General features: G+C 40.5%; 1 protein-coding gene across 6 annotated transcripts; it reads right to left on the reverse strand.

Moving 5' to 3' along the window:
• Positions 1–2371: 2371 nt before the first annotated feature.
• Positions 2372–96821, reverse strand: LOC114370133 (exportin-7-A-like). Of its 6 annotated transcripts, none has more exons than XM_028327417.1 (30): positions 96640–96819; positions 94243–94396; positions 93776–94022; positions 93280–93440; positions 80870–80932; positions 59099–59216; positions 58875–58984; positions 58701–58793; positions 50121–50244; positions 43968–44035; positions 34155–34241; positions 29036–29188; positions 28844–28939; positions 28612–28671; positions 28413–28522; positions 28248–28335; positions 20819–20923; positions 20623–20727; positions 20494–20546; positions 20321–20384; positions 12126–12260; positions 11243–11355; positions 11043–11136; positions 6434–6653; positions 5624–5754; positions 4748–4891; positions 4441–4569; positions 4210–4308; positions 3375–3413; positions 2372–2915 (listed from the first exon to the last, which is right to left on the reverse strand). In XM_028327417.1, the coding sequence occupies exons 3-30, from the start codon at positions 94014–94016 to the stop codon at positions 2778–2780; spliced, it is 3141 nt and encodes a 1046-aa protein (XP_028183218.1). In that variant the 5' UTR covers positions 94017–94022; positions 94243–94396; positions 96640–96819; the 3' UTR covers positions 2372–2777. The 6 variants fall into 6 exon arrangements, with proteins under 6 accessions (XP_028183218.1, XP_028183220.1, XP_028183217.1 ...); XM_028327419.1 differs by having other exon boundaries at positions 2778–2915; positions 93776–94017; positions 94288–94396; positions 96640–96820; XM_028327416.1 differs by having other exon boundaries at positions 2778–2915; positions 94288–94396; positions 96640–96820.
• Positions 96822–144179: the final 47358 nt, after the last annotated feature.

Raw genomic sequence — 144179 nt, forward strand, 5'->3', positions numbered from 1 at the left:
TAAATAAATTATTTATTTATTAAATTAAAAAAAGAAAAATAATTTATAATATTAACAACAATAGTTATTTATAAAATAATTAAATAAAAACATATTTTAAACATTAAATTTTAAATAAAAAATTTATGGATTGAGAACTTGTATATGTCAATACACAGGAAAAAAACACAGATGACAGCAGAAATCATGGTAGCTCACGATGGCGATAATGGAACGATGACAGACACCAACGACGAGCACACATAGTTGATGAAGATGAACCACGGTTTGATCGATATAAGCCACATATTGAAGAGATGAAGATGAACCATAGTTTGATCAATATCAGCCACGAATTGAAGAGATGAAGATGAGAGAATTTGAGAGGAGAAATGAAGTGATTGTGAATGAATGGTGATACGAACGAATTTCCAATTTGTATTTCACATTTTAAGCGTCAATGAAGGGGGGGGGGGGGGGGTAAAATTGGTTTTTCACTATGTATGTTGGGTGTAGAAGAAATGGTGTTGGGTGCAGGAAGAAAATCCCATTGCACCAATTTTTTGTACACCCTGTGAAAAATCAAATTTGTCCATCATTTAAAATGTGAAACACGGATTCCCAATCCGTCTCTCCTCTCACACCATTCACGCTTACACCATTTTCTTCTTTCAGTTTCACCCTCTGAAATTCTCTCATCCATTTTTCATCAATTCGTGCTTGATCTTCATTAATCCGAATTTACATAATAATTCATACCTCTATATACATATTATAATAATTTATCTCTTAATAAAATATATGAATTGTTATCACTTTTAATTAATTCTAATTATTTATAAATAAATTATTTATTTTAAAAAAAACTTCAACATTGAAATTTATTTTAAAATCTTCTACACAAGACAAAAACATTTATGTAGATATATCAAAAAATGTGTTTAACATATAGTATGACACAATTTTATTATTTTTTTATACATATACTAATATATTACATTGAAATTGACAAGCATATATATAATAATTTACATCTAAATTTTCATATTTTATACACTTGAATAAACTATTTAATGTAATAATAGTTATACAAATATATTAAAAAATATAACTAAATTTATAAAAAATACATTAAAAATAAATTTTTATAATTTTTTTAACTTATACGGATTGCCAATTTGTATAAACCATATGGATTATATGTCACATATCGTTTGCAGTGTGCAGATGTAAAAAAAACCTCCTCTACTGTTGCATCGCAACACCCACCACGACAAAAATCACGAACTCAATGCAGCAGGTAACCAACCACCACGACAATGCACCTCGACGAAACCAACCACAACACAAAAGGAGGAGCTCAACCAACAAAAAGACGCAAGTGAAAGGTGTAAGAAGAAAAGAAAGAAGGAAGGAAGACATAAAAATGATTAAAGTTGAAATTTTAAAAAATATGTTGGGTGTAGAAGAAATTTGAATGGTACAGGAAAAATAACCCATAGAATTATCTTTAACAATGTAACACGACAAAAACACATGGTCTATTGGGGGCATATACAATCCTTATCATGGAGATGACTAGTGAATAAATTTACATAATAAATTTTCTAACAATTAATATTAATCTAATAATATTTCTTTTTATATATAAATTTTTATTAAACTTATGATTTTTATTTAAAACTTATATATGTAAGAAATACATTATTAAATTAAAATTAATTGTTACAAAATTTATTATGTAAACTTATGCGTATTAAATATACATTAAAAATTTTAATTTTATATATAACATTAATATTTTTTAACATAATTAACTTATTAACTCAATTGATTAAAATGTTGTGCTAATAACACAAAGAGGGAGCTAATACATATAGCTTACAAGGGAGTATATTATTTTGTGGATGGGGTATACTAGGAACTTTTTGGCTTTTTGGTTCCTTACTTTTGCATAGTTTGTACATCTTGTACAGACCTTATTATCTCTATATCTATAATATAATTCTCTTTTGTCTTGCAAAAAAAAAATATTTATTTGTATCTTAAATTATTTTAGAACATAATAAATAACTTTCAAAAGTAATTTTCAAATTTTATAATTTATTTAGTCAGATAATTAAATTAGGAGACTAAAATGAACTGTCTCTCGTATTCATGGATGTTTAAAGTTAAAACACATTAAAAAAAATTTAGTCCATAAAATATTTTATTTATACTAAAATATTCTAATATAACTTTCATTATTTGCAACAAAATATTTGAGCAATTATTAAATATGGTATAGGTGAAGAAAATATTAATGATACATTGATTTTGTATAATATCAATAGGTTGGGAAGGAAAAAACGACAAACACCAATAACCAGAGGTAATAACACTGCAAAGACAATAATAAAGTGTTAACAGATAATATCATATATTGTAAGCTCTGGGAATCTGAATAGAGTAGCTACAATTTACAAATCCCCTTCCAATTTAACAATTTTTCAGCTAGTTTAAATGGGGAAAGATTAATGGTTTCATCCAGGGCATCTGAGCCTCATTCATCTAAAAATACCTGTTCAAATAGGAATTGCTATATTCTCTCCCTGCTTTTTTCTAGTTAGGTATGCCAATAAATGCCAGCAGACCTTTCATCAAAAAAATCCCCACCACTGATAAAAGAAAAAAATCCAATCCCCTTCCCAAAAGAACAAAACGAATCATGGTAAACAATGTACAAGAACCTAAATATTATAAAGAGAAAAGCAGCAGATATGATATTGTTTCTGGGCTGGCTAAAACCATTCTGCCAGTTATTTGGCACAAAACTCAGACTTGAATCTGGTCAGATTCTGAGAGAATTTTTCCCTGTTCTTTAAATCCAAGCTGAGCATCACATCTGTCATAAGCTTGGTAAAGCACAAAGAAAACCGCTGGTGTAGGTCTGGTGGCTGCAAAATAATTCAAGGAAAATTCAGATTTTAAAAATTGAAATTCTTGTTATTGAGAGTAAAAATATCAAAAAATGCTACCAGTGTAGACAATACAAGATTGGTTAACAGCCTAACTTTAGTAAACTCTTGAGCATTTGTTTGCTTTTGTTTTGAAATCTTCAACTTCATATTTCTTAAGGGTGACGTTAACAAATATTAAGGTGAGAAAGATGGAACCAAATATTTAAAATGCACAGTATTCTAGATAGGGAAACAAGCATAATTTCAAGGGTGAGGTCAACCAAAATGGCCTTTGCTGAAGTTGGTTGAAAATAGCCTTGACCTTGGCAGACCAAAAATTCTCTGCTCAAGGGTGAACAAATAGAGAATACCCATAGAGGGAAGCCCAATATACTGCTAAATTAAATAACAAGATATGCTGACAACAATAAAGTTCGTAGACAGCGTTGGACTTACATACGAAACCAAAATTTGAGCCTTGACATTTGTGAACATCTGTACCAAAAATTAGCAAGTCAATATGCTTTTTTATTTTGAAGAAATTACAAGACTTAGATATGGTGGAAGGAAAAGCAAGAATGCTCCTATACTGTGATAAGAGAAAAAAAAAGGTTTTATTTTCTGAATTTGCTTGAGTTTACCACTCAGCAGGGTGATCTATTTATAATAAAATTGATTACGAAGATAATAAATAACCACTAGTCTACTATTTTCAAGAGAACTATTTACAAAGATACATTGAACTTAGATAAACACAATAACTAATTTTGCATTACCCAATTTTGTATTAGGGTATCACTAATGCTGCAGGTGTTTAGTGGGGAGAAAGTATCCTATGAAGGTTTTGTGACATTTGTGGTGGTTCCCTTTATGGCCTATCCATTTATAGGTGTTTGTTTTGTAGTTTTGTATGGGAAGTTTTGCTCTCCTTTTCCCCTTCAGATTACTTGTGTAGCCCACACACCTGCTTTTCTATTTTTCCCTTCTTATCTAACAATATTTCTATTCAATTTTTATACAAACAAAGGAAGTATCATTGATGTGAAGTCCAATCCAATAGTGTAAAATCTTTTGATCATTAAGCTTAAGCTTCCTAGTGGTAATTCTTCCAACACCATCAAAAACCTTATTTGAAAACTGCTAAAATACTCCTATTATGAATTTATATGGATATTCAAATTCGAGTGTCCAGATTAGCATGAACAAGCACTCAAGTGTATAGCTTCTTAAACAGTATGAACACGGAACATTAAAGTGAATCATAATAACAATGGGATAGTCAAGTAATCACCTCTTCACTGATTAGTATCATGCTCAAAATGGCTCGGCTAAGAGTCCAATGATTGCCACGGTTCTCAAATATAACAACTTCAAATAGGGTTCTCAATATCTAAGAAATTTTTTTAAGACAATTAAAAGATTAAGACATGATTATATCAGACAAAGAAATAGTGTAAGCCACATTGTTTCAAACCTAACGAGATGAAAATTAAGCCTTATGGTAAGCTAATTACAAACTTACTCTAGAGAAAAGCTCAGCACAATCAGAAAGGAGTCCAGCTAAATTAAGAGCAGCAGGTGAGGTAACTGACTCTCCAACAGTAACATGGGTGAAATAAAATGTAGCCAAGTTGTCAATAGCAGAGGCACACTACATACACGAAAGGCAGTTAGAGTAAGCAACTACACAGATACCATCTTACAAGAAATTTCACTTCATTGTCAATTCATGAGCATATAAAAGTTGATATTTAGCTTATGAATAAAAATTTGTATTTAATACCAAATTGAATTATCATAACTAAAAAATGTGCCAAGCTATTACAAACCTGTGATGATATTTTCTCGCTATCTTTAAGGCCAGATTCGAGAGATCCAACAACAAGCATAAATGTAGTTTTATCCAAACTCAAGACAAATGACAAATGACAACTGAAGAGAGACTCCGAGAATGCAAAGTAAGCTGCTGCGACCTGGAAAACAGACCAGAAGAAAAAAAAACTTTGTGAACAGTACACATCAGTGAGAACCCTAACAATCATTGTTTCCTTTTTTAATCAAACTAAGCCCCCATTAAATTTCAGTTCTTTTAGCTATATTTCAGAAACAAAATTGTAAACATCAGGTCTGTCCCAACTTATGTTAACAAGGAAAAAGGCACAAACAAAACAAATCAAAAAAGGATCAAACACTTGTATGCAAATGACTAGATATCAGTTTAAGAAAACAAGTAACCAAATGGTAATTCAAACTTGATTGCATAATCATTACAAAAATAGTTACCAATTAAACAATTAAGTAGACAAACTGAAATATCATAATAGATATATTACAATTTACAACACAACTTGGGCAAAACAGAGGAAAGCACATCTATTGGAGTATGTAAGTACATAACTGCCTAAACAGTTTTGTTTCATATTAGACAGCAGTGTATATGTTGTAAGGGCTGTTAGTTTTCACTAAACTGCACCCAAGTAGTTACATTCTGTTAGAAGTTGGTTAGAGTTAATTTACATTTTGTTAGAAGTTAGTTAGAGGTAGTTAGAGTTAGTTGTGATTAGTTTCTCAAGTCAGAACTCTTTAAATACCTTTGTTGTATCTAACTCATTGAGTTTTTTCATTTTCTCTCTCACTCTCACTCAGTTTATCAAAAAACATCCATTGTTAACCAACACATTAGAGAACATAGCATAGAGTAATACCTTCCGAAATGCAAAAATATCAGCCAAAGGAATTGATAATATGATCTTTACAGTGATATCAAGAGCGTCAACAAGTGCTCTATCACCATAAAGTTCAAAAATGCCAAAGTTGACAAAGTTCCCGGATAGTGCTGCCACAAAAAGGAAAAATAACCACAATAAATCCACGGGCAATGTAAATATATATGATACTATTACATAAAATGCTTACTCAATTCTTTTTTGCTTCAGAGATCACAAAAGGGATAAACAGATAATACATAACATTATAAATAACTGTAAGTGTTAATGAAGTAATCAATTATTGCAAAACCAACCTTTACAATAAATAACATTGGGAAACATCCAAGTCCCACATTGACTAGAGATAAGGTCAAGATAGCATATATAAGTGGGGGACAATCCTCACCCTTTGAGCTAGCTTTTGGGGTTGTATTAGACCCAAAAACACATTCTCAGAAATAAAAATATACTGAGAATTTATCCTTTCACTTCTATTACCTTTTACAATTCTGACATACCTATAAATAAATTCCATACTGCTGAAATAAAATTCCACATAAATTATGACAAAAATTACTAAAAGGAGAGAAAAAGATAATAGGAAAGTAAAAAGCAAGTTGAAAGGTGGTGGAACTAAAGTTGTATTTACCATTTGTTGTTTAGATCTACTGACAGTGTTACCTAGACCCAAATCTAAATGACTTCATGCTCCTAATAGAGCAGTCCCTTCAACTACATCTTATATAGGCGTACCTCTTGTAAGATAGACTGAGAGCTATAGTAATGTGTCATAATATAGGCGTGTACCTCTTGTAAGAATTATCAAACAAATTGATATTCCCTTGTATTTGGATGTGTACAAGTCTGCTTTATTAGGAAGAGGCAAAATTCTTGATCCATAAGCAACAATCAATTTACTAACTTCTCGGAAAAGTAGTATCCCATTAGGAGAAGAAGAATCAAAATTCAAGCGCTGGGATTTGTTCAGAACCAGTTCAGCCATGAATTTCAGTAAAGGAGTTGTTACCTGCATCATGTTATTGAAATTAAACATCCCTCCAGTGTGACAATGATAACTATCTCTATTAAATACTGGAAGTGAATATTAGCATGGCTGTTTCAGCATTTAATTGTGTATTCAAGGGTACGGAAACTGAAAATGTAACATTGAAATGGAAGATGTACAGGATAAGCCCTATAGGCATGAATTATATAATACCTTCTTTTCAAAGTGGTATAATTAGCCAAGCATTTTTTTTATTAAGAGGGAATGAGAAACATCAAGAAAGTTATTGTTACAAAAGTTGAGTGACTTATTCCCTTCAAGACCAGGTAGTTGGATCTATGTAACAGTTTTAACTTGAACCAGGACGCTCTCTTGAAAAAGTTAACACATCAAAGAGGCTTGGTTAGTTCTTTTAGCATGAGCAGTAGTCCCATGACTCCCAAGTCCCACCTACTTCCAATCGTTTCAGGAATGTCATATTTTCCAGACACTTTTTTTTTTTTATTAGTGAAGAAATTTCCTCCTGCATTCAGGAGTTGGTGACAAATAAAACTAAAACCATAACCAAGCCTTGTATGTAGAGTCAGATATAAGGATCAATGGTCACCATTTAGCCCTTCGCCAATGTTACAAATCCTGGATAGTGACACATAGCAGCAGCTGACCTCAACAATGTTATACCGGTATAGTGCATAGAAAGATCACCAAGATTGTTTACTTATTAAAAAACAAAGATCACCAAGATGGTGCCAAATAAAACTCGGCAGCAGCCAATGAAGGCCCATAGTGGCAATGGGTATTGTTCACCCATGAATAAAGCACGCCCTAAGGCAGAAGGAGGAGGTTCTAGTGTGACGTGTCGTGTGTGTGAACTTCTCTTGAGGAAAAGGGCCCTGTGTGGGGTTGCTGCGGCGGTGTGTTGAGTTGGTTGCGCACATGGTCATCGTGACGGTATTTGGAAAAGCTTAAACAGGTTGATGAAAAGAAATGAAGACGGTGGTGTGGTCACACTGGAGATCAGAGTACTCATGGGCAAACATGAGGTATATTTGTAAGTGGTAATAGAAGCAAAACACGGCCTGGGGATCAGCCAAACATATGCAAACCGAGCCAAACAAAGCCATAATAGCTTCACCGAAGAAGAAGCACGGCGGGGAAGCTGCTAGAGGATGCGTCATGTGGAAAACAGCAACGGTGCAGACACATGCAGACACATGACTTCATGCACTGAGTATGGCAATGCATGCGGTGGTGGAAGGGGTCGTGGTTGACTACATTGGGTTCACCAGAGAGAGGCGCTTTTGATCCAAGGGTCACACCGGCGAGATGACAGTGTAAGAGTGCTCGCAGCGTATGCATTACTGTTCACGCGAAAGGAGCGGAGCGGCAGAAAGCGGAAACAAGTGAAAGATCATTGGAAAAGTTGCGGCAAGTAGAAAGGTCCACTAGAATGTGGAAATAGGTTGTCGGAAGTAGGAGGAAAAGTAGAGATAGGTACACCGGGAAGTATGGCCCTCTCAAGAGCACATTTTTCATTATTCCCTCAACCTTGATCTAATAACATGTAAAAATTATTTACTATTGTGTGTTGTCTTATCAAACCACACAAAATACTCTTATTTACGATGAAGGAGATTTACAAAATATGGAAACTAAATGAGTAAAAAGGGAAATAGTCCCATAATAAACTTCTGTAATTAAAACATATCAAATCATATCTTTGACCGGACAAAAGCTCATTTGATATACTCTTAAGTCTCACCAATGCCTCCAATAACCTTTGCATGTGATCAAACCAGCATAACCAATTCTCCATCATCTTTTGCTCAATTCATGTCACACCAATATGTCCTCATATATAACCATTTTATATCATGTCTTTCCTTGAGTAGCCACACATCCATCTTAACCAGTGTTGTCAAAATTGTGAGTATACTCGCGATCATAAGAGTTTTGGGAGGTCTGCGTGCTAACTCACACAAAATATCACTACCAGTGCGGAATACTTGCGGATTGCAACTTGCGAGTTTTAGCAGAAAAATGAGGATCATCGCTCCGCCTCAATCTTTTTTTGCTAGGATGAACAAAGACATTCTCTTTTGTGGAAGCAATGCTTTTCAAGATTATTTTGATGATGCCAAAGACTCAAGTCAAGAATCAAGAGTCAAACAAGTTTCAAGAATCGAAGAGTTGTTCAATAAAGATTCAAGATTCAAGTAAAGAATCAAGAAAAAACTCAATTAAGATAAGTATTAAAAGAGTTTTTCAAAATATTTTGAATAACACAATTTTGTTCAAGAGAATTTTTCAAAGAAAAATCTTTTACCAAGAGTTTTACTCTCTGGTAATAGATTTTCAGAAGGCAGTAATCGATTACCAGTAGCCAACATTCTTTTCAAACTGATTTACAAAGCTATAATCGATTACCATAATCATGTAATCGATTACCAATGTTTTAAAACGTTAGATTTCAAATTTCAAGAGTCACAACTTGTGATAAAACATTTTCAAATCATTTCAAACTTGTGTAATCGATTACACAATACTTATAATCAATTACCAGTATTTCTAAACGTTTTGATTTTCAAATTTAAACATGAAGAGTCACATCTGTTAATGTGTAATCGATTACACTATGATGATAATCGATTACCAGTGACTTATTTTGAAAAATAAATTACCAAAAGTCACAATTCTTAAAGTGACTTGTTTCTGAAGATTTTTTCAAAAATCACAACCTTTAAGTGACTAGTTTTCAAAGGAGTCACAACTTTTAAAGTGACTAGTTTTCAAAAGAGTCATAACTTTTAACTTGTTTTTTCAAGAGTCATCAAATAGCTATAAATATGTGACCATGGCACGAATTTTAAAGTGAGAACTTTCAGATTTCTTTCATCCATTCAAAGCATTCTTCTAAGAGTTTTTGTTCAAAACTTTCTTTATTTAAGAAAAGTTCATTGTCCAAAAACTTGTGTTATTCTTCTTTTTTCCTTCTCCCTCTTGCCAAAAGATTCAAAATACTAACCGCCTGAGAATTCTTTTGATTCTTCCTCTTTCCTTTAAACAAAAGATTTCAAAGGACTAACCACCTGAGATATCTTTTGTTTCCCCTTACAAAGATTCAAGGGACTAACCGCCTAAGAATTCTGTGTCTTAACACATTGGAGGATACATCCTTTGTGGTACAAGTAGAGTGTACGTCTACTTGGGTTGTAATACTGAAAACAAGAGAGGATACATCTCTTGTGGATCAGTTCAAGTGGAGGATACATCTACTTGGTTGTTCAAAGAGAACAAGGGAGGGTATATCCCTTGTGGATCTTTGCTTGTAATGGATTTTACAAGGTTATTGAAAATCTCAAAAACCGGTGGTTGCTTGAGGACTGGATGTAGGCACGGATTGTTGCCGAACTAGTATAAATCTTGTGTTTCTTCTTCTTCCCTACACTCTTTACTTTTCCGCTGTGTACTTTTATTTCCACTTTACTTTTGTCTAAGTTATTGTTTTTGTTCTTTACTTTCTCATAACTTAGTAGTAAAGCCTAATTGAATCTAGTAATATTAAGAAAAATAATTTTTAATTAGTCAAGGCACATTAATAATTAATTCAACCCCCCCTTCTTAATTATTTCGAGGCCACTCGATCCAACATCTTCCTCTCTACGGTGTGTTCTCAACACTTTCTTTGTCGTCAATAGACGTACCCATCACCGTCGTCAGACATTTGTATCCGTGTCCCCTATGCCACAATCGCCATCGCCGGATGCCTGCATAGCTGATGAATGAGTTCTCTGTAACTCCGAAGGCAGTGCATGGTGGTAGGTGCAAGATGAAGAACGATAAAGGGAAAAGGACAGCGGGAGGAGAGAGACAAGGGAAGAAAAAGAAAAGATTAAATCTGGAAAAAGAGTTAAATAAAGAGAAAATAAAAAAATAGAAAGACAAAAAAAATCTTGACTGTTGATTTAAAATATAATATAATCACAATTTGTAGTTAAATCAGGAATATGGTTAAAATAGCTTTCCCATGTTGGTCTCCCACGTTATCTTCCACCGGGCCTATTATCCTTTGTTTGTGTTTGGGCCTGATCAGTGTTGTTATATATATATATATATATATATATATATATATATATATCTTATGAGTTGTGTTACGATCTTTTATCCCCCTTTCCATTCCTCTTCCAAGTTACAAGTTTGACAACATTGATCTTAACATCCTCGTCTCTACTACTTCTTTCTTGTATTCACTTAAAGATTAGAGTATAGCTAGTCAAATAGCAGCACAATTAAATGATGCAAAAATATGAAAATTACAGTAAAATTAAGAAAATAAAATTATTCCTTCAATTGTATGGCAATTTTCTGATCACCCTATAATTTGCTTGAAAATGAAAGGATTAAGCAAACCTCTGGAATATCAGCATAATGTGTAATTCCTTTCAAAAGAAGGGGCATGTGTGCAGGATAAAGCCAATCAAAAAGGAACCCATACGTTCTACGGCTGTTAACAAGCAATTAAGAATAATCAAAATAAATGAACATTGTTAACATCATAACAGGGCCTTTGTAAACAAAACAAAGTTTCTGACGTTTTAATCAGTGCCAACCTATTAGTAGCCATTGCTATGCCTCGAAGGTCCCGCATCAACCCAACGAATGCATATTTTACAGCATCTGATTGGAACAATGCTTCAGGTGTTGATTCCAATCTAACAAAAACCTTACAATTTAAAAACAAAAAAGAATCAATTAGAATGTAAAAATCATTAATAAATTGACAACACCGTGTTGTACAGTGCATAATTTATTAGGCACACTGTAATGGAGGTGTGACAAGGAACCCTTGTCACAAAAGACTCATGAAGAAATAACCTTATCAACAAACTAATAAACTATAGATAAAAGAACAAACTGGACAACATTGATTTCAAGGATTTAATTGAATTAGGAGTTGATTGCAAATAAATCATGCTTAAAAGGGTACACTAGAGGATGTGTTTTGAGCTTTATTTGTCCACAGATGTCAACAGTGTCTTGTGCAAGATAAAAAGAAAATTAAAAATTATTATTGAAATCAGATGAATATCTGTCCAAAAGATTTAATTTAACCAGTTGGCTCAACTTAAAGAAAACTGAAAAGAAGATTTAAATATCAAAAGAAAATGTGTTCCAAAGTTCAACATTGCATTTTTTCTAATGAATGGAAAATCAAAACAGACAGAATCACAACAGATTAGTCAAGAGATTGACCAAAAAGGAAATTAGAGAGGAAGATTTGGTGAATTGCTTGAGTCACTATGCACTCGGTAGCTATTTATATTTACAAGGCCACCAAAAATACACTTTCCAAGTACATGTTTCGTACAATTACTGTAAAAGACTACAATTTCTTAAGATTAATGAGTCAGAATAATTGTTGCCATTATGGGTCAGTCAAATTGTTATTTCCAACATTAGCATGCTTTATTGTGGCAAATAAAAGCTACCAACCTGTAAGAAAGGTTCCATTGCAGATTTAAATTTCAGTAGGCTATCTTCCAAGAATATCAGCATGCCAATAGTATAGTACAGGGTTGTTCTGCTGCGGAAACATTCCCAATTTTCTATGAAAGGGAATTGGTCCCTCTGAAAAGAGAAGAAAACTTTTTCCTTAAAATTTTGCTGATAAGAACAGGTATGCTATATACAGAAATCAAAAAATCAAGTCAATTACTCTGACTATTACACATATTCCTTTTGCTGATGCATTTTAAAAATATTACAGATTTGATATCCGGCTTCTAATAATTGTGCAATTCTCTTAGAATGTGGGTTTGGGCCTAACTCAACCCCAAAAGCTAGCTCATAGGATGAGAGTTGCCTTCCACTTATATATTCTATTGTGGCTTTATCTCTAGTTGATGTGGGAGTCGAGTTTTTTCCAACACACCCCTTCACGCCCAGCATTATTGGACTTGGTGCATGGATGACATGGTGGGTGGCCTGTTTAATAGACCTAGGATAGGCCCTGGTACCATAAAATGATTTCAAAAAAGGAAAATAGAGAAAAGATCAAACTTCAAAAATGGAGTTTGTGATATTAACTAACTCAACTGAATTCTGTTCCATCTCTAGTATTTAAACTGTTGTAACTCACAGTGAAAACTAACTAACCTAAGGTTAGTTGAGGTTATCTATCATAACAAACATAGCTCATGAGATTGTAACTAACTAACCTAAGGTTAGTTGAGGTTATCTATTATAACAGATCAGGGAGTAATTCTACTCATCTATTCTAATACCCTCCTGGCAAGCTCATGAGGGGTTGACCAAAGTTTTGTCAACAACTTTGAGCTTGTCCCAGAAAACAGTGAAGTTGGAAGGAGACAAAGATTTGGTGAGGATGTCAGCATATTTGGTCAGCATCAGGAACATGAATGACTTGAAGATTCTTCTCCATAACCTTCTCTATAACAAAAAAATAGTTCAAGCTCCATATGCTTGGTTCTGGAGTGCAGAACTGGGTTGTGAGCTAGAGCCACTGTGCTCATGTTATTACAAAACCACTGGAGTAGTGTGTCTGATTTGCAATTCGGACAGCAACGTCTGAATCCAAGTCACTTCAGCAGGAGCAAGAGCCAGGTTCTATACTCTGCTTATGTACTGGACCTAGCCACAACTTTCGGCTTTTTAGACCACCAGGGCACTAGATTAGGTCCAAAAAAGATTGCTGCTCCTGAAGTTGACCTCCTGTCATCTGGTCTGAAGCCCAGTCAGCATCACAGTATGCTTGGAACATTAAAACTGGCAGATTTAGAAGGCTGTAACCTCAATCCCAGAGAAATAGTCCCATTCAGATATCTGCGAATTCTTTTGACAGCTTGCCAATGCTGCTCTGAAGGGTTAGACATAAATAGGCACACCTTATTCACAAAAAAACAGGTTTCTGGTCTCGTTATAGTGGGCATACTGCATTGCCCCAACCACAGACCTGTAAAGTGTGGGATCTGAGAACCTTTCTGAAGCAGACTTGGACAGTTTGCAGCCTCCAACCATGGGAGAGGCAATAGGATTAGCTTCATCCATCTTTGTCTTAGTAGTAGATCCCTAAGATACTAGGACTAAGTCAGAGTAAGAGACTAACCCATCAGTATGATGAGTGACTTCAATCCCTAGAAAGTAATCAAGATCTCCAAGATCTTTTAAGGAAAATACACTGTTTAGCTGAGTCACCAGTGTTTTAATCAGTCTAGAGTCATTTCCTGTGACAATGATATCATCCACATAAATTAAGATGTACACCCTAGAAGCTGCCGTAGAGTATACAAATAGGGAGGGATCACACTTGTTGGGAGTGAAATGAAACAGCAGAGCAGAGTCTGCTTAAGTTTATCATACCAGGCCCTAGGGGCTTGTTTAAGCCCATAGATTGCCTTGTTTATTTTGCAAACCAGCTGCTTGTTGGAGTGTTCAAAACCAGATGGTGTGGGTTTGGGCCTAACTCAACCCCAAAAGCTAGCTCATAGGGTGAGAGTTGTCTCCCACTTATACATTCTATTGTGGCCTTATCTCTAGCTGATGAGGGACTTGAGTTTTTGTCAACAAATTCAAACCCAAGACTCAACCCATATACTGGATACAAAACTTGGCAAAAAATGTATTTTCAAGCCAGTTTCCATGTAAAATATGCAGAGGGATTGCACAATTTTATTGTACCAGTAAGCACATTTCATTATTCTAAATTACTTTTGTCTCTGTTCGGGAGAAAATCTTAATATCCCCTTTATTTGTACCATTTCACCTTTTATATATACATATTAATTACACACAGACACATAAGAGGTGGGTTCTAAGGGGAAATTGGGGTCAAGAATGGAATTCAAACCTCTTTCCAGGTTATACACAAAAAAATGAAACATTTAACAGATGCAATTTAATCCCATATGTTAGTGGTCTAAACAAATTATAAGTGGATAGCCATTTTCATAGATGATTAGTATGAATATTAAAAGGTTAGTTTACAGGATAAGAACTTAAATAGTTCACTTTTATGCAGTTAAAACACCCAAAAATTGCCAAATTAGGGACTTAATGTGCTAATATATTGCAGGTCCCTATTATATCATCATCTTACACATCCTCCCTCATTAATTCCCCTCATCCAACAGACTGCATTCTGTAGTGTATTAACCACTCATGCCTGGTGTTAGATATGCAGGAAGAGAGAGAAATACACACAGAGAGGGAAGGCTAAATATTTTCTTCTTATCTTCTTCCTATGGTGCATACTGCATACATAGGCACTTGTAGGGCACAACCAGACAAATACAAGCAAAAAGGTACAATAACCACTAATGGAAGGGTGTTGCTGGGTGCACCCACCGCAAATTGGTGATATGGTCATAATTTGACCACCACGTTCTGGTGACTGAGGATTGGCGGTATGGTCGTAATTTGACCACCACGTTATCACCCACCGCAAAACTAACCTCTTTATGATGCTTATCCGCAAAATGCTTCATTCGATCCTGGGCTTTTATCAATTTCTTTTGCAGACTAGCAAACATGGTTTCCCGGGACGACAACAATGTATCGGCTAGTACTCGAATTCTAGGGTTATCCTTGCTCTTCATAACAATTTGGTGCTTTCATTGAGCATCAATGGCTGACTTTGCTATGGACCGCATCGAAGCGGCCATCGCAGAACTTACTTCCAGTCAACTCAAATTCACCGCTGTCGTAGACACCATGCCCACCAAACTTGACGACCTTCTTCAGCGGTTGGCCCTTCGCAATGCTACTCAACACTTCCCATCTTCTTCCTCCGAGCAATCACCACCGTAGCCTTTGCTTTTCATGCCGACTCTGCCTCCATGCTCAACACCCATGCAACCTAGTCCCGCACCATCACTGGCTCTGCTTCCCATGCCAACTGTGCCTCCATTCCTTGCACCCTTGCCGGCTCCGCTTCCTATGCCTGCTCTTCATCTTCCCCATCTTAGTCACGTTCGTGCCGCCATTTCCTTCGACAACCTCTTCAGCACTGTTCTTCATAATGGCCATGCAATAGCTCCTCATGACAAGCCTTGGGAAAATAGAGACATGGCGTTGTTTGAGATGGGACCTGAGTCCTATTGGACTGCCATGGTCGCACGCAAGCGCCAACCAGCTGCCTTTGCACTTGTTGAATAACTGAGAGAGAGAAGGAAGAGAAAACTTGTTGAACATAAATGCTAATTTTATTGATTATCAAAAGTTGATTACAAAAGGTTATAAAAAAGGTATATATAGACCTCTGTTTTGTTATTGTAACAGATTGTAACTAACTAACAGAACCTAACCAACTCTAACTGATTCTAACCAACTCTAAGATAGGTGTTGTTAGCAAAAGCTAACAACCCTTACAATTAGTTTACAGAATTGTTTTCACAGTTGACTAACAGCATACTCTAATACCCCCCTCAAACTCAAGGGGAAGAGTTTTTAGGAGAAACACTCTTCACATTGAGTTTGCCTCGAAGAACTTCAAATTGCGATGCAGAAAGAGGCTTGGTGAGAATATCAGTCCACTGATCTAGAGTGGGAACATGGATAATAGTAAGCTGCTTGGCCAGAATCTTCTCTCTTACAAAAAAGACATCAATTTCCATGTGTTTGGTACAACTGTGAAAAACTGGATTATGTGCAATAGAAACTGCACTCTGATTATCTCAAAAAATAACAGTAGTGAATGAAACTCGCAATTTTGTTAGCAGAGTATGAATCCAAGTTAATTCAGTTGAAGTCTGAGCTATATTGCGATACTCAGCTTCTGTACTAGACCTGGCAGTAACTTTCTGCTTTCGAGACTACCAAGAGATTAAGTTTGGATCAAGAAAAATAGCAGTCCCTTAGGTAGAGCGCCTATCATCCACATCTGATGCCCAGTCAGCATCACAAAAAGCTCGAATAACTAAGGGCTTTGTAACAGATGTAGGTTGAAGAAGCAAACCATGAAACAAAGTGCCCTTCAGATACCTTAATATCCTTTTTACCACTGTCCAGTGAAAATCCAAAGGAGCAGCCATAAATGGCAAACTTTGTTGACAGCAAAACTTATCTCTGGTCTAGTAAGGGTAGCATACTGTAATGCACCTACTACAAGATGCATCAGCACCATGTCGAGACAACTTGCAATTGGATACCATTGAAGAAGAGATAGAGTGAGCTTCAGCCATGTTAGTCTTGTGAAGTAAATCTCTAATGTATTTGGTCTGAGTCATAAGGATAGAACTGTTGGGTAGATACTTGATTTCTAGACCCAGGAAATAATCTAGATGACCAAGCTGCTTGAATGAAAAAGCAGTGTTTAATTTGTATGTAATCTACTGTATTAGTGAAGGTGAACTACCTGTCAGAATGATATCATCCACATAGACCGGGAGAAAAACAACATGCATTTGTTGGCGAAAAATGAATAAAGATGAATCACTTTTGCTTTCAATAAAACCAAACTGCATAACCTAGCATGCCAGAGATCATTAGAATGACTGAGACCAAGTTTCATTACATGATCATTAGAATGCCCTAACCTAGCATGCTAGAGATTAGCAATACTAAGAGAAGAAGAAACAAAATTACATATTACAGTAGAACTATTATTATTAATAGTGAGAGCTGAACTAGGAGAGGCAGCACTTGAAACAGCAAACATCAGCAGTGAAGGACGCTCTTGAAGCTTGAGATTATGAAAGGAGTAAAGTCCATCAGCACCAACAACTCCTTTAAGAAGGATCTTATTGGTTTCCTAAGATTTTACAAGACACACATGAGGGTGAAATTCAAAGAAAACAAAGTTATCTTTGGCAAATTGACTAACAATTAACAAATTTTTCGAAATTGAAGGAACATGTAGTAACTTGTGAAGTTTAAAGGTTATGCTAACATCATTAGGAGATATAAATGATGCAGAACCAATGTTAGAAATACTTAAACCTTCACCATTGCCTATGAATATCTGATCTGGTCCATCAAAGTGGGTGAATGGTTTAATATTTTGAGTCTCCAGTTACATGAAAGCGGGCTCCAGAACCTGGAATCTAGGTGGTACTAGCTTGCCCATTCCCTTGAGAGGTTGAACTAGTGAGCATGGCACTGAGTTGACTATGACTTAGACCAAAATTCTTAGAATTCGAATTAACCCAGGTGTTTGAGGTTCTGACTGAACCAGTAGAGTATGGGATAGGCTATAATGTAGTGGGATCAATGAAAGTTAAAGATTCATGAGGATGAAAGGTCACATCAGACCGAAAATGACAAACATTAGTTGTGTGCCCAAATTTGAGACATATTTGACATTGAAAATTTGCAAATCGTCCACCACCATGACCTCAACTGGAGCCACCACCACCACAGTCCACACCACGTTCCGAAAAGGCACCACAACCATATGCACCGCGAGAACCACCGGTTTTATAGGTGTTTGGAAACAAACACCCTTGTGTGTAATTTATCGAAGCAAAGTTCATGACTTGTGCTTCTTTGTTGTAGCGCATGAGTCGAGTTTCATGTCCGTAGAGCAACGCTTCAATCTTTGCGATGGACGAAGTTCGCTTTTTGCTTTCGATAACAGAAACCACCGACGCGTAATCCGACGATAGTCCTTCAAGCAGCGCGTCAACGTATTCCTCATGAGGAACAGGGACACCAACACCAGCAAGTTCATCCACAAACCCTTTGATTTTTCGCAAGTACTCCTCAATTGTTTTGCCATCAAGAGTAACTGCTCTCATGGTAGTGCGGAGCTGTCGTGCTTGAGTTTTCATGTGAAGGCTAAAATGCTCATGAATTTTATCCCAAACCTGATAGGAATGATCTGAACCAAGAACACGCGACAACACTGATTTAGAAGGAGTTGACTGCAGCCATAACAGGAGTGTTTGATCTTGGACTTCCTAGGCTTCATAATCAGGGTTGATATGATCAGCAACACGATCATCTTCTGTGAGATAACGAGGAGGAATAATTGGATTAACCACGAAATGTTACAATCTGTGTGACTTGATAATTGGTTCAACGTGTTAACGCCAATGAAGATAGTTGGAATTATCAAGTTTTTCAGCCACAGAGTTGGGAAATGATTGAGGAACTGAACTGGAAGGAGCGGAAGTCATGAACACAGAACATAGGACCTTGTAAAGGAACTAGGAATTTGAAAAAAATGGCTCTAGATACCATGTTGAATAAACTGAGAGAGAAAGAGAAAGAAGAGAAAATTTGTTGAACATAAAGGCTAATTTTATTGATTATCATGATTACAGAAGGTTATAAAAAAGGTATATATAGACCTCTGTTCTATTATTGTAACAGATTGTAACTAACAGAACCTAACCAACTCTAACTGATTCTAACCAACTCTAAGATAGGTGCTGTTTTCACAGTTGACAAACAGCATACTCTAATAGCACTATGGACAGCAGCTAAACCAGGTGTATTTCGTCTGGACAGACCTTGGGATACCGGTATTACTTTTGGAAGTCATGGTTTGAAGCCCCAACACCTTGACAACAAGGTGTTTTTGATGGGCCAGAGAATGTTAGGAGGGAGAAAACAAACCAGCAAAAGCACCACTGAGGGCACAAACCAACGACCCAAAAGCAGAATCACTCAAGCACCTGGTGGATTCCCTCTAACAGATTCAGAATCTGTTAGAGGGTGCTGAGCTGTCAGGAGGATATTGTTCATAGGGAATATGCTGTCGGCATGTTGCTTCCCATCGTGAAGCACTGCATTGTCGCCATTTCCATTTTTCTGTTATTTTCTTTTCGCATTCTAGCACCTTCTGTTTCCATAGCAGCACCCTTGGCTAGTGCCTCTATATAAGGGATGCTTAGTATGTAATAGAGAACAGAGAAAATAATAGAATCCTTTTCCTCTCTTAATCCTTTCTTTGGGAGGACCCTAGTCCTCGAATTCTAGGATTATCCTTGCTGTTCATAACACCTGGTGAGTTCTTTTAGCTGTTTCTAGGCATTCAGTGCGGTCGATATACCTGGCTGTGCCATTAGACTCTTTTAGGGTGTTCATTTGTTCTTCCAATAGTGAATTTTCTACTGACTGAAGACTTCTATTCTAGCTGGCAATCAATCAGCAGTCACTATCACACGTCATTGCTGCTTTGTGACTTCTCATTTTTTCAACAATCATTTTGTGCGTGATTCACAATGACCTCTAATATAATTCCCATATTTTTTCAACAATCATTTGTGCTTGACTCACAACGACCTCTAATATAATTCCCATATTTTATTTCCAAGTGTTTTTTTAAAGGCTTGAACCTTCCAAGCGTAGTATCCCGTAATGTATATATGTTCGAGGTTTACAAACATTGCATATGATTCCATAGACATTCCTGGGGATAATTGGTCGCGAATAGATTTTCAAAGTAGTGACTTCCATTTTTTCATTATATTTCATGGTTTGTTTTCTTATTTAAATAGTAATAGGATTTTGAGTACCAGTATAAATAGGAATTAGCACTATTTAGTAATGCATTTTGTTTTGTAATAATCATTATACACAATCGGTGTTATTTAGAGTCTTTATTCTCTCCTTTTCTTCTTCCCTACATAAACAATATAATTTCAAACAGTATATAGCACAAAAGCAAAAGAGCAACACAGAGATAAAAAATGCATCTTGTCCTTATTGATTTAGAGGCAGCTCACATTCTGATTCGATAGTATGTGTTTAACAGTATCCAATTTAAGAAGCAGTTTTCCTGACATGTATCTGCAAAAACAAAGTCCTTACCCAATAAAATATATAACAATCAAATTATAAAATTACATAAATAATGAATGATATCACTCCAAGGAAGTTGAGATGGAACCAAACTAACCCAGATGTCATTTCCAGAAAGAGATTTAAGGTATGATCAATAACCTCCTTGCACTGCACATAGAAATTCTCATGCTGTGAGATTAATAATAACAGCAATGCAAAAGATTATTATGTTTACAATTATCACCTTAGTGTAGTACTTTAGGTTAGTAGTCATCTTTCCCACAATAACATTTAGTAGTAGGAGATGATCATGCAGTCCAAGAAGTTCAGATAGCCTGGTATATAACTGCTGCAATTAAATTCAAGAAAATGAAACAGACTTGTCCTTGTTAACAATATTTGAAATTTGAAAGGAAAATAGGTTCCAATCTCCTTCCTACCTTGGAAGAATACACAGCCTGATCACCAATATAACACCTTCTAAGATGCTGTAAGAAAGTTAGTATAGCACGATCAAGTCTTTGCTTGCTCACATCTCCATACCTCTGAATTTATCGAATGATATCAATGAATATCAAGATAAGAAGCTAACGAATAGAACTAGACTTTAGTGCATTCAAGACGGATGGCTCTTTAAAATAAAAATTACAACCTCATGCTAACATCAATACATAAAGACACAAGAAAGAATCTTCAAAATACACAATTAAACAAGTAAAGACTAAAAGGAGGTAATTGGTGTATAAGTCAAATTCTTAACTTAAACAACCTAGGTAAGTAACTCATCAAGGGAAAAAATATAAAGCAAAGATCTTGAATGTTTCAGTTTGACAAATTTTACTAAGTAACTCCTTTAACATTTATTATGCTTTTTTCAAAGGTAGAGGAAGACCTAAGAAAAATTTACAAGAAATCATCAAAAAGGAATTGCGATGGTGCCTAATAACTTGAATTGATCCATGTAGTGAATCCCATCGAATGAGATATGAATTTAATGTTGTTGTAATAGATACAAAATCAAATGTGTTAGAACTTGGTTATACCTTTGAAATTGCATTGAACAACAAGAATGTAAAATAACTCAACAAGAAAAGAAGGTAAACGTTTAGTCTTTATTGCTAGACAGTCAATCTCTGCTCAGCATGATATAGTCAATCTCTGCAGAGCAATTCTGGACAACTCCCACCACCCTACATGAAACTGGCAGTAGCCAGAGGCTGTTACAATGCCACCCCACCTATATAGTAGCACAATCAGGTGTTATTGATACAAGGTTCACATCAACAAATTTATGAACACCACGTTTTTAGATGCTTTGTCAATTAATGTTGCGCAAGCTCCCACTAAAGATACTCCAGCATTCAAGCTTCATCTAACTGTTTGATCATCCAATGCAACCTTCCATTACAAGTCCATTTCGGCATTTTCAAACCACTTCTAGTTATGCTCGTGATCAAGGACTCAATTTCCACATTCATATTGCTCTTGCATACAGTTTCCTCATGATTGCAGTAGTAGGTTCGGACGCTTTCAAGCCAGAGGATGACATTATTTCTTGTGGCACTATCACTTGTCAGCTCTCCCACAAATTTTGGTAAGGGCACGGATATTCCAGAATTAGAGGACAGGAATCACCTCCAGAAAGCAAAGATAAGAAATTAGAATAGCTGAAATTCTCATTACCTTCCTTTTGATTCATTACATATATTTATAGTGTTTGAAATGAAAAAGATAAACACTAATCCTAACAGTCTTGCCGGCAAGCAGGGGACAAGCCAAAACTAATTACTATCCTTGGGGGACAAGCAAAACCGAAGGTGCTAAACATGCCCACGATGGAGATACGCACAATGAGGAAGGCCAACACTACTTAAAGGTGAGTTTCCTAAATTGTCCTTCTGTTTTTGTTGCTGAGTGATTAGTGGATGTATTCTTCCTAACTCAGTGGTCTCTTAATGGTCCGCTTGGGTCTTGTAGCTGCTACTCTATCTCCTACTCCTTCCGGAAGCACCTTGTCCACAAGGTGGTAGATTCCTTGGAGATCGGCCCAATTCTCCCAAGTTGCATCCTCGGGCTGCAAACCAACCCATTGGACTAGGACTGACAGTACCGAGGGGTCCTGATCATCCCATTTGTGATCCAAGATGGCAAGCGGCTCTATCACAGGATTGTTGTCCCATGAAGATGGTGGAAGGGATTGTGCTGTTACAAGGGGGCCATGATGGGGCTTAAGCTTTGAACAGTGGAACACGGGATGAATCATAGCAGTTGGTGGCGAAGCTAAGTGAAAAGCTACCTTGCCCACTAATTCGGTGATCTGATACGGGCCATAAAAGCGCTTCCTAAGTTTCTGAAACTTATCAGCGACTGATGTTTGGCGGTAAGGTCTCAGTTTCACATAGACCCAGTCGCCAACTGCGAAGTTGGCCTGTCGACAATGGTGGTCAGCCGAGTTCTTCATTCGTGCTTGGGAACGTTCGAGTTCTGGTGGAGGGCGTTGAACATATCTTGGCGGGAAGTGAGAAGGAAGTCGACGGCCTTGACGGCGGAAGAACCAAGGAGGCAGTCTGGAATTCCGAGCGGCAGTTTCCCGTACGTGACCTCGTATGGAGATAAGCCAGTGGAAGAATGGTAGGAGGTATTGTAGCACCATTCCGCAAGGCTGAGGAATCTGCTCCATTTGGTCGGTTTGTCGTGGACAAAGCTGCAGAGGTATTGTTCGACGACGCGGTTGAGCACCTCTAATTGACCATCACTCTGAGGGTGGTAAGTTGTGCTCATGCACAGCTTGGTTCCTCATAATTTGAAGAGTTCCCGCCGGAATTTGCTCACAAAAATAGGATCACGGTTGGAGATTAGGCTCCGAGGGAACCCATGGAGCTTGGAAACTAGTCCAATGAAGAGTTGGGCCGCCGTATGGGCCATGAAGTGGGACGACAGAGACCCGAAATGGGGGCCCTTCGAGAACCGATCAACGACGGTCATAATGACCGTGGCTCCGTGCGAATTGGGTAGCCCAGTAATGAAGTCGAGGGCCAAATCTTCCCAGGGTCATGACGGTGGCGGAATTGGTTGGAGGAGGCCCGCCGGTTTCTGGGTATTGTATTTTGTTTGCAAGCAATCCTGACATTGCTTGATGTATTGTTGTGCGACACGGCGCATGCCTTCCCAAAAAAAACTTTGTCGAAGACGACACAGAGTCTTGGCCAGCCCCATGTGACCACCTAGCGGAGATTTGTGGTACTCTTCGAGGAGAAAAGGGATGAAGGGATTGGCTCGATTAATCCATATGCGCCCCTGGTAAAGCAAGAGGTTGTCTCTGATCTCAAACTCCGGGCATTGCAAAGGCTCGTTGCGATCGCGATACATAAAGTTATGGAATTCCTCCGATGCATAGGTTCATATGCGCCCCTGTCATGGAGACAATCAAAAAAACTTCCGTCGTATGCCTAGGTTCATGTAGGCGTGAGAGTGCGTCCGCCACCACATTATTGTGCCCTGCCTTGTATTGGATTGTGTAATTGCAGCAAAGGAGTTTCGCGAGATACACATGCTGTTCTGGAGTCTCCACAGGTTGGGTCATTAATTCTCGAAGACTTTTATGATCAGTGAGGATGACAAACGCATGGCCCAGGAGATATTGACGCCAACATTTCACGACAGTGGTAATGGTGTGCAGTTCATGGATATATGCTGATGATCGAAGCAGTTTAGGACAGAATTGCTTGCTAAAATAAGCGATTGGGTGACCCCTCTGCATCAACAAAGCTCCCATGCCGAAACCAGAGGCATCAATCTCGACAATAAAGGGGACACTAAAGTCTGGCAGGGCTAGCACTGGTGTGACGCTCATGGCCTGTTTTAAGTTGTCAAAAGCAGCTTGAGCCGTCGGGGACCATGCAAATTTGTCCTTCCATAGAAGCTGGGTGAGTGGTTCCACTATTTGGGCGTAGTGGTGGACGAATCGCCGGTAGAACCCGGTCAAGCCCAAGAACCCGCGCAACTGTTTGGGAGAGGATGAGACTGGCCATTGCAACATAGCTTTAATTTTGGAGGGGTCCAGTTCCACTCCCTAGGAGGATACAAAGTGGCCGAGGTACTCAATAAGCCGTTGGCTTAAAATGCATTTGGAAGATTTCAAATGGAATTCACCCTGTTGTAGAGTTTGGAAAACGCAGTCCTGGTGTTCGAGATGAGCTTGGAAATCTCGACTGTAAACCAAGATGTCGTCATAGAAGACGAGCACAAATTTGCGAATGAATGGACGAAATAATTTGTTCATCGTGGCTTGGAACGTGGACGGCGCATTACAGAGGTCAAATGGCATCACGACGTACTCATAGTGTCCTTGGTGCGTCCTGAAAGCTGTTTTGGGAACATCGTGCTCCACCATATGTATTTGATGGAAGCCTTGAGCAAGGTCCATTTTCAAGAACCAAGAGGAGTTGCCCAAGTCATCGAGAAGCTCGTCTATGGTTGGGAGTGGAAATCGATCCTTAACAGTGATCGTATTTAGTGCGCGGTAGTCTACACATAATCTCCATGTCCTGTCTTTCTTCTTGACCAGCAGCACCTGAGAGGAGTACAGGCGGCGACTGGGGCGAATGAGCTGACACCGGAGCATATCGTCCACCTGCCATTCAATCTCCCGTTTCTGGTAGTAAGGGTATCTGTAAGGACAAACATTGACCGGTTTTGAGTTGGGTTCTAGGTGAATTGCGTGGTCTGTTGGCTGGGGGGGTGGTAGCTGGGTCGGAGTTTGGAAGAGGTGGGAAAATTTGGCGAGAAGAGGACGTAATGGAGGGGGTGTGGAAGGTGAAGCTGAAGGGGCTAGACTTCATTCCTGGAGCTTGATGTGAAACAGGGCTGCGACCCTGTGCGTGTTGACCAGGAGTCGGACTTGGCCGTGGTGTATTTCAAATGGGCCAAGATCGATGCCGAATAGTAATGGGCTCACTGTTATATTTGAAGGTCATGGTCAGGTGCGAATAGTCAGTGGTGACTGGGCCCAAGAGTTTGAGCCAGGCCACTCCTAAGACTATATCAGTACTGCCCAACGCCATGACGTGCAAGTCTAGGGTAAACACTCGACCCTGAATCGGAACGGCGACATTGTGGCAAACCTTGTCGCACTTGATCTCGGTGCCATTTGCCTACCATGACGGCCAGGGCAGGGATCGATTGGGGAACCAAGTGGAGGAAATAAGCCAATCAGTCGTGGGCGAAGTTATGGGTGCTACCACCGTCCACGAGGATGATGACGTCGTAGCCCTAGATGTAGCTGAAGCCGGGTGGCCGGACAACGTGTGGAGGCTGAGCTGGGTAGGGTTGTGGTCTGTAGGTGGTGGTGATGGGAAATGGGCTCAGAAGGGTCAGGGGGGTCAGGTGGTTAGGCATCATCATCTTCCTCAGAGGAAACTAGAAGGAAGAACTTAGCTCGACAGTGATGATTGGGACCATAGCGTTCATCGCAGTTGTAGCACAAGCCACGCTCACAACGGGACACCATTTCAGCTTGGGTGAGTCGTTTATAAGTGGTTTTGGATGGAGGTGACAAAAGAGGGGGAGACGCTGTGGCCGGAGGTGGGGTGGTGATGGGTTGAGGGATATGGGGAGGTGGTTTGGGACAAGAGGAACGGCGGACATCGAAAAGTTTGTCCTCCTGGAGGTAGGCAAGAGCCACCGCCTGGACGAGGGACAAGGGTTGCAGGGCCAAAACCTCGTGGCGGATTTCGGGCAAGAGACCAGAAATGAAACAGCTGAGGAGGAAAGGGGTGGGTAAACCCACAATCCTATTGGCCAGAGACTCAAACTCGACGAGGTAAGCGGACACTGTGCCTAGTTGGGAAAGCTTGAACAAGGCATCACGGGGGTCGTCATAGAGGGACGGAGCGAGGCGTAGTTCGAGGGCCTGTAGGAACGATGACCAGCTCAAGGTAGCCCCATCAAGGTAGAAGGAAGCTACCTGGAGGCGCTCCTCTTCAGGGGTGCGGTGATAATCAAAGAACTGGTTTATCCTGAAAATCCAGGCTGGTGCGTTGCTACCGTCAAACTGAGGGACATCGAGGTTCATCGGGGAGGGGAAGGTCGCAGTGAGTGGGCTGGGGAAGAAGCTTTGAGTGACTGGAGGCGTGAGATAACCTTGTCTAGCCGGGAGTGGAGGGCGTTTTGAGTGGTGGTGAGGGTGTTCTGGTTTTGGGTTAGGAGGGTCACGGCCTCCTCTAAACGAGAAAGGGTATGGGCACGGGTGCTGTCGGCAATGAGAGGGATCAATGAAAGCACCAATTGGTAAGGGCGCGGATATTCCTGAATTAGAGGACAGGAATCACCTCCAGAAAGCAAAGATATAGTATCTAAGTTGGGGGGGGGGGGGCAATTCTCACCCTATGAGCTAACTTTTGGGGTTGAATTAGGTCCAAGATGGTCCCAAAGCCTATCTTAGATCCTTTAAAGGGCAACCCACCATGTTATCCACACACTAAGCCCATAAATGTCGAGCATGAGGGGGTGTATTTCGAAAAACCTAAGACCCACATTGTGCCTCTTGAGTCAGTAAATCAGCTAAATATAACTGCCTATTTCAAATTTAATGCCAAGTTCTGTTTTGTCAAATCATAAAAATTTCATGAGGGGCACCTTAAAAACATAGTTGGTCTTGATAGTTTATACTTTATAATAATTCATCAATTGTGAGCTACCTTGAGAAGAAACTGCTCTTATCACCCTTCATTTTAATATATAATCAATTGTGAGCTACCCACACACATGCCAGTAATTCGGTAACAGCCCCTACACCTCTTCCACCCACTCACACTACTTGACATTGTCAACTAGATTGTTCATAACTAGAAGTGCTCAAACCAATCCTTAAAAATTGTAATATACCAGTCCCTACTTAAATAATAATGATAATATGCTAAATATAGTTAAACGGGTAAATAAGATTAGTATAATCAAATAATAATTGCTAGTGGTGGTAGTAGTATTATCGCACATTTAAATACAGATGATAGAAGGTTAAAGCTGTAAACATCTAGACTCTAATGGAAGGATATAGTACTTATCTAAATTCTGTGAAATTTATGTAGCTTTATATGACTTGCTAAAAATCAACTTGTAAAAGACTACAAATGTGGGGAACCCATTCACAAGCTCAAGCAAATAAAGTTCAATCACGTTCTTTTTATCTTAAGGGACTCTTGGAAAGAATTAAGTTATGTTAAGAATCCATGATCAAAGAATAATAGAGGCATCTTTATGTGGCAAGAGTATGGTAATAACATCTAAGTGAATGGTAAACATGAGGAAGAAAAAGAACTAAATTGCCATTTGAGGTTGCTTTTTAAAAGGTTTCAGGAATAGAGATAGAGAGAATAGAGAGAAAACGAAAATCAGAAATGGAGTGTTTGTTATTGAACAAACTCAACTCTGAATGTAGATAAGAGGTATTTATACTAGAGATAGCCGTGTGCTAGTTGTCAACACTAACTATCAACTAACTAAGAGTTAGTTAAGATAACCTACTAAAGCTAATAATATGTTTACAAAAGAAAATTACATATGGAGTAATTATACTCTAATACTTTTGGACAAGGCGTTACCAAAGAAAAAACAATTTTATAGTTATACTGAGTAATCTCACCAAGTTCTCCTCAGTAAATCATATCGCAAAACAAGAGATAGAATCTTAAATAATGAATCAGAACCCACGAAATGAACACAAAGATAATGTTAAAAGTATAATAAATAAATACTCAAGCATAGTAAACAGAAAATAACAAGAAAAAAGCACATACCACAACACTTGCAGACTTTTTAATATTATAGGCTATACCAATCTTATTCCCAAATAGGCACATACGGACATACCTTACTGTGAAACCCACTGTCACAAATATTAATCAACTGCAGAACACATGCTGAAATCTCCGCATCAAGTATCTCATGCGATTCTCCACTGTAAGAAATAAAAGACAGCTTAACATTTTACTGTGCAACAGTTCTGATTTTACTGCAATGGTTAAAGCAAACTACCTAGAACCAGAAATCTGTTTTGTTCTGAGAATTGCAGCAACTATGTGTGTGAACCAAGCAAGTTTGGATTCAGTTACAGAGAGTTCATAACTATCCACATGGATTTCGTTCTACACAAAATGTATATAATCAAATCAGAATATTTTATTAAAACATTATAACAAAGTTAAATCAAATCATGAAGAACTACTAAAAATACCATATAGCTTTTCATGATAGGCTCCACTATCTTCATCAAATACGAACTGCAACTTTCATACTGAAATTCAATGAATCAATACAGATGCTAAAATTGAAGATAACTAATAATCATTAAAAGCAATCATATAATTTATTTTTTTTGCACTGCAAAAATCTGATAGTATTAATAAAACTTCAGTACTAGATGTACTGAAATGATGTATAATTAACAAGCATGAAAAAGTACGAACCTGGAATCTGCAGAGGAAAGGAAAAAATTCAAGCTGATCTTGAAGTACTTCAACATTGTCAAGAGGATTTTCACCAAGTTCATCTGATAGTTCAGACTGCAACAAATGTATGATTAAAAGTTAAAATGACAAGAAATATTTGATTGACTTATGTTTTTTTGCATGCCTATATGGAGTATTAAAACAGCTGACCTGCAATGAATCAAATCTTGATGATACAAACCCTTCAATAACTTTAGGCACATATTCATCTAACAGGTTAGGTTTGTCACTCTTGAGGTACCGCACAGACGTCACTGATCTAGACCATAAATTTAGAAGGTAGTAAACACTGCTGCCAGCCCACTGAAAGACAAAATATATATGCATTAATAGAAGTTAATTTTTATATTTAATAATATCCAGTCATTTTATAGTGTGTTTTAGGAAGATTAAGAAAACACCAGTAGAACAAAGAATCCTCCTAAAGCTGAGAAAAGCAGTAAAAAAGATGAATAATACACACATATACACTATTAAGTTCAGATGGCTCTCCAATCTTTTGTGTCTCCTAATGACTCTCATATTACTTGCAAACTTAATAAGCTATTACATGTTCCTTCAATTTCAAAAAATTTGTTAAGTGTCAGTCAATTTGCTAAAGATAACGTTGTTTTCTTTGAGTTTCATCCTCACTCATGTCTTGTGAAATCACAGGGGACCAATAAAGTGCTCCTTCAGGGTGTTGTAGGTGCTGATGGTCTCTATTCATTTCATAACATTAGACTTCAGGACCACAAACCTCAGCTGTTATCAACATCATCTTCTACTGCTAATAAAGATTCTATTGTTTCACCATGCAACTTTACCTCTACAATTTTGGGATTATGCTTTTGTCACTGCAGCTTATTTGATTAATAGACTACCCACTGCATCCCACAACTTTGCTATTCCCTTTGTTACTCTTTTCAACAAAGAACCTGATTTTCACTTTCTTGAAACATTTGCTTGTGCTTGTTTTCCTTTGTTGAAACCTTATCATAAACTCAAATTTAGGTCTCAAGAGTGTATATTTTTAGGGTACTCCTCATCACATAGAGGCTATAAATGTCTATCTTCAACTGGTAGAATTTATATTTCTAAAGATGTTTTGTTTAATGAATTGAGATTTCCTTAGTCAGATCTATTTTCCTCATCCTCTAGTCCTACACAAAATGTTAACTCCTATTTCAATCTTAATCCTGACCTATCTCCTCCTTTTGTAGCTCCTGCACCTTCACTTTCCCAAATGCCTCCCCCTAATTCTGTTTCTGCTCCCTCTGTTCCTTCTGGTTTTTCTGCTGCCTCAAACCAATCCTCATCTAAATCCACTTCCACTCATCCTCAGTCATAAAATACAGTGTCTCATAGTGATTCTATACCATCTGAATCCACTTCCACTCATTCTCAACCATCAAATACTGTGTTTCATATTGAGTCTGTATCTGCATCAACTTCAATTCCCACTAACGCTCATCCTATGCAAACTAGATCCAAATCTAGAAAACATAATCCTAGGCTGCATCCTTCATTATTTCTTACTCATTCTGAACCTATAAGTGTAAAGCAGGCTCTGGAAAGTTCAGAATGGTTTGCAGCTATGCAAGAGGAGTAATGCTCTGCCTAGAAACAGAACTTGGGGTTTAGTTCCCTTACCTGCTGGTAGACATGCTATTGGATGCAAGTGAATCTTTAGAATAAAAGAAAATGTTGATGGTTCAATTAACAGGTTCAAATCTAGACTAGTTGCTAAGGGTTTTCATTAAGCTCATGGCTTTGATTTTCATGAGACATTTTCTCCTGTGGTTAAACCAGTTACAATTCGGGTCGTTCTCACTCTTACTCTCTCTCAAGGTTGGGAATTATTTCAGCTTGATGTCAACAATGCCTTTCTAAAAGGGCTACTTGAGGAGTCTGTCTATATAAATCAGCCAGCAGGTTTTGAGGTTGGAGGCAAATCCTTGGTTTGTAAGCTCAATAAAGCTCTCTATGGGTTAAAGCAAGCTCCAAGGCAGTGGTTTGGCAAGATAAGATCTACACTAACTCAGCATTGGTTTGTGGGAAGCAAGTTTGATCCTTCTTTATTCATCTACACACATCAAAAGCATACTATTTACATTCTAGTTTATGTGGATGATATCATCATCACAGGCAGTTCTATCTCTTTCATTCAGCAGCTAACTTCAAAATTAAATACAACCTTTTCTCTTAAGCAGCTGGGTCACTTGGATTATTTCTTAGGGCTGGAGATTAAATATCTTCCTGACAGATCTATATTAATGACTCAAAGCAAGTATGTGCGTGATTTGCTTCATAAGACTCAAATGGCTAAGGTACATTCTATCTCCACTCCTATGGTTACAAACAGCAAATTGTCTAAACATGGGGCTGATTTATTTCATGATCCAATAGATCAGTAGTGGGTGCCCGGCAGTATGCTACCCTTACTAGACCAAAAATCAGCTTTGCTGTTAATAAGGTTTGTCAGTATATGGCTAATCCCTTGGACTCTCATTGGACTGTGGTTAAAAGAATCTTGAGATATCTCAAGGGTATCCTGTTTCATGGTTTACTTCTTCAACCTGCTCCTATTTCAAAACCTATGGCACTTTATGCTTTCTGTGATGCTGATTGAGCATCAGATATTGATGACAGGCGTTCCAAATTAGGGGCTGCCATCTTTCTTGGCTCGAACTTGATATCTTGGTAGTCTCGAAAGTAGAAAGTCACAGCAAGATCCAGCACTGAAGCTGAATATCACAGTTTGGCTCAAACATCTACTGAATTGACCTGGATTTGAACTCTCCTAGTAGAGTTACATGTTTCTTTCAACACTCCTGTGTTTTATTGCGATAATCAAAGTGCAGTGTCCATAGCACATAATCCAGTATTCGATAGTAGAACAAAGCATATGGAAATTGATGTATTTTTTGAAGAGAACAAATTTTGGCTAAACAGCTCTTAGTTATGCATCTTCCTGCCTTAGATCAGTGGGCTGATGTCTTTAACCAAACCACTTTCCTCAGCAAGATTTGAAGAACTGAGAGACAAACTCAATGTGAAGAGTTTTTCCTCTGAAAAATCTTCCCCTTGATACAAAGAATTTGGACCAACGAAATTCTGATTATTCTAGTAGACTTTTTCGAGAAACCATTAGGCATGATTTACAAAGATTAAATTATTTTTCACCAAACAAGGGTCGCAGTAGTGATATTTATATTTTTTAGGACTTATGTCGATGTATTTACTACTTCTTGTTCCTGTACCGGGTTGATAAATAGGAAGGGGAATACAAATTAAAAGTGTTTCCAGTTATTTAGAATGATGAAAGGAAATTTACTTGATACCAATTCAATTAAAATTGCTAACAGGGTTTTCAATCGTAAACTTACTTGAATGGGAGTCATTTTCCTTTAAATCATGTGATGCTCATAAAAAACATAAACTTGTATGCTTTTGCTCTAATATAATAATATATTATTTAATGTTAATTTAAATTGAATTTGCTTTCAATGTGTTATGTTTTGCATTTGAATGGTTACATTGGTATCTGTTTGTATATGAGTGTAGACATGAATAATGTATTGTTCGTATCATAAATTGATAATTTTGAATTATATGACGGATACCTTATCTGAGATGGGGATGAAATTATTATAGATACCTCCATTTGGGAGGGGGAAGACAATGGGACGTCATTGCATGGAATATGAGCTCATAGACCATTTGAAGAATCTAAGATCTACACTAGTTCAGGAAACCAAAGAATTGAGTCTAGTGATTCTATGAATCACAAAGTAGTGTCTGTTATATTTATTTGAATGTCTTCAAGTGTTGTCGTTTATTTAAATATTTTATTTATTCAGAATGTCATGAATTATGATTGTTTTAATATGATTTTTATTGGAGTATATATATATAAACATATAATCTTATCTTAAATTCATTGCAGATACTATGGTTGATTTTCCGGATTACTACACCGGCTAAGAACAACACTATTTACAAATACTCTATTATTGTTTTATTTACTAAGATAATCATCTCATTAAAAGTGTTTTCAAAACACGAGGAAGAAACTGTCGGAATTGAGGAGACTTGAAGACTTAGTTACCTTTAGATACATTTTTAGCTTTGTTAATATGTCAAATGTGGCTAATTACGTTATACTTTTAGCGTCGATTATTTTTAGACGCCCATATTTGAGAATAATATTTTTATTTAAGTACAAACTTACTTATTTGACTTTATTTATTATACGTGAGGTATTTTCAGACTAATATAATTTTGTGATTTTATATTCTTTTTAGTATGGGGTGTTGTTTTAATGAAGGACATTACAAAATATCCCAAGAAAACATTCTTGAGACCTGAACTGAAGCTTGTGGTTACAACAGGACTATTTACAGCAGTTTTATTTGAAAGGACAGAACTAAAAGCATTTGAAGGATGCTTGAACTGAGTCATGGAAGCAAGTAGTTGAGGGAAATGATACAGGCATATTGAACCTGCTGTGGGGGCAAAACAGATGATAGGATGTCCACTGAACAGCTTGTGCAGCGGCATATAAGTTGGTATCAGAGCATCCCTAGAAACTAGGAAAAGAAACTGTTTCCAACACTCCACCTAGAGCTGGAGCATATAAGTTGAATGTAACAAGCTTGGAACAAGTATATTGAACAAGTTGATTGTTTGTGCTAACAGCCTTGGTAATGATTTCTTTGGAAAGAACCTTTTCATGAACAAAGTGTAAGTTATTTTGTATATGTTTGGTTTAAGTTTCGATAGAGAAATAGTGATGGGAAATTTTATTAAACTGTAAAATAAATTGATTGAACATAGAGAGCTTTGCGACATGTATGGAGGTTTTCGCCTCCGAAATATCAGGGGGTAGCCTTCCACAACGAAGCACTTAAGATTACAGTCTAGCCAGTCTGAACCGCAACGGCAAAAGGCGCCAGAGACTTGAGGCAAGAGAGAAAGCAGAGCAAGATCAATCCCGCTCAGATACCAAGTTGAAGACTAGAATATGTACCTCCCTAGGCTATATTTTATAATCAATCATGTTGAATTAAATTTAACAGCTATAGTACGAAAATGTACCTACCTAGGCTAATGATTAGCCACTATACAATAGTATACATTAATTTGTCTGTTTAGCTATCCTGGACATTAATTCCCTAGGGGAAGAAATTGTTTCCAAAATATCTGACACATAGATCCTGTCATTTACCGAACAAAACATATAATCCAGTTCCTTCAAGGAACATATTAAATAGTCATAGATGCATACCTTCCAAGAATGCAAAGATTTTAATGTAAACTCTGCTACCAAGCGTATCCATTCACTATAGCCTTCAGCATTCACAAGTTCGGATAACTGCAGCAGAAATCAAAGTGGGAGGATGATAAGAGAAATCCTTTATTTACCAAGATAGCAAATACTAGTACAAGTTCATGACCAAGAGGCTCTGGTAAATTTATTTGTGCAAATTAAAGTGAACCAAATCAAAAGAGAGACTAGGACGTGTGCAGTCAAGACAAACAAGGTTGAAGTAGTTCCATTATACCTACGTATCTTAATCTAAAAAGAAAATTAATCAGAAAATAGAGACACAAAGAAAATGCAACATGGAAAATAATAAGATTCCCTCTAAAACTAGGAAGATACAACATGAAACACGAAGAAAATTGTCAAAATGCAGTTGAGCATTCAGTAAAACACTCAAACCATAAACATATTTATCCACACAAAAAAAAGGGAAGAAAAAAAATATGCCCTTAATTATCCAAGCATTTTGTTTCAATCCGAAATCAAACATTCCCTAGATGTTTTAACGTGAGTATAAAAGTAAGCCCCAAGTTAAATTAAGACCAACATAAATAAAACAAATAATTTTAATGTTTTTTATGCAATAAGATTTTATAACAATTTCTACAAAGGGGAGTGAGATAGGAAGAGAAGTATGCGAAAAGATGGGTGATGTTTTTATGTTTTTTGACAGACCATTGTTAATTGTTAATTTTTGTTAGTGGGAAGGATTCGAACCCACAGCCTCTCCATCCCCTCCTACTCTCTTAACCGCCAAACTGACCTTATATTAGAGTATTCTTACTCCACTAAGTAAAGAGTGTTGGCTTTTACTTAGTGTTAATTGTTAACTGACAGCTGTCAGACAAACTGATACTTAGTTAGAGTCACTAACTGTAGTCAGTTAGTTAACTGATAGAGTTAGATTGTTAGGTTTCTGTTAGTCTCTATATATAGAGCTGACACAGACCTTTGTAACTTGGCTTGATAATTTTCTGATCAACAAAATCAGTTTTACATTTTCTCTCAATTTCTATCAATCACAAAGAACCAAAGCTCAAAAAAATGAAAATGTTAAGATGGATATGCGGCCACACAAGAAAGGACAGGATACGAGATGTTATATGCAAGCAGATATTGGTGTAGTATCAATCAATGAGAAGAGAACAGAAGATCGGTTAAAATGATATGGACCCATACAAGGGAGGCCATTGGAAGCAACAGTAAGGATAATATGGCATGTTTTTTAATCCTGTGAAAAGGGAAAGAGGGAGACCAAGAAGGGCATTGGAGGAAGTTATTAGACGGATCTCACAGTGAATAATATCTTTGAAAATTTAGTCTTTAATGTAATCATGTTATCCATATAGCCAACTTCACCTAGTGGAATAAGGATTTGTTCTTCTTGTGAAAGATAATCCCTCAATCCCTAAATATAAGACTTTTTAACTAATTCACGCCTTTTAAGAAAGTTGTTTAATACAGTTAGTAGCATTACATTTGTAAACAATTTGTATATTTTACCAAAACTACCATTAAATATTGGGACTCATAATCTCTCTCTTTCAACTTAATTACTTTCCCACTTAATTAATTAATGTGTGTTATTCTTATCCAATCCTTATAAGAGAGATAATGCATTAATCTTTTAGTACATAGTATTATTGGGAAAAATCTAAGTCACACATTGGCAAGAAATAGTGCCAAGATAGAATATATAACTGGAGGGCAACCCTCACCCAATGAGCTAGCTTTTGAGGTTGAGTTAGGCCTAAACCCACATTATAAAATGGTATCAAAACCTATTCTAGATCCATTTAAAGGATCACCCATCATGTTATCTACACACCAAGCCCAAAAGTGCTTGCGTGTGAGGAGGTATAATGGGAAAAATTCAAGTCTCACATTGGCTAGAGATAGTGCCAAGATAGAGTATATAAGTGGAGGGCAACCCTCACCCTATGAACTAGCTTTTAGGGTTAAGTTAGACCCAAACCCACATTCTAAGAAGCATTAACTATAAAGTAATTAAGGGTATTTGGGTAAAAAATAATTAATGCATAAGACAACTTGAAAAGAGTCTTAAAAAAAGGGACATATTAGAGTATATATATGTATAACTGTTAAAACAGTTTAGTTAGAGCTGTTAGCTTTTGCTAACAGCACCTTCCTCTTAGCTATTAACAGCTGCACTCTCTTAGTTAGAGTTGTAAACTCAATAAGGCTCTTTTATGGCTTAAAACAAGCCCCAAGGAAGTGGTTTGATAGGTTGAAGTCTACTCTTCTTCAGTTTGGTTTTGTGGGCAGTAAATGTGATTCTTCACTTTTTTTTTTTTGATCGGCAAAGATAAGTATATATATATATAATAGCAATGGAGTACCAGAGGTACTTTGTACAAAAATAGAATTCCATAAGTATGATTCCTCATTAAATAAGAATCATACAAAATAGAATTCCATAAATATGGCTACATGTTTAATTTACAGCTGTTAAAAGCCAATAAAGCTACCCTCTACTGATACAAAAAACCTTGTCTAATATGGCTTGACCAGTGATTAAAATGCAGGGAAAAATCCTTCTCTAAGTGTCTGAGCCAAGTCCAAATTAAAAACACTGCATCCTCGATCAGCTTGTTGCCATTAAAACTAGCATTTGAGAATATGATTTTGTTGCGCATCTGCCATATGGACCATACCACAGCCAGCCACCAACATTGCCATCTCTTTACCCTTATGCCATCCACCTGAACATATGAGTGTTGGAGGAAGTGGCATTTTGGTTTTAATGGAAGGGCACTTTTAATATTCATCCAAGACATGGTTTCCCACCAAATGGGCAGGATTTTCATGCAGTGAATGAATAAATGAGATGCTTCCTCCTCTACCCTACCACAAAAAGGACATGTTAAATCCACTATCTGCACTTGTCTCCTCTGCAGATTCTTCTTAGTTGGCAATCTATCCCTAAACAATCTCCATGCAAATACAGCGAATTTTCTAGGGATCTTTAACTTCCAAATCTCCTCAAAACAGTCCTCCTTACTTCCAGCTGCTCCCCCCTCCCATAACATCTGATAGGCACTGCTTGTAGAGTATGTGCCTGAAGGGTGTCCTATCCACTCCCATACATCAACTCCCTGTTGCTGTATATGCCTACCTTCGACCTCTTCAAGGAAGCTGATAGCAGAATCAATTTCAGAGTCAAACAGCGGTCTTCTCCATAGGAAATGCCACTCCCAACCATTATCCTTGTGAGATCCCATTTGTCGGATAGTTTGGTGCTGCTGTGATGAAATGAGATAAAGTCTAGGATATTTTTCTGCTAATGATTCCTCCCGACACAGCCACCTATCCTCCCAAAATTTAATCTTGTCTCCAACACCTACCTTCCATCGGAATCCATCTTGGAGAGTTCTGCCTTGGTATGGATGACCCATAGCCCTTTTTATATCCCTCCACCAAATAGATTCATTGGCTGGCCTTCCACCTTCCTCCCCACCCCTCCATCCACCATATTTAGACTCTAATACTCTAGTCCAAAGATCTCCTTGGCACTGTAACAGATGCCACTTCCATTTGCCTAGTAAAGCAAGATTAAACGCGTTGATGTCCTTGATGCCAAGCCCTCCCCTTTCTTTTGGTAAGCATACTGTGTCCCACTTAATCCATGCGATCTTGTTTTGGTCAGGACCAGCTCCCCATAGAAATCGACGTTGTATTTTCACTAGCTTATCCACCACTGATTGAGGCACCCTGAAAAAAGAAAAGAAATATATGGGAATTGATGTTAGCACTGACTGTATTAACGTCACTCTCCCCCCAAATGAAATATGTCTTTGCTTCCATTTTGCTAGTTTTCTCTCGCACTTTTGGATGATTAGTTCCCACATCTGACATCGCCTCGGATTGGCCCCTATGGGTATGCCAAGATAAACAAAAGGAAAAGCCAGCAGACCACAGTTCAAGTAATTAGCCGCAGCTTGCTTCCATTGATCGGTTACTCCAAACGCTCCAAAAGAACTCTTAGCAAAATTAATTTTTAAGCCAGAGACCAACTCAAAAGACCTTAGGATGACTTTTATGGCCTCAACATTCTCCTTAGATGCTTCCCCAAAAAAGATTGTGTCGTCCGCGTATTGTAAGATACTGATGGGTACACAGTTGGTACCAACCGGGAATCCCTTATATAGATTTTCCTCCATAGCTCTTCTCATCAACCCAGTCAAGGCCTCAGCAACAATATTAAATAGGAAGGGTGCCAATGGATCCCCTTGCCTAAGTCCCCTTTGAGGCAAGAACTCAGCTGTTGGGCTACCATTCACTAGGACCGAAATAGATGCGGATTTCACACATCCTTCCATCCACTTGATCCATTTCAGACTAAAACCTGTTCTCTTCAACATATAAAACAGAAAATCCCATGAGACCGAGTCGTATGCCTTCTCATAATCGACTTTGAAAATGAGGCATGATTTGTTACTTCTTCTGGCTTCATCAATCACCTCATTTGCAATTAGTGCACTGTGAAGTAGATGTCTCCCTTCAATGAAAGCAGATTGGACCTCATTTATGATAGATGGCATCACCTTCTTCAATCTTTTAGCCAACAATTTTGCCACAATCTTATACATGCAACCTATAAGGGAGATAGGTCGGTATTCATTCAAGGTTTGTGGATCAGGCACCTTAGGGATTAATGCCAAGAAGGATGCATTACACCCCTTAGGGAAAACACCATTGGCATGAAATTCATCTAGAAAGCGAAGGACATCGGGTTTGAACAGCTGCCAAAACTTCTTAATGAACTTGAAATTCAAGCCGTCAGGGCCTGGGCATTTCTCACTTCTGCACTCCCAAATAGCTTGCCTCACTTCCTCCACCTAAAAAGGGGCCACCAACATATTATTCTGCTGTTGATTGATGGTCTGAAAGTTGATACCATCAAGCCTAGGTCTGCAGTGATGTGGTTCTTGAAATCTTTGAGCAAAGAATGTCCTTACTTCCTCCTTCACCTTGTGTGGCTCCTCTATCCATGTCCCATCAATCATGATCCCCTTTAGAGAATTATGCCTTCGATTAGCACTCATCAACAAGTGAAAATACCGTGAATTGCAGTCTCCCTCCTTGATCCACCTCGATCTCGCTTTTTGCCTCAATAAAGATTCATGAGCTTGGGCCGCCACCCATAAGGCTTCCTGTAGTTGTTTTCTTTTGCTATCTTCTTGGGAGGACAGTTGTCTTTGGATTGTATCTTCTTCCAATTTATTCAATTCTGACTCAATCCTTTTGACCTTTTTGAAGGTGTCACCGAATTGTTCCTTGTTCCAAATCTTCATCTTCTGTTTGAGACGCTTTAATTTTTCTTTTAGCACGTACCCTCCCCATCCTGATGGTTGATGAGCTGTCCAGCATTGATGTACCAGTTCCTTGAAAGAATTATCTGATAACCAGCAGTCTAAGACCCTAAAAGGTTTAGGGCCCCAATCGACGATCTTAGATCGAAGCAAAACTGGGCAATGATCTGAAAAGTTTCTTGCAAGAGTAGTTTGTAAGCTGCCAGGCCATGTATCCAACCACTCCGGGGACAACAGAAACCTGTCCAACCTGCTCCTAGATGCACCATTGGGTCTGTACCACGTAAACTTTCTACCCATCCATGGAGCCTCAAGGAGCTCCAAATCATCAATCCATTCATTAAATTCATTGATACTACTATCTGTGGGTAACCTATGGCAATTACCAAAACGTTCATCAAGGTCCCTGATGGAGTTAAAGTCACCCAGAATACACCAAAGCCCCCCTGTCGCTGCATCTTTCAACTGCTTTACAGACTCCCATAGACGTCTCTTATTATGGATATCACATGGTGAATAAATGGTGATTATATTAACCTGGCGTGCTTCTTTGACCCACTCCCCTGTCAAGAAAATATACCCATTTCCAATGACTTTTCTGTGAAGCTTGAATGAATTTTCACACCACATACACAATATGCCACCAGCTGTATTATTAGCAGGCTGCACCGCCCAAGAAACCTCTACATCCCCCCATAACGCCTGACACATAGCTTTATCTATCATTTCTTTCTTTGTTTCTTGAATACACAGCATATCCACAGTCTCCATCTTTCTCAATCTTCTAATGGCTGACCATTTCACCCCCCTCCCTAAGCCCCTGACATTGTAGGAAACTATATTCATTGATTCCTTGTACTGTCTCCCCTCCTTTCCGCTCCTTCTTTGTCCCTTTCTTCCATGATCTTAATTTGTTCAATGATCATACTCTGCTCCTCCACCCCTGAAACCCCTAACTGTTTAGCCTTATTCCAAATATTAGCTGCCTCTTGATTCTGGTGAATTTCAGATTCTTGATTTGCTGCTTTTTGTCCGTTGTAATTGTTTGGAGTCTTATTCTGCTCCACGATAGCACTGCATAGTGGCTCTTGCTGTACCATCTCGTGTATGAAATGGGTCTGTAAATTACTTCCATTGAATTCTGTCCTTGAGGTGGAAGCATAAAGGCCCATTTGAGATTTCTTTTGACCCCTCCGTTGTCTTGAGTACACCTGCCATTCAGTTGCCATTGCATTTTTGTTGTTAACTGGGCTTAGGCCCAAATTACATTCTTTGTCATTAGGGGTGTAATTAGAAAGGCCCAACTCTCTATTTAGGCTCCCGTTATTCACGTTATCCTGCTCCATGAGTGGTTTTTCAAATATTTGTTCAGAGCTTTCCTGGATTTGAAAATTGCCACTTGGCCGACAGGTGTCACCATGTAGTGACTCCTCAGATGCTTCCTTTGACTTCAATATCTCTGCCCACCCACTGGGTTCCCCCTTTTCCATAATGCCTTTTTTGTGAATCCTTGATGCCCCTTCTGCCGTATCGGAAAAAGCAAGCAGAGGAGTCTTCCCTTGTTTGGCTGCGGCAGTACTGTTGCAGGCGACCGTTGCTTTCCTCCTTTGGATGGCTTTTTGACCAACGTCTTGTTCTTCGGTGTTTTCGACAAGCACCCGATGGTTATCGGCAAAAACCAGTGGGTATTCCTTGGTGCTGTGACTGTTGGGTAATTTGATTACCCGCTGGTCTTCGAATGGTACCTTCGTCGTCGTCTTCTCCGGCCGGTGGTGCGTATTTTCTTTGAGAGTGATCTGCTCCATCATGGTCGGCGAGAGACAATCAAAGTGGCTGTCGTCGGAGTCAATCTCCTCCGACGAGCCCCTTAGGCCTTGGTCCTTGCCGATTCGGTCGCGGTAACCTCCTCCACACTCCTCAACGACATGTACCTTGTATGTTTCATCACCGATAAGGACGTCAATGGTGTGCTGGATTATCGGCCTCCACGGGGTCTTAATGAGCACCCGTGCTCTATCCAGCCGCCGTTTCTCCTCCGTATCATCATCGATGTCAACCATGTCGCCCATAACCGCCACTATCTGCTGCATATGTTTCATGGTCCAAGCTTGAAGTGGGATTCCCCAAACGTGAACCCAGGTCAGTCTACAGCCTATACGAACAGTCGGGCTCCACCTTTCCAACGAGTAGAAGACTGGTGTGGCTTCGTCTAATCCACCATTCATAAGTTGTTTTGCAACCTTATCAGTAAGTCCGAAGAGTAGAACTAGGTCATCTCCTATGTATTTGGGCATTAAATCCATTCCTGTCACCCACCATAGCTCCTCCTCCAATCTTTCAAACATGGCTGGATTCTTTAGTCTTCCAACCCACGCATCCTTCAACCATTTGGTATCATCTGGTCCAATGTCAATTTGCACCGCTGATGTTGAGTAACCACGATTGTGGGGTTGACTGTTGGAGGCCATTCGTTGTCTCGGTATCCAATTAGTTCGCATCAGCGCATCCCTGTAAGATATTGAGTGTGTCTGGTGTGCTTTCCTGGAGTAGTCATCCTCTGTTTGATTTTTCTCCTTATGGTTCTGTGTCTTCCGGCCTGAAATTTCCATCCTTGGTTGCTGCCGCCCATACTTAGGAATGTTGACATATAGCTTCATCCCACCGATTACAATCCTATCTAGCTGCCTTGCCGTGTATAGAGTGTCACGGATCCCCTTAAATCTGACAAATCCATACCTCCGTCCTGTGTAGTTTCTGCGTTTCGGAATGAAGATTTCCCGAACATCCCCCCACTTTTTGAAGTGGTGCCACAGCTCTCTTTCTGTGATATCATCCGCAAAGCGTGTGAAATAAAAGGATGTGATATCCTTGTTATCTCTCCAGTTTGACACAACATGGTGTTGCTGGGCTTTTCCTTTGTTTCCGGCATAGACCCAATGGGTTGCCTCCCTGAGGTTCCCTCTGTCACTCTCAACTCTCTTTCCTCTAGACCTATCTCTCACCCACCCAGTGTTTCTCTCTCTTCACTGTTTATCTACAAGCATCAATCACATATTGTCTATCTTCTGGTTTAGGTGGATGACATTATCATCACAGGTAGTTTTACTCCTCTCATTCAGCATTTAACTACTAAACACACTGCCTTCTCTTTCAAGCAACTTGGTCACTTGGATTATTTCTTGGGCCTAGAGATAAAGTATCTACCTGGAAACTCTATAATCATGAATCAGATCAAATATATTTGTGATTTACTTCACAAAACCCACATGGCAGAAGCACATTCTATCTCCTCTCCCATGGTTTCTAATTGTAAGTTGTCAAAGTATGGTGCTGATCTATTTCAAGACTCAACTTTATACAATTCAGTGTTGGGTGCACTACAGTATGCCACTTTAACTAGACCTGAAATCAGCTTTGTTGTTAACAAAGTCTGTAAGTTTATGGCCAAGCCTCTTGAATCTCATTGGGCAGTAGTTGAAAGAATTTTAAGGTATTTCAAAGGTACCTTGTCTCATGGGTTACTTCTTCAGTCTGCTTCTCTTGCCAAGCCCTTACCTCTTCGTGCATTTTGTGATGCTGATAGGGCGCCTGATGTGGATGACAGGCATTCCACCTCAGGGGCTGCCATCTTTCTTGGTTCAATCAAATCTGATATCTTGGTGGTCCCGGAAGCAAAAGGTCAATGCACTGTCCATCACTGAACCTGAGTACCGTAGTTTGGCTGAAACCTCTGCGGAGCAAACATGGGTTCATGCCTTACTAACAGAGTTGCAAGTTCCTTTTACCACTCCTATTCTTCTGTGACAATCAGAGTGCAGTGTCAATTGCTCATAATCCTGTGTTTCATAGTCACACCAAAACATATGGAGATCGATGTTTTTTTTGTTAGGGAAAAGGTTCTGACAATGAAGCTCTTCATCTATCATATTCCAGCTTTGGATCAGTGGGCAGATGTGCTGACTAAGCCTCTTTCTTCAGCTCGTTTTGAATTTCTCCGGGGAAAACTCAATGTGAAGACTCTTCCCCTTGAGTTTGAAGAGGGGTATTAGAGTATACATATGTATAACTGTTAAAACAGTTTAGTCAGAGCTGTTAGCTTCTGCTAACAGCACCTCCCTCTTACCTATTAACAGCCGCACTCTTGTAATTCAGAGTTCTATAAATATCTACTCTGTAACTAACTTTGTAACTAACTTTTGTGATGATTAATAATATGAGATTCAATCATTCTGTTATACAAAAACTCTCTCTCAACTTATCTTAGAGGACAAACAAAATTAAAAAGAGTCTTATATTTAGGAATGAAGTATTATAGAAAACACCTATGCGCACTCAACAATAATTGTTGTAAATATAACTAATAATATACTTTAATAAATCATACACGTTGAATGAACATGTATATGGATCATACAAAATACACAATAAGCATAGAGCTCACCTGATAATTTACTTTAAAGCGGCCGAGAAGACGACAAAAGGCATGATAGTTATCATGATCAGCAAGACCTGTTTTACAATGAAATTATAGCATCAACAAAGATCTAAGTAAAATTTATACACAACAATAACAAAATCCTTATCACACTAAGTGAGATCAGCTTCATGGATCTCACAACACCATTCAGCTCTAATGCTTATATATAATGAATGTAAAATTTAGCAGTAGTCCAAATCAATATTCAATAGACAGGCAAGGAGTGCAAAATTTAGCAAATGTCCTAGTCATTTATTTGGACAGTGATGCTTCAATGAATTAATAAATTAATATTAATGGTACGTAGCAAGTTTGTAGGCTACATGTGGCACCTTCCTTTGATATCCAAGTAATGTATAGTGCAATGCTCATTCAGAATCAATTCCACATTTTTTTCATCTGATGTGCTGCTTTTACATTGGGAAATTCCTTTTCTTTTTTTATCGGCAAAAATATGTATTATATATAAAATAGTAAAACAGTACAAGTTGTACTGATATATGGACAGCTCTGCCATACTAGTCAATACATCAAACTATGGTGTCCTAATATGGACCAGCTGAAGTACATATCAGTGTACCAGAGTCCAGTAACAAATAATACAGCTGAGAACCCAACAACAACAAAAAAACTGGTTAGCATCACCCTCCCCCCTATACAAAAAGCCAGCCTTAATGTTGCTGGCCCAATAATGGAAAGTTATATTGAAGTTTCTCTCGAAATGTTTTAGTCACAGCCTGCAAAAAAATAGAGCTTGTTCCAAGACTTTCTGTCCATCAAATGTTTTGCCTGAAAAGACCAATTTGTTCCTTTGATACCATATACACCAGGTGAGAGAAGCCCACAGGATACACCACCTATTCTGAATTAGCCCAGGCAGATGACAGTATGTATTAGAATAAGTGTATGAAAATAACTGTTAAAAACAATTTTGTAAGATTAGTTAGCTTGGGCAAACAGAATCACTCTCACTAACAGAATTCTGTTACTTTGTTTGTGCTTAGACTCAAGGTCTAGAGGTTTATAAATACCTCTCTTGTAACTAACTTTGTAACTAATCTTTCAGAATCAATAATATCAGTTTCTTCTTTTTCTGTTCTCAATGTTCACTCTCTCTCTCTGTATTCTCTAACTCTGATATGCTTTTGTTAATGGGTTGCTTGAGGAATCTGTTTTTATAACTCAGCCTCCAGGTTTTGAGGTTGGAGGAAAATCATTGGTCTGTAAGCTGAATAGGGCCCTCTATGGGTTAAAGCAAGCTCCAAGGCAGTGGTTTGACAGGTTAAAATCTACACTGACTCAGCTTCGATTTGTGGGAAGCAAGTGTGATCCTTCTTTGTTCATCTACACACATCAAAAGCATACTGTTTACATTTTAGTTTATGTGGATGATATCATCATAACGGGCAGCTCTGTCTCTCTTATTCAGCAGCTGACTTCCAAATTAAATACAGCCTTCTCTCTCAAGCAGCTGGGTCACTTGGACTATTTCTTGGGGTTGGAGATCAAATATCTTCTTAACAAGTCTATATTAATGACTCAAAGCAAGTATGTGCGTGATTTGCTTCATAAGACTCAAATGGCTGAGGCACACTCTATCTCCACTCCTATGGTTACCACCAACAACAAATTGTCTAGACATGGTGCTGATTTATTTCATGACGCAACACTCTACAGGTCAGTCAGTAGTGGGTGCTCTGCAGTATGCTACACTCACTAGACCTGAAATTAGCCTTGCTGTTAATAAAGTTTGTCAGTATATGGCTAATCCCCTGGACTCTCATTGGGCTGTGGCTAAAAGGATCTTGAGATATCTCAAGGGTACCTTGTCTCATGGTTTACTTCTTCAGCCTGCTCCTGTTTCATAACCTTTGTCATTTTATGCTTTCTGTGATGTGGATTGGGCATCGGATGTTGATGATAGGCGTTCCACCTCAGGATCTGCCATTTTTCTTGGCTCAAACTTGATATCTTGGTGGTCTCAGAAGCAGAAAGTCACAGCAAGATCCAGCACTGAAGCTGAATATCACAGCCTGGCTCAAACATCCACTGAGTTGATCTGGATTCGAACTCTTCTAACAGAGTTACATGTTTCTTTCAATACTCCTGTACTTTATTGTGATAATCAAACTGTTGTATCCATAGCTCATAATCCTGTATTCCATAGTCGCACGAAACATATGGAAATTGATGTGTTCTTTGTGAGAGAACAAGTTTTGGCTAAGCAGCTTTCAGTTGTGCATCTTCCTGCCTTAGATCAGTGGGCTGATGTCTTGACCAAGCCTCTTTCCTCAGCAAGATTTGAAGATTTGAGAGACAAACTCAATGAGAAGAGTTTTTCCTCTGAAAAATCTTCCCCTTGAGATTGAAGGGGGGTATTAGAATAAGTGTACGAAAATAACTGTTAAAAACAGTTTTGTAAGATTAGTTAGCTTGGGCTAACAGAATCACTCTCACTAACATAATTCTATTACTCTGTTTGTGCTTAGACTCAAGGTCTAGAGGTTTATAAATACCTCTCTTGTAACTAACTTTGTAACTTTTTTTTTTGCTCAGCAAAATTAATGTATTATAAAAGAGTACCAGAGGTACTAAATAATACAGCTTTAGGGACATATCATACATAGTTTGGGTACAGACATTGAAAACACAAACTGAAAATCCCACACTACTTTAATTGAAAATGGAACTAGACTATATTCCTATGCTGCTGTCCTAAGAAATCCAGCTTTGAGGTTTGAGGACCAGTGATTGAAATGCATAGAGAAGTCCTTTTCCAAGCATCTTAGCCACGTCCATATAAGAAACACTGCATCTTCCATTAATTTATGAGCGTCGTAAGTAGCATTGGAGAAGATGATGTTGTTCCTATGCTTCCAAATAGAATAAGTCAGCGCTAACCACCACCACTGCCATCTGTTTTCCTGCAGTCCTTCAAAAACCCCATGGATATGCTGTATAAAGTGCTGACCCGGATGATATGGGAACACCCCCACCATATTTACCCAAGACTGTGACTCCCACCATAGAGGACTAACTTTACTGCAGTGAAAGAATCAATGACTCGCGGTCTCTTCCACCAATCTGCAAAATGGACACGAGTACTCTTGTAACTCAACCTGCTTCCTTTTCAAGTTGGCTTTAGTAGGCAATTTGTCTTTGATTCACCTCCATGCGAACATAGCCACTTATGATGGAACCCTAAGCTTCCATAATTCCTTGAACTGTCCCTCCTGCCTTTCTGCCGCTATTTCAAGACGAATTACCTTATACGCACTCCTAACCGAATAGCATCCACTAGGCTCTGCCGCCCACTTCCACTGATCACTTAAATCCGGCCTGATTCTGAACCCTTCAACCTGCTGGAGGAAAGCTACCGCCATGTCTATCTCGCTATCAAATAGAGGCCTCCTCCATTGAAAATGCCACTCCCACCCACCTTCTTTGAAAGCTCCTAATTGATGAATTAAAAGTTGTTGTTGAGCCGATATGGTGTACAATCTAGGATATTTCTCTGCCAAGTTGTTGTCTCCGCCTATCCACCTATCCTCCCAAAACTTAAACTTGTCCCCACACCCGACCTTCCACAATATCGACCTATTCAGCTGCTGACCTTGGTGCAAGTTTTGATTTACTATCTTTAGGTCCCGCCACCATAATGATTCGGTACTAGCCCTCAAAGCTCCATCAAGACTCCTCCATCCTCCATACTTTGACTCAAGAACTCTTGACCAAGTCTCCCCCTGATTCTGAAACAGCTCCCATTTCCACTTTCCTAGTAATGATGTGTTGAAGGAGGTGATATCCTTGACTCCCAGCCCTTCTTGTTCCTTTGGCAAACACACTGTTTCCCACCTGATCCAAGGAATTTTGTGTTGATCAGACGCACCACCCCATAAAAAGTTCCTCTGTAGTCTGATTATCTTGCCTACCACCTGCCTAGGGACCCTGAAAAAAGATAGAAACTAAATTAGAATAGATGTTAGCACGGAATTTGAGTCACTCTCCCCCCAAAGGACAAATGCCTTTGTTTCCATCTCACCAATTTTCTCTCGCAGTTAGTGATTATGGGTTCCCAAGTCTGACATCTTCAAGGATTAGCGCCAATAGGGATGCCAAGGTATGTAACAGGAAAAGACATCACTCTACAATTGAGATAACTAGATGCACCATAAATCCATCGATGAGGTACCCCAAAGGCCCCGCAACTACTTTTGGCGAAATTTATCTTTAACCCCGATGCCATCTCAAAAGCATGTAGTATTGCTTTGATTGCTCTTACATTCTCCATAGTCGCCTCTTTCAAAAATATAGTATCATCTGCATACTGAAGCAAGCTAACCTCAACCTTCTTTGAACCCACTAGAAATGCCCTGTATAGTCCTCCATCAATTGCTTTTGACATTAGACCACTCAAACCTTCTGCAGCAATATTAAATAAAAGGGGTGATAACGGATCTCCTCGTCTGAGTCCTTCTGTGGATAGAACTCCTTGGAAGGGCTCCCATTTACCAAGACCGAGATGGAAGCTGATTTTAGGCATCCCTGTATCCATTGAATCCACTTCGGACCGAATCCCTATCTCCTCATCATATAAATCAAGAATTCTCCAGACACGGAATCATACACCTTCTCATAGTCCACCTTAAAAACCATACACAGTTTTTGGCATCTTTTAGCCTCTTCAACTAACTTTGTAACTACTCTTTCAGAATCAATAATATCAGTTTCTTCTTTTTCTGTTCTCAATGTTCACTCTCTCTCTCTGTTCTCTAACTTTGATAGTATGGATGTGTTGGATCTGCTGGGAAAACAGATTCGATTTGTACCCAAGATAGACATTCCCACCACATAGGCAACACCTTTGGGCAGTGGAAGAAAAAGTGTAACGCATCCTCGTGTGAGTTAAGCACGGAGGACATCTAGCATTCTCCAAATCTACATTCCTTCTCCTTAGATTCTTCCTGGTTGGCAACCTGTCCCAAACCAGTCTCCATAGAAAATGCTGAACCTTGTTGGGCACTTTCATCTTCCATAAATCTACAAAAACCACCTTATCATTGTTGTCCTCCACCTGACCCTCCTGACTTAGCAAACCATATGCACTTTTGGTTGTATATTCCCCCCTTGGTTCCACCATCCACACCCACTTATCAGAATATTGAGGTTGTATCTGTATTGCTTCTACTTCTTGCATTAAGTTTGATGCCATTTCTGGTTCACTTTCCAACAGGCTCCTTCTCCATCTGAAACTCTATTCCCAAACCCCTTCTGCAGCCGACCCCATTTGATGAACCTCATGATGTTGCTGTTCTGAAATGCTGTAGAGTCTCAAGTATTTCCACAACATCCACTCACCTCCTCCGGCCCACCCATCTTCCCAAAACATTATCTTTTCACCGCTCTCCAATTTCCACCTCACAGCACTGTTAAACCACTTGCCTTCCTCTATTACCCCACACGCAACACATAAATCCTTCCACCAAATCGATTCCTTTTGATTCCTTCTTTCTTCATCCATATTCCCACATTGTGGAATTCCTTATTCAGCATCTTCAGTTTAAGTTAGGTTTATACTAATACTAGGCTACCAGACAAATTTTCTTGATTAGCTTTCGCAGTAACAGAAGTTGAGCAGAAAACTTTTATGTAAAATATGAAACCTGTGCTATTTTGCTAGATTTATTTCATGTGTATATGATATTTTTAAGGTTTCTATGATACAACACTAGATTTGGGACAACATTAATGCCTGATTATGCTTGGTATATAGCATGTTGCATTTTTAATTGGGTTCTCCTAACAGATATGTAAAGGGATTGAGCAGTGACAACCAGCCATATTTATACCCACCCCCACCGCTTTTGATTAATCTTCAAACCAGGAACTACCAGAACTGAAAGATGAAAAGAAATATCTAGTAGAAAAGAACTACCTCTATAGTGTCAACTAAAAGAGTTTGAGGAAAAGATCACATTTCTTTCAATACCTTATTGGCAAAGACTAACACCAATTTGTAAAGACAAACTAGGCAGCCATTGTTCCAAGGTCATTAAATAATACCGTTAACTAATGCACACACTAAGCCAGAGCCAAATAACTATTAATCTCCTTTACCTATTCCAGTTTGCAAAATTTCTTTGGTGCCCAGCATCAAGTGTGACAGAAACTTCATTCGAGCAGTATCATTGGAAAACAATGATCGTCTAGTAGAAGCAAGACGCAACAAGCACTCCAATGCCTACAATTAATACAAATAAATAATGAGAAAACAACATAATATATAGAGGTGAGGTGAGACCAAAATAGATGACGAAATGGATCAGATATTTTCTTTGCCTACTGAGAGATAAATTGATTACCATATTTTAATTCAGAATTTTGCCATCATAATAAAACTTTAGAAACAAAGGATCCAGTGCAAATAAACCTTACAGAAGCTCACATGCATTTATGTTTAAGCTTAAAAACTATTTGGATAAGATATAAAATAAAACGACAACATTCAAATAGCTCACAAGACAGTAAGCTTGAATAATAAAATACATATAATAGGAAAAGTCAACAAGATGTTAACAATAAACAAGACCTCAAACATATACCCATATATGTTAAGAGGATAACAAATCATGGCATAGTAACGAAAGCAGTTAAAAATTTTAGGTATAACAATTAGAAGCAAAATACAGGAAATCACCATGGGAACAAACTCCAATACAATATGTAAACCACTCTGCATTCAAGTTGTCATTTTAGGAGATAAAATCAAATTTTGGGAGGATAGGTGGATAGGCGGGGAGGAGTCATTGGCGGAAAAATTTCCAAGACTATATCTGGTTTCCTTACAGCAGCATCACCTTATACAGCAGGTGGGCAGCCACAATGATAGTGGTTGGGAGTGGAACTTCACATGGAGAAGGGCGTTGTTTGATAACGAAGTTGATTGGGCTGTTAGTTTTCTAAATGAGCTTCAACATAGGACTATTCAGCAACAAGGATCTGACACATGGGAGTGGACGGGAGACCAAACAGGCCAATATTCAGCACACAATGCCTACAAAATGCTAATGGAGGAATTTGTAGGTGAAAGCCGGGAGGACTGCTTTGATAAACTGTGGAGTGCAAAGGTTCCAAGTAAAATAACAGTTTTTGCATGGAGGTTAATTATAGATAGGCTACCCACAAAAAAGAATTTACAGCGTCGACAAGTGCAGCTCGCAGACACTTTATGCCCTTTTTGCAGAAACAGTGAGGAGGATTCAGCCCACTTATTTCTTCACTGGGATAGAATCCAGCCTATTTGGTGGGAAACCATCTCATGGCTGAATTTAAAACGTGCTGTCCCCTTCACCCCAAAACAGCACTTCCTCCAACACATAGATGTTCAGGCTGATGGTGTTAGGATGCAGAGGTGGCAATGCTGGTGGTTGGCTCTAACTTGGTCCACTTGGAAGCTTAGGAACAGCATAGTGTTTTCTAATGCAACCTTTAACGCCAACAAACTGTTTGAAGACGCAATATTCACTTTATGGACGTGGCTCAGGCACTTTGAGAAAGATTTTACTACCCATTTTAACCAATGGTCAAGTAGCATTAGACAGGGCTTTAGCATTAGTGGAGGATAGCTTTTTAACTAATAGATGTATATTACTGTACCCATATAATGGTTCCCTCTCAGACCTGTTTAGTCTGACTTTGGAACCATTGCTATGGTACTCATACTGCTGTATTACAGTACCTCTGGTACTCCTTTTCTTATCTATAAAATATTATCTTTGCTGATCAAAAAAAAAAAAGTTGTCATTTTAGAATTTCGGGAAGATAAAATCAACTCTTTCTACAAGAAAGTTAAGCACAAACATCTGTCATGAAGCAAAGGGCTGATATATTACATTACTTGGGTGGAGAGAATAAAGCAAAAGACAAAAAGAGAAAAAAATACACTTTACCACAAAGTAGAAACTTCTTGTGAAAGACAAGTTTATCGCAGTCAAAGAAAATATAATATAGACGAGTGAAATCAAATCAAGCAGAAACTAAAGTCTCATGCAGCATATATTAGAAGTTAGGGAGATATTGACTAACAAGATTAGGAAAAATATAATTTTATTTCATTTTATTTTCTTCTACCAAATACATTATCTAATGCACATATTTAACATTGTCACAAACAAAATGAAGAAGTGGCAGAAAGACAGCAAAATAAAGTAAAAAGCCAACCTCACTTGCTCCACTAAAACCTGTGTTAGACAAACAAACTAGAGACTATGCCATAAATTCCAGCCCCATTTTTCATACTTAAATATAGGCAGAATGTAAAGGTGACTCTTTTGCATTGTCCATACCTACTTCAATCCCAAAGGACTGTTGCATAGCGGGAGTTAAAGATATAAAAGTGTAAACCATTTATAGACATCCAATGACAACCTGATTTAGAATATCTAGAAGTCCACAATTCTTTCACTCTAATATTGCATCATGAATTCAAACAAATGACATTTTATCCGGTAAACATCATATGTTTAATATATGCAACAAAGAAAGGTCCTAAGTTCTCATAATATTCTTTCAATACATAAAACAAAAGTGTTAAAGAGAAAGAACAGAGGCACATTGAGACTGAAACCGTGTCTCTGAATACAGCACGAATATGAGTTTTTTTTTTACTCAGCGAAAATAATATTGTATTATAAATCAGTACAAGTTGTACTGTTGAAATTACACATTGAGCCAATTTTAGCAGGACTATGGTTTCCTAATACAGAGTATCTAAAGTGAATTAGGAAACCATAATTCTGTCAGTTTACTTGGCCCACAGCTACCCAAAATACATATAAAGTCCCACCCTAGTCACATAAATGCCTCCTTCATATTGCTGGACCAGTAATGAAACGACATGTCAAAGTCTTTATTCTGATTTTTTTGCCAAGTCCAGCAAAGAAGAGATGTGTTGCAACTAAAGAAGTGAAACGACATGTCAGTTTACTTAGCATTATTTTGCTGCAACTAAAGAAGAGATGTGTTGCATCCTCATCTTTATATTTGCAGAATGGACATGTGGGATCATTTATTTCCATATTTCTCCTGCGCAAGTTCATTTTTGTTGGTAATCTGTCCCTGATTAGTCTCCACGCAAAGAACACAACTTTGCTAGGGGCCTTGACCTTCCCCACAACTAAGTAAAAACATCATCCTGATTTTCATCAGTTTGGGCTGACATAAGCTTCTTGTACCCGCTCCCTGCTGTATATACACCCGATGCATCTTCCTTCCAAATCCACTTGTCTTCTCGATCCGGATGGATGCTGATACCTTCTAGATCTTCTAAGAACTTTACAGCCATCTCCATCTCACCATCAAAAAGTTGCCTTCTTCATTTAAAGTCCCATTCCCAACCTGTAGCTGTGAAGTTGCCCATCATCTTTATGACATGTTGTTGCTGTTTGGAAATGGAGAAAAGTGTAGGATATTTCAACTTAAGTGGTACTCCATCCTCCTTCCATCCATCCTCCCAAAATTTGGCCTTTTATCCACACCCCACTTTCCATTTTATCCCTTTATCGAAACCGCTTCCATCTGCACCTAAAGGATCTATAATATTTATATCCTTCCACCATGTTGATACTCTATTGCCCCTTTTTACTCCCTCCAAACTTCTCCAATCGCCATATTTTGAGTCCAATATTCTAGCCCACAATTCTCCTTTGTTATGGAAAAAGCTCCATTTCCACTTTCCAATGAGTGCATATTAAACTTCCTTAAGTCCTTTGGTAGGCACACCGACTCCCACTTTACCCATGCTATCTTCTTCTCCTCCACACCTCCGCCCCACAAAAATCGTCTCTGTATCCACACCAATTTGTCCAAAACTTTATTTGGAGCCTTGAAAAAAGATAAGAAATATATAGGAATAGAATTTAGGAAAGACTTTATGAGTGTTACGCTTCCCCCAAAAGATAGTAGCTTTTGCTTCCATTTTGCCAATTTTCTCTCACATTTCTTGACTATAGGATCCCAGGTGTCGAAACGCCTTGGATTTGTCCCAATCGAGAGGCCCAGATACAGAAATGGTATGGTCAATAACCTGCAATTTAAATACCTAGCAGCATCCACCTTCCAATTCTCTGACATCCCAATTGTCTCAAAATTACTCTTTGAGAAATTAATTTTAAGGCCCGAGACAAGTTCAACACTTCTCAAAATCACCTTAATCGCTTTAACATTTTCCATGGATGTTTTCCCAAAAAAGAGTGTATCATTTGCATAATGTAATATGCTAACCTCCACCTCATCTCTAACCACTAAGAAGCCTTGAAACAGATTTTTCTTCATCGCTTCTCTCATCAGTCCATTTAGTCCCTCCGCAACAACGTTGAATAATAGTGGAGCTACTGGGTCCCCTTGTCTTAGGCCTCTTTGTGGGATGAACTCGGACGAAGGGCTGTCATTAATCAATATGGAGATAGAAGCTGATTTTAGGCAGCCCTCAATCCATGATATCCATTTTTCACAAAAAACCATCCTCCTCCACATATATGGCAGAAAATCCCAAGAGACTGAATCGTAAGCCTTTTCAAAATCTGCTTTGAAGACCAAGGAAGGCCTGTTCCTTGACTTTGCTTCATGGATTACTTCATTTGCAATGAGGGTGCTGGGTAACAAATGTTGGCCTTCTATGAATGTTGTCTGTCTCTCATCTATTAATGTGGCAGCACCTCCTTCAACCTCCATGGTAACACCTTTGACACAATTTTGTATATGCTACCTACTAGAGAAATAGGCCTATATTCATTTAAATTTTGTGGTTCAGTTACCTTGGGAATGAGCGCAATGAAGGATGCATTGCAGCCCTTCGGGAGAGTTCCATGAACAAAAAATTCATCCATGAAGCGAAGCACATCAACCTTTATAATTTCCCAAAATTCCTTAATGAATTTGAAGTTAAGACCGTCTGGGCCAGGGGTCTTGTCACTCCCACACAACATCCTTAATTTCTTTTTCGATGAAAGGCTTGAATAATCTGTCATTTTGTTGCTGTCCAATAGCTTTAAAGCTGACCCCATCTAGTTTCGGTCTCACCCACTCTTCCTCCCGAAATCTGTTCTTGAAGACCAAGCGTGTCTCCTCCTTCACCCTTCTAGGTTCATCAATCCAAACACCATTTACAAACACTCCTCTCAAAGAGTTGGATCTGCGATTTGAGTTTACAACTCTATGGAAAAACTTGGAATTGCAGTCTCCTTTGATCCATCTTGCTCTTGCTTTCTGCCTCAATAGGGACTCATGCGATTGTGCAGCTGCCCACAGCTCCTCTTGAAGCTTTTTTCTAACCAGCAACTCTTGGTCATATAACTATCTATCATCAACTTCAGATTCTAGCCTGTTTAGCTCCTTCTCAATGGTTGCTAGCTTCTGATGGGTATCTCCAAAGTGCTCTTTATTCCAGATTTTGTGCCTAGCCTTGACTCCTTTTATCTTTTCTTTGATCACAAAACCGCCCCCATCCCCTTACAGTAATATTCAGCCAGGATTCTTGGACGACCCTTCGAAATGATTTATCATGAAACCAACAATTTAAAATCTTGAAAGGTTGGAGTCTCCAATCAACAACTTCATATTTCAGCGCGACTGGGCAATAATCCGAGAAGTTTCTTTCCAAAATAAGTTGTGTTGTACCCTGCCATTTCCGAAGCCATTCAGCACGGACAAGAAATCTGTCCAACCTGCTCTTTGTTGTCCCATTAAGTTTGTACCAGGTGAATTTCCTCCCCCACACAAGGCACGTCTTCAACTTGAAGGTCCTCTATCCATTCATTGAAATCATCCATATGACTATCAATTTCCCCCCTTTGAGACAGCCCTACTCTCTCCTTTGGTCTCCCGATATTGTTGAAATCCCCAAGTATGCACCACAGCAATCCTAGGCTTAAATCTCACAGTTGTCTGATTTGCTCCGACAGGTTTCTCTTCTGCGTCATGTCACATGGCGCATATGTGTTGACAATAGACACCTTTTGCCCATCAGGGACCTATATACCCTCTAGATAAATAAAGCCTTGACCACTTACTTCCTGTCCAATCTGAAAGAGTTCTCATTCAACAAACATAGTAGTCCTCCTGCTCTATTGATGGCTGGTTGCACTTCCCACTTGACTTCTATATCTTCCCACAGGGCATGACAGACAAATTTATCTAACTGCTCCTTCTTAGTTTCTTGTATACATAACATGTCAACTCTTTCCATTTGTACCAATCTTCTAATTGATGCCCATTTTACACCCCTTCCTAACCCCCTTGTATTATATGTGATGATCTTCATTATCCAGCTCCCCTATTTCCCATCTTGTTGGTCTCCTCCTTATCCCTTTCCTCCATACACAGTAACTTTGTGAGTACTGATGTATCTCCTTACCCACTTGTAACTCCCAGATTCTGCACCATGTTCCATTGTGATGTTGCTCCCCTTGTTTGATCACACATTTCCTGACTGTTATTTTGTAATGGATCTTGTGTTGGATGTTCCACTTTTTTTTTCAGCAAAGATAAATTAGTATATATAAGTAAGTAGCAGGGGTACTAAGATTACAAATTTTTGGATTTCAGCAGACATATGGTTTCCAAATACGAACTTGATCCGTCAAATTAGCTAACCATAAGCTGCTCACATTGTAAGCTATAGGCTACCCAGGTCCTATGTCTGCTTCCCTCCCCTAATTACAAAATCTCTCTCTTAGATTACTCGACCACTGATTAAAATGCATTACAAAACCTTTTTCCATATTCCTAAACCATGACCAACACAAGAAGATTGCCTCATCCATCAGTTTGTTACTATTGAAGCTATCATTTGAGAAAACTATCTGATTCCTGTGCTACCAAATAGTCCAGGTTAATGCTATCCACCAACACTTTCATCTGTGAGCCCTTAGTCCAACGTATCCCCCATGAGCATGTTGGAGGAAATGGTGTCTCGGGTTTTGCGGGAAAGCACCTGAGATGTTTACCCAAGACAAAGATTCCCACCATATAGGGAGGGTTTTACTGCAGTTGAAGAATAGATGAGTTGCATCCTCCTCATTTCCACTTTGATCACACATTACCTCCCAGATTCAGCCCACTACCTCTCATTTCTGGTGAGTACTCATCGTGTCTGTCAGTTACGTTGCTGACCACTTTATGGGCCTTTATGTTTGATTTTTTTAGAAGCCCAAGAGTGTGCCCATGCTCCATTTGCTTTCTACACCCTCTGCTTCTGGAGTATACCTTCTCCACATGTTTTGGGCCTTTTTGTTCACATTTTACATTGCCTTCTGCACCTTCATTTTTGTCGTGAAGGGTGTTTTATGTGAGGCCCATTAAGGGCCCATCACACCCAATATTATTTATCTCGTCACGTGGCTTTGTGCTCACAAATTCAAAATTTTCTTGCGTCATTGGGCCCACCTCCTTGTCTCTGTCCTCTATTATTTTTCGATTCCTGTGCATGCTTCTTTTTTGTAATTGCTTCAGCCAAATTTTGTATCTCCTTTATTGACTCCTCTTCTGACCTCTTTTTGTTGCTTTTATCCTCGTTTTCTTTTCGGTAGATGAGGGTGGGGTGGGGCTCAGTTGTTGTCCTTTGTGCCTGTGTATGTTCACTTTTATCAAGCCTTTGGTTGCTTCGATCAACTTGTTTTTGTCTGCTGCAGGTATCGGATGTGACCCATTCCTAAGCTTGTGTCAGTGACTCTCGGTTATTAACCTGTGGTTCGTTGTGGCGATTTTTACCTTCAATCCGTCACTACTTCGTGGCTCATCGACTCTACTCATCACCGTCTGTGCTCGGAAGAGTGTCCTCCTCCGACGGGTCTGTTTCTAGGATTACACCTTCGATCGCCATTTGCGTCCCTATTTCACTCTCACTATCGTCAAAAATTATTTCCTCCAACGAGCCTATGAAGCTTCTTCCCCAACATTTGCATCTATCCAGATTGTAACATGTTTCTTCAGCCATATGCATAGTGTATTCAACCCCATTAATCCATGCGGAGACCTTGTGCTGAATTAATGGCAGCAATGGTGTCTTCACTATTATCCGCGCCCTGTCCAGCCTATGGAGTTCATCCATTTCGTGATCCACCTCCACCACTTCTCCTACCGCCATCATAATCTGTCTAATATGCTCCAAATCCCAGGCATGATAATCTGTATATGGTCATGATTCTTCGAGGAATGAACCCATTTTTTAACCACATTCATGATCAAGTTCTAACTGCACATGATGTTCCCTCAATGGAAGATTTAGTCACTCGACTCCTTCAGGTCCCTACTCAAAAATAAGGGTAGTTCTCTTGAGGTTGATGAGTTATTTGCTATGGTATCCTCTAGAGGAAGAGGAGGTCGTGGAAGAAGAGGGGGCCGAGGAAGGGACAGAGGTGGCCGGAACAATAATCTTGGGTGCAGTCATTGCAAAACGTCGCGTCATGCACAAGATTTCTGCTATGATTTAAATGGTTTTCCTGAAAACACAGCCAATGTGCCTAAATTTGAAAAATATAAGCAAACTAAGGAGAAGAACCCATCTTAATAACAGTGAGGATAATCATTAATTCCTTGAAAAAACAAAATAAATGAAGCACTAAAACAAAATAATTTATTATTAAAAGTTCTGAAAGCACTGACTCCCTTGTCAAATCAAATAAACCAACATAAACAAACCTCTTTCGAAAACATTTGATTCATTGCATAATAATCAAAAAAGATTTGCAGTGTTGAGGAATCCTCTAGGGTAGGCTTCCAACCAGATGGAACCTGTACAACCAATGGCAATTTCAGATCAAGAACTGCGGGCTAGAGAAAAGCAAACAACCATCTATGTACACAGGAATATACCTGAACAGTACCAATTTCATCTGAACTTTCATCATACGATGTCCCCATAAAATCAAATGATAAACAACTAAGGGAAAGCATAAGAGACAGCTCCTGCAACTTGCTCCCAGCTGAAAATTTTGCATAACCAAAGCACAATTACTAAATTCAGAACATGAAATCAGTTTAGAACTTTGAAAACGAATGTATACATCTATCATTGCCATAACAATAATATTTTATACCATCAGATTTTAACTGGAAGAGAGAAGTTAATGATATCTGGAATATCTGAAAAAGAGAGTTATCCCTGAAAGAGCTTGCTATCCTACGATGACGAGTAGCAGGTAATCCAGGATTGTGCTGAAAATAATACATAATATAAAAAATTCAAGTAACAACAAAATCATCAATATATTAGTTAAGACCTCTTTTTCGATAAACTGAGTGAGAGTGAGAGCGAGAGAGAAAATGAAAAAGATAAAGCTAATATTATTGCTCAGAAATAAAAACTCAATGAGTTAGATACAAGAGAGGTATTTAAAGAGTTCTGACTTGAGAAACTAACTCTAATTACCTCTAACTAACTTCTAACAGAATGTAAATTAACTCTAACTACCTCTAACTAACTTCTAACAAAACGTAACCACTTGGATGCAATTTAGTGAAAACTAACAGCCCTTACAACATATACATTGTTGTCTAATATGAAACAAAACTATTTACACAGTTATGTATGTACACACTCATACTCCAATACGCCCCTCAAAGGTGAAAAAGTTTCATGAAAATCAAAGCCATGAACTTTTTTTTTTGGAAGGCTGAAAATATATATATTATTAATAAAAAAACCAGTACCAGTGGTACCAGAGATTATAAATACAAAGCACCAAGGTGCTACCCTCGAAGAAGACCAACAACAAAATCAAAAAACAACCAGTTCCAAACCCAACTAGGCAACGAAATTGGAAATATTAGAGGACCAGTAGTGGAAGCTAGTACTAAAATTCTTATCCTTAGCCTTTAACCATGACCAAGCTAAAAAAATAGCATGTTCCATGACTTTACAGGGATCAAAAGGTTTTCCTTGGAAAATCAAATGATTCCTATGCTGCCATATAGAGCTAGTTAAGGCAATCCACCACCCACATCTTGTACTGTGATTCACATTTGCCCCAAACCCATCACAGAACTGATAGAAATGGTGAACCGGGTTAATGGAAAGGGGACCTACTACCCGAACCCAGCGCATAGATTCCCACCATAGGCCATTTGTCAACTTACAGTTGAAAAACAAATGACCCACATCCTCCTGCACACAGCCACATAAGGAACAGGTGTCTTCCTGAGTAATAGCATTTCTTCTTAATAGGTTGACCTTGGTAGGTAGTCTATTTTTAAGAAGTCTCCAACAGAAGATCACAGCCCGAGGGGGAACTTTCAGCTGCCATATAGTCTTAAAAATCTTGCCATCAGAATTTACTAAAGAAGTGTTCATGCATAAGCTATAAGCTGACCTAGTAGTATATTGACCATTAGATTCAACCAACCACAGCATATTATCTTTCACCTGTCTTTGAATAGGAACAGAACTGATTTCCTCCATAAACTGCACAGCCAAATGGCTTTCATGATCAAAGAGATTTCTCCTCCAGCTATTATGATTAAAATGTCCCATTTGAGAGATGTAGTCCTTTTGCTGTCTACTTATGAGGAAAAGCTGATTATACTTCTGCTGCAAAGTGTGTTGTTCCCCTAGCCAATTATCAGTCCAGAATTTAATATTCTCCCCACTCCCAACCTTCCAAGCCAAGTTGTCTTTAAAGATACTGCAGTCCAGCTGGTGATACAGATTTCTAATGTCTCTCCACCAATGGGAAAAGCCCCTTTTGTCACTACCATTTTGAAATTCTGACCAACCACCATATTTTTAAGTTAAAATTCTGACCCAGAGCTGCTGTTGATCAGATGCAAAAGCCCATATCCATCTTCCCATCAGAGCTAAGTTGAATTTAGAGATATCCTTTATCCCCAGGCCCCCCTCAGTCTTTGGAGGGATATCAACTTTTTGACTACCCTCTGAGGAATTTTAAAAAAGGAGAGGAGATAAATTGGGAGGGCATTAAGGACAGAATTGATAAGGGTGATCTTCCCAGCCATGGATATATCTCTTTGAGCCCATTTGGCTAATTTAGACTTGAATTTAGAAATGAGAGGCTCCCACACCAGCTGGCTTGAAGGATTAGCCCCAATAGGTAAGCCTAAATAGAGGAAAGGATACTCCAGCTGCCGACAGTGCAGAATATTGGCTGCTTCCAAAGACCAGTTGACTCCACCCCCTATTATCCCAAACTGACTTTTAGCAAAGTTAATCTTTAAACCAGAAGCTAATTCATATCCTCTTAATAAGGCTTTTATAACATGAATATTTCCCCACACAGCCTCTCCTACAAAGACAGTATCATCAGCATACTGCAAAATGTTGATAGGTTCCTTTTTCTTTCCAACCAAGAAGCTTCTATAGAGGTTTTTGTGGACTGCTTGTCTCATCATACCAGTAATACCTTCAGCTACAATATTGAAAAGCAAGGGAGCTAGGGGATCTCCTTGTCTCAAACCCCTTGTAGGGAGAAATTCCTTAGAAGGGCTGCCATTAATCAAAATTGATATAGATGCTGAGTGGAGGCAAGCTGATATCCATGATCTCCATTTTGAGCAGAATCCCAACCTGAACAGCATGTAGTCCAAAAAAGACCAAGAAACTGAATCGTAGGCCTTTTCAAAGTCCACCTTGAAGATCATCACAGGTTTCTTATTTCTCCTTGCTTCCTCAACCACCTCATTGAGAATCAAAATACCATGAAGAATATGCCCTCCTTTAATAAAGGCTGACTGCCTTTCATCAATTAACCCATTCATTACAGACCTCAATCTGTTAGACAGCAACTTGGCTATAACTTTATACATACAGCCATCAAGGATATAGGCCTATAATCATTGAAGGACTGAGGATGAGTCATCTTAGGAATTAAGGCCACAAAGGAAGCATTGCTGCCTCTAGGAAAGCTGCCATGAGCATAAAACTCATCCACAAATCTTCTAAATTCTGGACTCATGATATCCCAAAATTTTTTTATAAAGTTGAAGTTAAGGCCATCTGGCCCAGGGCATTTATCACCTCCACAGCTCCACACAGCCTCCTTGATCTCTTGGTCAGAGAAGGGGACAGTCATCTGCTCTCTTTGCCCTTGAGAAATAGAATTAAAGGGGACCCCATCCAAATAAGGCCTATAATAATCCTGCTCAGTAAATCTGGTCTGGAAATAATTAACAGCTGCAGCCTTCACTAAATTAGGTTGCTGGACCCACACACCATCAATAGAAATGCCTGGAATAGCATCGTATGCTCTCCTATGATTAATTATTCTGTGAAAATACCCAGAATTATAGTCCCCCTCCTTCAACCATGATATCCTAGATTTTTGTCTCAAAAGTGATTCCATAGCAATTGAAGCATTCCATAAATCCTGCTGAAGGGAGTTTCTGATTTTGAGGTCTTGATCAGATAAAATACGATTAGAAGCTAAGTCCTCCATCTCATTTAATTTCTGTTGGATGTTGGATATCTTGTTACCATCAATATTCCCCTCTTCCTTACTCCACTGTTTTATAGCAGCTTTCAAGTTTTTCAGCTTATTTTTTAAGGCAATACTCCCCCAACCTCCCTGCTGATCATTACTCCAGGTATCCCTCACCATTTTCTGATACTGTTTCTATTGCAGCCACCAGTCAAAGACCCTAAAGGGCTTAGGACCCCAATCCATCATATTAGTTTGCAGAATGGTTGGACAATGATCCGAAAAATCCCTTTGCAAAACATGTTGGCAGCTCTCAGGCCACAAAGATAACCATTGATCCGAGACCAAGAATCTGTCAAGCCTACTTTTTACATAACCATTAGGCCTAATCCATGTATAGTTAGAACCCACAGATTTAATTTCCTGGAGCTCCATATCAGAGATCCATTGGTTAAAAGCTGAAATGTCCTGTGAGTCTACCCTTCTTTCAGATAAACTAACCCTTTCCTCTGAACTTCTAATACTGTTTAAGTCCCCAAGAACACACCATAATCCCCTTGGGTTAGAGACTTTCAGCTGCCTTATATCATCCCATAAAGCTATTTTCCCAGCAAAGTCACATGGGGCATAAACATTGACAATCATCAACCTCTGATTATTGTTAGTGCATCTCCCTTCAGACATTAAAAAACTTCTACCTTTCACCCTCCTTTCAACCTCAAAAGAGGAGTTATTCCACATACATAGTAGCCCACCAGCAGCTTGCACAGAAGGAACATAATCCCACTGAGCTGTGGAATCCCCCCAAATGGCATTACAAATATTCTTATTAAAATTCTCCTTTTTAGTCTCTTGAATGCACACAAGGTCCACCTTGTGTTTTGAAATCAACCTTCTTATAGCAGCCCACTTAACCCCTCTCCCCAGACCTCTGGAATTATAAGACAGAATTATCATAATTGTGTTTTTTAACTCCCTTCTCTGTTGCCATCATAACATCCCTGTTCTCCATGTATAATAACATCCCCTTAACCTTGTTGTCATCTTCCCCACAGGATAAACCCATTTCCTTTAGAAGGGCACATTGCATATGTATAGGGTCCTCCGATAGTGAGTTCAAAGGATCAACTTTAGGGCCTGGTATTAAATCTGTCCTCTCTTGTAAAAGAGGCAAAGAATGAGCATTAGGATCTGTATTGCAGTCCACGATTGGGTCCTCCCCCCGTTGGGCCTTGGTTTTACTTCCCATCACCGCTTTTCTTCTCACATACACCTTATTGACTGAACAGGTTGGGCCATTTGGAAGGCCCATTTCCTCAGCTACCATCTCTGAAAAATGCTGACTAGGTATACCATTGTCCTTATCCCTGGCATTTGAAACGTGAGGTATAATTTCCTCAGGGGGCAAAACTTCCCCTTTACCCCCTGCAACTCCTTTTGCTGACCTATATTGAGTTTCCTCAAATGCGTAAGTCAAATGGGCCTGGTCTACGAGGCTGTCATTGACAGGAGGCTTTTCCTTTAACATGATCCCCTGCATATCACTTTCATCATCTCCATTTAAAGCTGTCCCATTTCGGGGAATTTGGCCATTGGAGGTTGTCAACGCCACCTCTGCCCCTATGTCCTGCAAATTTTGAATAGTGTCCCTCTGAAATGATTCCACGTCAGCAGGATTATCGGACCAGTCCCTGCAACTCCGAGCCAGGGTCTTTACCCACTGGTCTCTGCGAGAGCTATGCGAAAGGAGACCATCATGGTCTTCAAAATCACCGCCAAGGGTGTCGTCGAGTGCCCCGTCGGAAAAAACGTCGCCGGAGAAGACCCTTGGGTGGAGTACACCCCCTGTTACAGGGGTATTTGGCTGGGTCGAGAAAGGGGAAGGGGGGAGCCACGCTGAGTTGCATGGCGTCTTCTTCGACCCACCCAGGTTCGTCGTGTCCTCAGCAACTTGGAGGACGAACTCGACTCCATCAACGGTGGCCGGAATCGTCACCTGAAACGGAGGTTTCATCTGCGTCCGAACTAGGATACGCGCCACATCCAAACGCCGTTTGAGCTCCACGTTCTCATCTACTTCAACCACCTTCCCAACTTCCGCCAGCACCTTCGCCATGAACTCCTTTTCCCATACCGACAGAGGAAGACCCCAGAGAAGAACCTAGGTGAGCTTGTGTGTGGGCCGTATCTCCGGGGACCATTTTTGGAGCTCGGATATGGGAGTAAACCCGTTCTCCCTCTCTTGGTGTATGAGTCGAGCAGCTTTGGACTCATCCATGTCAGGGAAGAGGATCCAGTCATCAGCCCAATAGCATGGATTGATATCATCTTCAACCACCCATTTCAGCTCTTCGTCCAGCCTCTCAAGCATGCCTCTGTTCTTCAGTCTTGCTATCCAAGCCTTAGAAAGCCACTCAGATTTCGTCTTATTTGAGTGCAGAACAACTGGGCTATGGTTCACCTTTTCAACCCCAGTCATAGCTACCAGCGGGTTAATATACTTCGTTTCACCATTTACAGACTCCTTCACCACCACAGCATATGAACGAGGTTTGGCATTGCCTTTGTTTTCCTCCTGTGCACCTTCGTCCACATAACCAGCTTTGTACTTCTGTTGAGTAGCTCCCTCACCATGACTAAGGGTCCTTTTTTCACGAGTGCCTATCACCTTCCCCCTGTCGAATTTCGATCTATTGACAAACACCTTCACCCCACCAATGAAGATATTATTATCTAGCTGCCTCTCTAGTCTCTGCTCATCCATCACTTCTTTAAATCGGACAAAACCAAACCTATGGCCCAACTTATTTTTGGTTTTGGGAATAAAGACTTCCCACACCTTTGCCCACTTCTGGAAGATCCGCCACATGTCTTTCTCCATCAGCCCTTCAGGGAATCTAGAGAAGTAATATGTCGTAACACCGGCCTTGTCTCTCCATGTCACTTTCCTTTCATCCCGTTGATGACTACCTCCTTCCGGTCTACCTTTATTAGCCGTCTCATTCCTTTTCTTCTTGCGTGTTACTTCCACCCAGGCTCCATGATTGTTAGCATCAAGACTCTGGTACTCCTGATATTCGTATGCGATCCGTGAGGGGGATTCTCGTTGAGATCGCAAGTAGTCTTCCTCATTCCTCCAAAAACTCCTTGTGTTGCTCTCTTTGTGTGCACTCTCTCTCTCGGTCTACCCTCTCTCTCTCTCACCCTTTCTCTCTCCCACACTCTCTGTCTCGGTCTACCATCTCTTTCTCTCACCCTGTCTCTCTCCCACACTCTCAGGTAGAAGTTTCTCTCACCCATCATACTCAAAAGCCATGAACTTGATGGAACCCCTTAGCTACTAACCTTGCTTTGAATCTGTTAACAAAACCATCAGCATTTTCCATAACCCTGTACACCCATTTACAGCCAATAGCCTGCTTATTAGGAGGTAATGATACCAATTCCCAAGTATTGTTCTTCATCAAGGCATCATATTCTTGCTGCATAGCAGAGACCCAATCATCATTTACTAGAGCTTGTTTCACAGACTTAGGCTCAGAATGAGTGAGAAACAATGAAGGGTGGAGTCTACGATTGTGAATTCCAGATTTAGATCTTGTTTGCATGGGGTGAGTGTTAATTGGGAGAGAGGTAGATGGAGTAACAGTGTCTGAAGTGGATGTAGGAATGGTAGTGAACTCATAATTTCGATGTTCAGCAGAAATGGATGTAGAAGAAGTACAGACACAGTAGTGATGGGAGAATGAGTGGACAAAGGTGAAAAATCAGGAGGAATGAGAGGAACAGAACCTGAATTAGTGGGTGGTATAGTTGCAGCACAAGGTGGAGAAAGGTTAGGACTGAGACTAAAGTAGGAATCCAGACTTTTTGTGGAATTAAAGGAGGAAGGATCAGAGTAAGGAAATCTTAACTCACTAAAGAAGACATCCTTAGAGATGTAAATCCTTCCAAAAGGTGACAAGCACTTGTAGCCTTTGTGAGAAGAAGAGTAACCCAGAAACAGATACTCTTGAAACCTAAAATTAAGTTTGTGTATGATATGGTCTTAGCAAAGGAAAACAAACACACCCAAAGGTTTTGAGAAAGTGATAATCAGGCTCTTTATTGAACAAGGCAACAAAAGGAACAACAAATTTAAGAGTAGTGGTAGGTAGCCTGTTAATTAGGTAAACAGTTGTTGTAAAAGCATAGTCCCAAAACTGTAGAGGCAAAGAAGCATAATGCAGCAAGGTTAAACCCAAATCAAATTGATCTCACGAAAAATTCTTTCCACCCTGTCAAAGAGAATACCAAGATGCTAGAATTCAAGGATTATCATTGAGTGTCACGAACTTCGAGTTACTCGTCTCAGAAATAATTGTCAAAGAAAAATGAGAGAGGGGGAGAGAGAGTATACAGAGAGAGAGAGGGAGAGACAGGGGGGGAGAGAACGAGAGAAACTGAGAGAACCAGAGGGCGACCCCGAGGGAGACACCTGGAGAGAGGGCGGCGAGGACGTGTACGGAGCTGGAGCACTGATCATGGAGGTCACAATATTCGAAGAAGAAACGCAGAGAAAGGGGATATGGACAACGAGGATGACACCAGATCCTTAATCTATGATGGAGAATGGGCTGAAGTAACCCGTAGGAGAAACAAGAATACGACAGCTAGTAGAGTGCAATCAAGACCAACGAACCAGCATCTAGCTAATAGAACAGTAACATGGTGGAACAAGGCTGACATCACAACTTTTTACTTCTCTAGATTCCCATCATGGGTTAACGAGAAGGACTTGTGGCAGACATTCCAAAGATGGGGTAAGGTCTAGGAGGTTTTCATCCCCAAATAAAAAAACAGAGAAGGGCAGAGATTCGGCTGTCAGATATAAGGATGTTGAAGACGCAGTGGGGCTGGAAAGAAAACTAGATAACAGCATTTTCTTTGGAGGGAGGAAAATGTTTGTTAACCAGCCCAAATTCGAAAGGAGCGAGGAGGCCATAAGGAAGCAAAACAATAACAATATGCCTGATAATGTCAACTTGCAAGGCAAGGTCAGACGTAGACAAGGAGGCTCGAAAATGAATGATAATGGCGGAAGATTTCGGTCGTACGCCGAGGTAGTTAAGGCGGCTTCGCCGGGAACGAGTATCCTCTGCAACCAGAAGGAAGAATTTCCCCAACTCGCAGAGGTTGCGAAGAGACCAGTGGTCCTCGATATATCAACAGCGCAGAAGGAGTGGATACAGAATGCTTGGGTGGGTCGTTTAAAAAATATCGGCATGTTTGAAAGTTTAGATGAGGAATTCAAATGGGTGATAGATAATGATGTTACCTCGTGTTATTGGGGTGATGATTGGGTCATCTTCCATAACCTGCAAGAGTCTAAGGCCACGCAGATTATACATGAGGAGAGGAAGAACGGGTCCACTCCGATCACGGACCTTTAAAAATGGTCCCAGGACATCCGTCCGACACATAGGCTGGCATGGGTTTTCCTGTGGGGTTTGCCACCGATGGTGTGTGAGTCGGAATCTATGGGAAAGGTGGTCGCGGAAATTGGCGACTTGGTGGAAGTTGACGAAATGGTGGAGAACAGAACGCGGATAGACGTGGCAAGGATCCTTATCAGGACGAAGCGAAGACCGGGGATCCAATCGGAGGTGAAGGCGGCCATAGACGGAGCTTCAAACGCCATTCATGTGATTGAAGACATGTCTTGCTTGGGTGTGCGGCGGAACCTGAAGAGAATGGACAGTGGGTTTCCGCCGTCTCCGTTTTCGACGGAGCCAAACACCCCTGCCACTGCCGGAGGAGATTTCCACGAGGCCGATAGCAATTTCGAGATCTCCGACAACACTCCCGGCGACACTGAAGGATTTTCCACCGACGAGAGGCAGCCCTACTCCCTTCACTCGCGTCGTGACCATTGGGTAAAAGCCATTGGTCAACGATGCTTGGACCGGGTCTTCGGTGACCATGGGGTCGTGGACCAACCACCCAACGACAAAAAATTTTCGAATTGTCCCCCACCCGTTGATCCTGCTGTGTTACCCGAAGAAGGCTCTGGCCAAAAGCTGATAATGTGGAGTGCAATTAATGATATGCCTCAAGGGGATGGGAGAGATAATACCCACAACCAGGAGGCCCAACATGGAAAGTTTTTTGTGGAAAGTCCGACAGGTTCAGTCCGAGGCTCAGGCAGGGGGCAGCATAAGTCTACTCCAAATGAAGCAAGTATGCCAGCTTCTGTTGACCAACCTTATAATAAGGTCCATTCAACCCCAGATCAAATTTGCGTGGATGAGGAGGGGAATATGGGCCCCAGACCTGAAGGCCCAACCCCAGCTCCTGCCACTAGATATTATGTTAGAAGAAAGGAGCTGGTGGGGCACAGAGGGCAGGCCCTATCTCACGAGGAATCAGTTGTGGACCCCCTAACCTCTCCTAAATTGGCTCCTGAAGTGGTTCCAAATAGCAAATCTCAAGATAATAGTCTCGGGCAACTCAGTTCTCATACCCTGGAAAACCAATATGCCTTAGTAAAACAAATGGGCCTGACCCATGGAGAGGATAGCTTGCAGGTTCGAAGGATGATGTTAGACATGGAAAACAGAGATAACAAGATGGCAACAGAGATGGGAATTAAATTGGCCTCATCATGATTATTCTCTCCTATAATTTCAGAGGTTTGGGTAGGGGGATTAAGTGGGCTGCCATCAGGAGGATTAATATGAAGCGTAAGGTGGACATTGTGTGTATTCAAGAAACCAAAAAGGAGTCTTTTAATAGGCGCATCTGCCAATCTATGTGGGGAGATTCTTTTGTGTCCTGGGATTTTGTTCCTTCAATTCAAGCATCAGGTGGCTTGTTGTGCTTGTGGAATAACTCAGATTTTCAGGTGGAGAGGAGGGTTAAAGGCAGGAATTTTCTAATGCTTGAAGGGAAATGGGTAAAAGATAATCAGTGGATTCGAGTTGTTAATGTCTATGCACCTTGTGACTTAGCTGGAAAAAGGGCATTGTGGGATGATTTGAGGCACCTCAAGGATTCTGATCCTAGTGGTCTATGGTGCTTTCTAGGGGACTTCAACACTATCAGGAATCAGGCTGAGAGAATTAGTATATCTCAGAGGTCTGATGTTACCTCAGATACCTCAGATTTCAATGACTGGATATCTGAGATGGAGCTCCAGGATATTAGATGCTTTGGTAGCAATTTCACTTGGTTTAGGCCCAATGGCAGTGCCAAGAGTAGGCTAGACAGATTCTTGGTGTTTGATCAGTGGGTATCCTTGTGGCCTGACACCTCCCAACATGTCCTTCAAAGAGATTATTCGGATCATTGTCCAATCATTTTGAAAACAAAGATGGTGGACTGGGGCCCTAAGCCTTTTCGGGTGGTGGACTGGTGGCTTAACCATAAAGGGTATCATTCTATGATTAAAGAGGCATGGAGTACAGATCTGCAGGGTGGTTGGGGGGGAGTTGCCCTTAAAAACAAGCTGAGGAACCTGAGATTGTCTATAAAACAATGGTGTAAAGAGAAGGGGGACATTAAAGCTTCCAAGATTCAGAACCTGAAGCAGAAATTATGTGATTTGGAGAACCTAGCTTCTCATAGAACTTTATCTGATACTGAAGTTATAACCAAGAGAATTTCGCAACAACAGTTGTGGGATATTTCAACTGCTTATGAATCATTGTTGAGGCAGAAATCTAGGGCTAAGTGGATCAAGGAGGGTGACCGAAATACAGCTTACTTTCACAAAGTGATAAATTTCAGAAGAAGCTCAAGTGTTGTTCATGGTATCCTCATTGATGGTGTTTGGGTCCAGCAGCCTGACCTTGTTAAGAAGGCAGTGGTTAACTTCTTTGTTGAGAGGTTCATTGAGCAGAATCATCATAGACCTACTTTGGATGGGGTTTACTTTCCCTCCATAGATCAATATCAAAGAGAGGGGTTGATTGCTCCCTTTTCTGACATAGAGCTCAAGGATGCTGTTGGGAGTTGTGCTGGAGATAAATGCCCGGGCCCAGATGGCTTTAATTTTAATTTTATCAAGGAGTTTTGGGGGCTACTGCAACCTGATTTTAGAAGATTTGTGGACGAATTCCATGCTCATGGCACTTTTCCTAGAGGAAGTAATGCATCTTTTGTGGCTCTTATTCCCAAGATAACCCAACCACAGTCTTTAAATGACTATAGGCACATATCTCTCATTGGTTGCATGTATAAAATCATGGCTAAGCTCCTAGCAAACAGGTTGAGGGTAGTGCTACCAGGACTAATAGATGAAAGGCAGTCAGCCTTCATAAAGAATAGGCATATCCTTCATGGAATTCTGATTCTCAATGAAGTGGTGGATGAAGCTATTCGGAGAAAGAAGCCTGCTATGATATTTAAAGTGAACTTTGAAAAAGCCTATGATTCAGTATCTTGGTCTTTTTTGGACTATATGTTGATGAGATTAGGTTTCTGCCTTAAATGGAGAAAGTGGATTTCTGCTTGTCTCCAAACAGCTACCATTTCAGTCTTAGTTAATGGGAGCCCCACAAAGGAATTTGTTCCTTCTAGAGGATTGAGGCAAGGGGATCCTCTAGCTCCTTTGCTCTTTAACATAGTGGCTGAGGGTCTTACTGGTATGATGAGAGAGGCCCTTAACAGAGACCTTTATAGAAGTTTCTTGGTTGGGAAGTAAAATGTGCCTACAAATATTCTGCAATATGCAGATGACACAGTTTTTATTGGTGAGGCCTCTTGGGAGAATGTTGTAGTCTTGAAGTCAATGCTGAGAGGCTTTGAAATGGCCTCGGGTCTGAAGATCAATTTTGCCAAAAGCCAAATTGGGGTTGTGGGGGTTCAGGCCAGTTGGATTTAGGAAGTAGCCCAATTTCTGAATTCTAGACACATGGAATTTTCCTTTTCATTATCTTGGTATGCCTATTGGAATTAAATCATCAAGCAGGGCTGTTTGGGAGCCTATGATATCTAAGTTTGAAGCTAAGCTTTCCAAGTGGAACCAGAAGAATTTATCAATGGGTGGCAGGGTTACCTTGATAAAGTCTGTTCTAAATGCTCTCCCTATTTATCTCCTATCTTTCTTCAAGATCCCCCAAAGAGTAGTTGATAAGCTGGTGTCTCTTCAAAGGAATTTTATGTGGGGGGAAAATCAACAGCACAAGAGAATTTCTTGGGTAAAATGGGAAGTGGTCTGTCTTCCAAAGAGTGAGGGGGGTTTGGGGATAAAGGACCTGGCCAAATTCAATGCAGCATTGAGGGGGAGATGGATATGGGAACTAGCTGCTAACCACAATCAGTTTTGGGTCTGAGTTTTAATCTCCAAATATGGAGGTTAGGCAGACCTGCAGAGTGGCAGAGATAAAGCTTGGCATTCCCAATGGTGGAAGGACCTTAGAAGACTTTATAATCAGCCTGATTTCCACAGTATCCACCAGAATATGGTATGGAAGGTTGGTTGTGGGGACAAAATCAAATTTTGGCAAGATTCTTGGCTGAGTGAGGACTGTAATCTTCAGCAGCAGAAGTATAATCAACTCTTCATGATCAGTAGACAGCAAAATCTTTCCATTTCTAAGATGGGAAAACTTTCTCAGAACGTATGGAGCTGGGAGTTCAAGTGGAGAAGGAGATTATTTGACCATGAGTACGCGTTGGCTGTTGATTTCATGGATGAAATTTCTGATATCTCTATCCAGCATCAGGTTCAGGATACCATGCTTTGGAAAGCTGATTCTAGTGGTGTCTATTCCACTAAGTCAGCTTATAGGCTCCTGATGCCCTCCAACAGTCCTGTTCCTAGCAGGAGGAATTTCCAGATCCTTTGGCATCTGAAAATCCCCCCAAGAGTTGCGATTTTCTCTTGGAGGTTGTTTTTGGATAGACTCCCCACTAGGGCTAATTTGTCCAGAAGAAATATTCCTATTCAGGATATTATGTGCCCTCTCTGTGGTTGTCACCATGAGGAGGCTGGGCACCTTCTCTTCCACTGCAAAATGACTAGGGGGCTGTGGTGGGAATCCATGGGATGGATCCGGGCTATAGGACCTCTTCCAGCTGATCCTGCTAGCCACTTTATCCAATTCTGTGATGGATTTGTTGCAAGGAGTAATCAGAGTAGGAGGGGCGGGTGGTGGATTGCTTTATCTATTACAATTTGGCAGCATAGGAATTCCCTGCTGTTTCAAGGCATTCCTTTTGAACCGCAAAAAGTATTGCATGATGCCTTATTTCTAGCTTGGTCTTGGCTAAAAGTTGGAGAGAAAGGTTTCAATACATCATTTAACCACTGGTCTACCAATCTTGTGGAGGCCTTTGGTTAAATTTGGGTATTTGTATTGGTGTCCTTTTTTGGTGGGCTATGTTGGGGTTGTTGTTGTTTCTATTTTTTGGAAGGTGGCACCTTGGTGCCTTGTAATTGTTATCTTCAGTACCTCTGATATTGTTTAGTTTATTAATAATATTCATATTTTTGCCTTCCAAAAAAAAAACTCAAATCAACTATGTGTCTGTGTTTTCTCTCAACCACACCATTTTGATGATGAGTGTGATGACAAATTAGTCAATAGGAGATGCCAAAGGAGAGTAGGAGATTAGAGAATAGTCTATATTCACCTCCCCAGTCTGATTGAATACTATTTATCTTGGTATTAAGTTGTAACTCAACCATAGATTTGAAATTTTTGAGAACAATGGTTTCAGCTATGGACTTTATAGGAAAAATCCATGTGTAACTAGAGAAAGCATCAATGAAGGAAACATAATATGTATAACCAGCATATGAAGGGACATGTGAAGGTCCCCACAAGTTAGTGTAAATAAGTTCTAAAGGTGAATATACAAAAGTGGAATTGTGAGAAGGTAGTCTATGAGTTTTACCCATACAACAAGAGGAACAGAATTCTGTGAAGTTTTTATTCAAATGGGAAATGTTACAATGATTAAGAACAATTTTCATAACATGATCATTTGGATGACCTAAACTAGCATGCCAAAGGTTGGCAACACTGGTAGAAGAAACAACAGATTTTGAGCCTATATTAGAGCTACTATTGATATTTGCAGTTGAATAAGAGAGGTCAGCATTTGTAACTGGAACAAAAGTGGACATCAACACCGACAAATCCTTGAAGGAAGACCTTATGTGTCTCCTAAGATTTGACAAGACAGACATGAGGATGAAATTCAAAAAACATTGAGTTATCTTTGGCAAACTGACTCACACTTAACAGATTTTTTGAAATAGAAGGGTCATGTAACAGTTTGTGAAGTTTAAAAGTTATACCAGTATCAGTTGGAGAAATAAAGGTAGAGGAACCAGTTTTAGAGATACTTAAACCTTCACCATTGCCTATAAAGATTTGATCTGGGCCATCAAAATGAGTGAACTGCTAAATGTTTTGAGAATCACCAATAACATGAAAACTAGCTCCAGAATCTGGTATCCAAGTGGAGCCAGCTGGAGCAGTCCCATGAGAGGCTAAGTTTGTGAGCATGGCACTGGGCTGATTATGAACTGAGCCTGTTGACTTAGAATTGGGATTAACCCAAGTGTTAGAGGTTCTAGGTGGACCAGCTGAATAAGGAATGGGATGCATCGTAGTAGGATCAAAAAGAGTGAGCGACTCATGTGGTTGAAAGCTAACATCAGTCCTGAAATGACAAACATTTGCAATGTGCCCATATTTGACATAAATTTGGCACTAGAAAAGATACCAGAAAAGATACTATGGCCACATCCAGTACCTCGATCAAAAAAGATACCACGGCCACCACCGCGGCCATACAAGTCTCAATAAGCACCAGCTTTGTAGGTGTTTGGATGCGAGTAGCCTTGAGTGTAGTTTAGCAACACAGAACTGGTCATTTGAGCATCTCGATTGTAGCGTGTAAGGTGAGTCTCATGGCCATAAAGAAGAGCTTCAATTTCAGCAATAGAGGGAGTACGCTTCTTACTCTCGATAACACAGATGACTGGCGCATAATCTCACGGTAACCCTTCGAGGAGTGCATCAACATACTCCTCGTGACAAACCAGAACGCCCACGCCAGCTAATTCATCAACGTAGCCTTTGATTTTGTGCAAGTATTCCTCAATTGATTTTCCATCAAGATTGACAGCACGCATGGTAGATCGAAGTTGTCGCGCACGAGATTTGGAGTGGAGGCTAAAGTACTCAAGGATTTTGTCCCAAACTTGATACGAGTGATTGGAACCAAGAACTCTTGACAATATAGACTTTGAAAGTGTAGATTGTACCCAAACAAGAAGCGTTTGGTCTTGAACCTCCCAGGGGTTTCATATTCTGGATTAACTCGATCAACGATGCGATCGTCTTCGGTGAGGTAACGCGAAGGAACGACAACATTAACCACAAATCGCTACAGCTTGTGCGATTTGATCGCTGGCTCTACGTTTTTTTTTTTTTTTTTTTGCTCAGCAAAAATAGATATATATTATTATGAAGAAGTACCAGAGGTACTATAGATACAACTATTGATAGAAAATAAGCATGTGGATCTTGTGAATACAGAGACCCAAGCTATTACCCCTAAGACTGTTACATGTATATAAACCACCCCACCCTACCTAGCTATTAAAAGCTTCCTTTATGTTTGAAGACCACTGATTTAGGTGTACAGCAAAATCCTTCTCCATAGATTTAATCCACGACCAGAGGACAAAAACCGCTTCATCCATTAATCTACTCCCATTAAACGTGTGGTTTTGGAAGACTATCTTATTTCTGTGATTCCAGATTGACACGTGTTGATGCCAGTGCAGATAATTGGAGTCATCAAGTTTCTCTGCAACCGAATTGGGAAATGGCTGAGAAACAAAATTGGAAGGAGCGAAAGCCATGGACACACAATAGGAAGCTTCACAGAAGAAGAAGCTTATGAAAAAATGGCTCTGATACCATTTTCGATAAACTAAGTGAGAGTGAGTGAGAGAGAAAATGAAAAAAAATAAAGCTGATATTATTGCTCAGAAAGAAAAACTCAATGAGTTAAATACAACAAAGGTATTTAAAGAGTTCTGACTAGACAAACTAACCACAACTAACTCTAACTACCTCTAACTAACTTCTAACAGAATGTAAACTAACTCTAACTACCTCTAACTAACTTCTAACAGAATGTAACTACTTGGGTGCAGTTTAGTGAAAACTAACAGTCCTTACAACATATACACTGTTGTCTAATATGAAACAAAACTATTTACACGGTTATGTATTTACACACTCATACTCCAATACCTCTAAACCTATAATTTTTGTTCATTGATAGAAGAACTCAAACCTACCCATCTTTAAGCAATCTAGATTTCCTGAAATTGTAAAGACCTCTAAACAACTATTTTATACAACAGTCATTCCAACAAGAAGTCTACACGTCCAAAGAAAAGAAAAAAATAAAAATATTAAAAATCAGTGTTCCATAGAAACTTAGTTCAGTGTCATATCATTACTCTCCAATGCATCATGTTTGCTCTATATGCATTAACCCAATCCAAAGAAGTGGTGGATAGGAGTCAGAATGAGGACCAACTTTCAGGTATTGATCGATCGGTACTAACCCTGTAACAGTAATGTAATATGATGCTAATATTGACAATTCATATGGTTTTGATACCCCATGAGTCTACCAGATGGTAGATCAAAAAGCGGCAGCTATACCAAACAAAGCAAACACAATGAAAACAAATAATTTCTAATACACACATAATAGATGCTCAAATCTCAGAAAAGTACTCAAATGTGAAACTACAGACATATTCATTTCAGTGGGAAAAGTGGCACGTGAATGCCAGCTGGAAACTGAAGTCTAATGTAATGGGCTTGGAGTTTCTACCCACACCCCCACTGCTAATAAGCCCATGTGCGGAAACAGCCCACAAAAAATAGATTTCGCCCCCAGCAACAATTTTAAATTTTATTCACGAACAAGGTGGCATCAAAGGCAAATTTCAGAGGGCTGTCTGAAAGAAAAAAACATTTTCATCAACACACAACAGCAACAAATGGCAGAGAATGATAAAGGCACTTCCCTGAACAGTGGGCACTTGGGCCAAAAAATAGATACATCTGTTACGCAGGACACACAAAAAGCCAAACTTTTCACTTCTCAGTTACCGGAAGCAGAAGCTATCGGGAACATGGCTAAAGTGATGGGGATGACAAGTGAAATAGACCAACAGAGGCTAATCAACAGAATTGAGGAAATGGAGGAAAGGGATTTGAAGGAGGCAGAGAAATTGGGTGCAAGAATACAAAACCCATGAATATTATTTCCTACAATGTAAGGGGCTTAGGGAGGGGGGTAAAATGGGCTGCAATTAGGAGAATGGTCCGGAAAGAAAAAATCGATTTGTTGTGTATTCAAGAGACTAAAACAGAAAACATTGACATGAGTGTGTGCCATACTTTGTGAGGGGATTCGGAGGTAGGGTGGGAATTGCAGCCCGCAGTAAACACATCAGGCGGGTTATTGTGTTTATGGAATGCAGAAGATTGCAAAGTGCACAGTAAAGTCATAGGCAGTGGCTTCATTTTATTGTTAGGTCAAGGGCTTAAGGAGGCTCAACAGGTGCATATTGCAAACATTTATTCACCTTGTGATGTTCAGAGCAAGAGAAGTCTATGGGAGAACATAAAGCAGCTGAAAAATTCTCATAATGAAGGATTATGGTGCATTTTGGGGGATTTCAACAATGTCAGAAACCCTTCAAAAAGGATTGGCAGATGTCAACGAGGAGAGGCGGATAATAGCATAAAGGAGTTTAATGAGTGGATTGAAGATTTGGAGGTAGAGGAAGTTCACTTGGTATAGACCGAATGGATCAGCCAAAAGCAAGCTTGATAGATTTCTAGTGTCACCTGAGTGGATCACCAAATGGCCTGCAACCATGCAATGCACCTTGGACAGAAATTTCTCAGATCATTGTCCAAATATCCTTAGGTCGAAAGTTATTGATTGGGGACCCAAACCTTTTAGGGTTCTGGATTCTTGGCTTCTAGACAGTTCCTTTATAAGAGTTGTGCATGATTGTTGGTCATCCACCCAACAAAGTGGATGGGCAGGCGAATTAGAGATACACATTACATTAGAGAATGAGAGAGAGTGAGAGAGAGAGAGAGAGACTAACAGAGAGCGAGAGTGGACCACCGTCAAGAATAGAAAGAGAGGGAAATCGCGAGCAGAACTAAATGTGAGAGCGGATTCCAAACAACACTACGGCGGAAATGGGCTTCGACAGGATAGTAACCATCAACGAAGAAATTGGAGGGACGGAACTGATATCACATCGTTTTACTTCACTAGGTTCCCTGAGGATGTAACAGAGAAGAGTTATGGACCCAGTTCGAAAAGTGGAGGGATATGTGGGAAATCTTCATTCCCAAACAGAGAAACAAAGAAGGGAGGAGGTATGGATTCATACGATTCAAAGGAGTTTCCGACAAAAGAAGAACCGAAAGATACCTAGATAACATTATTGTAGGGGGCCTCAAGATGCATGTGAACATTCCGAAATACAGGAGAGGAAAGGCGAGCCAGAACCAAAACAAAGACAAACACAAGAAGCAAGGGGAGGGCGTGGTTGATATGGATCGAATGGAAATAGCTCCGAATAGGGCAGCACATAGCACGGCAGTCAATAGGACGTACGGAGAGGCAGTGGCTCCGCATACAGAGAAGACCGGACAAAGAAGAATCTCAGGCACCCATTTAGCAGAGTACGGGGGATCACACTCTTCGCTCATCCTTGACATTCCGAAGGGAGACAAAACATGTTACACTAACGCATGGGTAGGAAGAATGAAGAAGCCAGAGATTTTCAAAAGACTTGAAGACGAGGTTTCATGGACCTTAGGTCCAGGTGTATCACCCAAGTATCTAGGTGATGACATGATCCTCCTTCTTGGGCTCTCTGATGAGAAAGCAGCAGAGATAATAAGCGAAGAAACTAACCAAGGCTCAACCCTGTTTTACTCGCTGGTGAAATGGAGCTCGGAGTTGCGACCGGGAAATAGGTTGGTCTGGCTTCGATGTTGGGGTATTCCGTTAGTAGCGTGGAAGTTGGAAAATATCCGCAAGATTGTGGCGACGGTAGGAGATTTGGTGGAAGTTGATGATGATGTAGAACACATGCAAAGGCTTGACCGGGTAAGGGTCCTCGTCAGAACACCTCGGCCACCATTAATTCAACACTCAGTGGCCATACACATCGAAGGAGATATTCATCGTGTCCATATGGTGGAAGAGAACTGCAGCGTAGAGATGTCTTGTGCCCAATATCGCAGGAGCAGTTGGGATTCATCCGAGGAGATCGTCTCCGACGAAGGCGACACAGTAACCCCTCGATCATGGATGAGCGATCACTTGCCGAAACCAGTCGGCGACGAACACGACGACAACTGCAATATCTGGCAGTCCGCAACGTTACCCAGTGGTCACAATGTTGAAGATGACCCACTGGGTAACAACTGCACCAATAGGGCACACTGCCCAACCCATGTGTCGCATAGTACAGGAGGCTCCAAGGGGAAAGAATTGGAGCCTGTCGAAGGATATCTGACAATCCTTCCTGCAGGTTACGGAGAAGAGGATGTTTTTTTTTTTTTTTTTTTGCTCAGCAAAATTAATTATATATAAATATGAAAAAGAGTACCAGAGGTACTATAGACCATATAGTTAGTATGGAAATAACAGATTCAGAGCATTAAGCATCTGAATGAAAATGTAGGGGGAAAATACATGCCCTGCACAGATTGAACCTATTATACATATTATCACTCCCTAGAGTTAGAAAGCTGCTTTGAGGTGTGAGGACCAAAAACTAAATGGCACTGTGAATCCCTTCTCCGCAACCTTAAGCCATGACCAAGTTAGGAATATGGCGTCCTCCATGACCTTGCTTCCATCAAAAGACTGGTTATGAAATACTACCCCATTTCGATGCTTCCAGATGACCCATGTGAGTGCTACCCACAAGCACTTCCATCTTCTAGCTTTTACCCCATTAGCAGACCTGTTGTCGTGTTGCAGAAAGTGATCTTTGGAGTTATGTGGGAATGCACCCAAAGAGTTTACCCATGACTGAGTTTCCCACCATAGAGGTTCTGTTTTTGTGCAGTGGAAAAACAGATCATCAATGGGTGGTACTGAAACTAAGGTTGCGGGAAAGAGGAAAGAAGCTGCCAGATCATCAATGGGTGGTACTGAAACTTGCCTTGAAGAGATTATAGCTGACCCTACCCTTGGTCAAAAGATGGACAGCATTTATGGCCACAACGGGCCACACACGCTTGAATTTGAAAATTCACGTGCCCCCAACGTGAAGTACTTTGGGCCTGAAACAAATATGGGCCTTTCTAGGCATACAACCCCCCAGTATTTGGAGGTCACACCCTAGTGGACAGTATTCAGTTAGAAGTGCCTATGATGTGTTGAGAGGAGAGGACTTCGAAGGGGACGATGTGAAGGTGTTTGAAGAGTTATGGAAGCTAAGGATCCCACCTAAATTTGCGGTTTTTGCATGGAGATTACTTAAAGATTGCCATCAAAAAAGAATTTGATTAGGAGGCAGGTGGCAATCATTGATACATCATGTCCCTTTTGCAGGAACTCAAAGGAAAATGAAGCACACTTATTTTTCCTCTGCGACAAAATACTCCCTTTATGGTGGGAATCGTGGTCGTGGGTGAGAATTCAAGGTGTCTTCCCGCATAACCCAAGGCAGCATTTCTCCCAACATGTGAATTGTTTGGCCAAGGGTATTAGGGATATCAGATGGAGGTGTTGGTGGCTGGCCCTTACATGGGCAGTGTGGCAACAAAGGAACAATATAATCTTTTCAAACCAAACTTTTGATGGCAACAAGGTGATGGACGATGCTATATTTACACTATGGACGTGGTTGAAGGTTTTTGAGAAGGATTTTGCTCTTCCCTACAGCCATTGGTTGTCTAACATGCCATCAGCTTTTGTTTATTAGGATGGGGTAGTAAGTTCAGAAAAGGGTAGCACTTTAACAATGTATTCACCCAGCTATTGGTTCCTGTCGAGACTGATTATAGTCTGATTCTGGAACCATCAGTCTGGAAACTTAACTACTTGTATTCACTATACCTCTGGTACTTGATTATTTATATATATAATTTATCTTTGCTGATAAAAAAAAAAACAGACATATTCATCACTAATACCTAAAAGTCATACCTTAAAAGACAATCATCATTAACTTGGGGCAAAGCAAACAATAACAAGTCAACTTTAAAAAAAAAGACATAATAAAAATTTAAAAGTACAATGCTAGGAAAAGTGAAACAAAGGCTCTGAGGGCCGGAAGAGTAACACCAAGCTATAGCCAGTGCACTGCTTTTAATGGCACGCTATTACTTCTCCATTGAAATATAAGGCATTGACTCTGACCTGATTCATTTCGGAAACTAGCTGATTCAATATCTTCAAACCTATAGCATAATGGTGTTGTGCCTGCTAAAAATATTACATTTGTCAAATAAAGACTCAAAGCAATTAGATGTGTAATACTACCTACGGTCCTATATATAAGAAACATAGGACTAAATCATCAAGACAAAGGAAAGTGGTTAAATTAGTTATTTTTAAATAATACTAACATAAATTCAAATTTTATTCCAAAAATGCCCTTAAGATTAAATGCTTTAAGTGAATGTTTACTCCTCAATTAAAAAATAAGGCACCTACTTTGTATAGGGAATGAATGAATGCCTAGTAAATAGAGTTAACAATAAATTGAGGGTATAAAAAAAAAATTTAACCCTGAATAAGTTTGAAAACTAGTCTATGTTTCGTATAATTAGGACACACCAATTTGTTTCTTAAATACCAGAGGTAGTACAAAAGAAGTAATAATAATTAGGGTAAAAACAAAATAAAAAGAACCGGACAAAACAAAAACAAAATGTATAATAAAATACTACAAAGGCCTAAAACATCACGAGCCAATAACAAAAGTAACCAATCAACATGTCCAAAACTCACCATGGTGGCAGTTAATAGAACTTGCTTCGATCAATCAAAAGCTTTTGGTTTATTCTATCCTAGATGTTTTCATACTCCCAATAAAAAATAAGCATTTATTTTAAAATAATAATATATATAAGATTTAAAATGATTATAAATGGACTAGAAAGTAGCAAGCTTCATCACTAATTACATGCAGCTGTCTATTTTTGAAATCCCGTGACCAGAGATATACACCATAGCCCAAGCAAGCAGACTTATTAGAGAAGATGAGTAGAATTACTCCTTGTTCTGTTATAACTACAGTTAGCTATGTCAGTTAACCTCAACTAACCTTAGGTTGGTTGACAATTACTACTGTCAGTTACAATAGTTGTTTAGCTCTAGTATAAATATTAGAGCTGTAACAGATTTCAGTTGAGTTTTAGTTAATATCAAAAACTCCATTTCTGAAGCTTGAGCTTTTCTCTCCCTTTTCATTTCAGAAATCCTTTTATGGTATCATAGAGCTTTGTTCGATCCTTGTGTTGTTAACAATGGCTTCCGCAAAAAAAATTCAATCTCCTCCTCCATCGTCAATTTCATTAACTCTGGTAGAAGATTCTTCAATTCCGGTGACTAGAACATTAACTCCAGTGATGGAGTTTTCAACAGCAGTTCCTCAACCGTTTCTGATGATGGTTCCTCAGCCTCAGCCGTTTCCGACGATGACTCTAGAGGTTGTGACACCACTTCAGTCATTCTGTATTCCAACAGCAATTCCGGCAACTGTGACTTCTTTGTCTTCGCAGCCTTCCTCTTTCTCGCATGCGATCTCTGCGAAATTCACAAACTCAAACTACTTGTTGTGGTGTAAGCAAGTTGAACCTGTGTTGAAAGGCCATCGCCTTCATCACTTTCTGGTCAATCCTACAATACCTTCACAATTCAGAACCCTAGCAGATCGAGATCTCGGAATCTCCTCTCCAAAGTACCTTGCTTGGGAATCACAAGATCAGCTGTTGTTGTCCTGGCTTCAATCGATGATATCTCCAGAGGCACTTCCTAGGCTTCTTGGATGTCGCACTTCGTGGTATCTATGGGATAGTTATCATTCTCATTTTTGTTCTTCAATTCGTGCAAAAACTCGTCAATTAAGAACTGAGTTTCGTAACATGCAATTGCAAAATAAGTCAGTGTCTGAATACTTGCTTCAAATTCAGACTATAGTTGATCCGCTTGGTTCAATTGGAGTCACAATTTCATCCAATCAGCAACCTGATGTAATTCTTGAGGGGCTACCTAGGGATTATGAGTCTACTAAGTCATTGATTTGCAGTAAGTTCGAAACTCTCTCCATTGATGAGGTTGAAACATTAGTGCTAGGTCATGAAGCTAGGCTTGATAGATTTCAGAAACATGACTCCCAAATCAGTGTTAATTTGACTCAAGGAGCTTCTTCTAGTTCTGCTGTTAATTTCTCCCAAGGAGCTTCAACTTCTAACAGTACAGCCTATGCTCAACCGGTTCAAGTACAGAAAAGTTTGCCAAGTTCCTCCAATGGTAGCTCAAGCACTCAGACTTTTGATGCTCAAGCTCACCTAACTCGAGGGAATTATAATAATTTCAATACTTCAAACAACGGTAACAATGCAAAAATGGTAACGGATTTTTTAATTCTGGCCAAGGTGGACATGGCTATGGAGGCCGCAATGGAGGAAGAGGCAATGCTGGTAGAGGAGATGGTTGAGGTTGTGGTAGGTTTGCCAATGTTCAATGCCAAGTTTGTCACAAATTTCGCCATGAAGCTTCCTTTTGCTACCATCGCTATGAAGAAAATTGTGTTGCTACACAGCCCATGGTTTATGAAAACACACAAACCACTTCTTCATCACAGCAAACTTCTCCACTCAGCAAGTTGTAACCTAGCAACCTCCATTACAACAAGCTTCTTCTGCTCAACAGTATATGCCGTTCATGGCTCCTTTTCCATACTATTACCCTCCAATGCCTTATGTGCCAAATGCTGGAATCCAAGCCACCATTGCTCCTTCAGCTCCTTCTCAAGCCAACATAGCTACTGCTAGTTCAGCACCTTCAAACAGATGGAATCCGGATTCTAGTGCATCCCACCATGTCACCAATGTTTCTCAAAATATACAGCAATTAACACCTTTTGAAGGGTCAGACCAGATAACACTTGGTAATGGACAGCTCCTTGACATTAACTCCACAGGTCTAACTTCATTTCAATCTCCTTTAAACCCTACGTTTCCTCTAATTCTTAGCAATTTGCTATATGTTCCTTCAATTACTAAAATTCTTATTAGTGTGAGTTAGTTTTGTAAGGATAATCTAGTTTATTTTGAATTTCATCCTACCTTCTGTTAGGTGAAATCATAGGTTTCTAAAGAGATTCTCCTCAAGGGCTTGGTGGGACAAGATGATCTTAACCAATTTCCTGACTTGCTTCAACTTCCCAAGTCAAAGTTCTCTGTTAATACCACTGTTTGCTCCAATTCTAGTTCTGAAACTGTAGATAGTTCCTCAAATAATACTTCTGTTGGCAATTCTGCCCCTTGTACAATTTCTTCTTTTGCCACTTGGCATGCTAGATTAGGTCATCCTAATACAGATGTCATGAAACTTGTATCACAGATTTGTAAAATTCCTTCAATCAATAAAACTGTTTCAGATTTCTGTTCTCATTGTTGTGTTGGCAAGTCACATAGACTGCCCTCTTCTCCTTCCTTATCTGTCTATTCTAGTCCTTTTGAACTTGTTTTCACTGATCTGTGGGGCCCTGCACCTTTTTTATCCAATTCTGGTTACAGGTATTATGTTAATGCTAATACCAGATTTACATGGATTTATCTACTGAAAAATAAATCAGAAACACTGGATTTGTTTAAGCAGTTTAAAGCTATGGTAAATACTCTAACTTCCCTATAAAGACTGTACAATCTGACTGGGGTGGAGAGTACAGACATTTCACTAAGTTTCTGAGTGAAGAAGGTATTCAGCACAGGTTAATCTATCCCCACACCATCATCAAAATGGGGTAATAGAAAGGAAGCACAGGCACAAAGTAGACATGGGTTTTGACCTCGCTATCTCAGGCTGCTATGCCTCTCCACTACTGGTAGGGGTGGCAAAACGGGTCCAACCTGATGGACCAACCCGCTTATTTTTGGCGGGCCGGGTTGACGTTTTCATACTGCCAACCCACTTTAACCTGCCAAAAAAATGGATTGAGGGCAAATGGGACGGCCCAACCTGCCAACCCATTTTTGTTAAAAATAAATAAATTTAATATTTATTTTGATATTTTATACATATATTAATAATTTTTATTTTATTTAATTTTTGTCTAAATATATTATTATTCAAAATTTAATGTAATACATTTAATTTTTTAGTAAGTATTTATTATTTAATACTTATAAAAGATAAAATTACTTTAAAATATTTTTATTTTTTTCTTATTATTTTGTCTTTGGCGGGCCAACCCGCCAACCCAAGCATATACGGGGAGGGCTTGAATTCCCAACCCACTTTTCTTATGTGGGGCGGGGCGGGGCGGGGCGGGGCGGGGCGGGGCAACCTTTTTTGGCAGATCAGCAACAGGGCGGTTGACCCATTTTCCGCCCCTAACTACAGGGATCATGCCTTTCTTACTAGAGTGTATTTAATTAACTGGCTCCCATCCAAATCCATTCAGAATGAAGTGCCTTTTCAGAAGCTGTTCCACAAAACTCCAGATTACTCCTTCCTCAGAATTTTTGGCTGTGCTTGCTTCCCTCTCTTAAGACCCTAACTCCCATAAGGTTCAACACAAGTCACGGGTGTATCTTTTAGGGCCACTCCTACATACATAAGGGCTATAAATGTTTAGCTTCTAATGGCAGAATTTACATGTCCAAAGATGTCCTGTTTAATGGGTCAAAGTATCCCTACCCTTCTCTATTCACTTCAAAACCTTCTACTCTTACTGAGTCTCAACTTAATGTAGAGTAGATGAGTAGAATTACTCCCTGTTCTGTTATAACTGCAGTTAGCTATGCTAGTTATGTTAGTTTGTTTTTTTTATCAGCAAAGATAATATATATATAGAATGGAGTACCAGAGGTACTGATAATACAGAAAAGAAAAGGACCATACAAATGGTTCCTCAATCAGACATTCATATTTTGAAAGGGAACCAATCTATGGATATAGATTTCATATGAAATTTACATGAATTAGGCTCATAACTATGTAATCCTCTGCTGATACATAAAACTTTGTGTAAAGCTGCTTGCCCATTGATTAAAATGGACTGTGAAATCTTTCTCGAAACTCCTAAGCCAAGACCAAAGTAGGAATGTTGCATCTTCAAACAATGAATTAGCATTAAAAGTTGCATTAGAGAACACTATACTGTTTCTAAGCTTCCAAATGGACCAAGTTTAGGCTAACCACCAGTATTGCCATCTGTTAATCCTTACTCCATCAACTTGAACACCCAAATGTTGAAGAAAATGCTGCTTTGGGCTTAATGGGAAAGCACCTTTAATGTGCAGCCATGACATAGTGTCCCACCAGATGGGTTGTATTTTACTGCAGTGGAAGAATAAATGGGATGCGCCCTCCTCTTCAATTCTACAGAAAGGACATAGCATATTTGTGATTTGTACTTGTCTCCTCCGCAAATTTTGTCTTGTCAGCAATCTGTCTCTTATCAACCTCCATGCAAAAACCGCGATCCTAGCTGGAATCCTTATTTTCCATAATTTCTCAAAACACTCCTCCTGCCTGCCAGCTGCTGCTTCTTCCCCTAACATGTATGCATTGCATGTTGAGTATTGGCCCGCTGGGTCTTTGTACCACACCCAAGCATCTGGGCCTTGTTGCTGAATTGACTTAACTGCAATATCTCTGAGAAAACTAACCTCTGAGTCGATTTCATTTTCAAACAGTGACCTTCTCCAAGTAAAATTCCACTCCGACCCTATGTCTTTATGCATTCCCATTGATCTTATGACTTGATGCTGCTGTAATGATATTAAGTATAGTCTAGGATATTTCTCAACCAAAGATTCTTCCTCCCCGGTCCACTTGTCCTCCCAAAATTTGATTTGATCTCCGCTACCCACCTTCCACTTCATTCCCATTTGAATAAGCTATCCTTGATGTGAGCTGGTAAGAGCCTTTTGTAAGTCTCTCCACCAAATGGATTTGTGACCTACCCTATCCACTTCAGCCAAGCCTCTCCATCCTCCGTATTTTGATTCCAACACCTTAGCCCATAATTCCCCTTTGTGTTGCCTAAGATTCCACTCCCATTTGCCAAGCAATGCCATATTGAAGTTGTTGATGTCCTTTATGCCCAATCCTCCCTTCTCTTTTGGCAAGAACATTGTCTCCCAGCTGATCCATGCAATTTTGTTTTGGTCGGGTCCTCCTCCCCATAGGAATCTATGTTGTATTCTCACCAACTTATCCACCACCGATTTAGGCACCCTGAAAAAAGAAAAAAAGTAAATAGGGATCGATGTTAGCACTAATTGTATGAGTGTCACTCTCCCCCCCAAAGGATATGTGTCTCTGTTTCCACTTCGCTAACTTTCTCTCACATTTGTGGATGATAGAATCCCACATGCGACATCTCCTCGGGTTTGCTCCTATGGGTATTCCCAGGTAAGTAAAAGGAAGAACCAACAAACGACAATTCAGATAGTTAGCTGCATGTTGCTTCCAAAGATCAAATTCACCAAAAGCTCCAAAACAACTCTTAGCAAAATTGATTTTAAGGCCCGAGATAAGTTCAAATGTCCTTAGAATGGCTTTGATTATTTTAACATTCTCCATATTTGCCTCCCCAAAAAAGATTGTGTCATCAGCGAACTGTAGAATGCTGATCTCCACTTTATTTGAGCCTACTTGAAAGGCCTTGTACTAATTTCCTCCTTAGTTTTCCTTATCAAACCATTCAACCCTTTAGCTACCACATTAAACAAGAAAGGTGCTAGCAGATCTCCTTGCCTTAATCCCCTTTTAGGAAAGAACTCAGTCGTGGGGCTACAATTGACCAAAACCGAAATGGACGCAGATTTCAGGCACCGCTCAATCCATTTAATCCATATGGAGCTAAAGCCTGCTCTGTCCAGCATGTACAACAGAAAATCCCAGGAGACCGAATCATATGCCTTCTCATAGTCAACTTTGAATATAAGACATGATTTGCTGCTCCTTTTGGCCTCCTCAATCACCTCGTTTGCAATGAGAACACTATGTAATAAGTGTCTTGCTTCAATAAAAGCATATTGGGTTTCGTCAACAATAAGAGCCATCACCTTCTTCATTCTGTTGGCCAACAACTTAGCAACAATCTTATACATGCATCCAATCAGGGAGATAGGTCTATAGTCATTCAAAAATCGAGGGTCAGCCACCTTGGGTATCAAAGCTATGAAGGATGCATTACAGCCCCTCGAAAAAACACCATGAACATAAAATTCATCAAGGAAGCAAAGGATATCAGGTTTGAGTAGCTGCCAAAACTGCTTGATGAAATTGAAATTCAAACCATCGGACCCCGGGCTTTTGTCACTCCCACAATCCCATATGGCCTGTTTAATTTCCTCCTCTTGGAAGCGAGCAGTCAGCCTATCATTCTGGTGCTGACTTATTTTCTGAAAACAGATCCCATCCAGTCAAGTCTTGTGATGAGCTGATTCCTGAAATCTTTGTGAGAAAAATGCTCTGACGTCCTCCTTTACCTTCGATGGCTCGTGAAACCAAGTTCCACTAACCATGACACCCTTTAGATAATTATTCCAACGATTAGCATTCAGCATCACGTGATAATATCGAGAATTGCAATCTCCTTGCTTGATCCACCTAATTCTCACCTTTTGCCTCAACAATGATTAATGAGCTTGGGCAGCTGTCCACAGAGCTTCCTGCAGTTGTTACAATTTCAGCTTTTCTTGAGTAGATAATTGTCTTTGGCTTGTATCCTCCTCTAGTTTGTTTAGTTCATCTTCAATCATCTTGACCCTCCTTAGAGTGTCTCCAAACTGCTCCCTATTCCACGTTTTCATCCTTTGCTTCAGCCTCTTTATTTTTTCTGAGGACATATCCACCCCATCCTGGTTGCTGATTGGAAGTCCAGCAATTAATGACTATTTCCTTAAAAGACTTGTCTGACAACCAACAATCTAGGATCCTAAAAGGTTTAGAACCTCAGTCGACTGATGTAGACCTGAGCACGACTGGGCAGTGGTCTGAGAAATTCCTAGGTAAAGTAGATTGAGTGCTTGCAGGCCATTTCTCAAGCCACTCAGGAGAAAGCAAGAATCTGTCAAGCTTACTCCTGGATGTGCCGTTTGGTCTGAACCAGGTGAAATTTCTCCCCAGCCATGGCGCATCTACCAACTCCAAGTCATCTACCCAATCGTTGAACTCCTTGATGTCGTTTGTCCCTAAACCCCTTTGGCAAATCCCAAATCTCTCAGCAAGGTACCTGATGCTATTAAAGTCACCCAAGATGCACCAGAAATCCCCTGATAGAGAATGCTTTAGTTGCCTAACCTGATCTCACAATATCCTCTTATTTTGTATTTCACAGGGGGAATAAATTGTAAGTATACTGATTTGTTGTGCCTCCCTCAACCATTCTCCTCTCAGGAAAATAAAGCCACAGCCAACAACTTTCATTTGTAGTTTAAATGTTCGTTCACTCCACAAGCATAAAATACCACCTGTTGTATTGACAGCGGGATGCGTCTCCCAACTGACATCCGCATCCCCCCACAATGACTAGCACATTGTTTTATCAATTGATTCTCTCTTTGTCTCCTGTATACAAATCATATCCACATTCTCCTTTTTGATCAGTCTACGAATGGTTGCCCATTTTACAACCCTCCCTAAACCTATGACATCGTATGATATTATATTCATGGATAACCGCTGTTATTTCCCAACCTCTTTGCTTCCTTCTTATCTCTATCCTCCATTTCCTTTAGTTTGGCAATAATTGGATGCGGATCATCTCCTCCTGTAGCCCCTAGTTTTTTGGCCCGATTCCAGATGTCGGATGCCTCTTCGGAATTTTGTAGTTCCGTAGTTTCCTCTGTATCTTCATTGAGTGATGCTTTCTCTGTTGTGGAGTCATTTTGGTTGCTGGCGGCAGGCCCCTCTTGCACCATTCCCTGGGGGTGCTGGGTTTGGGAGTTACCCAGCCTTATAGGTGTCACCTTAATAGGTGAAGGCTGACCCACAACATCCTTTAGTTTGGCAATAATTGGATGCGGATCATCTCCTCCTGTAGCCCCTAGTTTTTTGGCCCGATTCCAGATGTCGGATGCCTCTTCGGAATTTTGTAGTTCCGTAGTTTCCTCTGTATCTTCATTGAGTGATGCTTTCTCTGTTGTGGAGTCATTTTGGTTGCTGGCGGCAGGCCCCTCTTGCACCATTCCCTGGGGGTGCTGGGTTTGGGAGTTACCCAGCCTTATAGGTGTCACCTTAATAGGTGAAGGCTGACCCACAACAATTTTCTTTTGGTACCACCTTTTTCTTGAGTACACCATGCAATTGTTTTCGAATCCTCCGTTATTATTGTGCAACATAAGGCCCGAAGGGTGTTTGTGCTTTGGGGGGGTGCAGGTAGAACGCCCCTCTTTATTATTGGGCCCTCCTTCCTTCACGTTAGTGGTCTTCAGCTCCACATGCACTGCTTTTTCACATGCTGCCACTTGGGCCTTTTCAATTTTAAAATTTGCTGCCCCAGGTTCTTTAACTTCTGCCACGTTGCATGTTGCTGCCACCTCAGCAAGTGCTTTTGCTTTCTCCTTCAGTGCGTCTGTTGCCTCTATGGATTCTCCCTCACCCCTTTTTCCTTTATCGTGATAATCCTTTCCCCCTCCTGCAGCACTTGCGCCCCCGATACACTTCACCGCACGGTGTTTGGATAGCGTGTCATGATCATATGTAGCCGTTGAGTCTGGCTCTGCGATTTTTGATGTGACCTGACCTGTCACTTGCGGACTGGCGGCATTGCCCAGTGGATAACTGCAGTCACGAGACCCGCTAGGTAATAGGAGTGTTTGATGGTCATCATCGGCGTTATTCCTCGATTCAGGCTCCGATATGTCGCCCCCATCATGGTCATCGGTTCTCGGAGTAAGATTCCCGAGAGAGCTGTCGTCAGAAACAATCTCGTCCGACTACCCACTAAAGCTACGGTGTCTCCACTGGCAATCATGGCTACCTCCACCAGTTTCCTCGACAACAAACACCTTGAAACGTTCGCTGCTTATGTGGACATCAACTGTGTGGTTGATTGTCGGTCTCCATGGTGTCTTTACGAGCACCCTAGCCCTATCAAGCCTCCGCTTCTCCTCTGTATCATCATCCACGTCCACCATATCCCCCATTGCTACCAATATGTGCCTAAAGTGCTTCGAGTCCCAAGCCTGAAGCGGAATGCCCCAAACTTGGACCCATGTCAACCTGAATCCTGTGCGTAAGCTTGGGTTCCATTTCTCCATTGAATAAAACATTGATGCCCCTCCATGTTGCCCACCATTCATGAGTTGTTCAACTCCACTGTCCGTGAGTCCAAGTAAAAGGATTAGATCATCACCGATATACTAGGGTGATATATCAAATCCAGTTTCCCATAACAGCTCTTCCTCCACTCTATCGAACATTGCAGGGTTTGTTAGCCGCCCTACCCATGCATCCTTCAACCAGTTGGTGTCGTCGGGTTCTATGTTGAGGTAGATCGAAGATATGGAAGTTTGATGCGCTTGGGAATGGCTGTTGTAAGGCATTCGTGGCCCCTTAGGGCCAATATTTCTTCTCAGTACCTCAACATATGATCCCTGATTTGTGTGTTGCTGTTTCTCGATGCGATCAGCTGCAACTTGGGTGTTGTCGTCTTGGTCCTGTGACTTGTTTCCTGGAGCCCTCTATCTTGGCCTCTCCCTATTGTACCTAGGGATGTTGACATATATCTTCAACCCCCCGATGATGATACTGTCGAGCTGTTTTGCCAAGTGGTGAGTGTCTTTTGAATCTGACAAATTCGTACCTCTTTCCATTAATGTTCCTTCTGTTGGGTATGAAGATTTCCCGCACATCGCCCCACTTTCTGAAATGATGCCACAGCTCCTTCTTCATGGTATCGTTTGAAAATCGAGTGAAGTAAAAGGATGATATATCTTTTTTATCCCTCAAGTTTGAAATGTTGTTTTGCTGGTTTCTTCCTGTGTTGCCTGGGCCTACCCATCGGAAGTTCCCCTTAGAGCTCGCTCTACCTCTCTCTACTGATTGGTCTTTAAACCTAACTCTCTCCCACCCAATGTTTCTCTCTCTCTCTCTCCCTCTCCCTCTCGCTCTCTCTCTCTCGATCTCATCTCACTATCTATAGTAAACGATCTGTGCTCTAATCTCTAAGACATCATAGTTAGTTGCTAAATAAGAATTCACAACTGTTAATGTTTGGGGAAACTAAACAAACTATTTCCTTGTTCAAAATGTTGGCTTTAGCATTTAGTTGAATCGTGAAGTATGACATGAGGTGAGCCAAAGCACGAGGCTCCCACTTATTGAGGTCTGGGCACAGGGCAGGGTAGATGTATGCTAGTTATGTTAGTTAACCTCAACTAACCTTAGGTTAGTCGACAGTTACTACTGTCAGTTACAATAGTTGTTTAGCTCTAGTATAAATACTAGAGATGTAAGAGATTTTAGTTTAGTTAGTTAATATCAAAAACTCCATTTCTGAAGCTTGAGCTTTTCTCTCCCTTTTCATTTCTGAAATCCTTTTAAGACTGTGAAGAAACAATATATGACTCCTTTCTTTTTTGCATCTTTAACAGTAATATATGATGTTAATATATGATTTTAATTTTTTTTTTTTTTTTTTGCTCAGCAAGAGTAAGTAGCATATATATAAATGAGTACCAGAGGTACTGTAGATACATAAGGGGATTGGATTAACAACTGGTTCAGAATGCCAAGATACATGTAGTAAGAACCAAGCTGAACCCGAGGAAATAGAGAACAATTACGCAGCACTAATTACTTATAATACTACGGCTACCATCCTTTCCTAATTACAAAAAGCTGCTGTGAGATGAGAGGACCAGTGATTGAAAAGCAGGGTGAAACCCTTCTCCATAAGTTTAAGGCATGTCCATAATAGGAAAATCGCATCTTCCATCACTTTACTTCCTTCGAAAGTTTGATTAGCAAAGATCACCTCATTTCGATGCTTCCAAATGGTCCATGTTAGCACTACCCACCAGCATTTCCATCTTGTTGCTTTAGTTCCAACAGCAGACCCACTTACATGTTGCAGAAAATGGTCCTTGGGATTTTGTGGGAATACTCCCCTTGTGTTTATCCATTAATCCATGAAGTCTATTTTGGATACGAGCTCTTTTTCCTTGGACATGAATCGCAGCAGAAGCGACCATTTGTAGCTACTGTGTAATTTTAAAATGGACTAGCAAGCTTCATCACTAATATATGATGTTAATATTTTTTTGAACTATATATGATGCTAATATGTTATCATTAATGTATGAAGTGTATGTTTGGATACGAGTTACTTTTCCTTAGACATGAGTCATAGCAGAAGCGACCATTTGTAGCCACTGTAATTTTAAATTTCTGACATGATTTTAAAGCCTGACAGCTGATGCACATATTGGATGGTGAAACAAACACATGGGAAATATATGGACTTGCATTTATTCAAACTTCAAGAAAATGGAATGTACTAAAACGAAATAGTTGTGAGATGTACAAATTGCATATTCAGATAACTGTAGCTACATTATAAAAACATAACATGTCACCTGACTCAAGAAGTTCATTGCCTCTTTAACAACCTCCGTGAATTTGTCATCATCAAGCCAACCAAACTTTGTAATGCGACAAAAGAGTTGGATCAAGGATCCAAGCACAAAGGGCTCCAGTTCTGGTCCTTTGCTGGCCAGATAGTTTATGAGATAGTTCCCTTCAAGCAGAATAACAATTTGATCAATTTGTGTTAAAAGAAAAAGGCAAATGGAGCAACCACACTATGGGAAAATTGACAGCAAGACAATCCAAAATAATGAACCCAAATTTCCCAAAAACAACCGGAAAAGGAAATAAGAGACTTTATGCCAATTTTTCAATACATGCAAAATTAAGTCTGCAAGAACTGAAGAATGTATTCCGTAATGCCAAAATGTTAGTAAATTCTGTTTAGGAAAAGGACAAATAATGTGTTTTTCCCACACCCAAGACAAAATATATAGAGGCCCTAAAATACTCCTAGTCATAGTCATTTGCAAGCAAGAATATTACGAATATCAATCCGGAGCTGTAAAGGAAGGCTTTGCTCTGTCACTTGCTTCAATAAGCTCGAACTTGCCAACATCAATGCATATGGGGAGGATGCATTATCCAGAACATATTGGCACTGTGAAATGTAGTCAGTGTTTAAGGAAAAGCATTTCAGGGTGCTTTCCACATGTGCTCTCTCAACAGAGTCCTGCGAGTTATAAAGCCTTTCGCACATTGCTTCCAGTTGTGCTAAAGTCTCCATTCTTCACTGTGTACAAAGTGTATCCAACAAATCAGATGAAGTCAGTTCGTCTCCTTTTTCCACTTATAATCAATATAAATCTACATGATTTCATTTGAACTCAAGTATATATTTAGAGGAGGAAACACAAAAGAATCTAAAGCAAGAATCAGTTCAATACAAATCATCAGACACCTCCAAAGTTGATCAAATTGGATATAGTAACACTAAAATGTTAAATGTTTACAGGTGTACAAGATAATGTTTTCAAATCTGCAACTGTTTGAATTACAAGAATACTCTAAAATACAAAGATAGCTCTGCATAAAAAGATCACAGCAGAACTCGTCAGCAAATCCAGCTACAATAGCACTTGTCCAAGGAAAATGAGCAGTGCAGTCCTGACAGGAAAAAGAAGGAAAAGTCAATTATTTCCAAACTTTATTCACAACATAGAATCTTTCAATTAAATAAAACAGCTGTTTTCATCCACATAATAGAAAAAACGGAAACTCATAAACAACTGTCATTCTCTTGATCACTCCCTTGTCAAGAAATTGTTCCAAATTCTGAGCAAATATTGTTAAGGCCTTAAGAGCAACAGCATTAAAGCAAGACAAACATAGCATGTGCCAATGACTGAAAGGATGGATTCATATAAATTACACAGCATTCCTCCAAAAAAGGAAATGAAGCCAGACTTCAACACCTTCAACAAGACTAAAAGAAGAAAAAATATTCATGACATGATGAAACTCATACTCAATGAAAGAAAGGGTGATATTCTCACCCTCTTTACTCTCATTAATAATGTATAAGGTAGTGGCAGGAATGTTCCTTGTTCACGTTACAATTGGGTATGGTAAGAGATAGAAATCAAAATCAATCATTGAACTTCCAACATTGTAAGCTTTAAAATTGTTGATTTATCAACATAAAATACGATTGCTTTACAATACACTATCCCGCCAGTGCAGTGCATCGCTTCCCTGGGCCACTACAACGAGACTATCGCGTCTCAGTTCAGTGGTGCAGCCATCACAACTCCGGGAGTGGTGGAACAAACACAATCACAGGGGTGGAATGGGCACAACATCAAAATTGTTTAAAAATACCCAAAATACCCTTACTAAGTGATAGTAAGTGGACTGATAAAAAAATTGATAATTAGTGGGGACATTTTGGGAATTTTCATACCACATCAGCTTTAAAGAAAGAAAAAGTAAAAAAAAAAACAAACAAACCAACCCCTTCATTCTTCTCCTCTACCACACACAACCAGCCTCTCCAAGCTTTACTCTTTTTCTCCGGCAACCCACTCCAATTTCAAGAAACCCCCTTCTCTGCCACTCCTACAGATTTCTTTCTTCATATTTTAGTCTTTTTTTTTTCTTTTTCTGCTGTTTTTCTTTTTCCCTCCACTTCCATATCTTCCACATATATTTTCCATTTTCTGTTTTCCTCTCTCTCTTTCACCCACTTTCAAAAAAAATTCTCACTGTCAACTTTTCTTTTTTTTTTCCTTTAATATCCAGATGCTGACCAGCAGCAGCTACTTGTATGTTTTGTTTAGGTACTTTTTATTATCAATTATGAATTGAGTATTTTTTCTATTTTTTAACTCTTATTATATATTAAGTGAGTGTTAAATAATATTAGAATACCAGTTGTCCCAATATCTGATATCCGACTATTCGATTTTTTAGATCGGCCACTTAGCACCACTATCCAGGATTGATGATTATGGCCTCTTAGAAACTCTGTTGCTTGAAGGCCAATGTACATGACAAACTGTCAAGAAATAATGGGACTCAAGCAAGTCAAGCCAAAAAACTGTCAATACAATACATATAACAGCGCACCAACTCTATATAGATATGCCAAAGACACAATCCTAAAATGATCATTAGCAAAACACCACAAAGAAGCTACATCCCAAGTAAACTTTGGATGAAACATTCCACCAATACACAAACATATGCAAATAGAGAATAACACGGCCTTTTAACAACAAATTGGTAACCTCTAAAATTAACATACAGGAACTTCTGGAGATCCTTGGGGCAAACCCAATATTCACTATATATGAATTAATATATGATTTCATATGTTTTAATTACAACAGTTTAGTATGGGATTATTTCCATTATTGCTCATTATTATATTTCCTTATTTTTTAAACCTCATTCAATATAAATAAGAGTATTTCACCGCTACGGGCCTTCACTCACACAAAGGTCTAACATAATCTTAACACGATGCTAGCACGCATGATCATCAAGAGCGAACAATGCCACAGAAAAGCAAAAGTTCATCAAACACAAACAATAAACAAGCATGTAATTAACACCACAATATTTGACAGAGCATTACGCACACGCCGAAGCAAGATTCCGAACACAGCAATTGGCACACACATTTACAATTAGAAATCGATCAAGAAATGGCAAAAAAAACATGCTTAGATTTAACTAGGTAAAGTGTTTGCACAGTCGATCATCTATTATAGCGATTAACACATCAAAAGCACTGATGAAAAAAATCAAAAAAAGAAAAACCTAATAATCCATGTACAAACACAAACACAGAACGTTGCAGGAAAAACCGTAGAAGGACTTTATGCGATTGAGAAGAAAGTTCTTACATAGAGCAACAATGGCGATTGCGAGAGCGAGTTTGCGAGGATTTTGAGGTAAAACGCTGCGTTTGAACGTAGCGGTGAGTATGGTGTGGAAGGGATAAGAGAGAGGAGTGAGTTTTTCAGGGTTTTGAGAAGGAGGAAATGAAGTAAGACTCTTGGTGTTTAGAAGGTTTTATAGGACGATTAGCCCCACGCTCTTTGTTTTTATTTTAACTTCTCTCTTTGTCTTTCCTCGTCTGTGTGTGGATCCCATGCGTGGAATTTTTTGAGACTTTTGAGTTGGAGGGGACACTAGACAAACAATAAAAAATCACTTATTCTTTCTTTTTTTAAAAAAATATACATGCATTTGGTTGATGCAATTTATTTACATTTTTATTTTGATTTTGATTTTTTTTAAAAATGTTTCTTGTTATGAGTAAATTTTGAGGGGTATTAACGAAAAGTTATCTGGTTCAGTCAATGGAAAATGGTGATCGATAATAGTTAGACTTGCTTGCAGTGAGATTTATGGTCATAGCTTTTGTAAAGACTCTCCTAACAAAGTAGTTTATAAGCGAGGATAGTGATGATATAAATGTTTTGGTTGTATCTGTCACAAAAGACTCTCTTTTATAAGAGATCTTGGAAAGAAAAATCATTAGAGTTGTGTCATATGGCTTAAGGATCACATGGTTTGCGTGTGTTGGTATGTCATGTTGCATGGGCTCAATATGACCAAGTTGAGTAAGCCAATAATATGGCCTGTTAGCCAAGGTCTCATTTTTCCTAGCAACTCATTTTTATGTGTTAGTCTTTGGGGTTGATACAGGATGGCCTCAATATGAGTAATGTCGACTTAAGGGACTGGAGAACAAGGTAACTCAACATTGCTTCAATGAAAGCTTAAGAGCCTAAAGATTGAAATGACGACTAGAACATCCTTGAAATATTTTTTGTTGGGTCAGTCATTAAGTTAAAAGTTATTTACTTCACTAACGATTGTGACATCATAAAATATTACATCAACAAATAATGACATCATTAAATGTCATGTTATTAATGTCACATCAATAATATCACCTCATAAAAATTTTCATGTCAACAAGGATTAAAAACAAAAAAAATTACAAAAACTAAAAGAAAAAAGTGATGTATTTATAAAGAGAAAAATACATTTAAGATTCAAATTAAATATTAAATATAAAGTAAAGACTTTCACACACTCAATACAATTAAGTTAATGTAGATTTTCACCGGAAAATTCACACAACTATTGATATTCTCCTACACTCAACAAATTTAGATAGAATATTGGATCAAGGTGCCTCCATTTTCTTTCATTGAACCACCATAAAAATCATCACATCATTTTTTTTGAAAATTCTTTCTCACCATAGAGTCTTGTAGCTCATAGTCTTCTACTACTTCATAATTAAATTGATTTACATGTAAAAATATTAATAAAAACATAAAACTTAATTAATTAGAGTTTTGTGAATTTTTGTGTGAATTTTCAGTTGACATTCAACTGAAACTTAGATTGATTTATTGGTAGAAATTACATATGATAATTCACCATGCACCAAAAATTACATCCATCAGATTAATGTATATTGTTAAGGCTTATATATTGTAGATTTCCCTCCATCTGATTTTGCATTCCCTAGATCATACCTCCTACAGCCTATCTCTGGGGTAGTTGTCATCATGACCATTTCTACCTTTCCTTCAGTTTCCGATTAAATTTAATACCCTTCCATTTCTCTCACAAATACAAACATTCTAATCCCCAACTACATACCACTAATTCTAAATATCCAGTATTTGTTTTAATCACTTTTGAACAGATAGAGGTCCAATTTTAGGACTCAATGTTGAAAAAGATTTCTTTCATTGCTAACTTCCTTTTCGGTGATGGTGTTGTGTTGTGTTAAATCTAACTTCCTTTCCGATGATGGTGTTGTGTTGTGTTAAATCATGAACAAACAATATTACATTTTTTTTTTATTGGTGGTTGTGAATAAAGATGAAGAGAAATATGATGTTGTAGGGTGTGTTGGACCAATGTTGGTGTTGTCGCTTAGGACGAGGATGATTTACAAACATCAAACGTAAAGGTACAGTGACAATGGAAAGAGTTCATGATGCACAAAGGGTTGAGGATCGATGTTGTTTAGTGCCATATTTGTTTATCTTTGATGTCGAGTTTGATAGTGGTGGTTTATAGTGGCGCATGTGGGGACGAAGTAGGCTACGAGGCAAGGGACTTTGGAACATGTTGTAGCGGTGAAAGGAGGAAGATGTGGTGGCGGTTGGGGATGAAATAGAATAAATCACACTAGAAGGGAGTTGAATAGTGTACTAGTCAAAACATAAAACCTTTTTTAATGGAAGATGTTTATATGATAAATAAGTTTATTAAAAACCCTCGTCCAGTGACTAAGATAGGTTTTCTTAAGTACAAATGGATTGTCATCCAATGATGTGTAAAACTTATTTTTCAATGAAAACCTTGGGTGCAGGATATGTCAATAATAGACTTTGAAATACTTTTGTAAGCTAAAGAAGAGCAATAAAAATACTTCATTCTATATTAGTTCACTCAACCTAAGCTACATCCAGTTTTCCAAGGTTCTATTAATCAACCTTAATTACAACAAGTATTCTTTTTTGCCACTTTCAGCTTACAAGTATTCTCAAGGTCATTACTGGCATAATCCTTAAACTCCCCCTGAATCTAAGAACACCTAAGTATTGTTTTATAACTAAGCCATGCTTGACTTTCACAAATAGAAGTTTGATATAGAATCAAAGATTCTTTATAGCACTAAAAGAGTGAATTTACAATAAAGTTCTGGGAGTTGCTAGGTGCACCCAACATTATTGTTGGTGCATCCAACAACTTTTAAAATTACTAAAACTGCCCCTACTGCTCCTTCTTTCTCTCTTTTCATGAACAGTGCTTCCATCTACTGCACCCAACACCCAACTTTTAAAAATGGCACAATGTTTCCATTTGCGCATTCTCTCTTTTTCTCTCTTTGGTGAGCAGTGCTTCCCCGTATTTTGTTTGTTTCCTTGCGACCGGTTTGGTTCGGTGAATGGTTAGGTTCCATGAAAGTGAAGGTGAAGGTACCGGTGTTAGGTGTTGCGGTGGTGGTTGTCTATGGCATACGAGGTACGCAGTGTTGGGTGCGTTCTGGTGTATGGCAGGTCGCGCGGATCAAGTTGATCTGTAAGAAGTAAGTTTACGGATCAACTTGATCCGCATGTAGATTTCATTACCTCGGATCAACTTGATTCGCAAAAGACTTGTGGATCAACTTGATCTGCAAGTCTTTTGCGGATCAACTTGATCTGTAAGTCTTTTGTGGATCAACTTGATCCGTGACAGGCTCTATTTTTTGAAATTTTAAAGTTTAATTTTGTTTTTAAATTATTACTTTGTTTATATTGTCATTTTTTATTTGAATTGTTTGTACACGTAAAATGAAATAAGGTTTTGGCTTTTTACTAATGATGAGTTATTATGTATAGTTTTGTATGTTTTGTGTAGTTCGGTTATGTGTTCTATGTTTGTGTTGAAATTTTTGATTTATTGTTAAGATGAACGAAGATCATTGGATGTTTGAAGGTATAATACCTGAAGAAATGGATATGAATTATGAAAATGAAGAAGAATGTGGCGTGAATGAACCACATGTTGATTGTTCGGATGCGTTCAATACTTCTCAGGTAATAATGTTCATGATTGTGAGTGATTTAATAAAATGAATATGTTGTAGGAAACTGAAATTATCTGGATTGATTTGTAGGTGTTTGACAGCCGAGATGATGTTTTGCGGTGGGCTCGATCCGTTGCTTATGAACATGGATTTGTGACGGTGATTGTAAGGTGTGACACAAACATAGGTAGTAGAGGAAGGACTTTGTTTGTGTTAATTGGTTGTTGTCGCAACCTACCATTTTGCGGGCGAGCGAGGCGAGGCTCACGGGTGCGTCTTCCATGGGAGAAAAATGCGCGGAGTCGCCACCAACGTTTATTGAAAGGAAAATGTTAGAAAAACCAAAGGAAACCGATCATAAAGAATATTCTAGATTCGGGAGTTATCTTTACGCTTGAGGAAGGTATTAGCACCTCTCACGTTTGTCCCAAAGGACAACAGCCTTAGATTAGAGTTGTGTGAAATCATGTATCTAAATTTTTTGTCTCTTTTTATTTTTGAGGTCGACAAAAGCGGGGCTTTTGCTCCTACGTACCCTCCATCGAAGAGGAAATAAGACTTACGTATTTCTTTCGAAAGGTAGTAAAATGATGTGTTAATTTTTTTATGCTTTTGAACGGTCAATGTTAACCGATAAAAGCAAAGAGGACCATTTTAAGGCGTTGGACCTTAAAACGATTTTCAGTGATTTTTGCGGACAAAGCTGGATTTTGTGAGTTGATTTTAGCCTTAGCTTCACTTTGGTTATTAGTCAATTGATCCAAGAAAACTTCCAAAGAAAAACGTCCGATTGATTTTTTTTTTATTATTTTATTCAAAGATATTTTGATTATTTTATTATTATTTTACTTTTTTTGGTTTAACCGATGTTACAGCGTGAACGACCGGTTAGATTTTACTTTAACAATGATTAAACGAGATTACAACACAAATGATCGGTTGAAATTCATTTTATCATTTATTAGGTGAGAAAACGACTTAAACGATTGGTTAAAGCTCGTTAAAAACGGAAGAAAAAAGAAACTGAAATTGAACAAAAGAAAGATGAAAGCCAAAAAACAAGAAATGAATTAAAAGTCTTGGATTTGGAAACTTACCCGTTGAAGAGCAAAGAACGGATGAAGAACGGATGAAGAACGGAGGAAAACCTTCACGGATTTGCTTACGGAAACCTCTCGGAAGTGTTACGGAAGCACCTCAGCTTGGATTTTCTTCACGGAAACAATTTTTTTCACCCAAAACAGCTGAAATGCATAGCCAGGGGATTCAGAGACCCTTAGAACAGCTCCCTTTTGCCTTTTTATAAGAAAAAGGGGGAGGAGGTTGCCGTCCAGCTCGCCCAGGCGAGCTGGGTTACTTCCACCAGAAGCAACCTAGCTTCGAAAAACAGTCTGGAAGGTCCAATTCGAAATTTCAAAATTGCTATTTGTATCCCCCCATTTTGATAAGTTCACCCCCTTCTTTCATAATTTACGGAAAAGTTACAAAAGTCTTACGGAAGCCTATAGGACTTGATTTTCTTCTTTTTTCTCTTCCTTCTCACCCATATTAAGTGAAATATGCTTATTTAGGGTTATGGGAATTTTACGGAAGCATTACGGGTCTCCCAGAAGACCATTTTTTAACAAAACGGGGGAGGTGGTTGCCACCTAGCTCGCCTAGGCGAGCTAGGTTGCTTCCACCTTAACCAAGAAAATGTCCAAAAACCTCCAGAAGGGCCCAGATTTGAAAATTACTATTTGCACCCCATTTTACTAAACACACCCCCATTTGCCCCTTTTTTGCTGATTCTTTTTCCGTAACATTACGGAACCTCACGAATTACATAACGATACTTGTTTTCTTTCCGTAATGTCACGAAACTTTATGGATTACGCAACCATTCCCTCTTCGGCTTCTGAAATGTTACGGAACTTTACAGATTGTGCAATAATGTTTCCTTTCGACTCCCGACATGTCGCGAAACTTCACAGATTGCTTAACGATGGGTGTCAAGTTCCTCGAAGAGGTCAAGCGAAGGTTGCATGCCATCAAACAATGGTCCCCGGACGAAATTAGGGTATGATAGTTGCCCCTCTTTACTTACCTTTTATCGGAGATAGGAGGAAAGTAAAGATAAGACACTGATTTCGTCTGTCTTAGCCTTTTCCGTAATTAATCTATGATGATTCCCGAAGGCCATCCTTTGCCCATCATGGGGATTTAATTGATCTCAATCACAATATCCAACCAAAACGATTTGAAATAATTGACTCCCGTCTCTCCTTCTTCTTTCTCTGCACAACACAAAAGAAAACAAACAAAAAAATAACATAATATACATGTATACACATGTTTGGTGAAGGAACCGATTGGAAAAATAACAAAAACCATATTTTTCCCTCACCGGAGGCTCCGTACTTGATAACGGAGGATGCATGAACAACGCTAGGCAATCAATTCATGGGGCTCCGGACTCGATGGTGGAGGATGCATGAACGGCAATCAATCCATGGGGCTCCGAATAAGATTTGATGATGGAGGATGCACGAACAGCACTAGGCAATCAATTTGTGGGGCTCCGGACTCGATGGTGGAGGATGCATGAACGACAATCAATTCATGGGGCTCCGAATAAGATTTGATGGTGGAGGATGCACGAATAGCGCTAGGCAATCAATTCGTGGGGCTCCGGACTCGATGGTGGAGGATGCATGAACGACAATCAATTCATGGGGTTCCGAATAAGATTTGATGGTGGAGGATGCACGAACAACGCTAGGCAATCAATTCGTGGGGCTCCGGACTCGATGGTGGAGGATGCATGAACGACAATCAATTCATGGGGCTCTGAATAAGATTTGATGGTGGAGGATGCACGAACAGCGCTAGGCAATCAATTCGTGGGGCTCCGGACTCGATGGTGGAGGATGCATGAACGACAATCAATTCATGGGGCTCCGGATAAGATTTGATGGTGGAGGATGCACGAACAGCGCTAGGCAATCAATTCGTGGGGCTTCGGACACGATGGTGGAGGATGCATGAACGACAATCAATTCATGGGGCTCCGAATAAGATTTGATTTTAGGACCGAATGGTCCACCGGGTTCTTTCACCTAAAAGGCGAACATGCTTTAGCAAGGAAAAAATAAATCATTCATAAGAGCACCATATTTAAGAGAAACAATATGCTTATGCCAAAATAGTTTTCCTTGTAACCGAAAATGAAGGGTAGGATGTCAACGTTTAGCTTTTTAAATGAACATTCAAGGGAAACGTCATTCATAAGAGCACCATAAAATCACTCATAGTGTATAAAAACTCACACAGGTAAGTGTTTTACCCTAATTCCAAACCATAGCTGCACCATGACTTTATTTTGCACATGATTTCCTATCGAACCAAAAGATTACACGCGCGATCACAGATCAATAGGATTTTCTAGAGGGTAGTGTTTTTGGAGAGGAAGCTGGGTGTTTCGGTCTTTTCCTCTTTGTTTATGTAGGGCGGGACATCGCCAGTCGAGAGCGACCTTGAATGGCAATCCCAAAGGAAGAACCACTCAAAATGGGTTTTCCCTTTGCTGGTGGTAATTTACCTCGCCGAAAATTTATCTGGTCCGAAGATCTTCTGTTCTCTTTCTTGGTTTCCTTTATTGATCGGGAATTATTTTGTTTTCCTCTGATCTTTTCCTTTTTACTTTCTTCTGATCTTTGATCGGGAATCCTTCTTTTCCTTTTCTTTTCTTTCTTTTCTTTTCTTCCTTTTCTTTCTTTTCATTTCTTTTCCCCTTTTTTTTCGATCTTTGATTGGGAATTTGGGTTTTAGCATTCGTTATTCGCTCTCCCTTGAGGAGATTCTACTGTCCTCTTTTTCGGGGGAAATGATGAGGATTCTCTTCATGGGCCAAGGTTCAAAGTAGCTTAAGGTTGTGTCTCAACATGGTCTTTTCATTGTGCGTGCCCGATTTTGATATTTTTCGCAAAACAAATTCATGTGTTAGGGTGTCGGTTTCGGGTTAAACTTCCATATTATTTCCACGAGGCACGTGTAACAATGATGATTTGGAAACAACGTGCAAAATTAGTCATGCATACAACTAGGTGGGTACTCAAGCATCCAGTTTATGGCATTGTGATACTAAGGCTTGGGATTTACGCAAGTAGACCCAACATTTCCAAATTATGTTCTTTCATTGGTTCAACGAATCCATCCATTCTTATCTCGGTTATTTTGGAAAATAAACTCTTAGCATCAATTTCTTGTTTCCAAAAGATATGTTTGCTCTCTACGAATGATTTGTGCTTCCTATGACCATAACATGCCGACCTTCGAGGTCTTTCTTTCTCTTTTCTTTTTGTTTCTTTTTTTCTATGCATGTTTGCAAAAAAAACTATACATCCATTGCTATCTATGAGAAAAGCTTTTTCTCTGTACACCTACGTTCCTATACACGAAAAAAAAACTTTTTTCTCTATATACACACGCATTGAAAAACTCTTTCTTTTCATACCGACATGGTTTATATAAAACCTCTATTCCTTTTCAAAGATTTCTTTTTCCTTTTTCAATATACACTCGTTTATACAAAAAAAATTCTTTATATACACTCATTGCTCATATACAAGAATTTCTTTTCACACATTGTTTATATACAAAAACTCTTTTCACACATTGTTTGTATACAAAAACTCTTTTCACACATTTTTTTATATACAAAAACTCTTTTGACACATTGTTTATATACAAAAAATTTCTTTTCTTTTCTTTATATACAGATATGACATTTTGTTCAGAACGCCTCTTTCTTTTTCTATTCTTGGTGTTATCATGACGTTTGTTCGTTTTATTTTAGGATGATGTTCCTAAATGTAAACTCTACATGATTCCGGAATTTCAACAAACATTATCGACAATAACGAAATAAGCACTAACGCAACAATCCAAACAAAATGTATGCACAAAATAAATGACAATCGAAACAACAAAAACAAACGTTAGTCCCTCAAGTCATAGAAATAAAATAACTTGCAAATGACAAATAATGAAACATAAAACTGAAAAGAATACGAATCTGGGGATCCCACGGTCATGTGGCTCCGCTCCCTCCCAAGAAATCGAACAGGTCAGTCATATCCTCGTCCATGCGGGGCTCATCTATCCTACCGGGGGATCCTACAGGCTCCTCCCCTGCCTTGGCATCGGGCCATGCGACCTCAGCCGGAAACTGCTCTGGGGTAGGGCACACAAAAGGGGTGGAACTCTGCCCCTGTTGACTGCGGCTGAAACGGTAGAGACACTCGTGTATCTGCACCTGTCCGCGGTGGTTGGCCGCCTGCTGGCAAACCAAGTGCGGTAGACAACACTCCATGCCTAGTGATCCAGCAGGACCGGCCTTATGAGGTGGTGGCGGTGCGCCCGCGCCCTGAGGTGCGTCACCCTCTGCCTGCCTAGGTGTGCAGTACTTCTCAATGAAGGCTCGGGTGATCGGTGGTCGGATCACTTTGATGGGGGTGACGGGAACCCCGAATGACTGGCATAGGCCCGTGATCAATGCCGGAGACCCCAGGGCCCTGTTAGACTTATCCGGGTCTAGAGGGTGCCTAGTGGGTGGCATACTTACAAAAAAATAGATGGCGTCAGCAATCACCTGGGCCATGTGGACGCTCATCCGTGTGAGGATGGCATACACCAACTGGCACTTCGGCAGAGGGAGATCGGAGTTATGATTGCTAGGCAAGACATTGCTGAGCAGCAATGTCATCCACGTCTGGGTCAAAGTGGTCATGCTGGTGCACATGATCCGCACCCGCCTCCCTGCAGCGGTCCGTGCGAAATCATGCCCCAGTGTGCATAACAGCTGGGCAATGGCCTCCTCGTCGAACCTGTCGGCCCTGTTCCTCCTCTGGCTGAACTCGCACTGCTGGCCTTCCTCCACCACTAGCGGGTCACCCAGGAACTGGCTGAGGGCATCTGCGTCAAAGGGAATCCACTGACCCCTTACCCATGAACGCATGTCTCGCACTCCCTCCTCTGTGGGCCAAGCATTAGCATAAAACTCCAGGACTACCTCAGGGTTAAACTTAGCCATGGGAGTCACCAGCGACGTCCAATGCCTACGAGCTATCTCCTCGTGAAAATCTGTATACTCATCCTCCCTGAGCTGGATGCGTCTCTCTCTGTGGAACGACCATCCTCTGATGGCCTCGAAGCGCTGCTGGTGCTCGGCGCTTCGGAAACGGTGGCTATCAAACTCGGGGGCGGCACTGGACCCTTCCGTCGCGGCGTCTCTCCTAGACCTCCTCATGGAAAGCTTTTTCAGAGCCATTTCCTGTGAAGACAACGTTTGGAAAGTCAATTTACAAGGAAGTGTTAATTTATAGGTTGACCAAGTAAAAAGGGCATACAACTACTTCCAACACAAACATCAATTTAGGGCAAACTCACATACATACTTTTATGATCATACATGCACGTGAGATGCTCGGTTACCTAAAAACCATTCTCATGCATATTCAAAGCATTTTGCTACCCAAATTACATACATGCATTTCTTTGCTAAACTTATACACATGCATACTTGAAGTATTCCTGCTATCCAAGATCATATACACACATGTCTTTGCTAAATTTGTACACATGCATATTCAAAGAATCTTTGCTACAAAAGAAATTACATTTCATGCGTATTCAAGTATCTTGCTACTCAAATTGCATTTCAATTCAACAAGGTTTTTGGGGAGGTATCTTTTTGCTATCCACATGCAACATACATATATCTCGTGAGGTATTTTGCCACCTATTCTACATCTATATGTGCATGATGAACAACATTCTCAAACAACTAGGCAAACATCATGGTGCAGCCCCAAAAAATCAGCTGCTGGCCTAAAGGGAAATCCCTATCACAATGCCTTCATTTTTATGCTTTCTTGCACTCAAAACCAAGGGCTTGGATCCCTAGGTCTAAGTCCTTAATTTGGGCACTTATTCTAACCTCAACATGCTGTCCATATACACACAAATCAGCCCCACAATCCAAAGTTCACAAAAGCATGCCCAAATTTCATTGAGGCATTTCACCGAGCACTTGGTGGGTGCACTTTTGGGTGCCAATAACAAGGGAATAGGGGCGATGTGGCTTGCCCCATTATTCCAGAACACAACCTAGGCCTAAGGCCATCCCCTACAACCCTCCAATTCAAACAAACAAGCGTGAATCCAAGCATACATTGTCTCATGAAATTGGCAAAAATTGAGCAACTAAACCACTAAAATACATCAATGGAGAGCCAAAGAATAAAGGGGAAGTGCACTTACCTGTAGGGAGCGAATCAAAATGCAAAAGGGGAAGCAAAAACCCTGCAATGGAAGCTTGGGGGGCCGCCTCTCTTGCTATTTCCATGAACAATGAAGTTCTTGAGTGAGGGGGGGGGGAGTTTTGGGTGAAGAAAACTCACCCCAACCTCCTTTTTATCTAATTCATGCAGGGGGTGCTCGCCCAGGCGAGATAACTCCCTTTTTTTAAAAAAAAATTAGTTTTTTTAAAAAAAGGGATACTTACCTCTCTTCATGCCCTGGATTGTGTGCGCCATGCAACATTATTGTAGGTCCTACAAGATAAAAAAGATGCAAATGCATGCGCATGTCCTTACTTTTGGTTATTTCCTTAAATTCGTGCTCGTGGCACCCCTATGATCCAAGAAATAAACATTTTAAAGAAAACAAAGACTAACGCTATCAGTGGTGAAAAAGAACAGATACTCATTTTATTAGGCCCTTCTTGGTCAAGCGTTATCAACCTATACCTGCGAATGAAATGGCTATTTTAGTGCCGCTCTAGGCATAATATCTTTTGACGACATCTGAGTTTACTGGCAAAAGCAGTTTCTCGTCGTCCATGTTAGCGAGTATCAAGGCCCCCCCGGAGAAAACCTTCTTAACAACGAAAGACCCTTCATAATTTGGGGTCCACTTCCCTCGGTTGTCTTTAACAGCGTGGGACACCTTTTTCAGCACAAAGTCCCCCTCATTGAACTTGCGCGGACGCACCTTCTTATCGAACACGTTCTTTATCCTTTGTTGATACAGGCGCCCATGGCTCATGGTCGTTTACCTTCAATAAGGTTGAGTTGGTCGTAGCGTGTTTGAGCCCACTCTGATTCTGTTAGGCCCGATTCCGCTAGTATCCTCTGGGAAGGGACCTCTACCTCAAATGGGAGCACTGCTTCCATCCCATAAACCAAGGAGTACAGTGTTGCCCCAGTAGAAGTTCGTACCGAGGTTCGGTACCCATGCAGGGCAAAAGGAAACATCTCATGCCAATCTTTGTACGACACTGTCATTTTCTGAATAATTTTCTTAATATTTTTGTTTGCAGCCTCCATAGCCCCGTTCATCTTCGATCGATAAGGGGTGGAGTTATGATGCTGGATTTTGAAATCCTTGCACATTTCCTGCATCATTTTGTTATTCAGATTGGTGCCATTGTCAGTAGTGATCTTCCTAGGGAGTCCATATCGACAAACCAGCTCCCTCTTTATGAATCTGACCACCACGCTCCTCGTGACATTGGTGTAGGAAGCCGCTTCGACCCATTTGGTGAAATAATCTATCGCCACGAGAATGAAGCGATGACCGTTCGAAGCCTTGGGTTCGATGGCCCCTATGACATCTATCCCCCACATGGAAAAAGGCCAAGGGGCGGACATGACATTCAGAGGATGTGGCAGAACATTGACATTGTCTGCGAACGCTTGACATTTATGGCATTTCCTTACATGGGTGCAACAAGCGCTTTCCATAGTGAGCCAGTAATAACCTGCTCTAAAAATCTTCATGGCCATAGCATGCCCATTGACATGCGTCCCAAACGAACCCTCATGGACTTCCTCGATCATGTGGTTCGCCTCTTTGGCATCTACGCATCGCAGGAAGGTCATGTCATGGTTTCGTTTGTACAGGACGGTACCACTCACAAAGAAACCAGTAGCCAATCTCCTTAACGTTCTCTTGTCATTGTCGGAAATCCATGGTGGATTTTCTTTGTTCTCGGCATACTGTTTGATGTCGAAATACCACGGTTTCCCATCTTGCTCTTCCTCTATCGCACAACAATGTGCCGGCTTGCCCCGAGATCTGAATTCAATGTATGGCAGATCCCGTGTGGGGCAAGTTGAAACATGGATGCCAAGGTGGCCAATGCATCAACCATCTGGTTCTCTTCCCGAGGTATGTGGTGGAAAGAAATGTCGTCAAAGAATTCAACTAACTTCAAGATATAAGTTTGATAGAGTATCAATTTTTGATCTCTAGTTTCCCATTCCCCTCTCAACTGATGTATTACCAAAGCCGAGTCTCCATACACTTTGAGTAGCTTCACGTCAAAATCAATGGCAGCTTGAATCCCAAGGGCGCACGCTTCATATTCGGCCATATTGTTGGTACAATTGAAACCCAGTCTGGCTGTGAAAGGGATACATTGATCATCTGGGGATACAAGGACTGCCCCTACTCCATGGCCCAAAGCATTAGATGCCCCATTGAAACAAACAATCCATTTGTCTATATTCTCGTGTGTCCGCTTCTCTTCGAATAGGGCCATGATGTCTTCATCCGGGAACTCAGGGTGCATTGGCCAATAATCTTGGAGGGGTTGTTGGGCCAAATAATCTGCCAAGGCGCTTCCCTTTATCGCCTTTTGGGTGACATACACAATATCGAATTCAAATAGTAGTACCTGCCACCTAGCGATTCATCCCATGAGGGCCGGTTTCTCAAAGATGTATTTCACGGGATCCATTTTGGAAATAAGGCAAGTGGTATGACTGAGCATGTATTGCCTAAGACGATGTGATGCCCATACCAAGGCGCAACACGTCCTTTCCAACATTGAGTAATTCATCTCACAGGCGGTAAACTTCTTGCTTAAATAGTAAATGGCTTGTTCCTTCTTCCCAGAGTCATCATGCTGACCCAACACGCACCCCATTGACTCATCTAACACAGTCATGTACAGAAAAATAGGTCTTCCTGTTATAGGTGGCATAAGCACCGAGGGATTCGCGAGGCTCTATTTGATTTTTTCGAAGGCCTCTTGGCAATCGCTATTCCACAGGACCGCCTGGTTTTTACGCAAGAGTTTGAAGATGGGCTCGCAGGTAGGGGTGAGTTGCGAGATAAATCTCGCGATGTAATTCAACCTGCCCAGGAAACCTCGAGCCCGCTTCTCCGTGCGTGGCTCTGGCATTTCAAGAATGGCCTTCACTTTCTCGGGATCTATCTCTATCCCTTTCTGGCTCACAATAAAACCCAACAACTTCCCTGACTTTACCCCGAAGGTGCACTTGGTGGGGTTTAGTTTCAATTGGTATTTCCGCAACCTTCCAAACAGGTTACGCAGATTGATGAGGTGTTCGTCCTCGGTCCGAGATTTGGAAATCATGTCATCTACATAGACTTCTATCTCTTTATGCATCATGTCATGGAATAAGGCTACCATGGCACATTGATAGGTTGCCCCAACATTTTTTAGCCCGAAGGCCATCACTTTGTAGCAGAATGTTCCCCATAGGTTGACGAAAGTGGTCTTCTCCACATCTTTGGGTGCCATTTTTATCTGGTTATACCCTGAGAAACCATCCATAAATGAGAAAAGGGCGAACTTAGCCGTATTATCTACTAGTATATCAATATGTGGTAAGGGGAAATTTTCTTTAGGACTAGCTCGGTTTAAATCCCGATAGTCTACGCACATTCGCACTTTGCCATCCTTTTTTGGGACGGGGACAATGTTGGCTACCCACTCAGGGTATCGAGCCACAGCCAAGAAACCCGCATCGAACTGCTTTCTTACTTCTTCTTTAATTTTCAAAGACATTTCGGGTCTCATCCTTCGCAATTTTTGCTGAACTGGGGAACACCCAGGATTCAATGGCAACCTGTGCTGCACAATGTCGAGGTCCAGACCTGGCATGTCTTGGTACGACCATGCGAAGATGTCTTGATATTCTTCAAGAAGGGTTATCAAATCTTGGCGGATAGGTGCAGTCATACCGGTCCCTACTTTCACTTCTTTCTTTCCCTCTCCGGTCTCTAAGTCTATCAGTTCGGTTTCCTCTTGGTGAGACTTCATTTCGCGTTCTTCCTGAGCGATCAACCTCTCCAACTCTGGTGAGAGGACATCCTCTTCCTCTTCGTTTATTGTTTGACTTACTTCTCGGTCAAAATCGATTATCAAGCCCTCGTTGTTAGAATCCTCAAAGGATCGATCCTCACATCTATACCATTCAAGACAAAAAACAAAAACATGCAAAATGATATGAGAAAAGGTGGAATCGCAAGAACAGATGAAACAAGATCTCTTTGTTATTTAATAAGATAGGTTTCAACAAAACGAAAGAGAAAGGAAACTATAGCCTCCAATTACATTGAATCAGCGGTATAGACTTCTGACTGGCTCGTCACGTGCCAATTCCCAATTGGATATTGGGATGGCATGGTCGCACGAAACTCGACGGATCTTGTGGAGCTTCTCCTCCTATTGCCGCCACCTCTTCCTCGAACATTATCCCGACACTTGTGAAACACTGGCTAACATGACCGGGCCATGCCCTATCTGCCCGGAGTCTTGACGGTGCATTCCTTCTTCCAGGTTTCCCGGGCTCATACCCCAACCCATATTTGTGCGGGTTACCCCTAATGTCAACCACATTGGCATTCCCGTGGCTGTCCTTGCCTAAACCCATTCTGGGCTCATAACCGTGCCTGAGCATTACCTGCGCCACCATCAGGGCCGCATTAGAGAAACAAGGTAGCAATGGACTTGTTTCCACGGAGGCGCAGCTTATCACCTCGAAGGATTGGAAAGTTGTTTCCAATGATTCCTCCGCTCCCTCTACATATAGTGTCGAGGAGGGGCAGCTTTCCAACATATCCTCTTCGCCCGACACTATCACCAAGAGTCCACCAACTGCGAATTTCAGTTTCTGGTGAAGCGTCGAAGGGACCACTCCTAGCGCGTGGATCCATTGCCTTCCCAAAAGGCAGTTGTAGGCGGGATTTATGTCCATCACTTGGATAACCACATTGCAAGTGTGGGGGCCTATTTGAATGGGGATGTCAATTTCCCCCATCACCTCCCGCCGACTACCGTCGAAAGCTCGTACTACCATCGAACTCGGTTTTAGATGTGACGCATTAAAAGGAAGCTTCTTCAAGGTGGTCTTTGGCATCACATTTAAACTTGAACCATTATCGATGAGTACCTTAGCGACAACATGGTCCATGCATCTGACAGACACATGTAGGGCTTTGTTGTGCCCTCTCCCCTCAACTGGAATCTCCTCCTTGACGAACACGAGGTAGTTATTGGTAGTTATGTGATTAACAATGCCTTCAAAGCCCTCTACTGAGATGTCGTGTGCTACATGGGCTTCATTGAGGACCTTTATTAATAGTGCACGATGAGGCTCGGAGCTCATGAGCAGTTCGAGCAAGGAGATCCTTGCTGGAGTTTTATTCAATTGCTCAACCACTTTAAACTCACTTTGTTGGATGAGACGAAGGAACTCATGAGCCTCCTCCAAGGTCACCGCCCTCCCTTGGAGATCTTCCTTCTTTTCAACTCCCCTTACTACCGGGGGATCCACCTCTTTTGAAGGGGTGGCCGTGCCTACGGACTCTTGGGTCATGGGTGCTTTCCCCTTGGAGGACAATTCCGTCAGGTGAGGGGGAGCAAACACCCGGCCACTGCGGGTTACGCCACTAAGGCCGGTAATGTTGGTCACCTTGGTTGACAAGGAGTCAACCTCGGTTGCAGCCCCTTTTCCAAAAATGGGAGGGGTATACTTCCATGGGACGATGTTATCACTCTGATAGGAAAAAGGCGTCGGCTTGGGCACCGCCGGGGGGGTACTCGGACCTGGGGCTGGTCATATTCCTAGTGAAACATATCACTAGGGCTTTGGGGGTTGGGGGGGCCTTCCTTTCTGCTGATTGCGTGCAAATCTACGGCTCTTCCCTACCTCTCTCGGACACTTCGAGCTGCCCCCAGTCCATGAGCCGTTGAAGTAGCTCTTCCACTGCGGGGCATGTTTCCATGTTGTGTAATTCCCTGAGATGAAACAGACATTCGTCGCTTTTGTCTCCGCCATGAGAGACCATGCATGCTGCTTGCAGCGACTGGTAGATGAATCTTCTGGATGTGGCCACATCTTCTAATCTCTTTGACCCTGACAGCCTATCCTTTTCGATTGCGTTTACGCTAGCTCCTCCATGATTGGTGTCGCAACCTACCCTTCAGCGGGAGGGCGACGCGTGACTCGCGTGTGCATCTTCCAAGAAAGGAATACGCGCGGAGTCGCCACCAACGTTTATTTGAGGAAAACGTCGGAAAAACCGAAAAAGATGTGGTCTACGAACTTTTCGTGAAAGGTTCGGGAGTTGTATTTACGCACGGGGAAGATATTAGCACCCCACACGTCCGTCATAAGGGATGACAACCTTTAATCAAATGTGCAAACTATGACTTCAATTTATCTTCTCCTTTTTCACGTTCCTATGCCTTTTATATAATTTTTTTATCTTTTTGTGGTCGACGAGGGTGTTTCCCTTGCTCCTACGTATTCCTTAATTGTGATAAGGAAATCAGACCTACGTAGTTCTTTGAGAACCAAACGTTGGTTAAATTGTTTTTATCCTTTTTGCAAAATATGTTTTTATTGAATGAAATGTCATTTAAGGTGTTGGACCATTAAACAATCTTTCGATTCTTTTGAAAGGAGAGAAAACATTAAGGCATTTGACCATTAATGATCTCTTGTTTTTTTTAAAAGAGGTAATAAAGCTATGTGTTGATTTTAGGCTTTTTTAGAAATCTACGTTTAACCAATAAAAGCGGAAAAAACCATTTTAAGGCGTTGGACCTTACAAATGGCTTTTTTAGGTGATGACAAAAGTTTGATTTATGAACTGGTTTTAGTCTTAGTTTCACTTTGGTTATTAGTCAATTCGATTAAGAAAGAAAAATTCCAAAGAAAAACGTCCGATTGATTTTTGATTATTTTACTAAAAGATATTTTTTTATTATTATATTATTATTTTGCCTCTTTTTGGTTTTAAACATGGTTACGTCATGACCGAACGATCGAATTTCATTTTAACAGAAATTAAAAGATGTTACAATACGAATGATCGGTGGAAATTTATTTTATTTTTGATTAGGCGATAGAATGACTTAGATAAATGACTAAAGCACGTCAAAAGGGGGTACAGAAAGTAAATGAAATGAAAATAAAAGCATGCGAAACAAGTGGGGACCACTAAGGGTACATAGAATGAATTGAAAAGTTCAATTTCGGGAACTTATCGGTTGAAGACCGAAGAACGACGAAGAATGAACGAAGAACATCGAAGAACGGTGGAAAATCTTCGCGAAATCACCCATGGAAACGTCACAGAAGCGTTACGGAAGTGCCTTGGCTTGGATTTTCTTCACGGAAACAATTTTTCTCACTAATTTTAAGTAATTCTCAGATACCAGGAAGGTTGAACATTTTTGTTCTTCCCTCCTCTCCCTATTTATAGGAAAATGAGGGAGGAGCTTGCCACCCAGCTCGCCTAGGCGAGCTAGGTTGCTTCCTCCAGAAGGCGGTGCCTTTTTGGGGAACTTCTTGGAAGGCACAAGTGGGCCTGGTTGCCATTTGCACCCCTCTGTTTACTAAATACACCCCTGCCTTTTTTTGCTGATTCTTTTTCCGTAACGTTACGGAACTTTATGAATTCTGTAACAATACTTGTTTTCTTTATGTAATGTCACGGAACCTTATGGATTATGTAATCATCCCTTTTTTGGCTTCCAGAATGTTACGGAACTTTATGAATTGTGCAACAATACTTTCCTTTGACTTCTGGCATGTCACGGAACTTCATGGATTGTGCAACAATACTTTCTTTTGACTTCCGGCATGTCACGGAACTTCACGGATTGCCTAACGATGGGTGTCAAGTACCTCGAAGTGGTTAAACGAGGGTTGCATCCCAACAAACGGATGGTCCCCAGACGAAATTAGGGTATGACAATTGCCCTTCTTTACTTGTCTTTTATTGGAGATAAAAGGGAAGTAAAGATAAGACACTAATTTCGTTCGAGCGAAACACCATTCGGCCGACGAATCTCCTTGCCAGCGGAACCTGCAAAATTTTTGAAAGTGATCAGTACCGACGACCAACATCATCCTGATACTATCGAATTTGTTCCTCTTGGTTGACACAAGGCGTAGAATGACCATAATTTGTCTCTGCGTCCCCTTGGACACGATCGAGCCTGGGTGGCAAGGCGCAGAAAGACCATAATTTGTCTCTGCGTGCCACCGGACACGATCACCTCTGGATGGCGAAAAGGTGTGGGGAATGATCAGAATTTGTCTCCGCCCACCTTTCGACTTACTGTCCCTGAATGACAAAGGGCGCAGAATGACCATAATTTGTCTCTGCGCGTTTATCACTCGACTTGCGAAATTTGAATGACAAAGGCCGCAGAATGACCATAATTTGTTTCTGCGCGTTTATCACTCGACTCGCTGCTCCTGAATGACAAAGGGCGTAGAATGACCATAATTTGTCTCTGCGCGTTTATCACTTATCGAGTCTTACAGATAGCAAAAGTGTGCGGATGACCATAATTTGTCTTCGCATGTCATCGGGCCCGCCGCCTCTGGATGACAAAGGTAAAAAAGTGCGGGACCAAATGGTTCCCCGCATGTCATTAGGCCCGCCGCCTCTGGATGACAAAAGGTGAAAAAAGTGCGGGACCAAATGGTTCCCCGCATGTCATCGGGCCCACCGCCTCTGGATGACAAAAGGTGAAAAAAGTGTGCGGAATGACCATAATTTGTCTCCGCATGTCATTGGGCTCGCCGCCTCTGGATGAGAAAGGTAAAAAAAGTGCGGGACCAAATGGTTCCCCGCATGTCATCAGGCCCACCGCCTCTAGATGACAAAAGGTGAAAAAAGTGTGGGACCAAATGGTTCCCTGCATGTCATCGGGCCCGCCGCCTCTTGATGACGAAAGGTGAAAAAAGTGCGGGACCAAATGGTTTCCCGCATGTCATCGGGCCCACCGCCTCTGGATGACAAAAGACGTAGAATGACCATAATTTGTCTCTGCGTGCCATCGGACACGACTGTGTCTGAATGGAGAAAAGGTGTGTGGATTGACCATAATTTGTCTCTGCATGTCATCAGGCCCGCTGCCTCTGGATGACAAAAGACGCAGAATGACCATAATTTGTCTCTGCCTGTCACATGACCCCAGGGTCAGTATGACAGAGATTGTGGGGCGGCCGACAAAAGCAAGGCTCTTGCTCCTACGTATCCTCAATGAGGAACTCAGACCTACGTAGTTCTGGATAACTTGTGAGACTAAAAATAGTCTTGGTGTTTTCTTCAATAAAATGCGAACGTGCTTTAGTAAAGAGACAAAACTTCCAACTGATCAGAGCAACATATGTTTTTTGGATGAAAAACAATGTGTCTACTGGGGAAGGAGAGTATGCTAATGAAATTTTCTTGTAACTATAAATGAGATTTTGGATGTTTAGCATTTCGCTTCTAAATGACCATTTAGAGGAAACACTGGGTCCAACAAAAATAGAAGAAAATCACTCAAATTGTATCAATCTCACACAGGTAAGTGTTTCATCCTAATTCCGAACCATAGATATGCCATGACTTGATTTTGCAAATCATTTCCTATCAAATCAAAGATTACATGCGTGATCATGGATCAATAGGACTTTTTCTTGGGAATGGTGTTTTTTTGGTGGGGAATTTGGCTCTGAGTGTTTTTGGCCTTTTCCTTTTCCGTTTTTGTTTAGTGTGAGGCGAACAAGTTACCGACGCATAGGATTTTGGTTGGCAATCAAAGGGAGAGGACCACTTTAGATCGTGGTTTCCTTTCTTTTTTTGTTTACTTGGTGACAACTCTGTGTTGTTTAGATGTTGTCTGGTCTAGAGACCTTTCTGCACATTTCTTCTGTTTTCTTCCGATTTTTGATCGGGAATTTTCTTTCTTTTGCTTTCTTCTGGTTTTTGATTGGGAATTTTCTCCTTTCCTCCTCTTTTTGTTTTCTTCCAAGGGCAAGGTTTATGGTAAGTTGGGATTTTGGCTCAAGATTTGTAGAACAGCTAGACACGACATGTGTCAGGGTTTGGTTTGGTTCATGGATAAAAGGGGATGTCCCACATTTTTTCCATGACACAAATGCAACAATGATGATTTGGAAATTTTATGCAAAACTAGTCATGCATGCTCCTATGTGGACACTCAAGTGTCGAAATTTTTTTGGTCATGTGATGCTAGAGCTCATTATTCATTTCCTCTACTTTAGTCAACCCAGTGTTTCCAAAATATGTTCTTTTATCAATTCGTGCATTCATCCGAGTCTATTTTGGGTGTTCGGAAAAACTTTCACAGCGTTCATCCTTCAAGTGTATACACATTTTTTCAAAAACTGGTTATGATCAATGAATTTTTTCAAAGAAAAGTTGGAAGTTATCTCTTTTCACAAGCATGTTGTTTTCTAGCTAGACAACTTTTTATTTTTATTAATTTTCTTTTTTTTTTCTTCCTTCTTTTTCTTTTCTTACTTGCTCTCTTTTCCTTTTCCTCTTTTTTTTTCTTTTTTAAGTTATTCATCATTTGTTCATTTCCTCCCTCTTTTTTCTTTTTTCTCTTTTTCTCTCTGAAAAGGTCGTGCGGACGAGGGCGCACACTACCTACTTACGTCTAACCACAAGGTAAACAAAAAACGCACGAAATGGTAATTCGCAAAAAAAAAAAAAAAACGGTGACGAAATAATTGAGAGCCATAACGCCAAAAATTTCTAACAGAAACGAAAAATAATAATAGTAATGTTAGTAACCATATGGACAATAACAGAAAACGGTATTGTCAAGCAATATAGACAATAATAGAAAACATCAATAGCAAACTAACAAAAAAAATAGTAATGTCAATAACAAAAGTGCGGTGACCTCGGTCACGTGGCTCCGCTTCCTCCTAAGAAATTGAGCAAGTCCGTCATCTCCTCATCCATACAGGCCTCCTCTGCATCACCGGGAGCTCCTGCAAGCGCCTCCCCTGCCTGGGCCTCGGGCCAATCTCTGGTCCATGCGACCTCAGCCCTAAACTGCTCTGGAGTAGGGCACGCAAAAGGAGCAAAACCCTGCCCCTGCTGACTGTGGCTGAGCTGGTAGAGACACTCATGTATCTGCACTTGCCCCCGATGGTTTGCCGCCTGCTGGAGAACCAAGTGTTGTAGATAACGCTCCATGCCTAGTGACCGAGCGGGATCAGCCTGATGAGGTGGTAGCGGTGCGTCTGTGGCCTGAGGTGCATCACCCTGCGCCTGCCTAGGCGTGCAATACTTCTCAATGAAGGCCCAAGTGATCGGCGTTCGAATCACCTTACTAGGAGTGACGGGAACCCCGAATGATTGGCAGAGGCCCGTGATCAATGCCGGAAACCCCAGGGCCCTGTTAGACTTATCCGGGTCTAGAGGGTGCCTGGTGGGTGGCATACCTGCAAATAAATAGATGGCGTCAGCAATCAACTGAGCCACGTGAACGCTCATCCGTGTCAGGATGGCATACACTAGTTGACACTTCGGCAGAGGGAGATCGGAGTTATGATCACTTGGCAAGACATTGCTGAGCAACAATGTCATCAACATCTGGGTCAAGGTGGTCATGCTGGTGCGCATGATCCGCACCCGCCTCCTTGCAGCGGTCCGGGCGAAATCCTGCCCCGTTGTGCATAATAGCTGGGCAATGACCTCCTCATCGAACCCATCGGCCCTGTTCCTCCTCTGACTAAACTCGCACTCCTGGCCTTCCTCCAACACTAGCGGGTCACCTAGGAACTGGCTGAGGGCATCTGCGTCAAAGGGAATCCACTGACCCTTCACCCATGACCGCATGTCTCGCACTCCCTCTTCTGTGGGCCAAGCATTAGCATAAAACTCCAAGACTATCTCATGGTCAAACTTAGCCATGGGATTCACCAGCGACGTCCAATGTCGGCAAGTTATCTCTTCCTGAAAATCCGTGTACTCATCATCCCTGAGCTGGACGCGTCTCTCTCTGTGGAATGACCATCCTTTGATGGCCTCGAAGCGCTGCTGATGCTCGGCGCTCATGAAATGGTGGCTATCAAACTCGGGGGCGGCGTTGGTCTTTTCAGCCGTGGCGTCCCTCCTAGATCTCTTCGCGGAAAGCTTTTTCGGAGCCATTTCCTGCGAGGACAAATATTTGGAAAGTTAATTTACAAGGAAATCCTATTTTAAAGCAAAAAACGGCATGCTAATCTTTTCGATTTAGAACAAACTTGTGCACACATTTCCTTAAAGAAGAACATTTATGAACGTGCATACGCGCAAAGTATCCTGTTATTTATATCAATGTACAAGGATATTCAAAACATTGTAGTTACCACACATAATGTTTTTTGAAAAGAATTCATATATGCATGCTCAAGGTATTGTGCCAAAATTACACGTCCATATTCAAAGTATTTTGCTACCAAAAATTACCTACGCACATTTGAAGTATTTTATTAACATAATTTTTTTTGTTGTTTCATTCACATTTATTTATACATATATGCACATTGGAGAGCCAATCTCATGTCATGCACACACTTGCATTTATTAGAAAAGGAATTTTCACGCCATCTATCTACACTTGAGAGGCAATTCCACGTCATATATTCATTTTGGGAAGCATTCTTGTGCCACATTCAAACGTGTGTACATTTATAAAGTGCTTGACCACCTATTCAACATATACACGTTTTATTTGAAGGGTATTTTTTTGCTATATATTCACACACTTTGCAAGGCATTTCCATGCTATATATTCAACATATATACATACTATTGAAAGGTATTTTTCATGCTACCTAGGTGCAAGGTATTCCTCATGAGGCAACAAATTCAAATTCTAGTCAAAAACCTCACAAACATGTTCTAATATTCATGCATCTTTTACATTCAAAACCAAAAACTTAGATTCCTAGGCGTAAGTCATGCTTTTGGCACTTAAGTCTAGCTTCTATAAAACTGCCCACACACTCACAATGGCAGCCATATGTGCATAATTCATTCCACAAGCTAAGTTTCACAAAATCATGCGCAAATGCCATTGAGGCATTTCACCGAACACTTGGTGGGTGCATGTTTGGACATAAAAAAATGAGGCACGGGGGCAATGCAACATGCCCATGCATTTCAGAATATAGAATAGGCCTACAGCCATCCCCTACGACCCCCTAATTTAAGCAAACAATCATGGATTCACATATGAATTGCTTCACGAATTTTGCAAAAAATGAGCAACTAAAGCACTAAAACACATCAATGGAGAGCCAAATAATCAAAGGAAAGTGCACTTACTTGTAGGGAGTGAGCAAGAGTGCAAAAATGGAAGCAAAAACGCAAAAATGGTGACTTAGAGCTGCAAAACTCGTGAATCCCGTAGCTTTCATTTTTGGAATGAGGGGGGAGAGTTTTTGGGTGCCGAAAACTTCCCCCTCCCCCTTTTTAACCACCCTCGTGCAGGGGTTGCTCGTCCAGGCGAGCTCAGCTCGCCCAGGCGAGCTAACTTGCATTTTTTTTAGGGAAGAAATAAGTACGGCTTCCCAAGGGTTGGAATTTGCTTACTCGAACCCCCTTAGGGTAGATCAGGCATCCAATATTTACTTTAAAGATACAACAGTAATAACTACAGGGAATTTAAAGGATACTAGGCTGCCTCCCAGCGGCGCTTTCCGTTTGTCCAGAGCTGGGCAAGGGACGACGATCTATCAGTCGTGACCCTAGCCTCTACTTTCGTCCGTCCCTAAGCACCTAAAAATAGGAAACGACGTCCCTAAGTGCATCACCTTGGCCAATGTTTGTTGATTATGTCAAGGATACATGGATAATCCCACACAAGGAAAAATATGTTATCGCATGGACGAATAAGGTGATGCACTTAGGGAACACAACAACAAACATGTATGAAATTGTTCACTTATTTCGATTAATGTTGATGAATTGATGGATTTTTATTGTTGTATATGTTTATTGTTATTTGTGTATTTGAAATGTAAAGTTGAATCTGCTCACTGAGCTTTTAAAAGAGTGTTACATAATAACCTTTGAGACTTATGCAGTGTCTGAGATGCCATGAACAACATGATAACGCTACAACACACGAAAATTAGAGCATCATTTGAAACAAGTACACATGTCGTTGGGCATGTCTTCAAAAAAAACCTTATACAAGAGACTTCTTGGAATGGTTTCAAGGTATGCTTTAAATCAGATTGCTATTGAATTTGAGCGTGTTCACTATGTTGGCAAGAATCCTTCCACTTGTGGTTGTGTGATGAGAACCACACACGGTCTTCCTTGTGCTTGTGAGCTATCCAAATATGTTGTTGGTTGCATCCCACTTGATTCAATCCATATGTTATGGAGGAAACTCAGTTTTTCAGACCAAGGGTTATCTGAGCTTGAGGTGAGCATCAAGGAAGTAATGGAAATTATATCCAAAAGATTTGAAGAACTTGATGTTTGTGGTAACTTTACTCTAAAGACTAAGCTTTGGGAGATTGCATACCCTGATCAAAATTCGATGTGTCCTCCTCCAGCAAAGGTTAACACAAAAGGTGCATCGATGAAACTGATGAACAGAAACCCAAGGTCAACAAAGCGTGATCCATCTTACTGGGAGTATGTAGATGCTTTTCATTCTCAACAAAGTAGCAATTCGTCAGTGAGGCGTAGTGCATCATCTTCTGACCAACCCAATCCAAGAAGGATGATGCCTATGTTGGATCAATTTCATCCATTTATCCACGACTTCATTGATAATATTCTTGATGTCGAAGTTGATGGAAATTAATGATATCGGTCGATTGCCGATTTATTAGGTATGGGTGAAGACTCTTGGTTGTTGGTCCACACCCATCTGCTTATAGAACTTGGCAAATTCTCAGAAGACTATATCAAGTGTGGCACAGACAAATTTGAGGATTTAAGGATGTCACTACATGTTGATGGTTAACCAAGGTATTTAATTTATGTTTTTATTTTTAAGACTTAACTTTAAAATAAACTTTGACGTTTATATTTGTTTCATTCAGGTCACTATGGATAAGTGGAAGGATATAACCGATATGGGATATGTGATTGCATCAAGGTATAATGTAATCCTTGTATCATTGTCTCACCAACAAAACATGACGTTCTTTCCTCTTAGAAGTCAACCACCGAGAGATTTTTCGGTACATCGCATAATTTGTATCGATCACGTCTATGGCAATCATTTTGTTCAGGTACATTGTAAATATAAAGTTTTTTTTATATTTATGCAATCAGTTGTGTACAATTTAGTTAATATTTTTTTTTGCATGTATGACAGATTTATTTAAAAGATCATTGTCCTTTACCGCCGATAGCATTGTTATGGTCTAGCAATTGTCATTCTCAGACGAAGCAGTGGCCAACTTCATAAATTAGTAGAATGCAACATTATAGAAGCTTCACGATGTACAAAAGAGACTATGTTGACTTAAATGATGATTGAAAATGTACCTTTGTTTTTTTGTTATGTTAACATAAAAATTATTAGTTAATTGTTGCTTTTTTGAAAAAATAATAATTGGTGCAACTAAAATAAAGTACGCATGTATGATAAATCATTGTCTGAGTTGACAATACATTGGGAAATGTAAGCGTGTTAACATAAAGCGTGACAGGAAACTGTAAGACTTGACTACACATTGAGAAAGGCAAGCGTGTTAACATAAAGCGTGTTAATATAAAGCGTGTTAGCATGTCACGTCATTGGTGTGGTTGACAACACAGACAGAAACCATGTGCACGCGTATGTATTTATTTTAAAAAATTGAATCAATGATACTGAAACTCATCTATATATATATCACACAACCGAACACTGTCAAAAATCAAACATTCATTCCTAACTCAACTCTTTGAACAAAGTATGGCATTCTTGGGAGAAACAAGCAGTCAGAAAATTGTGAACTCCATATTAGGTTTTATTTTTCCAAATGATTCCATTGTGGTGTTTATTTTCAAACCTCCACTCCAGTACCTTTTCGAGTACCTAACGCTTGTGATTTTCAAACGTTAAAAACCAGAATACACAATACCCTTCAGCAAACTGCGAACAATATTTGGATAAAATTTACTACCGGCAACCATTCACAGATATAGGTAATCATCTTCGCTTTCAATGTATGCAATTGAAAAATGATGATGATGTTAACACAATGTTAATGTGTAATAATCAATTTTTAAGTGTTGGTCCGATTGAGTTATTATGCACCATTAGTAGAACACCAGATGGTATATTAAACATACTTGTAGCCACTATGACCCTTACTCATGATGCCCTCCTGTATTACAATGGGAGGTGGAATATGCCACGCCAAAATGAGTTTGTTGGTTACTCGTTCACAAAAAAAATCCCAAAAAGTTTGACATTCCTTCCAGATGTACCATGGATGAATTGAAGGATTTGATCAAGCAAGTTGTGCCTCATGGGATTCCCCCTTATGGTATTCATGAAACACAAACGGTAAGGCGGTTGTTTTTTTGACAACCAAGTCACTATGAGTATTCAGATAAAATTATCAAATTCTAAATTATTGAACTGAAAACCAACGATGACGTGTTGAAGGTGTTAGTGCATTCTAACTATTGGAAACAATTTGGGCCAATAGAAATTTTAGTTGCTTTTTGATGTAAGCTCTATTGGAGCTTGTAGGCCTAGGATATTCTTCATCAATGGATTCCTTTGTTTCTTGGAAGATGAATTGCAGTGGAATGGAGAAGGAAGAGAGAGAGGAGACGCCACTTCAAGGAGAAGATGAGTCTAGAAGAAGCTCACCACCATAGGAGGCCATGGATAAGAGCTTGAAGGAAGAAGGAGATGAATGAAGGGAGAGGGAGAGAAGACCATGAAATTTTGTGCTCTAAGAGAGCTCTGAAATCTGAAGTTTAATTTTCAAATCATCAAAGTTGAAAAAATGCACACACATGACCTCTATTTATAGCCTAAGTGTCACACAAAATTGGAGGAAAATTTGAATTTCAATTCAAATTTCACTTGAATTTGAAATTGAATTTGTGGAGCCTAACTTTGGAGCCAAAATTTCACTAATTATGATTAGTGAATTTTAGTTATGGTTCAACCCACTAATCCAAGATCAATTCCAAGATTCTCCACTAAGTGTGCTTAGGTGTCATGAGACATTAAAGCATGAAGGACATGCACAAAGTGTGACTATATGATGTGGCAATGGGGTGTAGTAAGCAAATGCTCACCTCCCCCTCTAAAATTTAATTGGATTGAGCTTCTACCAATTCAATTAAATTTATTTCCCAACACACACATCAAATATTCATTTAGTGCATGTGAAATTACAAAACTACCCCTAATACAAAAACTAGTCTAGGTGCCCTAAAATACAAGGGCTAAAAAATCCTATATTTCTAGGGTACCCTACCTACATTATGGAGCCCTAAATACAAGGACCAAATATAATGGCATCCTAGTCTAATATGTACAAAGATAATTGAACCCAACTTTGGCCCATGGGCTCAGAAATCTACTCTGAGGTTCATGAGAACCCTAGGGCCTTCTTCAGCAGCTCTAGCACAATCCTCTTGGAGCCTCTTGCTCATGGCTCTAGTGACTGGTCCCTTCCTAGGGAGGATTGCATCATCCCTTCCCCCTTGAAGAATATTTGACCTCAAATCTATTTGTTCCTCCTCCTCCTCAATATCAGCTCCACCTGCAAAAGGAGTTAAATCAGAAATGTTAAAAGTGGTGTTGACTCCATACTCTTCTGGGAGGTCCAACCTATAGGCATTGTTATTGATCCTCTCCAAAACCTAAAAAGGTCCATCCCCTCTAAGGCTAAGGTTGGATTTCCTTTTAGTAGGGAATCTATCCTTCCTAAGATGGAGCCATACCCAGTCACCCTCATTAAGAACTAGCTCTTTTCTTCCTCTATTGCCTTTAGTTGAATACACCTTTGTTTGGTTCTTTATTTGGTTCTTAACCCTCTCATGCAACTTCTTTACAAACTTTAACCTAGATTCCCCTTCTTTATGTATAAAAGAAGTGTCCAGTGGGAGGGGAATGAGGTCTAACGGTGTTAGGGGATTAAACCCATAGACAACCTCAAAAGGGGACTGCTTGGTGGTTCTATGAACCCCCCTGTTGTAGGCAAATTCTACAAAACTTGGTTGCCTTTCAGAAGAGCCCTTAAAAGGGTGGATAAAGACCTATTCACTACCTCTGTTTGCCCATTAGTTTGTGGATGACAAGTGGTAGAGAAAAGAAGTTTAGTTCCTAGCTTAGCCCATAAGGTTTTCCAGAAGTGGCTAAGGAACTTAACATCTCTATCTGACACAATGGTCCTAGGCAAACCATGGAGTCTCACAACTTCCCTGAAAAAGAGTTTTAAGATGTGGGAAGCATCATCCACCTTGTGGCATGGTATAAAGTGTGTCATCTTGCTAAACCTATCCACCACCACAAAGATAGAGTCTACACTTCTTTAGGTTCTAGGAAGCCCAAGGACAAAGTCCATACTAATGTCTACCCAAGGTGCAGATGGGATGGGTAAGGGTGTGTATAGCCCATAAGGCATCACCCTAGACTTGGCTTGTAAACAAGCCACATACCTAGCGCAATGCTTATGGACATCTTTCTTTATATGGGGCCAATAAAACTTTTCTTTGAGTAAGACAAGGGTCTTGTCTATCCCAAAGTGGCCCATGAGCCCACCCTCATGGTTCTCTTTCACAAGTAATTTCCTAATGGATCCTTGGGGTATGCAAAGCTTTCCCTCTTTGAACAAATACCCCTCAGACAAATAGAATCCATCTTGGGCCTTTTTCCCACAATTCTCGTAAATAGGAGAGAAATGTTCATCTAAAGCATACAAGTCCCTAATATTATCAAATCCTAAAATTTGAGCTCCTAGGGAGCAAAACAATGTGTGTCTCCTAGAGAGGGCATCAACTACCACATTTGTTTTTCCTTTTTGTATTTGATAACATATGGAAATTGCTCTAGGTAGTCTACCCATTTTGCATGCCTTTTGTTTAACTTGCTTTGCCCTCTAATGTACTTAAGTGATTGATGATCACTATGAATGACAAATTCCTTAGAAACAAGGTAATGTTCCCATGTTTGGAGGGCTCTTATTAAGGCATAAAGCTTTTTATCATAGGTGGGGTAGTTGAGGGTGGCACTATGTAGTTTTTCACTAAAATAAGCAATAGGGTGCCCACCTGGTAACAATACAGCTCCAACTTCTACTCCAGAGGCATCACATTCTAGCTCAAAAGTTTTAGAAAAGTCAGGAAGAGCTAGAACAGGTGCCTTAGTAAGCCTTTCTTTGAGGAAAGCAAAAGATTGCTCTTGTTTTTCACCCCAGGTAAATGCCACATTCTTCTTCACCAGCTCATTGAGAGGTGATGCAATTGTAGAGAAATTAGGAACAAACCTTCTATAGAGGCTTGCTAACCCACGGAAGCTCCTAATATCTCCCACACTTTTTGGGGTGGGCCATTCTTGGATGGCCTTGATTTTCTCAGGGTCCACTTGGACCCCATTTCTACCAACTACAAAACCTAAGAAAACTATATTATCTACACAAAAGGTACACTTCTCTATATTTGCATAGAGGGTGTTTTTCCTAAGGACTGAAAGAACTTGCCTGGGATGTCCTAAGTGATCATCTAGGCTCCTACTGTACACTAAAATATCATCAAAATAAACAACTACAAATCTACCTATGAAATCCCTTAAGACATGATGCATAAGACTCATAAAGGTGCTTAGTGCATTAGTGAGCCCAAAAGGCATCACTAGCCATTCATACAAACCAAACTTGGTCTTGAAAGCGTTTTCCACTCATCACCCTTTTTCATCCTGATTTGGTGATAACCACTTTTAAGATCAACTTTTGAAAAGATATTGGCACCATGAAACTCATCAAGCAAATCATCAAGTCTAGGAATAGGGTGCCTATACTTTACAATGATGTTGTTGATGGCCCTGCAATCTGTACACATTCTCCACGTACCATCCTTTTTGGGCCCCAACAACACTGGCACAACACATGGGCTTAGGCTCTCTTGGACCCAGCCTTTCTCCAACAATTCTTTAACCTGAGACTCTATCTCCTTAGTCTCCTGAGCGTTAGTCCTATAGGCCGGCCTATTAGGAAGGCTTGCTCCTGGGACTAAATCTATTTGGTGTTCTATTCCCTTTAAAGGAGGTAGCCCAAGGGGTATCTCTTTGGGAAATATATCACCAAATTCATGTAAGAGTTCTTGGACCTTTGGGGGTAAGGTCTCAAATGTAGGAATTGTGGCAGTGCTAAGGGATGTTTCCCTCGATAGGAGAAGGTCGAAAGATTGTTTAAGAAGGAGTGCTCTTTTAATATCACCTTTTGTTGCAAAATGATTTTCCTTCTTAACAATGTTCTTGGAGGAATCCTTTCTCTCTTTTTCCTTCCCACTGGCCTTTGAAGACAAGGCCTTACTATCCTTCTTTTTTTTTTTTCTACTTTTTCTTCCTCATCCCTCTTATCTTTCATAGTTAGTTGATCTTTTGCCACTTGTGAAGGTGTTTGAGGATGCAACACAAATTTAGTGCCAAGATGGTTGAGGGTAATCTCATTAGTTAGACCATTATAAGTGATCTTCCTATCAAATTGCCACGGCCTTCCTAAAAGAATATGTCCTGCCTCCATGGGAACTATATCATAATTAACTTCATCCTTATATGTCCCAATGGAGAAAGGTCCCTTCAGTTGTTGGTTAACTATCATTTCCCCTTTCTCATTGAGTCATTGAAGTTTATAAGGTTTTTTTTTTCGGGGGGGGGGGGGGGGGGGGGGAATGATAGTGAGGTTCAACTTGGAAACTAATCTTGTGGTACAACAATTGCAACAAGATCCACTATCCACAATGAGAGAACAAGTTTTATCTAAAATTTTGCATCTTGTATGAAAGATGCTCTCTCTTTGGGATTGAGATAGATCACAAGATTGACCTCCAAGGAACCTTCTAACCATTAAGAGGTCACCTTCTTCATGGGGGTAGACTTCCTCACTAGACTCTTCACCCTTTACATCATCTTCACTTCCACTAGAGGAAGGGGAAGAAGTAGTCTCCTCTTGACTACTATAAATTTCTTGACCCCTCATAATCATGGTTTTCTTTTTGGGGCATTGAGAGACAATGTGACCTCTCCCAAGACAATTAAAGCATTTAATGTTGCTAGTCCTTTCTTGGGAACTAGTCTTAGGGGTGGATTTCTCTATGGTCTTACCCTTATCTTCCTTGGGTTTTGAAGGTGCAACCCCCAAAATTCCTTGGGCTTGGTCCTTCCTTGGATAAGAGTGAAAGCCATAAGATTTTAAAGAAGGCTTTCTTTTAAGTTGTTGCTCCACTCTTATACAAAGGTTGACTAGCTCATCTAGGTCCCTATATGGAAAGAGTTTAACCTTATCCCTCACTTCCATATTAAGCCCACTAAGGAACCTAGCTATGCTTGTTCTTTCCTCCTCCCTAAGTCCAGCTCTTAAAAGGAGTAGTTCGATTTGTTGTCTATATCCTTCAACACTCATACTCCCTTGTCTAAGCCTTTGGAGCTTATTTATAAGCTCCCTTTCATAGTAGGAGGGAATGTGCCTCTTCCTAAGGGCACTCTTAAGATCATTCCAATACTCTACTGGAGGATCCCCATGAATCCTTCATTCCCTAACAAGGGAAGTCCACCAATATAGGGCATACCCTTGAAAGCTAAGGGTAGCCAATGGAACTTTTCTCTCTTCGCTAATATGATGACAATCAAAGAATTGTTTAACCTTCATTTCCCAATTTAAGTAGGCCTCAACATTATCTTTTCCATGGAAATATGGGAGGCTAATGTTAACCTCTTGAGGCCTTCTATCCTTTTCTCTTCTTTGGGAGTGATGTTTAGTATGTGAACTATGGCGCCCTCTATAATAGTCGTTAAGTTTTTCACTTAAACTCTTGCAAGAGTCATGACTACTATAGGAGGCATGTTTTTCTCTTTTCATTTCTTTCATTATTTTTTTTTCATTCTTCCTCTCTTATTTTCTCTCTTTCATCTTGACTTATTTCTTCCACTCTTTTTTTACCTTTTTCTTTTCTCTCTTGTTTTTCTTTCCACAACTTAAGGGATCTCAACTCATCTAATATCTTATACGAGGGGTCCTTAGGAGTAGAACCCTCACCATTAACACTAAATGACGAATGAAGACTCATGTTGGTTCCTAAGTTATGGTTCTTTCTTGTTGGGGGTTTGAAAACAAAAGGTAAAAGAAACTATGGTTAAAACTAGTCAAAATAAACACTAAAAGAGGTGTGAAAGATAAGGTAAAAACTAATTGGTAAAAGGCAAGCTATCTAGGCGGTTTGACAATGGAGGGTAAAGGGAATAAGCTATGAAAGTAAGCAAGAAATTAAAGTGCAAGAAATGCAAACTAGGCGGATCCTAAGAGTGTTTGGATGACCTATTTAAGGTTCCCAACAAAACACTCACTATCCAAAGGGAAAATTGCCTAAAATTATTACACACAAATGGAAGTAGGGTGACCTATTGGAGGCTCCCAACTTACTTCCAATGAAAGGCCTTTTTGTTATAAAATTTGAAAGCAAAACAATTTGCCTATTACAAAAAAGAAGTCCTCAATTGTGGTGGCTATTCTCTCTTTGGTGTTTCACTCAATTTGAAGTTCTTCTTAGTCCAATAGCTCTTAAGGTGGTTGGCCCCTTGCTTGTTGACTCAAATTCTTCAAGGTATGGTACCAATCCTCTTTTCCAATTCCCTACATGGCAACTCACAAGCAAGGAAACAAAGAGACAAGCAATAACCAAAGACAAAAAAAAAAGGAAATGAAATCTAAACCAATAGAGTTTTAACAAGACAAATTTTTAAGGATTATTCAACAATTAGAGCAATGAAAAGCACACAAAAGCAAGCTAGGACTCAAAGAGAAACCGAGAATGGCTCTACAGTAGAGTAGAAAAACTAAAAAAAAAAGACTCAAGAAACCTCTAGTTTTGGCACTTGTTTTCAAAATAATTTTCAATTGAAATTTTAGAACTAGGATTGGTATAAAATAGGCACCAATTATAGAACAAATTTTGAGCCAAAACAACAAGCACACTTCCCTTTCACTTTTTTTTCCTAGACTATACAACCTTTGATTGGCCGCTTCGAGACACTTGGCGTCCTTTGTTGCACAATGAATGAAGTCCTGAGACGTGTCAGAAATCAAAAGGAAGCAGGCTTGCGCAATCCGTGAAATTCCGTAATGTGGCGGAAATCGAAAAGAGGTGTTTTTGCGCAATCCGTAAGTTTCCGTAACTTCTTCGAATGCTAAAAAAGAGTAAATACATAATCCGTAAGGATTCGTAACCTTGCGGAAGAAAAATATGTATCGTTACGAAATTCGTGAAGTTTCGTAACGTTACGGAAAAAGAATTACCAAAAAATAGAAGGGGGTGCATTTAGTAAAAAGGGGGGTACAAATAGCAATCTGGCCCACTTGGGCCTTCCAGATCCTTCCTCCAGAAGGCTGTTGCTTCTGGAGGAAGCAACCTTGCTCGCCTGGGTGAGCTGGTTGGCAAGCTCCTCCCCTATTTTGCTATAAATAGGGGGAGGAGTGAAGAAGAAAAGAGTTAAGCTTCTTAGGCACTTCTCTCTCTCTCGAAATTGTTGAGGAAAATTAGTTCCGTGAAGAAAATTCAAGCCGAGGCGCTTCCGTAACGTTTCCGTGAGTAATTACGCGAAGATTCTCGACCGTTCTTCAATATTCATCGTTCGTTCTTCGTTTTCTTCAGTCTTCAACGGGTAAGTACCTCAAACCGAGCTTTTCAATTCATTCTATGTACCCGTGGTGGTCCACATTTTGTTTCATGTATTTTTATTCTCGTTTTCATTTGCTTTTTATACCCCCTTTTGACGTGCTTAAGCCATTTATTTAAGTCATTTCTCGCCTAATCTAAAAATAAAATAAATTTCCACCGATCGTTTGAATTGTATCATCCGTTAATTTCGGTTAAAATGAATTCCGACCGTTCGGTCGTGCCGTAACCACGTTGGAAATCAAAAAAGAGGCAAAATAATAATATAATAATAAAAAAATATCTTTTAGTAAAGTAAAGCGAAAAATCAATCGGACGTTTTTTCTTTGGGATTTCTCATTCTTAATTGAATTGACTAATAACTAAAGTGAAACTAAGACTAAAATCAATTCGCCTAGTCAAGCTCGTCCACAAAAATAGGGTTTTGAAAGTTTATCATTTCAGTTTCTTACCAAGTAAAATGGATCATTTTCAAGGTCCAACGCCTTAAAATGATCACCTTTCAAGTAAAAAGAATCAATTGATTCACGCATAAGAAAGAACTACGTAGGTCTGATTTCCTCTTTGATGGAGGGTACGTAGGAGCAAAAGCCCCGCTTTTGTCGACCTCAAAAAAATAAAAAGAAATAAAGTTAAGGTAACACAATTTCCACAATTCTAAAAAATAGGCTGTTGTCCTTTGAGACAAACGTGAGAGGTGCTAATACCTTCCTCAAGCGTAAATACAACTCCCGAACTTAGAATTTTCATTTTGACCAGTTTCCTTCGGTTTTTCCGACGTTTTCCACAAATAAACGTTGGTGGCGACTCCGCGCATCTTTCCTCCTTTGGAAAGCGCACCCGTGAGCCTCGCCCTCGCTCGCCCGCGAAGGGCACGTTGCGACAGTTGACGACTCCACTGGGGACCTTTTTGTGAGTTAGGCCTATTTTAAGAATTGTGGATTTGTGAAACTTCGTGTGTGCATTTGTTGAACTGTGTAAAATGTAAATAATTGTTGTATATTTCGCATTCTTTACACTGCATTCTAAGCACCCACGGGTTTGAGTAAAAAGGGGCCCTACACCCGGGTTCATGAGAATTTAAGGAGTGGAGGTGAATCTATCATCATGCTAGGTCTCCGACTTGCTTGATAATAGTGAAACCTCGTCTAGAGCTTTTTCTCTTTATAATATGTTGTCGCTGGTATTCCATACCGCCACAATATTATTATCTTGAGTGATGATACCTCTAGAAAACAGCCGTGTGAGTTATGAATTGTTGGGGAGTAGTTATTAGAGACCCCTAGATATTGTCCTATAGGTTTCCAAATAGGGGCAAAGAGCAAACACGCTCCGTGCCATTCGTTCTCATGCCTTTTTGGTAAACAACACTAGTTTATAGTTTTGCTAGTGATGTTTGGTTTCTTTAGAGTAATACGTAACCTTTTTAATACTACGTTGAGGCGCCATCATGCCCAAAACGTAGCATTAAAATTGGATCTCTGCGGTCTCGTATGTATAAATTACCCCTTTGTGTTGTTTTCCTCCTGTTTCATGCATACGCATTGCATCATTCATGTTGGAGTCTTGATCCACCCCCTTTTTTAGGTAAATGATGGGGACAAATCAAAACAGCAAAAGGTTTTATCAAGTCAAGGTTAAAAGTCTAGATGTCACTAGCCTCAAGGAATTAGGACAATTGATGGGAACTCTCCAAAGGCAAGCCTTCCGCAAGGTGTACGGGAAGATTCTAGATTTGGCCGCAGCGGAGGTATTTACGGAAGCTGTCGTATCCCTCGCCCAATACTATGACCAGCCATTGAGGTGTTTCACGTTTGGGGACTTCCAAATGGTACCAACTATTGAAGAGTTTGAGGAAATATTAGGATGCCCTCTTGGGGGGAGAAAACCGTATCTTTTCTCCGGCTTTCTTCCTTCCTTGAGCAAGATTGCGGCTGTGGTTGGTGATTCAGCAAAGGAGTTGGATCGCACGAAGCAAACTCGGAACGACGTAGTGGGCCTGCCTCAGAAATACTTGGAAGGTAAGACAAGGGATATGGCGAGCCAAGAGAAGTGGGGCCTGTTTGCAGATATTTTAGCTTTGCTGATTTTTGGGGTTGTCCTCTTCCCAAACGTCAACGGTTTGGTAGACTTAGCCGCCATTGATGCTTTCCTCGCATATCACCATAGCAAGGAAAGTCCAGTGGTGGCTATCTTGGCAGATTTGTTTGACACCTTTGACCGGAGGTGTGAGAAAAACAGTGCATGGATTATCTGTTGTTTACCCGCTCTCTGTGTGTGGTTGATCTCACACCTATTCCAACAAGACACGAGACACCCGTGTCCGCTTCAAAGCTATCGCTCGTGCGCTGAAAAAGGAAGAGTCGATTGGGACCAATATTTGGCTGGGATAGGGGGCAGCGCGATCAATTGGTTTCCTCGTTGGAAGGAAGGCAAGGAAGGAGTTATCTTTTCGTGTGGGGACTACCCTAATGTTCCATTGATAGGGACTAGGGGTTGTATTAATTATAATCCCGCACTCGCCATGAGACAGCTAGGGTATCCCATGAGGGGAGCGCCAACCGAAGAAAGTCTCTCGCCTTTCCTTGTGAGGGATCTAGGCGCGCAAGGTCTCAAGGTTATACAAAGAATCCACAAGGCGTGGAGGAGTCCGTTGAAAAAAGACAAGAAGCTTAGAGGCATCCGAAATGGCGTCATTGGAGGTTATCATGGATGGCTAAGAATTCACACGCGAGGGTTAGATTGGCTCTCCAAATTGAAAGTTATCGATGAGGAGAACTTCGAAGCTCCGGAGGAAGATGAAGAAGTCCAAGCTCTAAAATTGGAGCTAGGGAAGGCAAGGCTCGCCAAGGAGAAGTTCAAATCAGCTGCTACACACATTCGGAAGGAGTGCACCGAGTTACAAGAGGAAAACGCGGCCACTGCAAAAGCCCTTTAACAGGAAACCAAAAGGGCCCGCAAGGAGGAATATGGTCGAGAGAAATTCCGAGGAGCATTGTGGGGTTGTAACAATGAGCTCAAGCTCCAAAGAGAGGAGAGAGATCGGTCACGGGTGCATGGCATGATCTTAAAAGAGGAGTTAGTTGCTTGCGCAAGGTCCAAAAGGAGTTTGGCTCAACACTTGGAAACCACGGAGCAAAGCATGCTAGCTATCATAGGGCAATACAAGGAAGAGTTGAACCAGTCTGTGGCCCATGAACAAAAGCTAGTGGAGGATTTTGCACAAGTGTACGCCGAGAAAGAAGCATGGGGGAGGGTGATTGATGCGTTGCATCAAGAAGCGACTATGTGGATGGATAGGTTTGCCTTGACCTTGAATGGAAGTCAAGACCTCCCGCATCTGTTAGCCAAAGCGAAAGCCATGGCCGAAGTGTGTACGGCCCCCGAGGAGATTCATGGGCTAATCAATTACTGTCAACACATGATAGATTTGATGGCCCACATAATTAGGAATCGTTAGGTTCTCTTGTAACACCTTTGTATAATCTTGGCTAGATGAAAGCTTTGTTCTTTTTATAAAATGAGAAGTTCTGGACTCATTACGTTATCTAAAAACCTTGGGGTGGATCCAAGTGCTCCGATCATCCATTTGCATACTCATGTTTTGGTGGCATACTCACCGTTGTTTATTTCTTTAGGAATTTCATCATAACTAAGAAAACACCAAGGGACCCCTATAACACTCGATCCAGAAAAATGGATAATGAAGACGGCGTGCAGGAACAGATGAAGGCCGATCTATCGGCCTTAAAAGATCAAATGGCTTCCATCTCGGAGGTCATGTTAAAACTCCAGAAAACCATAGAGGATAAAGCCATGACAACCGCCTCCAGTACAGTTAGGGAAGCGGAGCCGGTGCTGCAGCCCGCCTTGAATCCGGGCCTAGACAGAAACACGGGGGTGTTCGGTCGAAGGTATAGTCCGCAAGCTTATCCTTATGGCCTGCCTCCGGACTTCACCCCCCGTGCCACCCCGGAAGATTTAAGCCAAGCCCCTACTTTCGAGGGGCAACTCCCACCTTATGAAGACTATCCCGGGCAAGACGATGGGGAAGGAGATATCCATCTTGGCCCCCTGCTCCACCTCAAAGATCCGTCCCCGCATGAACTACCCCAACCGAACATAGTCCGTCATACCCCGGCCTCACCCACACCCGTTAAAGAATCTGTTCCCTTTGCGGAAGATAAGGGAAAGATTGAGGCGCTTGAAGAGAGGTTGAGAGCAGTCGAGGGCCTCGGCAATTACCCATTCTCGAATTTAGCAGATTTATGTCTCGTGCCCAACATCGTCATCCCTCCCAAGTTCAAAGTACCGGACTTTGATAAGTACAAAGGAACGGCATGTCCGAAGGGGCATCTTCGGATGTATTGCCGAAAGATGGGGGCGTATTCTGCGGACGAGAAATTGTTGGTCCATTTCTTTCAAGATAGCTTGGCCGGGGCAGCTGTAGCATGGTATACCAATCTGGAAGCTTCCCGGATCCGATCATGGAAGGACTTGGCAACTGCCTTCATTCGGCAGTACCAGTACAATATGGACATGGCTCCCGATCGGAACCAGGTTCAGGGTATGACTAAACGAGAGCATGAGTCCATTAAGGAATATGCCCAAAGATGGAGAGATCTCGCAGCCGAAGTCGTACCGCCCATGACGGAGAGGGAGATGATCACAATTATGGTAGATACGTTACCCACGTTCTACTATGAAAAGCTGATAGGCTACATGCCAACTAACTTTGCAGATCTCGTCTTCGCCGGAGAAAGGATTGAATCTGGACTACGAAAAGGCAAGTTCGAATATGCTGCCAATATGGCCCCCAACAACAACAGAAGAGCTCCAATAGTGGGTGCGAGGAAAAAGGAAAGAGACGCCCACGCGGTTACCACCGCCCCAACGTGGATGAAAGCACCCCAAAATATCCAAAGCTCATACCAGCCCAATCCCCCAAATTTTTTAATCCGAGCCGGGAATTCCTTCCCGACTCAAGTAAAAGGACCACCCGCAGCAGAAAGAGCGTCGGCCCAACGCACAGCTCCAGCCGCACCCCGGCCAGCTAATAATACAGCCCCCGGCGCGACCTATAAATATGCACAACACCCGCCCCCGAAAGACAACTTCCCTCCCATTCCCATGGCATACTCCGAGTTATGGCCTTCATTATTGGAGAATCATTTGGTGGTGGCCATACCCGGGAAGGTTCTCCAGCCACCCTACCCCAAGTGGTATGATCCGGGTGCTAAGTGTGTGTACCATAGTGGAGTTCCCGGACACAATATTGACTCCTACATCCCGTTCAAGTATAAGGTGCAGCACCTGATTAGTGCCGGCTGGTTATCGTTTCAGGAAGAAGACCCAAATGTTAAAACCAACCCGCTAGCTAGTCATGGAGGGGCTAGTGTGAACGCCGTCAAAGAGGATGGGCCATCGCGGGCAAAGAGATTAGGAGACGTAGCTACTTCTAGATGCTTCATCTATCAATCACTGCAAGCGGCGTGCATGGTCTCCCATGGCGGAGGCGAAAGGGACGAATGTTTATTTCACCTCGGGGAGTCGCACGACATGGAAACCTGTCCCGCGGTAGAAGAATTGCTTCAGCAACTCATGGATTGCGGGAAGCTTGAAGTGTCCATAGGAGGGAGGGAAGAACCACAAATTTGCATGCAGTCGGAAGAGAAGAAGGTTCCTCTAACCCCCAAGGCCTTAGTGATATGTTTTACTAGGAAAGGGACCGGCTCCACACCCATATACCCCCGGACGGTGCCCGAGCCAATGCCATTTGCATATCAAAGTAATAAGGCCGTTCCGTGGAAGTATACCCCTCCCGCGTCCAGCGAAAGAGTTGCAACCGAAGTTGACTCCCTATCAGCTAAGGTAACCAACATCACCGGCCTCAGTGGCGTAACCCGCAGTGGTCGGGTGTTCGCTTCCCCTCACCCGGCAGAATTGCCCTCTAAAGGGAAAGCGCCCATGGTCCAAGAGCCCACGGACATAGCCACCCCCTCGAAAGAAGTAGATCCTCCAATGGGAAGAGGGGCTGAAAAGAAAGAAGGCCTTCAAGGAAAAATAGTGACCTTGGAAGAGGCCCAAGAGTTCCTCCGCCTCATCCAACAAAGCGAGTTTAAGGTAGTCGAGCAACTGAATAAAACTCCAGCAAGGATCTCCTTGCTTGAACTACTCATAAACTCTGAGCCCCATCGTGCGCTGTTGATGAAGGTCCTTAACGATGCCTATGTAGCACATGATATCTCAGTGGAGGGTTTCGAAGGCATCGTTAATCATATAACCACCAACAACTACATCGCGTTTGCGGAAGAAGAGATTCCCGTTGAGGGGAGAGGACACAACAAGGCTCTACATGTGTCGGTGAGATGTATGGACCACGTTGTCGCAAAGGTACTTATCGACAATGGATCGAGTTTAAATGTAATGCCGAAGACCACTTTGGAAAAGCTTCCTTTTAGTGCGTCGCGTTTAAAACCAAGCTCGATGGTGGTGCGAGCATTTGACGGTACTCGGCGGGAAGTGATGGGGGAAATCGACATTCCCATTCAGATAGGCCCCTACACTTGCAACGTGGTGTTTCAAGTAATGGATATAAATCCCACCTATAGCTGCCTCTTGGGAAGACCGTGGATTGATGCCCTGGGAGTGGTCCCTTCAACGCTTCACCAGAAATTGAAGTTCGCAGTGGGTGGACTTTTAGTGATAGTGTCGGGTGAAGAGGACATGTTAGTGAGCTGCCCCTCCTCCGCACCATACGTAGAAGCGGCGGAAGAATCATTGGAAACAGCTTTCCAATCCTTTGAGGTGGTGAGCTGCGCCTCGGTGGAACTAAGTCCGTCGCTACCTTCTCTCTCCAACGCGGCCATAATGGTGGCACATGTTATGCTCAGGAACGGATTTGAGCCCGGAATGGGTCTAGGCAAGGACTGCCTCGGGAATGCCGGCGTGGTCAATATCAAGGGAAATCCATACAAGTATGGATTAGGGTATGAACCCGGGATGTCGGGGAGGAGGAACGTGCCGTCAAGATTTCGGGCAGATAGGGTTTGGCCCAGCCGTATTAGCCAGTGTTTCACCAGCGCTGGAATGGTGTCCGAGGAGGAGGTGGCAGCAATAGAAGAGGAGTTCCCTCAAGACCCACCAAGTTTTGTGCAACCATGCCACCTCGATTCCCAAGTGGGGAACTGGCGCGTGATAAGCCAGTCAGAAGTCTATACCGCTGATTCAATGTAATTAGAGCCTATAGATTTCCGTTCTCTTTTGTTTTGTGAAACCTACCTTATTAAATAAACAAAGAGATCTTGTTTCATCTGTTCTTGCAGTACCACCCTTTCTCATATCATTTTGCATGTTTTTTGTTTCTTTTGTCTTGTTTAGTATAGATATGAGGGTCGATTCTTTGAGGATCCTAACAACGAGGGTTTGACAATCGATTTCGATCGAGATATAAGCCAAACGATAAACGAGGAAGAGGAAGAGGACGTCCTGTCACTAGAGTTGGAGAGGCTGGTCGCTCAGGAAGAACGTGAAATGAAGCCTCACCAAGATGAAACCGAATTGGTAAACTTGGGGACCACGGAGGAAAAGAAAGAGGTAAAGGTAGAAACCGGTATGACCGCGCCTATCCGCCAAGGCTTGATAACCGTTCTTGAAGAGTATCAAGATGTCTTTGCATGGTCGTATCAAGACATGCCCGGTCGGGATTCCGACATTGTGCAGCATAAGTTGCCTTTGAATCCTGGGTCTTCCCCGGTTAAGCAAAAGTTACGAAGAATGAAACCCGAGATGTCCTTAAAAATTAAAGAAGAAGTAAGGAAGCAGTTTGATGCAGGTTTCTTAGCTGTGGTGCGGTACCCGGAGTGGGTGGCCAACATTGTCCCAGTCCCGAAAAAGGACGGCAAGGTTCGAATGTGTATAGACTACCGGGACTTGAACCGGGCCAGTCCAAAAGACAATTTTCCCCTGCCACACATTGACATATTGGTAGATAATACAACCAAATTCGCCCTTTTCTCATTTATGGATGGTTTCTCGGGGTATAATCAAATAAAGATGGCACCCGAAGATGTAGAGAAGACCACTTTCGTCACCCTATGGGGGACATTCTGCTATAAAGTGATGGCCTTCGGACTGAAAAATGCTGGGGCAACCTATCAGCGTGCCATGGTGGCGTTGTTCCATGACATGATGCATAAGGAAATAGAGGTCTACGTGGATGACATGATTGCTAAGTCTCGGACTGAGGACGAACACCTTGTCAATCTGCGTAAGCTGTTTGGAAGGTTGCGGAAATACCAATTAAAACTAAACCCAACCAAATGCACCTTTGGGGTGAAGTCGGGGAAGTTGCTAGGATTTATCGTAAGTCAGAAAGGGATAGAGATAGATCCCGAGAAAGTGAAGGCCATCCTTGAAATGCCGGAATCACGCATGAAGAAGCAGGTTCGGGGGTTTTTGGACAGGTTGAATTATATCGCGAGATTTATCTCACAACTCACCCCTACCTGTGAGCCCATTTTTAAGCTATTACGTAAGAACCAGGCGGTCCTGTGGAACAGTGACTGCCAAGAGGCCTTCGAGAAGATCAAACAGAGTCTCGCAAATCCCCCGGTGCTCATGCCACCTGTAACAGGAAGACCTCTTTTCATGTACATGACCGTGTTGGACGAGTCTATGGGGTGCGTGTTGGGTCAGCATGATGATTCTGGGAAAAAGGAGCAAGCCATCTACTATCTGAGCAAGAAGTTTACCGCATGTGAGATGAATTACTCAATGCTGGAAAGGACGTGTTGTGCTCTGGTGTGGGCATCACATCGGCTTAGGTAGTACATGCTCAGCCACACCACATGGCTTATTTCCAAAATGGATCCCGTGAAATACATCTTTGAAAAATCGGCCCTCACGGGACGAATCGCTAGGTGGCAGGTATTATTATCTGAATTCGATATCGTTTATGTCACCCAAAAAGCGATAAAAGGAAGTGCCTTAGCGGATTATTTGGCCCAGCAACCCCTCCAGGATTATCGACCGATGCACCCCGAGTTCCCAGATGAAGATATCATGGCCCTGTTTGAAGAGAAGCGGACGCACGAAGACATAAACAAATGGATTGTTTGCTTCGATGGGGCATCCAATGCTTTGGGCCACAGAGTAGGGGCGGTCCTTGTATCCCCTGATGATCAGTGTATTCCTTTCACGGCTAGGCTAGGGTTTGATTGTACCAACAATATGGCCGAGTATGAAGCATGCGCCCTCGGGGTTTAGGCGGCCATTGATTTTGATGTGAAACTACTCAAGGTGTATGGAGACTCAGCTTTGGTGATACGCCAGTTGAAAGGAGAATGGGAAACTAGGGATCCGAAGTTGATACCCTACCAAACTCACATCTTGAGGTTAGCCAAGTACTTTGACGACATTTCCTTCCACCACATACCTCGGGAAGAGAATCAAATGGCTGATGCATTAGCCACCCTGGCATCCATGTTTCAACTCGCCCCACACGGGGATCTGCCGTACATCGAATTCAAATCTTAAGGCAGGCCGACATATTGTTATGCAATAGAGGAAGAGCGGGATGGGAAACCATGGTATTTCGACATCAAGAAGTATGTCGAGAACAAAGAATACCCACCAGGGATTTCCGACAATGACAAAAGGACGTTGAGGAGATTGGCTACTGGTTTCTTTGTAAGTGGTACTATCCTTTACAAACGAAACCACGACATGACCCTCCTACGATGCATAGATGCCAAAGAGGCGAACTTCATGTTGAGGAGATCCACGAGGGTTCCTTTAGGACACATGCCAATGGGCATGCTATGGCCAGAAAAATCCTTAGGGCCGGCTATTATTGGCTTACCATGGAAAGCGATTGCTGCGCTCATGTCAGGAAATGTCATAACTGTCAGGCATACGCGGACAATGTCAATGTTCCGCCACATCCTCTGAATGTTATGTTCGCCCCTTGGCCCTTTTCCATGTGGGGAATAGATGTCATTGGGGCCATTGAACCCAAAGCGTCGAACGGTCACCGCTTCATTCTTGTGGCGATAGATTACTTCACCAAATGGGTCGAAGCAGCTTCTTATACTAATGTCACAAAGAATGTGGTAGTTAGATTCATAAAGAAGGAGCTGATTTGTCGATACGGACTCCCCAGGAAGATCCTTACTGACAATGGAACCAATCTGAACAATAAGATGATGCAGGAGATGTGCGAAGACTTCAAGATCCAGCATCATAACTCTACCCCTTATCGGCCAAAGATGAATGGGGCTGTAGAGGCTGCAAATAAGAATATTAAGAAGATTGTTCAAAAGATGACAGTGTCATACAAAGATTGGCATGAGATGTTGCCTTTCGCCCTGCACGGATATAGAACCTCGGTACGAACTTCTACTGGGGCAACACCGTATTCCTTAGTTTATGGGATGGAAGCAGTACTCCCGTTTGAGGTGGAAGTTCCTTCTCAGAGGATAATGGCGGAGTCAGGCCTAGAAGAGTCAGAATGGGCTCAAGCACGCTACGACCAACTCAACCTCATTGAAGGTAAGCGTTTGACAGCCATGAGCCATGGGCGTTTGTATCAATGAAGGATAAAGAACGCATTCGACAAGAAGGTACGTCCGCGCAAGTTCAACGAGGGGGACCTCGTGCTGAAAAAGACGTCCCACGCTATTAAGGATAGTCGAGGCAAGTGGGCCCCGAATTATGAAGGACCTTTCGTGGTGAAAAGAGCTTTTTCTGGGGGTGCTCTGATACTCACCAACATGGATGGCGAGGAGCTGCCCTCGCCCGTGAACTCCGATGTAGTTAAACGATATTACGCTTGAAATCTGGGGCAATCGAGAGGACCGTTGCATGTTTTTTATTTTTGAGTTGTTCTCGTTCTTTTTGGTTTCCTCTTGGGATTCCCATTCACTGTATTTGTCTCGTTTCTTTAAAGATGGGCGAGGTTTCAGTCCTCCCTTTGTTTTCAAACCTTGTGTTTTAGATTTGTTATAACTTGAGCCCTCTTCGCTCGGTGTATGGGGTGCCCCAAACGCTTATTTAAAATTGAATCTAACCAGCCTTCACTAAAATAAAATCATCGCATTAGAAACATTCATACATGCACATGCATATCTTGTGATAGCAAGGAGCAGAATCGTCTCAGGCCACGGTTAGAAGTCAAGACAAGTCAATGGCAGAAATCAACCAAGGTAAGACGATGACCGGTCACGATTGGTTGCATATCATTTGGCTCTTACTTGCAGGTACATAGGGACGGATGCAAGCGGGGATGGGGTCACGACCGACCGATCGTTGCCCCTTCCCGACGCTAAACAAGCAGAGAACGTCGCTGCAAGGCAGCCCAGTATCCTTTGAATTCATAGTATTTTACTACTATTGTTTGTTTTTAAGCAATCAATGCCTAATTCTAACTTAAGTAGGCTCAAATAGGCAAAACGCTAACCCATAAGGAAGGAGGGGACATGATTAATGTCCCCCCCCCCAAAAAAAATGGCAGGTTAGCTCGCTTGGGCGAGCAACCCCTGGCACCCAAATTATAAAAAACGAGGGGGGGGGGGGGGAACGTTTTTGCATCCAAAAACTTCCCCCCCCTCATTCAAAAGAAAGAACACGAAGGCTTGCGGTTCTTGCTCCCTCAAGCCACTTTCGGTTGCCTTTTGCTTTCATTTTTGGTGTTATTATTCACTCCAACAAGTAAGTATTCAATCCTTGATGTTTTTAGCTTCCCATTGGTATATTTTCTTCATCTTTTGGTGCTCCAAATTGTGAGAATGTGCTTACATTTGTGGGGCAGTTTTGGTTTGTTTTTATGCTTGTTTTCTTGAGTTGAGGATTTGAATGAGAAGGCCTTAGGCCTATGCTGTATTCTGAAGCAATGGGGCATGCCACATTGTCCCCATCCTCTTGCAATTTATGTCCAAACATGCGCTCACCAAGTGCTCGGTGAAATGCCCCAATGATATATGAAAGTGATCTTGCAAAATTGGGATGGTGGGGCTGTTTTATGTATGTAGAGACAGCATAGGAAAGTCAAAATAAATGCCCAAATGCAATCCCAAGCTTAGGAATCCAAACTTTTTAGCTTCAATGCAAGAAAACATACTCGTGACTAGGAACCCAAAATTTGGTTTTTTTGAATTAGAAAAGCATAAAATAGGGACTTGCCTGTAAGAATTTGGGCTGCCCCATGATTGGTACTTTGCACCTAAGTAACATGGGGAATGCTTTTCAATAGTGTGTATACATAGGTAATATAAAGGGCATGAAATTCTTTGCAAAGGGTGAAGGAATATTTAGGTCACTTCCTAAATGAATGTATGATAGCACGGGATTCCCTTTTGAATGCAAGTATGTGCATAATGTAAATATCTTGCCAATATGCATAAGTGTGAGTGAAACAATGAAAGTTCGTATGGTATATATATTTCGAGTGTGTGTAGGTAGTTTGTGATAGCAAATGTTTAGGACATAGTTAAGTGTAAATTTTGACGCAATGCCTTAAGCGTGAGAATGTGTGTTCTTTTCAAATGCATATATAAGTATGACAATTAGAATGTGTTGGATGGCCTCTATGTTGATATAAATAGTAGGATATTCTACACATACGCATGTGCATAAATGTGTTACTTTAAACATGCGCATGAGTTCGTTCTAAACCGGAGGGATTAGCATGACATTTTTTGCGTTAAGACAAGCATTATCTTGTAAAATTAACTTCTAAATGTTTGTTCTTGCAGGAAATGGCCCTGAGGAAGCTGGCCTCAAAGAGATCTAGGAAGGATAAAGCGGCTGAAGGAACCAGTTCTGCTCCTGAATATGACAGCCACTGCTTTAGGAGCGCTG

The sequence above is a fragment of the Glycine soja genome, chromosome 10 (genome assembly GCF_004193775.1).
Source record: "Glycine soja cultivar W05 chromosome 10, ASM419377v2, whole genome shotgun sequence".
Lineage (NCBI taxonomy): Eukaryota > Viridiplantae > Streptophyta > Magnoliopsida > Fabales > Fabaceae > Glycine > Glycine soja.

Excerpts from the sequence above, each read along its gene's own strand:
- LOC114370133 (XM_028327417.1), bottom strand. The coding sequence starts at position 94,016 with ATGGAGACTTTAGCACAACTGGAAGCAATGTGCGAAAGGCTTTATAAC. Across the intron at positions 58,985-59,098 it reads CTTCCAGTTAAAATCTGATG|CTGGGAGCAAGTTGCAGGAG; the intron begins GTATAAAATATT and ends CAAAATTTTCAG. Across the intron at positions 29,189-34,154 it reads AATCTTTGCATTCTTGGAAG|TGGGCTGGCAGCAGTGTTTA; the intron begins GTATGCATCTAT and ends TTTGTCTTTCAG.